Consider the following 144,179-nt stretch of genomic DNA (forward strand, 5'->3'; position numbering starts at 1 on the left):
AACAATGAGTGAGGAAATTTAATATTTACTTCATGAATGTGCCTAGATCTCCTACGTGTAGCTGCAAATGATGTCACTTGTTACAGGTGTTGAGTTTTTTCCGTAAATAACATTATTTGCAACTTTAAATTCCCAACTAGCACTTTTTTTTTCTTTTATTTCTTCAACTAGCACTTTTTTTTTTCATTATGGTGAAAATTCAGTTTTTCAAAAATCGAACTCTCACCTTCAATTTCTATTTGAAAAAAAAAAATTCCAAGAGTGTTTTTTTATAATAATAGTCAAGCTCAAAATAGTCTTTCAGATGATGATCTAAATTTAGTTTGTAAAAAATATAATTTTGACTTTCACGTAATTTAGTTTTTTGGGAAAAATATAATTTTGATTTTCACGTATGAATGTTAATTCGAAATTAATTATACGATAATTATGTTTTTGAAAATTAGTTACTGTTGAGCCAAATTTTGGAGTGGTTTTTTATTTTTATTTTTTATTTTCTGGTAGTTGAGTGAAAAAAAATTGGTTTTTCGGTGGTGGATGTTCAAAATCCAGTTTCCAATTTTCGAATTTGATGTATGGATGTTCATCCGAAATTAATTATGCGACAGACTGAATTCTCATGGGATTTGATTATTGATAGAACAAAATTTGGGGACGATTTTGAACTTTTATTTCTTATTTCCGATATTAGAATGAAAAAATAAATAGTTTTTTAGTGGATGTTCAAAATCCGGATGAAGATGAAAATTCGATTTCTGGAAACTGAATTCTCACCATGTCAAAAATAGTTCTAGTGGGCAATAAAAGAGAAAGAGTGTTGGTTGAGGATTTAATATTAAGGAATGATATATTGACGCTATACCACCTCTAATTGATTGATGATATAAAAATAATATTTTTATTATTTTATATAAAAATTTGAAATTTTAGATAAAGAAAGAGAGTTATATACGTATATTTTTTTAAATATTGAAAATAATATTATATGTGGGAAAAAAAAAAGTATACTTCTTCCACCCTACCAATTGCACCTGACTCTAAGAAAAATACAATAGGATTTTAAAATTAAAAATAGTTTTGGATTTCCTTCTTCTCCATTCGCGTGCACTACTTCGGTGGTTGGAGTTCTCAATTTTTTGGCTGCGGTTTCTGGATCCACCGGGTTTGGTTGATTATTTGCACTTGTATGTGGTTGTTCACGGAGTTTTCCTGTAGTTTTTGACACCCATTCTAAATAATATCGTTTTTTTTTTCTTTTCAGAAAGGGGGTTCATAATATAGTTGAGGAGTGAAATGTTCACCCTCTAATTTCGAAGGCATATTCTCCCTCTGTACTTGATCAATTCAAACTGCTACTTGATCATAGATTTGAAAAGATAAAAGTGCCCTTAATGAATTTTAAATTAGGTCAAGTGATGAATGTGAATTAGAGACCTGCACCCAACCCTCACTTCTGCACCCAACCCACAGTCGCAACTCATCTGCACCATCTTCCTCTTGGTTTTCCCAGGGAAGCACAACAAGCCCTTTCGTTCTGTTTGATTTCGGTGACAGACCATCAGCTGCGACGGCGAAGGAGCCCTTGAACGGAGAGGAAGCCCAGAGCGAACGTCGAAGAAGACAAGGTAAGTGACTTGTGGATATTTTTGTTCAGAATTATAGCTTGCGGAAAATAGTCAACTATTCTGGATATGGATATCCATAATTCAAAAAACAATTACGATATGGATATCCATAATTCAAAATACAACTACTGTTAATATATTTAATTTTCTATTTTAAATTATTGGGCTTTGTTTGTTTGACCCAACTTTCCTTTTTCTGTTTCAGCTAGGTCTTAATCTTTTTCTTATATATACACCATGTATTTTACTCTCTAATATACAAGTGAATAAAAGTTTCTTTTATATTTATTTTTCTCTACAATTAGGGTTCATCAAAACCTCTATTTCTTCATTACGATTACGTGCGATTACATACGCTACATTAAAGCATCACATCAAACAAGGAATATTCATCTTCATTTACTATAATATGGTATCAGAGCTCTTCGAATGAAGAGTTCTGCTGCGCTTCTCTCTGATTTTTATTTCCCTCTTTGCTGTTCTTGGTTAATTTTTTTTTTTCTGTTCTCTTTCAAAATCTTGATTGGTTTTAAAAATCTTTTAGACAATTTAATGAAAACCCTAGCCTTCATAGTCTTAATAGTAGTCACACTATTACATGCAATTTTTGTGGTAAATATGGTCATACTGAGGCTGTTTGTTTTCGCAAAGTGGGTTTTTCTTCTGGTAATGTTAAAACCTCAAAGTTTTCTTTTATTAGAAAAGTCTGCACTTTTTGTAATCGTCTTGGCCACACTGTTGACACCTGTTATAAAAAGCATGGGTTCCCTCCTGGCTACAAATTCACCAATTGGACATCCCAAGCCAATAATATGATTACTACTGACACTTTTTCTGAGCTTTTTCCTAAAGAACAGGATGTAAAGGGGATTCAACTTACATCACAACAGTGCCAATTCCTTACCAACATTTTGCGTCAGCAAAACCTTGAGGATCCTGCCCCTCACACTCAAATTAATCAAGTCGGCACCATCTCTACGGATGAAATCCCCAATACTGAGCATTCTTCAACAGGTAAGTTTCTCTCTTCACTATCTTCTATAAAAGAATCTTGGATTATTGATTATGGTGCCACTGATCATGTTTGTCACAATTTGAACGTTTTTACTACTTATACTAAAATTAAACCTGTCTTAATTAGTCTTCCAAATGGCCAAACGGTTTATGCCACATATTCTGGTTTAGTACGTTTTTCTGATCAGTTTTATTTGTCTGATGTGTTATACGTGCCTCATTTTCAATTAAACTTAATATCTGTTTCTAAACTCACACACCAACTTAAATGCACTTTAACTTTCACTTCAACCCACTGCATTATACAAGACAATCTCACTCAAGAGAGGATTGGTACAGTTAAAGCCACCGATGACTTGTACCTTGTCACTACCTTGCCTGCTTCTAGTCATTCTAAACCGCATTGTTTTGCTCCTTTTAGTAATTGTAATATCACAGACAAAACACTATGGCATTATAGACTAGGACCCCCTTCACATGAAAGATTACATGTCTTAAGCAAACAATACTCTTTTATTACTGTTGATACTCATCATCTATGTGACACTTGTAGTCGTGCAAAACAGAGAAAACTTCCTTTCCCTTTAAGTAATACTATTACCTCTGCTATTTTTGATCTTGTACACTTTGATATTTGGGGACCATGTTCCATAATTTCTATGCAAGGTTTTCGTTATTTCTTGACTATTGTTGATGATTACTTGCGTTATACTTGGGTTATTCTGCTGCATAACAAATCTGAAGTGCGTCAACACATCATTAACTTCATTGTTTTCGTTCAAAATCATTTCAAAACTAATATCAAAACGATTCGTACTGACAATGGTGTTGAGTTTGCTATGTCAAATTTTTATGCTTCAAAGGGAATTATACATAAAAAAATCTTGTGTTGAAACACCACAACAAAATGGCATTGTAGAACGTAAACATCAACACATACTAAATGTAACCCGGGCTTTACTTTTTCAAGCAAATCTTCCTCCTATTTTTTGGGAATTTGCTGTAAATCATGTTGTTTTCTTAATAAATGCTATTCCTACTCCATTACTTGATAACATCACTCCTCATGAAAAGTTGTTTGGAAAACCATATGACATTTCCTTTCTAAAAGTGTTTGGTTGTCTCTGTTATGCTAGTACCATTACTGCACATAGGAAAAAATTAGATGATAGATCTATCAAAGGTATTTTTCTTGGTTTCCCGCAAAATACAAAAGGTTATATTCTCTTAAATTTAAAGTTTCATAGCATAGAGATATCAAGACATGTAATCTTTCATGAAAACCACTTTCCATATAAATTGGACAGTTGCTTGCCTAAGGACCCTAACACTTTATCTCTCCCTATTTCTAATGCATATAATTCTGCTTTTGATTTTTTTTTCTGATACTGCACCTCCTGTCGAGCCATGTGCCTCTACTCCTGCACCCAATACTGTTCCTCCACCAGCCTCATTATCCTATGATCTTCCAACAAATAGTGCCTCTGCTCCTGCATCCAACATTGCACCTCCATCAGAATTATCACCGCCTGCATCTCCAGGAAGCATCTCACCCCAATTTCCAAGAAGATCAGCTCGTCCTCACCGACAACCTGCCTATCTTGCAGATTTCCACACTGCAACCAACACTGTAAGTAGTAGATATCCTATTCATAATTACTTGTCTTACAATTCCTTATCTTCCAATTTTAGAAATGTTATTTTCTCTATCAATTCTCATCCTGAACCTCGGACATATAACGAAGCCTCCAAACATGCTTCTTGGCAATCTGCCATGCAAGATGAGCTTCAAGCTCTTGCTGCTAACAATACTTGGCAACTTACCCCTCTCCCTCTAGGAAAGAAAACTATTGGTTGTAAATGGGTATATAAAATCAAATACCATTCTGATGGCACTGTTGAGCGTCACAAAGCTAGAGTTGTTGCCAAAGGGTTTACCCAACTTGAAGGACTTGATTTCTTAGACACTTTTGCACCTGTTGCTAAACTCACTACCCTCCGCCTTCTGCTTGCTATTGCCACTACCAAAAATTGGATTTTAAAACAACTTGATGTCAATAATGCATTTCTTCATGGTGATTTCCATGAAGAGATATACATGACCCCCCCACCTGGCCTCTCTCTTCCTTCTCCCCAGCATGTTTGCAAGCTTAAACGGTCTTTGTATGGCCTTCGTCAAGCTGGTCGCCAATGGTACGCCAAACTTTCTACTTTTCTTTTATCAAATAATTACTCTATTTCTGTTGCTGATCACTCTCTTTTTCTTAAATATAATAATGATAAACTCACTGTTATTCTTGTTTATGTTGATGACTTGCTCTTAACTGGTGATGACACGGAGGAAATCAATACAATTACTGCATCCCTTCACTATCACTTCAAGATAAAAAATTTAGGTAATCTCACCTACTTTTTGGGACTGGAAATTGCTCGCAACAGTACTGGTCTTCATTTAAGTCAACGCAAGTATACTCTTGATCTCCTTCAAGAAACTGGCATGCTTGACTCTGCACCTGTGGCCACTCCTATGACTCACACCTCCCGTCTCTCTCCCGACCAAGGCTCACCTCTCAATGCTGATGCCACTTCTCAATATAGAAGACTCCTTGGACGTCTAATTTACTTAACCAACACGCGACCAGACATCGCCTTCGCTGTCCACAATTTAAGCCAATTCATATCTGCACCCACAACTCATCATCAGCAAGCTGTCTCACGTCTTTTGCGTTACCTCAAGGGTACCCCTGGTGAAGGACTATATTTTTCTCACACTAGTTCACTTCACCTTTGTGGTTTTAGTGACTCTGACTGGGCAACATGTCCTACCACACGCAAATCTGTCACTGGATATTCCATCTACTTAGGAGACTCCCTAATATCATGGAAATCAAAGAAGCAGTCAACTATCTCCCGCAGCTCCTCTGAAGCCGAGTATAGAGCCCTTGCCACCACCACATGTGAGTTACAATGGTTGTCTTACCTCCTTCAGGATTTACATCTTCCTCTCTCCCAGCCTGCAACCCTGTATTGTGACAACAAATCTGCCCTTCAAATAGCTTCCAATCAAGTTTTTCATGAACGAACCAAGCATATCGAAATTGATTGCCACCTAGTTTGTGAAAAGCTTAACTCTGGTCTCCTCAAACTACTACCCATTACTTCTGCAATGCAAGTTGCTGACATATTCACCAAGCCCCTTGCTTCCGCACAATTCTCTACTCTCAAATCCAAGCTGGGCCTGACAAATATCTACTCCCCAGCTTGAGGGGGGGTGTTAATATATTTAATTTTCTATTTTAAATTATTGGGCTTTGTTTGTTTGACCCAACTTTCCTTTTTATGTTTCAACTAGGTCTTAATCTTTTTCTTATATATACACCATGTATTTTACTCTCTAATATACAAGTGAATAAAAGTTTCTTTTATATTTATTTTTCTCTACAATTAGGGTTCATCAAAACTTCTATTTCTTCATTACGATTACGTGCGATTACATACGCTACATTAAAGCATCACATCAAACAAGGAATATTCATCTTCATTTACTATAATAACTACGGATATGGATATCCATAATTCAAAATATAACTACGGATATTTAAATCCATAATACAAAACGAAATTTCGGATAATTATATCCATAATGCAGTGATATGGTGCAGAAAATGTTACTGACTTACGAACGAAATGCGATAAAAAAGCTTAAATCGGTTCTTACCTCACAACAATGTCAAAGTGCAAACGACCCCGTCCACCACCACTGTAAATCCACCTCCTACGCAACTCATAGTACCACCAAAGAAAAAAACCAACTCAAAGCACCACCGTCACAACTTTTTCAAAGAAACCTTCACAGCTTTTCAAACTAAAGAAGATAAGAGCATAGTTGGATTTTGAAAATTTCCTCCGATGCAGGAAGTAATTGCCAATTTCGAAATAGGTATTATAGTATTCGACAATGCACACTTTATGGAATACAAGTTCTGAAATGCTCTACAACCTTCCAGAGTTTGATTTTCAAAAACTCCATTTTCTCCATTTCTCCCATCAAACCTAAAAAACTACCCCTTCTTACCTCCAACCACCTACTGAAGCTTCTAAACACCATCACTACCTCCACCACACCTCGTCGGAGCTCAACCGTGCCACCACCACCACCTTCAGCCACCCAACCAGCAACACATTGTCATCCTCTCTTCAACGTATGAAATAAAACTTCCAAGAACATTTCTGAATTTTACAAATTGTTAGGGTGCAGGTCTCAATTCGTAGGTGCAGGAAGCAATAACCTTTGTTTTATTGTTCCTTTTTGCACTTACTTGGACTGTCTTAACCAAAAATATAGTTGAGAAAAAAGGGTCAAAAAGTTATTTTAGAAGTTGAAAGTTGATATTTTATTGTTAATAAAATTATTCATTATAATGATTGATAAATGAAAATTATATGGAAAAATTGTTTATGTGATTTTTATATTAATTTTAATATCATTATGTTGATAACATATATTTTTTATAATTATAATTTTATTTTTTTAATTGATTTAAACACTTATTACTTTTATTTATAGATTGATTTTTTTATTACAGTTTTTAGTTCTGATATTTGAAATTGCATTCTTATTAACCATACATTATATTTTAAAATATTGTTAATCAAATTTGAAATAAAAAATATTAATGCACGTTTAAGTAAATGCTATTGAGAAATTAATTTGAGATATTTGTTATGAACTTTTTGACTTTACTAGATATTTGTTTCACCTACAATTTATTCTAGTTGAATTTTTGTATATTTGGATTTAATTCAGCTTTAACGTTGATTTTGGTTAATTTTAAAAATTTTATATGTTTTTATATGATACATTAAAAACTCAAATTGAAAAACTAAAATGGCATAAAATAGTTATAAACTTAATTAATAAAATTAAAATTGGAAAAAAAATAGCAATTACAAATTGTAATTAAGTATTGTATTTGATGAAAGAAGGTAAAGCTCAGGTCCAACTACTAGGTACATGGCAAGGAAGATACAAGAAAACTGAGACTCTGCTACTGATGGCAGAGAAATCTTCCTATACATGTTCAAAAATGCCATAAATCTAGCGTAGAATTGTAGAGTAGAATTTATTTTCTTATCAAAAGTAGAATAGGAATTTTACTTGTAATTTTTCTTAATTGTAATTAGGGTTGGATTTAGGCATCTAAAAACCAACCTATGTTAAATTAGGGTTTCTAGAAGAGTCTTAATTAACCTAGGACGGTCATTTAGACCTAAATGAGTCACATGATGCACACCTTGTCATGCTTTCCTTTTGAGCTCATTTTAGGCACCACTTTCAAACCCATTTCATTTGAATTTTCCCACCTATTTTTGTTATGAATGGTTGGATCTCTAAAACTATATAAAGAGGTGCTTGGCTCGTGAAAATGGAAGATTAATGAATGAGTGAATTGTTGTCAAGATTGCATGCTTTCTCACTCTCTTGTCTTGCCTCTCTAGGATAGACACCTTAATCTTCTTCTTCACCTTCTCCAAGTGATATGGCCCAACCAATCACTCTCCCTACCTATCATGCACCTTCAAGGAAACCATAGCTCAATTGAAGCCCTCCTTGTCCATTCCAACCATTAGCTTCCACCAACCATGTCTCAATTCTCGAAGGAACCAATTCGAAAATGGATTCAACACCATCATTTGGTATCAGAGCCTGGTTCTTCAAGAGATAAGTGTTTTCTCTTCATTTTATTTTTGTATGTTCTTCATCTTTCCGTATTGTTCATCATAATCTGAATTTTCTTGTTGTTTTAGTTTTAATTTTAGTTTGTGTTGTTGTTTTTAAAATTCTGTTCGGTTTAAATTGTTCAATTGATCTTGAACATTCCATCTTACATTTTATAGGTTTCCATTAAGTGTGTTGTTCCGAATTTGGTTTTATTTGAGTCTTCTTGTGATTTTAATTGATGCAAATTGTTTACATTTGAGTCATTTAAATTTTTAAATCCATTCAAGTAATGTCTAAGTCATGTTCATCCAAATTGTCATGAATTCTATGTAGTATTTTTCATTGTTGAATTTTGGTTGTTTGATTTTAATTTAAGTACAATTTCTATTTTGAATTTGAGCTTTGATGCATTTTAATTTTTCCATATTTGAGTTCATACTTGTTATTAGTTCCATACAAGTTCAATTTCCACTTAGTTCCATTGTTTTTTTGAAGTTTTCAATTCTTTTTTTAATTCTCGTTTAGGATTCTTCTGTTCACAGTTTCTGTACTGACTGAAAATGTTTATAAAAATTACTTCTATTGGTGAAAGATTCTGAAATTCTAGATTTGACCAGTTTGATGTGTTAAAATAAAGTTTAAAAAATATAGAAAAATTCAAAATAGAAAAAAATGATAAATGAAAAACGGACAAAGTAAAAAATTCTTACTCAGAAAATTTGTTTGAAGCGGGAGTGAATTTGAAAAAATTATTTCAATTAATTGGCGCATTGTTTTTGTGAAATTCTAGTGCCTAAATTGAGCTTAAACATTGAGGTTTTTGTGGTTTGAATTTCAAATTTAAATTTAAAGTAATCTGCCCAGAATAAATTCGGCAAGTTGAGAAAAGTTTTAAACAAAAATCCTGTAGTACAATTTTGGTTTTATTCATCTACCCTAGTGCCATTCTCTAGGTTTCAATTTGTGTTCTACCTTTTCTTGTGTGCTTTAATTTTTTGCTTGTCAATTTTCTTGAATACTCTTTCAATTCATGTCAATTACCAATTCCATTTGAAGTAGTCCTTAATTTTAAATTTGAGTTTTTTTGCTTTGAAATTGTTTGACCTGTTTTGGTGGAAGTGCCTATTATGCTTTGGTGAGTTGTGGAGCTAAAAATTTTTTGTGTAAGATACGTCACTGAAGAGGTAAAAACTGAATATCTAAGGTTGAATATCGTAAGGAGGCAAAACAAGGGACGACATCAAACTCACACAAAAATATACACAAATACCAAAAGGACCTACAAGTGAAGGAGTGCATAGAATAGGTCTTTGATTTTTTTGTGCATAAAAAATTGTTGACCTAATTTTCTTTGTATTTCTTTGAGTTTTAATTTTCAAGACTTTGATTAATTAGTGAATTAAATTTTTCTTACTCGGTGAATGTGTCTTCAAGGTTCAAAGTGCCAAGAAGCCTCACCTTAGGAAACGCCTAATTTTAAAAGCTTTCTAGATAGCAATTTTCAAATGTGTCTTTCATTGCTTTGCATATTTCTTGCATCAAATTTTTTCATCTTTGATTGTGCTCTAAGTAAATTACTTAGAGAAAGGTTTGTGAAAGTGTTGTGGGATAGTATTTGGCAAGGAAAGGCTTCGTACTTAAGAAATCCTATCTATCCACCTCCCTTTCCTTGGAAATTACCTACTTCACTCCACCTATCTTTCTTTTTGGAAATTACTTTTATCATATAACTCCAAACATGTCTACTCATTCTTCAAGTCATAGTTAAGGTGATAAAAAAATCCACAAAATCTCTTTTGAAACAATTGCCTAGAGATTTTCAATCACTATCACTTAAACAGTTACAACATGAGGCTCAAATTTTTGGAAGATAAAAAAGAAAGAGATGCCCATCTTGTAATATTGGAAAAAAAGTTGAAAATTGTTAGAGAAAAAGATGAATACATAAGAAAATTAAAAAAAAAAAAGCTTCACATGCATCTAATAATAGGTTGAGTGACTCACATGCTGATGGGAGTCCTAGAGGGAATGAATATTATTAACTTCCACCTATAAGAACTAGAGGGGGAAGCCAAAAAGAGACTAGGGTAGACTTACCTCATTTTTATGGAAAGGAAAACGTTGAAACTTACCTAGATTGGGAAATGAAAGTAGAACAACTTTTTGCTTGCCATCATGTTAGTGAGGAAAGGAAGGTACCCTTAGCCACTTTAAGCTTTCAAGGAAATGCTATGTATTGGTGGGCAGTCCTAGAGAGAGATAGGCACCTCCATAAGGACCCTCCCATTGAATATTGGAATGACCTTAGGGGAGCCTTGAGATGTCGTTATATTTCTTCTTACTACAATAGGGAGTTGATGGACAAGCTCCAAAGACTCCAACAAAAGAACATGAGTGTAGAGGAGTATAGGAAAAAATTGAGATTTACATGATGAGAGCCTTTGTTCCTTAGTGGTCTCAATCTTGAGATAAGAGATAAAGTAGAACTCTTACCATAAATGGACTTGAATGACTTGATCCAACTTTGTATAAAAATTGAACAAAAAATTTTGAGAAAAGGGTCAAGTCTCAAGAAGAATTCATACTCTAACTCTTATCCCAAGAAAGATTACAAGAAAGAAAAGGAGGATAGTTTCTTAAAAGATAAATCCAAAGAAACTCAAAAAAATATAGGAAAAGATGTGTCTACCTCACAAACTCGCGGTAGAGACATCCAATGCTTTAAGTGTCTTGGTAGAGGACATATAGCATCCCAATGCCCAAATAATAGAACCATGATCTTAAGAGGGAGGGATGGGTATAGCAACCAAGATGATGAGTCTAGCGGGGAGAAGAAAAAGAGAAGTGTGAGGGGGCATATCCATGTGAGGGGGAATTAATGATGATTAGAAGAATCCTCAACAATCAACCTAGTCTGAACCATGAAACACAAAGAGAGAACATCTTTCATACAAGATGTAAAGTTTTAGAAAACAGTTGTTCTCTCATTGTGGATAATGGATCTTGCTGCAATTGTTGTAACACTAGGATGGTTGAAAAGCTTAATCTACAAGTTATACCCCACCCAAAACCTTACAAACTTCAATGGCTGAATGAAGATGGGGATTTAACTGTAGATAAACGGGTAAAAGTCAGTCTTTCTATGGGGAATTATAAAGATGAAATGTTATGTGATGTAGTACCCATGGAAGCCTGCCACATCTTATTCGGAAGACCATGGCAATTTGACAAGAAAAGTATCCATAATGGTCTTACCAACGAGATTACTTTTACTCATAGGGAAAATAAGTTTGTACTTTATCCTTTAACACCATCGCAAGTGGTAAAGGACCAAGTACAAATGAAACAAAAATGAGAAAATGAGAAAAAGAAAAAAAAATCAAGAGAAAGTCCTTAGGGACAATCTTGAGGCGTGGGAGAAGAGTGTTCCTTCCCACAAGGTCATTCAAATAGAAGAAAATTTAAAAAAATTAAGTTGAAAGATATAATTGTTATTTTTAAATATGTTATCATATTATTATAAAGATAACATAAATGATTAAGTATCATGATCTTTAAGTTTGTTGTGATATTATTTTGAAGATAAAGGATATAATTGTTATTATTTAAATTTGTTATCATATTAGTCTGAAAGTCACAGATATATTTAATTTGGTATCATGTTCTTCTGAAGACAACATAAATGTTTATTATCATTTAAATTTGTTGTGATATTAATATCATCATCATTATCATGATCTCTCACATGAGAGAAATTATTCTTGTTACTAAATATAGAGTGTAGTAGTGTAAGAGTACAAGTCTAGGAAAGTTCTGGCAAGGAAAGACTTGGTATTTAAGCGCGTCCAATGGTGACCCACCTCTCTTTCCTGGGAACTTACCTGGTATACTAGTTCAGGTCTACAATCGTTGTTCTAGTTGAAACTGAGATGTCACTTCATCATCCTTATTATCGTGAACTCTCGCATGAGAGAAATTATTATTGTATTGGATATAGAACGTAGTGGTGTAAAAGTACATGTCTAGGAAAGTTTTGGCAAGGAAGACTTGGTATTTAAGCGCGTCCATTGGTGACCCACCTCTCTTTCCTGGGAACTTACTGTTGAACAAGATGCTTTGATGTTTCCAAATCCAAGAGGAAAGCTTGAAGACCTTGTTGTTGGGTGTGTGTGTGTTGTCTAGTTGTTTGAAACTTTTAATTCACTCCTTAAGATGATCCAAGTTCATTTGAATCTTTAACCTTTTGAAAAGATGGGTTTTCTAAAGGCTATTGAAATTTCAACAAGTTGAAATTTCGAAACAACAGGTTGTTTTACCTTAGTAGTTTTTGAAAAGCTTGACTTTGTTGTCAAGTCAATTCAACCGATTTTTTCGACAAATCAATCGATTGCTTTTCCTGAAAACCTTAACAAAATTTTGTTAAGTGGTTTTAATATGTTTTAAATGATCCTAACTACCCTGGCTCCTTTATTAAATGTTTGTGACCACTTGATTGGTCTATATAAAGGTGGTTTTACGCTCCTAATCTTGGAGTAAGAAAAAGAGTTTATCAAAAACATTTTTTCCAATATTTGAAAGAGCTTTGGATCATTCTTAAGTGTGTGTATAGGATTGGGTTGTAATTCTGAACTTTAAGCTTTGTAATACCTAGGTGTATTCTATTCCCTTCTTCCTTGATTATTGTATTTCTGTGTTTGTGTTGTCAGGGAGTGTTGTGTGTTCTTGAGGTTCAAGATCAACACTCTTGGTGTGGTTTGCCAAATGTAGTGTGTTTCTTGAGGGGATAAAGGTCACTACTTTGGTGTGTGGTGTTTGTAATCTTGTTTTGTTTGCATAGTGGAATACCCAGTGGTTTTTGGGGACTGGATGTAGCTCTTGGTGTAAGAGTGAACTAGTATAAATCTGTTTGTGTGATTCTCTCTTTCCCTGATCTCACATATATCTATTTTAAGTTGTTTTATTAACTGCTAATAAAAACAACCGGTTGAATCGCAAAACCAACTGGTTCCTTCTTAAACAATTCACCCCCCCCCCCTCTTGTTTAAGGCCATATATTCTAACACTTACCTGGTGTACTAGTTCACGGTCTACAATTATTGCTCTAGTAAACATTATTATTCATAATGTATATTTCGATTTTAACTTTATGGCAAAAGAAAAAAAAGGAGATATATGCAACAAAGATCAAACACTTTGACAAATTTTCCATAACTCATGTGTCGAGAATGATAAATGATTATGTCCTACCGTAGCTTGATAGTAAAAGGCAGTACAACACCAAACTTTTATATTATACAAGATCATAGAAGTGTTGGGCAATGGAGCTTATCAGCTAGAAATTCAAGACGGTGGAGTCATCCAACAAACGCGGAACGCAGCGAACCTCAAGTTTTATTTTAGTTAAGACATTTGAATTTTTACTTCTTTCCCTTTGAACGTAATTCTATTTTAGGTGATGCTCTTTTTCTCGCTAAAATAGTTTTTTGACGAGGTCACCTAGTAATAAATTTGTTCTTAGAAGATGATGTATGAAATAAGTTAGCCTGAATTGAGTAGTATAGATGGTGCACGGTAAGACGACCTAGCTCGGCGTAAGTACGACTAAGCATAGGCGCCCTGCGAGATGAATTAATTGGATGAATTATTTGGTTTGGCACATGGTAAGACAACCTAGCTCAGAATGAATAGAGTCACCTGAGTATATACGTTTTGTGAAGATGATTTTATTTGATGAAGTACATGGTAAGACGATTTAGCTCGGCGTGAGTATAATTACCCGAGCATAGGCGCCCTGTGTGATGAATTGGTATGATGAATTATTTGATATGGTGCATGGTAAGACGACCTAGCTCGGTGTAAGTACGACTACCCGAGCATAGGCGCCCTGCGAGATGAATTGATTGGATGAATTATTTGGTTTGGAACATGGTAAGACGACTTAGCTCGGAATGAATAGAGTCATCCGAGTATAGGCGTCCTATGAAGATGAATTTATTTGATGAAGTACATGGTACGACGACTTAGCTCGGTGTAAGCACGACTACCCGAGTATAAGCACCCTGTGAGATGAGTTTATTTTTGTTAATGAATTTGATATGATGCATGGTAAGACGACCTAGCTCGGCGTAAGTACGACTACCCGAGCATAGGCGCCCTGCAAGATGAATTGATTGGATGAATTATTTGGTTTGGCACATGGTAAGACAACCTAGCTCAGAATGAATAGAGTCATTCGAGTATAGGCGTCATGTGAAGATGAATTTATTTGATGAAGTACATGGTAAGACGACTTAGCTCGGTGTTAGCACGACTACCCGAGTATAAGCGCCCTGTGAGATGAATTTATTTTTGTTGATGAATTACTTGATATGATGCATGGTAAGACGACCTAACTCAGTGTAAGTACAACTACCCGAGTATAGGCGCCCTGTGAGGTGAATTTGTTTGGATGAATTATTTGATTCGGTGCATGGTAAGATAACTTAACTCGTGTAAGCGCAACTACCCGAGTATAAGCGCCCTACGATAGGTATTAGTTAAACAGGTTCATTCGAGATAGTGTATGATTAGATGACCGAGCTTGGAGTAGATGCAACTATCCAAGCAAGCGCCCTGCGAGGTGGGATTATCGTGGAACAAATGCAGAATTCACGTTGTAAGGTAGCTCAGCTCAAAGGCCATGGTGACTCGACCATACCCGAGCTTGGAATAATCCAGAGAACTCAAGGTGTCATGCCCTTTACCTAACTCATGAAATAAAGTTATGTAGTGAATGCCCAGATAGAAAGAGGATGCATGTCAAGTTGAAGTGAAAGGTTGTTTTAGCCACGAAGGCGTCGTTTATCAAAGGTTAGATTTTCTATTAAGAGAAATAAATTATTACTCTTCACACTTAAGTTAGCAAAACGTTGGTATATTAACTGTGTTATGATGAAAGGGATGAGTTAAGTTAATTGGCAAAAAGTTGGAGCATGCATTTGCAGAGAAGAAAATAAACTTTTTAGAAACCCAAAAGTCAATATTCATACAAGATTTTAAGAGCGCTAAATAAACATAAGTAAAAGGTTTAAAATGTCAAATAAGTTCGACAGGTGAATAGATGTTACAGTCCATAAAAAGTTCGAGTTAATCCCCCACTAGTTTGTCGTCGACCATGGTCTTGCTTGGGTCTAGTTCAGAGAGGTCCATGGTGGGTTGGACTACTGCTGCCTTCTCTAAAGTGGTTTCAAAATCGGTAAGGAAGGACTGGGTGGCGTCCTCCTTAAGAGAATCGATGACTTTGGCAGAGTTATCTTCTTTGTGTTTCATCTTTTTCTTTAAGCATTCAATGTCGCTCAAAAGCTTGCTCTTCTCTTTGGATAGGCTTAATGCCTCTTGGGTCTTTTCAGCTCGAAGTCGCTCAGCTTCTTGATGCAGGCTACTCAGTCAGTTAACCTCTGCTTGGAGACGTTCCATTCCTTTGCAGAGCTCCATGTTCTCCTTTGTCTTTTGGTCTTCGAGCGCCTTTCGATCTTGTGCATCTTGACGTCAACCATACAAGCCAAGACAAACGCTTGGCCGAGTAAGTTCAAGGTATCATGACGAAGGTGATCTTCATCATGAACCATTAACCTAGCTCTATCTTTACTAATCAGAAAGAAAGACTTACCATGAGCTGGAACGTTGAAGTCAGGGTCCCAAAGGCTTTTCTCCCTTGAGCTTTCAGCCTCGCACTCTTGGATAGTGACGATCTCCTTATGGTGGGCTCGACCATCTAAATTGGAATGCTTGGGGGGAGCTGTATCTCGCATTTTCCTCTTGGAAACAAGGCCCGAGTTGGTTTGCTCGTCCTGATCAGATTGGACCTAGGTAACCTCAGTCGGGGTTTTCCTTTTTTGTGGCAACGAGTCTTTGCTCATGCTTGCAGCCGCCCTCATCTTTTTTATGCACTCGGCCATCTCAGATTTGCTGATATTAGAGGGCATATTATCTGCAAAACAAACAATTTTTTAGGGCTTGAAGTAAATTTTCTTTTCAAATGTGAGAAAGGGGAAATACCGATGTAGGCTTTGAGAGCACCAAGGAGGTATTTCTTGTTCAAAAGTGTTGGTGTTACGAAGACAACCTTGAGACGCTCCAAATATTCGTAGATGCCTTATTCTTTTAGGGAAAGGTCCTCTAGGCGCCAAGCACTTTGGAATCGCAGGTTGGGTGACCAATATAAGGGGAACCCATCCAGTAGGGATGGATTCCCTGCTGAGGCACAAATTTTAATGAACCGACCTTTAAAGTTTTTGTAAGATGATTGAAAAAGGGTAAACAAGCCTCTCCCAGGGGCACCATTAAGGGAAACACACAATTGACAGCCCAAGTGCTTGGCCTCAAAGAAGTATAAGAAAATTTCCACAATCGGCAAGATGTCGAGCTGTGAACACATGATTATGAAAGCTCGGATAAATGCCTAGCTATTTGGATGCAGCTAGGCAGGAGCCACGTTTAGCTTGGTTAGAAGTTCTTTTTCAAAAATGGATTAAGGGAGATGAAGTAAAACTTTAGCAAAAAAGGGGGCGTAGAATTAACATAATGGCCCCTTAGAGTCTGATGAATCGTCACAACATATGGGTTCTCCCTGTTGAATCAAGTGTGTTCAAGCTTTGAAGAATCCAAATCCTTTGAGTTTGATGGAAGGCTGGATGTGCTTGTTCTTGCTGAGGTGTTAATCCACTCTTGATTGAATCCAAAGCTTAAGTATTTTCAAACCTTTTGAATTGAAAGTGTTTTTCAAACTAAGTGAAAAACAACCTGTTGTTTTGTCGAAACAACCGATTGTTTTACTCTTAGGTGTTTTGAGAAAGGTTGAAAACTGTTTTTCGTGGTTGACTTGCTGTCAAACCAAAACAACCGATTGATTTGCACATTCAACCGATTGTTTGTTTTCAAACCATAACAGAAAATTGTTTTGAATGTTGACTGAGCTTTAAATGATTTTGTAACTGAATGCGCTCCTGTTTTAAATGCATTGACCATTCTTTGAAAGCTATAAAGAGTTTGTTCAGCTTTTGTAACAAACAATAACTGAGATTTAATCAAAGAAAAACATATTTGATTTTTTCACTGATTTTGCTTTTCAAGAGTTAAAGATTGCTTTGAGATTGCTTTGATCAAGAGAGTGGAATAGGATTTTCATTTGTATTGATTTCAGATCATTCTGTAACAAGTTTAATCCTTCTGTACTTTGTGTAAACTCTGGTGTGATAAGCCAAGAAGTTTTGTGTGCTCTTGAGATTGTCAAGATCAACATTCTTGGTGGTGTATGTGCTGAGCCAAAGGAAGTGTGTCTTGAGGGGATCAAGGTCACTTCTTTGGTGGTGTGTGTGTAAGTAATCTAGGTTTGGTTACTTAGTGGATTCCCCAGTGGTTTTTGGGAAGACTGGATGTAGCTCTTGGTTTAAGAGTGAATCGGTATAAACTGTGCGTGCAATCTATCTCTCCCTTAAACTCTTTAATTTCAGTTTGTATATTTTAACTGGTATAAACAACCGATTGTTTTTATGGTGTTGTGTTAAATTGCTTTGTGTTTTTGGCAAACTGAATTCTGAATCACGTTTTCTCAAAGGAATTTCATTATAGACTAAAAAGTTTGCGAAAACCTTCTTTAAACCATTCACCCCCCCCCCCCCCCCCCCCCCACTAGTTTAAAGCCATACATTCTAACAATTGGTATCAAAGCTTGGTTCTTGAAATTTATTCAAGTGTGATCCTAAAACTGTTTTTATATATGGCTAATAGATTACCCTTTGGGGAGGGTGCTTCAATCAACAGACCACCTCTGCTTTGTGGTTTGAACTACCAATTTTGGAAAGTCAGAATGAAAATCTTTGTTGAATCTCTTGACAAAGGAATTTGGGATGCAATTGAAAATTACCCCTTTGTTCCAAAATTTGAAAAAGATGGATCTTCCATTGAAAAACCTTGGTCTCAATGGACTGATTCTGAAAGCAAGAAGGTCAAATTTGATTGCATTGCTAAAAACATAATAACTTCTGCCTTGAATTCAGATGAATTTTTCAGGGTCTCTCAATGCAAATCAGCAAAGGTGATGTGGGACACCTTGGAGGTAACTCATGAAGGTACCAATGAGGTGAAAAGAGCCAGAAAGCATACTCTAATCCAAGAATATGAAATGTTTAGAATGCTCTAGGGTGAGACTATTGTTGAAGTTCATAAGAGGTTCAGTCACATCATCAACCACCTCATGAGCCTTGAGAAAACCTTTGAAAAAGAAGAGCTAAACATCAAGATCCTCAAATGTCTTGATAGATCTTGGCAACCTAAGGTAACTACTATATCTGAATCAAAAGATTTAACATCATTGATTATGGCTTCTTTGTTTGGCAAGCTTAGGGAACATGAGTTGGAGATGAATAGACTCAATGTTCAAGAAAGTGAAGACAAACATGTGAGAAGCATTGCCTTAAAAGCTGTCAAGCACAAAAGCAAGCAAGAATCCAATGATGAAAGTGATGAAGAGAACCTTAGTTTGCTATCTAGAAAGTTTAGCAAATTCTTGAAAAGGAACCGCAACAAAGACATCAACAAATAAAGGTATGGAAACAAAAAATCCAATGATTTTAATTCCAATAACTATACTTGATTTGGTTGTGGTGAGCAATGGCACATAAAGGCAGATTGCCCAAATAAAGAAAGCAAGGAGAAGAAGTCAAGCTACAAAGAAAAGAAAGGAAAGTCAAAAAGAGCCTACATAGCTTGAGATGAGAATGAAGTCTCCTCATCAAGCTCATCATCAAGTGAAGAAGAAAAGGTAAACATATGCTTGATTGCAGAAGGAGATGATGAGTCATGTAGCTCAAGTGATGTAAGTTCATGTGCTTCTCTAAATGCTGAAAATTATAGTAAATTGCTAATCGATTGGTTATTTCAAACAACTGATTAAAAGAGCTTAACAGCTGGCTTGAAAAAAGAGTTAAGGCACTTGAAGAAGAGCTGGAAAAAATCAAAAAGTGATTTTGAAAATTTGAAAACTCATTGCAAAAACTCTTCTTGCAAGTGTGACACTCTCATTTGTGAAAATTGTGAAAATCTTGAAAAAAAAAGTACATTATCTTGTTAGTACTGTGGATAAGCTTTCAAAAGGAAAATCCAACTTTGAGAATGTCTTGTCATCTCAAAACTGTGTTTTTGGAAGAGCTGGATTAGGTTTTAATCCACAAAACAAGCAAGATAATTTTTCAAAGAATTTTTCAAAACAGCCAGTAAAACAACCGATTGTTAAATCGAAACAACCGGTTGTTACATGCTTTTATTGCATGAAGAAAGGCCATTCTGTCAGATTCTGCAAAATAAGGAAATATTATGTTCCCAAAGGCTTTATGAAATGGATTCCCAAAGGTTGTGAGGTTTCAAATGATAAATATAAACCAAATGGACCCACATTTGTAAGGGGACCAAACCTTGTTGCTTGAATTCATGTTTATGCAGGGAATCTAGAAGAACATGAGGCACTGAGTCATCTGATCAGGTTCTTGGAAGGAAAAGATTAACATTGGAGCTGAATCAATGTTATGTACTAGTCCAAGTTTCTCAATAAGTCAAAAGAGGCTACTTGATCACAAACAAATGACTCATTGAAGGAATTTCATAAAGGATAAGACCTTCCTTATCTCTATCTTTAATTCTTTTTAAAATTCAAATTCATGCTTAAATATCTCTTGTTAAATGTTCAATTACATCTACATTGAATCTTATCTGCTCATTCTTAATAATTCAAAATCTGTTTTACTACAGCAGAAAAACAACCGATTGTTTCCTCAAAACAACCGATTGTTTCCTCTCTGACAGCACTGTGAAAGAATGGATTTAATTCTTTTTTAAACTATGTCTGTTGCAGATCTCAATTATGAAAGAATCTTGAGTCAATAAAGCTGTGTTGAAAGCCTGATCATGTTCTAGAGGAAGTTACAACATGTCATAAAGGAATATATTCCAAAATCTTGAAAATTTAAGAGCCTTTATGACTAGTCAAAGATCACATGTGATGACCATGTGATTTTCTGCTTTTTCTGACGTTTTCTGTGCAGGTCTTGGTCAAGTCTTTTCTCTTTGACGACTGAAACCCACTCACATCAATTGAATGCAGTATGGTTCAATTTCTCTTTAAATTCTGGTGCAACTGTTCTCTCTCACAAGAACAATCAATTGAGCCATCTCTTGCAACATCTTTTGCTCTCCTTGTGTGAGTCTTCTTTGCCTCTTTTTCTACTATCATGGAATCCACTCCTCCTACATCAAAGAGGATCAAAACAAGAGCTGTGAGGTCTGGATGGAGGCTAGAGGGCTGGTTTTCAGGAGATAATGAGCTCATTGAAAGGTATCGCTTTGAAACTAGCACAAAGGTGATCAACAACCCCAAAGTTGTTTCCTTTGATTGGCTGAAAAGCCAAAAGCTAGACAATGTGAGGAAGCTTCTCAAGGACCAGCTGCTAAGAAGGTTCTTGGAGATGAAGGGAAACATATACCCTGATTTGATTCGGGTATTCTACACTAATCTCAAGTTTGAAGGAAACAATCTTGTTTCTCATGTGAAGGGTGTTGACATGGAGATCACTCATGATGTGTGGACTGTTGTAACTGGCTGGTTTAAGGATCAACAAGGGAAATCTTGGAGTAGTGGAAGATTTTAACAAAGTCCAATACTACAAGAGTTGCTTAAAGAATCAACAAGCCCAAGTGAGAACTTGTTCAGTTGGATGCTTAAAGCTGGATCAAAGGGTGTTTGCTCTTATTGTAACTTGGATTCTTACTCCGAGGGGGAGCAACCATTCTGTCTTAATAGAAGAAGACCTTGTATACATCTACTGCATCATGAAGAAGATCAAGATCAACTGGATCCATATCATTAAAGAACACATGCAAAAATCCATGAGGTTAAGTGATTACCTCTATCCCTATGTTGTTTTAATCTCTAAATTCTTGCTCTATTTTGAAGTGAATCTTGAAGATGAGACCTCTGATTTGGTTAAGTCAACACAAGAAATGAACAATGGCTCTCTAAGCAAGATGGGATTCACCAAAATAAATGGAAAATGGGTGAGCAAAGATGGTGATCATGGTGGTTCATCAAGTGCTGCAGCTGCTGATTTTGATGAAGAAGATCAAGCTGCTGACATGGATATTCACCATGAAGAACAACCTGCAACCAATTTTGGTGCTGGAATCAGTGTAGGAGATCAAGGAGATGAGATGCCATCCATGTCTTCTTTTGAAAGATACATGGTGAATAGGCTTGATGACTTTGCCGAGAATCAAAGAAATCTCCATGATTTGTGTGTGAGCAACTTCCAGAGTATAGGCAACAAATTCAACAGCATGGATACTCAGTTTATGACCTTGGATGAACAAATTGAAGTTGTTCAGAATCAGATCTTTGAACTCCAGTATGGCAAGGATGATTAAAGGAAAAACAACCGGTTGAATGCTCGAAACAACCGATTGTTTTTGCCCTGTATCAGTTTAAGTGTTTTTTTTAAAAAAATTCTGTATAATCTGGAACAATTGCCTTTTTATTTCTTCTTATTGTCTATTTGTGAAGACAAATAGGGGGAGATTTTATGTTGTGTTGTCTTTTATTTTCTGCAAACTCTATGTTGTGTTTAAGTGAGCTTTATTATGCTATTTTTCTGCTGATAGACTGGTTTTTAATACTGTTGATATGTTGTTTTTGTTCTACTGCTCTAACCTTCTATCAGAGATATTATGCTTTGCTTAAACTTTGTTTTGCAGGAACTGCTTCAGATTTAATCAAATCCAACACAAGCAACCAGGGATTTGTCTTCATCAAATAGGGGGAGATTGTTGAATCAAGTTTGTTCAAGCTTTGAAGAATCCAAATCCTTTGAGTTTGATGGAAGGCTGGATGTGCTTGTTGTTGCTGAGGTGTTTTAGAATAGGATCTGGGGTAGATTATCTGTGCAAATCCACTCTTGATTGAATCCAAAGCTTAAGTATTTTCAAACCTTTTGAATTGAAAGTGTTTTTCAAACTAAGTGAAAAACAACCTGTTGTTTTGTCGAAACAACCGATTGTTTTACTCTTAGGTGTTTTGAGAAAGGTTGAAAACTGTTTTTGGTGGTGGACTTGCTGTCAAACTAAAACAACCGATTGATTCGCACATTCAACCGATTGTTTGTTTTCAAACCATAACAGAAAATTGTTTTGAGTGTTGACTGAGCTTTAAATGATTTTGTAACTGAATGCGCTCATGTTTTAAATGCTTTGACCATTCTTTGAAAGCTATAAAGAGTTTGTTCAGCTTTTGTAACAAACAAGAACTGAGATTTAATCAAAGAAAAACAGATTTGAGTTTGTCACTGATTTTGCTTTTCAAGAGTTAAAGATTGCTTTGATCAAGAGAGAGTGGAATAAGATTTTCAGTTGTATTGATTTCAGATCATTCTGTAACAAGTGTAATCCTTTTGTACTTTGTGTAAACTCTGGTGTGATATGCCAAGAAGTATTGTGTGCTCTTGAGGTTGTCAAAATCAACATTCTTGGTGGTGTATGTGTTGAGCCAAAGGAAGTGTGTGTCTTGAGGGGATCAAGGTCACTTTTTTGGTGGTGTGTGTGTAAGTAATCTAGGTTTGGTTACTTAGTGGATTCCCCAGTGGTTTCTGGGAAGACTGGATGTAGCTCTTGGTTTAAGAGTGAACCAGTATAAACTGTGTGTGCAATCTCTCTCTCCCTTAAACTCTTTAATTTCAGTTTGTATATTTTAACTGGTATAAACAACAGATTGTTTCTGGGAAACAACCGATTGTTTTTCTGGTGTTGTGTTAAATTGCTTTGTGTTTTTGGCAAACTGAATTCTGAATCAAGTTTTCTCAAAGGAATTTCATTCTAGACTAAAAAGTTTGCGAAAACCCTCTTTAAACCATTCACCCCCCCCCCCCCTCTAGTTTAAAGCCATACATTCTAACACTCCCTCCCTACAAGCTACGACTTTCACTAAATTTTGATCTTTTTTACTTAGCACTACTAATTCTCTTAACTCCCTAATCCGTAATCGAGAGGTGTAATAAGAAGTCTCTTTTAGGATTTGTTTCTTAGCTCAGGGATACATGGAATTATAATCCATTGTTGAAAACAACTAAGGATAAACAAAAGCAGAATACGAATACAGTTCAGAACAGAGCAGAGTAAATAGAATCGACGTAAACTAAGATGCATTTTCCGATTTGGAATCAATACAACAATTATCCAGTGAAGTTAAATGGATGAAGCATACCTAATTTTCCAGTGAGTAGCGACGGTGTGTGGTAGTGTGAAAGGGGGAGATGAGAAGTTTCGAGAAAGAGTTCAAGTAGTGGTATGGGTAGCGTGAGAAAGTGAGGAGAATGAGAACGAAGAGAAGGTGTTTTGAAAATTGAAGAAGTTGAAATGGTAGGATTTTTCTACCGTTGATGCATGTGCCACGAGGATGCACCTGATTTAGTGTGGTGGGACGTCTTGTCAGGGAACGCTTCGGCAACCGCGCCCCACCTACCCTCTGTTGAAAACGTCATGTCAGCCCATTAGTGCTTCACCCATTCTAGCTCGGCTCGAGCCTAAGGGGCTTGTGTACTGGCCAGGAATGCTCGGGACCTCGGTCCAAGCGTTTAGGTATTGTCAGCTCGGTTGTACGAGTTATGCCTAGCTCGGTCTGGTCTCGGTATGGGCCCAAAAGTGTGTTACGAGGTCAGCCCAGGTTTTCTGGTAAGTTTACGTGGAAAAGATAATTAAAAATAATTGAATTGGTTGAGGTATATTATTAAATACAGGAATAATTAAATTAGTTGAAGTATATTATTAAATGCAAATAAAAACAGTTAAAAATGTTTGTACCCGAAAGTAACAGGTCCACGGTGAACAAATTATCGTTGAATGAATATTGTTTAGTCGGCGAAGTTAATCAACAAGAATAGTAATTATTTTATTATAATAATTATTTTATTATAATAGACTTTTATTTTAAATATTTTAATTAATTGTATGATTGAAATATTTTTTTCAAAGTAAATTTTTAAATTTACAAGTTGAGTCTACTTTCTAAACTTACGGTAAACTTTCGAGTATGATAACTTTAATAATGACTAATTTAACTATAAATTTAAGAAAGAATGTAAAAGACACATGTAATTTTTTATTTATTTATTTATATATATGGATGATATATTGACATCATAGTAAATACATATATTAATATTTTTATTTTATTTTTTAATTTAAAATATTATTATATTACTATAAAGAGTTCTGGCGTGTGTCTTTTCCTATTTTTGGCGTTAAAAAAAAGTTTTCCTATATATAGCACTCTCTGTATATATATATAGCAGTGCTCATGCGTGCGTAAAGTAATAATATCAGTTTTTTATTCTCACTCATCTTTTGTAACAATCATACCTATAAAAAAGTTTAATTGAAAACAAATTATTTATTTAGTTTCATTATATAAAAAAAATATTAGGTATTTTCTATATGTCAGCTAAGAATGCTCTTGCAAGGCAAAAAAAAAAAAGAGTAAGAACTCTACCTGTAAGATATTATGTTGAATACTTCAATTTTCTCTCTCTAGCCATATTGATTCATTGATCCATTTTAAAACTTGTGTAAGAACTTTCTCAATATTTAAAGATTTACTATGTAATCATTTCACATTTGACTACGTACCATTTTCCATTCAAATATCTACAACAACCTATGTATGAACACCGACAAACTTAGTCTAAAAGTTTATCATCATACTAATAATAACCTTGGAAAAGCAAAACACAAATGTTTTCATCGTGCGACATGCGTAGATGACTTTTGAATGGAATTTTGTGCCTTACTTCAACGTTTAGCCTTTTTGCGTTTTATTATTAGATCGATTTCATATTGATTCTCACTATTTATGAAGTACTGGACGATGAAATATGAATAATTCAAGTTTCTGCTTGAGTTGGTTTGCTAATTTGACTTGATAACCAAGCTATAAAATTTAATTAATTTAGAATGACTTACATAACACTTTGTCAAAATCAGAAGAGACTACCAATTAATTAATTAATTAACTAATATATGACTTATATTGCACTTTTGTCATAATCAGAAGTGACAACCAACGTTGGTTGAACATGGTTAGAACTACTTTAAGACTCACAAAAAAGATGTTCAAATTTAACAGCTAATTATACATTAGATAAAATTATCATTAATAAAAAAGTAGTCATAAAATCTAAACAAAGTATCCAAATTTTTTTTCAAAAAAGTGATAGTGATATCTATGTAACCAAGGTTACCTAACACGTTTATTTATTTTTTTCAATTTTTTTCCCATTATTTCTTTTATGGGAAATTATGAGACAGAATGTTATATTGTTGGGGTTTAATTTTAATAATTTTTTAAAATCAGAACCAGAAAATAACTTAAATGCTGACTCAATTCCTTATATAACACTATTTACACTTTTATTTTATCATTTAGCACCCTTTTGTTTTTATTTCTCTATCTAGCACTATTTTATTTTTATTTTCCTGTCTAGCACCATTTCAAAAGTAAAAAAAAAATATAAATAATATTTTTAATGTTTAAAATAGTTATTAATGAATAAAGAAATGAGTTTTTACAAAATAAAAAATTAAAAATTAAAAAAATTTAGTTTTTTTTTTTTTAAATGAAGAAAATAAAAAATTAAACCCTACAATAACATAAAAGTTGAATAGTAAAAAATATAGGACATAATTATAAAAAAGCTTTCAAGAGCAGATATCAAGGCTTGTTGCTGTAAGTAAAGTTCCAAGCAAGCTTAAGAAAATATGCATTATTTTCATGGTGAAGGTTAATAATTTTCAAACCTCCATTCTCAAGGGGAGAACAAATCGTATCCCAATTAACAGTAGCTATACCTTTTTTCAGAATATCACCAGTCCAGATAAAATTTCGACACCACTGTTCAACTGGCTTAAGAAGAGAAACAGGCCATTTATACAAATTAAAACTATAAACTAGAAGACCCGTAATCACCATATTGACCAACTGAACTCGACCCATCATGCTAAGAGATTTACCTTTCCAAGAAGCTAACTTCAATCATTTTAACTAAAAAATCTAGAAAATTGTAAAAAAAAATATTAATGTAAAATAATTTGATAAGATTATCTATTCTATTATATGGAGAAATATATTTTTTATCGATAAATTGTATCATTTTATCCTTTATTTAAGTAAAATAATTTTATTATTTAATAAAATACATAATGGTGAAATCTCTATCAAAAAATAATTGTTTACTTTTTTAACTAAAAAATAATAGTATAAATTTCTTTAAAAAAATATTTATTTATTACAATTTTAAAAATTATAAAATTTTAATATTATTAAAATGGGAAACATATATGTTTCCACTAGTTTTAATAATTAAATTTATTTTAATTAAAATTTAGTAAAAGCTGTTAATTAAAAAATTACTAAATGCCCTAAGTAGAGATGAAAATTTTCGGTCAATTCAAATAAAGCAATCATATTAATTTATTTTGACTTTTGACCTGAGAGTAATAATACTGTATAGGACAATGATTTAATAATTTTAAATTCCCGTTAAAAGATAACTTCCGTTCCACTCAATTTCTTTTTTCTCGTTCCAAACTATTTTCCTTTTATCTTGATTCATATACATGTTGCTCTTAACTAATTATGTTTTTTAATCTACATCCGTACATTTATTTCCATTTTCTTAAAGAAATCATAAATATTTTTAAAAAAATCATATATCAGAATATAAATTATTTATCATAAAATTAAAATATAGTTTATATATTAAAAATTATTAATTTACTAATATTTTAGAATTTAAAATATGCATAAATAAAACTGTAGTTTTTTATCTAAATTTTCTAATAAAAATTCATAATAAGTAAATATTTTTAATATATAGATGATGTTATACATTCACAACAAATTTTATATTATAACATAGCTATTTTTAACTATTTGATAAATTATTTTTGAAAACATTATTATTAAACTCATAAATAGAGATTAATAGCATAATGATAGAGAAATAAACAATTAAGAAAATTAAAATGTTACTAGCTGAAAAATGGTTGCAAACTTTTGTAAATAGGATTGTGGATCTATAGAGAATTGAGTGATATTATAATTTTACATCTATTCCACATTTAATGTTTTTTATACATTTACAAATATGCACATCAAGTTTCAAAGTTGACTTAATAAATGAAAGGAGTGAAGATTAAAATAAAAATAAAATAAGTTTAGTATAAATTGCAATACTATCTATCCAATTTTTATGGTATCACCTTAAATAATTTGTATCTAAACGTTTTTTTATTCTTACTATTAATTAAAAATCATTAACTACTGATCATTTGATAATTTACTTTTAAACCCCCCTAATTAACGTGTCAATTCTTTTAGCATTTCACAAAAAGTCTTGCACTAAAGACAACATAGAAACGGCTAGTGAATGAAACTTCATTCTTAAATTGTTAGTCCAAAAGGCAATTCAACTTATAATGGAAACATTTTTTTTTTTTTGTGTGATTTTAGATTTAACATTCAAAAACCATGATGTTTTAACATTAAATGTAACAACATAAAGAATTAAAGAAACAGAAAGCAGGATAACTTTTCTTTCTCTTACTCTTTCCCTTCTCTCTTCATTTCTCACTCCATACATCATCGGTTTTAGAATCTGACCACATCACGTTGTAGCTGAGGAGTTAAGAAACATTTCTACCCGATCACATTTTCAAATAGTAAGTTCATTTTTACTCTCTCCCTTACAACGTTTTCCCTTAGTAGGGTCAGTTGTGAAAAGTGTTTCTCTCAACTTATTCTACTATATATTGAATTTCTGTTATGTTTGAATAACTCGCATTAGGCCCTTAAATCTTGAAGCTTATCTATACTAAGAGGATAAAATTCTAGAAATTGGTTGGAAAGCAAGCAATTAAGGAAAGGAAATATAACTTTAATTTTTAATAGTACCCTAAGCTAGAAGATTGAATGTGGAGGGAACGTGGTCCCAATATTCAACTTATCTTGCAAGGATGTTGTTTGTTTATATATTGTGTTGTTTGTTTATATATTGTTTAAACTTGTAAAAATATTAGATTTTGATGGTTTAGTATTTAAATGTTATTTTTTATGTTAAATAAGATTTTAAATATTGTGGATTGCATTTTAAATGATATTGTATGATGAAAATTGTATGAAGTTGAATTCGTACATTTGGGATAATGTATTGACTGATGTTTGTTTGTGTATTAAGTATTGATGCCTATGTGGTAACAGAGATCTCCGAGCTTCATTGATGATCTAAGTCATATAAACTAAGATATCAGGTGGTGAGAAGTTGATGGTTGGAGTTCATGCACACCGTACCCTGGAAAAGACCTCAAAATTCATGTTTCTAATATGTTTGTGATAGGAAGATGAAATGAAAAGCAATTGTGACTTGTTATGATTTAGTGAAAATAGAGAAAAACACTTACCTGTGAGCATATGAGAAGAAATTCCTTAATGAATTATCATTTTATTGTTTTGATTTGATCTTATAAGTTGATTTTATCTATATTTTTCTATATTTGAATTTGGAAGCATCATAAGTTTCTAATTTAATATGTTGTTTTGATATTTAAATTCAAATATATTCATTTATTTTACTTGAGGACAAGCAAGATTCTAAGTTGGGTAGAGTGATAAGTGCCTAATTTTAGTAATATTTCATATTAAAATATAGGCACTTATGAGTATTAATTGCTAAAATAAATATAAAATAATCCTTAATTTATAAATTTATACCTTTTTACATATTTTATAATCTTTATTTGAATAAGAGCATTTTATTCCCAAATTTGGTGTTAATTCTAGGTTCTTAGGGAAGAATGGAGATGACTGGGCTAAAGAGGAATAATATAAGCTAAAATGAGAAAGCTGGGAGGCCCCAAAACGCACAAAAGCACAGAAAGCCCAAATCAGCATCAACGCGTCTCGCTCAAGCTAGCTATATCTCACTTGAGCGAGAGAACGTCATAACCATTGGGCCATTTTATGTTTTAATCAATAAGCCCATTAGTGCGACGCAAGAAGTCACCTAACCCTAGTAAATTAGGTTAAATAAGGGTCTTGAGGCACAACCCTAGGGTGCCAGATTGAGAGAAAAACACCATTGAGTGATTTGTAACCAATTGGAAGAATGGAAGGTGCTAGAAGTATGCATGGCTAGTTCTACCCTTTGGAATTGAGAGTAATCTATTCAAACTCTTATGTATTGAGGTGATATTTAAATATGATATAATATTTTGTTCTTGATTGATTATTGGAATTGTTGTTTTGCTTCTAAATAGTTGTGACATGTTTGAGAATTTTAAATCTGACTGGAAACTATTTTTAGGGTTCTAACCTAAACAACAATACTTAACATATTTGGGTGCTAGGAATAGACTTGAAATGTTAATTGTTATTAACATATAAGCGTGATTATAAGTTGTTTTTATAAATATGTGAGGAATCAATATTTAGGAAATATTATTAATAATTTTATATGTGAGGAATCGATATAAATGGTTTTTTTACGGGTATCAATTTCAATCAAAGAACATAATGTTAACATGCTAATTAAATTACATAAGAGTGAGAAAAGATGAAACCTAATCCCTATTTTTCCAAATAGAAGCAACCAATTCTTTGTCTGTTTTCTTATTGATCATCGCCAAAATAACCACTTTTAACACACTTTTTATTGTTATGTTTTATATTTAGTGAATATTGTACTTGATAATTCAATTGTTCCTTGTGAGATCGATATCCGTCCTTAGGGACAAATTATTACTTCTGATAACGCGGTGCACTTGCTGTAAAAAGACATTAGTACCTCAACATAGTGGAGTTTTATACACAGCTTTCTAGAGTAAGTGTTAAGGTTGTCTTCAAAGATAAAAATGGAATTTTCTTTGGTTTGGTGCTTGAGTAAGGTTGGTGTTATTGACACCTTATAAAATGCCTTCATCTAAGTAGTAAAGTTGAAAAAATTAAATTGGAGAAAATAGATTGTTGGGTTGAGTATGCTACAATGAGGAATATCAATATTGTTGGTAAAGAAGAAGGATGAGGAATCTAGATTATGTGTGGATTTTTGAAAGATAAATGAGATTGTTGAGGGATGATGGTATGATGGATCAAGTTGCATGAAACATCAATGTTTTCCAAGTAGACATGAGATTTGGATATCCAAAACTTTAACTAAAAAGTGATAATGTGTATAAGACAACCTATAGATCCAAATATGATCGGTAAGAGTGAGTAACAATGTCGTTACAAGGCTAGCATGGAAATGAAAAGTTATGTAGATTTAATTTATTGTTACAGGAGGTTGATAGTTGCATTCAATATTGTAAGAATCTTAATTACTTGTTTGATCATAAGAGACTAAACACGGGACAAAAGAGATTGGTAAAATTCAATTTGAAGAATATTCTAAAATTATTAAATTCTAATAAAAAGTAAAGATATATTTATGGGAAGTGAATGATATATTGAAATTTAGAAACAAAATATGTGTGTTAGAGGATTATAAATTAAATCAGACGGGTTATTTAAAAGTCATTAAAGCAAACTCATTTTACATCTAAGTATTACACAAGAGTATCAAAATTTATGGAAGTTTATTTGGTGTGACCATGCTCCAACTATCTTTATGGATTATATGAATCGAATCTTCATACCTTTTCTTGATAAGTTTGTGGTAGTGTTCACAGATGATATTTTAATCTATCCTTATACAAGGGAAGAACATGCAAAACATCTTAGAATTGTCCTGAACATTTTGAGAGAAAAACAATTATATGCTAAACTTTCAAAATGTGACTTATGGATGTCATAAATACAATTTTTAGGACATGTTATCTCTGCACAGGGAATATCAGTAGATCCTTCTAAAGTGGAGGTTGTACTTCAATTGGAACGTCCTAAAACTGTTGCAGATTAGAAGCTTTGTGGGGTTAACAGGAGATTCATAGAAGGCTTTTCTAAAATAGTGGCTCCTTTGACCCAATTGACTAGAAAGGATCATCCTTTTGCACGGACTGAACAATGTGAGAGAAACTTTGAAGAGTTGAAAAGAAGGTTGACTAACACTCTTGTATTGACAATCCCTAATACCAATCAGTCTTTTGAAGTTTTCTGTGATGCTTCCTATCAAGGATTGGGTTGTGTTCTGATGCAGAATAGGAAAGTTGTTGCCTACGCATCTCGTCAGTTAAAGGTACGTGAAAGAAACTATCCAACTCATGATTTAGAATTGGTAGTAGTTGTCTTTGCTTTAAAAATATGGAGACATTTTCTTTATGAAGTTAGTTTTAATGTGTTTAGTGATCATAAAAGCTTGAGGTATTTGTTTGATCAGAATGAGCTTCATATGAGGCAGAAGAGGTGGGTTGAATTTTTGAAAGACTATGATCTCCAGTTAATATACCATCCTAGAAAGGCAAATGTTGTTGCAAATGCATTGAGTCGTAAAAAGATACAAATGTATTTGCTTATGATTAGAGAGCTAACATTGATTGAAGATTTCAAGAGTATGAATTTGGAGGTTTCCATGTCTTCAAATTGCATTAGTTGTAATACACTTGTTATAACTAATGAATTTCTGGAGAAGGTGAAGGAGAACCAGTTGGAAGATTCAAAATTGAAGAACTTTATGGGCTTATTAAATACTGACAAAGCTAAGAACTTCTCTTTAGGAGTGGATGGTTTTTTTAGATTCAAAAATAGAATATGCACACCAGAGGATAATGAACTAAAGCAAACAATGTTATCTGAAGGTCATAAAATCAAACTCAATTTACATCCAGGGATGACAAAGATGTATCAAGATCTCAAGAATTTTTATTGGTGGCATGGCATGAAGAATGATGTAGCCAAGTTTGTAGTTGCTTGCTTGCCTTGTCAAAAATCAAAGATTGAACATCAATGGCCTGAAGGCATGTTAACTCAGTTAGACATTCCATTGTGGAAGTTGGACAATATCTCAATGGATTTTGTTACCCACTTACCACGTACTTTGCGAAAGCATGACTCTGTTTGGGTCATAGTAGACAGGTTGACAAATACGACACACTTCCTACCTATAGATTTGAGAATCTCTATGCAGAAGTTGGCCCAAATTTATATAGATGAAATAGTCAGATTTCATGGTGTACCCTTCAGCATAGTTTTACATAGAGATCCCATATTCACCTCCAGATTTTGGCAAACACTTCAAGAATCTTTGGGGACTAAACTCAAACTTAGTTCAGCATACCATCCTTAGACTGATGGACAATTAGAGAGAACTATCCAGTCCTTAGAGGATTTGCTCAGGACTTGTGTGTTAGATCATTTGGACAGTTGGGATGAAATTCTACCTTTGGTAGAGTTCACCGACAATAACAGTTACCAAGCAAGCATAGGAATGACTCATTTTGAGGCATTGTATGGAAGAAAGTGCAGGACACCTCTATGTTGATTTTAGGATGGTGAAGGTGTGTTAATTGAACCAGAACTAATACAAAAAACCAATGAAAAGGTCAAAACGATTAATGAAATATTGAAAACATCTCTCAGTAGGCAAAAATCTTATGTAGATAAAAGAATAGGACCTTTAGAATTCTCTGCGGGTGAGCATGTCTTTTTGAGAGTTACACCATTCACTGATGTAGGAAGAACACTCAAATCCAAGAAATGGACTCCTAAGTTCATAGAACCTTATCAAATTCTCAGAAGAATAGGTCTTGTTGCTTATGAAATTGCTTTGCCTCCTCCCTTAGCTAACATTCACAATATTTTCCACGTGTCCCAGCTAAGAAAGTAAGTACCTGATCCTAGCCATATTCTAGAGTCTAATTTAACTTAGGTGAAAGAAAATTTGTCATTTGAAGTGAAGTCAGTCTGAATTTTAGATTCACAAGTGAAACAACTCCGTGAAAGAAGTATTCCCATGGTGAAAGTATTGTGGGATCTCATCTCTGGAGATTCCACTTGGGAAATTGAAGAGGAGATACAAGCATCATACCCTAATCTCTTTCTTGATAAGTTCATTTTCGAGGACGAAAATTATTGTAGTAGGAGATAATGTAACAACGTAAAGAATTAAAGAAACAAAAAGTGAAGACTCCCCCATAACGGAACTTTTCTTTCTCTCTCTCCCTTCTCTCTTCATTTCTCACTTCATACATCATTTGTTTTAGAATCTGATCACACCACATTATAGCTGAGGAGTTAAGGAACATTTCTACCCGATCATATTTTCAAACAGAGTAAGTTCATTTTTACTCTAAAGATCCTTATTCTCTGTTTTTCTCTATGATTTAGTCATCAATCTTAGTAGGATCAGTTGAGAAAAGTTTTCTTCTCAACTTATTCTACTATATACTGAATTTATGTTCTGTTTGGATAACTTACATTAGGCCCTTAGATCTTGAAGCTTATCCAGACTAAGAGGATAAAATTCTAGAAGTTGGTTGGAAATCAAGCAATTAAGGTAAGGGAAACTAACTTTAATTTTTAATAGTACCCTAGACTAGAAGATTTGAATGTGGAGGGGACGTGGTCCCAATATTCAATTTATCTTGCACGGGTGTTGTTTGTTTATATATTGTGTTGTTTTTTTATATATTTTTTAAACTTGTAAAAATATTAGATTTTGATGGTTTAGTATTTAAATGTTATTTTTTTATGTTAAATAAGATTTTAAATATTGTGGATTGTGTTTTGAATGATATTGTATGAAATTGAATTCATACATTTGGGATAATGTATGGACTGATGTTTGTTTGTGTATTAAGTATTCATGCCTATGTGGTAACAGAGATCTCTGAGCTTCACTGATGATCTAAGTCACATACTAAGATATCAAGTGGTGAAAAGCTGATGGGGGAGTTCATGCACACCGTGACATATGAGATGCACGCTTGGGTTGTATTGAAGTTAACCTGATTCTTTCTGTTGGATTCGCTGATAATATTTGGATCAGGTGTTAGTCTCTAGTAGGACATACTTAATACGGATGTTCCAGAAGGCGCTAGTTGTTATTTTGTTTGTTGAATATCTTAGATGTGCAAATTCGTGTGAGATCTATGTGATTTTTATGTTGTGATTTGAAGAATATTGAATATTTGAGAAATTGGTCCATGTAATTTCGTTTTCTCTTTTAGTTTAATTCTGTATATTATAAAATTTTATTTTTACTAGCTTACCCTTGTTTTTCTTGTTGTATTTGAACTGCGATGACTGTACTATGTACACGCGCAGATGATCATACAGGTGCATGAGAGCCTGAAAGGCTTTAGAGTTTGTTTTGAGCTATGAATTGTAAATATTTGTATTTCTATAAGCTCTAATCATGTATTAAGATTTTTTTTTTTAAACTCTAAGCTTGTATAGAAACCTATAAAACTTGTATTATAATTGTTAGAGGTATTTTTGGGATGTTACATGAAACATATAAACAAAAGTACTAACAAAAAAAGAAATAAATATATTTAGATGAATAAAAAATAATATAAATACAAGTTTGATAGTTACATTAATCTCAACACAAGAGAGTTTAGTTACTCATAATGATAGAGAAGCAAATTACCATAAACTTCATAAGAACATAATAAATTCTCATTCACAAGTTCTCTTTGTAATTTGATGAAGTTATGCTTTTCTTTCTTTTCCATTAATTTCTCTCCAAAACTCTAAAATAAAGTGAAAAACTTTTTCTTTTTACTCTCCAAAATCTATTTATAAACATTTTAATATTTTACATAGAGACATTATTTTTCGCTATATTCATTAAGTGGAGGATGAATCTCATAAAAAATGATTTCTTTTCAATAGAACATTCACTTAATGGATTAAAATTAACTAATGTTGTGTTTTTTTCTAGGTGAGAATTGTTTAGACGAATGGCTTTGAGGGAGGATCATGTGTTTATATATATATATATATATATATATATATATATATATATATATTGATTAGCGAAGGAAATGAGAGAATGGATGTGCGAGGACGGGGTCCAGGGAGTGTCTCCCTCTTGTGTAAAGAAATAGAGAAAAGTCAGTTGAGCGTGCATGAGAACACCAAAGTGGCCTTCACTTTTACATTATGCATGGTCGAAATTCGTGGTCTGCACAATGGTTATGTATGAAGAGATTCATGAATGAGACAAAAAATCCTTTTACCATTGTAGAAAATTCCATTAAATACTCGTGAATGGATTTGGTAGAACTTCACACTTTCGTTCTTCCTTGGTAAAGTTGGTGGTTGTTCATGTGAGTTGAGTTCGTAGTGTGTGTGAAGTGTAGGTGAACTTAGGTTGATGAAGCCTTGTTTAAAGGAAGTTGTTCTTGTTGGAGTTGTTTTCATGAACATGTATTAGGAAGGGTGGTTGGTGGAGTTCATTAGAGGTGTAGAAGTAAGGTGTCATGACCAAAGGAAATGAAGATAAAATGAGAATGAAAAGTTGAAGGGTGAAAATAATAGATTATATGAAAGAATAATCGATTATATTTCAAAATAAAACACAATTATGCTCCAAACTTAATAACTCATTTGTTCACTGTATAGTTCTTAATATCTACTCCATCTTTGTTCAACTAATAAAATTTGTTGAAAATATATTGTTTTCTTAATATTCTAAATCTCACTTTTGTCCTTATAAAATGTTAATCAGAAGAGATCTAAGACTTTCAAGTCAAATAATTAAATTAAATTTAACAATTGAAATATTAATTAAAAAAATAATTCTAGATGTAACATAATGCAAAGCAATTATTCTAATTCTAATTTCGTATAAGAAGAAATTATAAAATTTAATTATAATATCTTTTATATAAAAAAAAGTTAAAGTATGTAAAAAAAAAAAAAGAGGAAGAACCCGGTTAAATACTGAAGATAAAAAGTTGAAGACTAAATATGAAATCTAATTATCGTAGTCCATTTAAAATTTGATAATCTATTTCTGGTTTTAAAACTAAAATTAGCTTAGAAATGAATTATAAATATCTATCCCACCTTGCAGAAAAATGTTTTGTATTAAAATTTAAATTCTCTAGCTCAAGTCCCAAAAGTTAAACTAGATTTTATATAAAAGTATTTGAGGTTATGTATGAAAAATTGGCATGTACTCAAATATAATTAAGCCCCAATAATAGGATGAAGTTGTCATTGCTCTCCCATTTCCACTGCAAGCAACCTTCAAAATCAAGTATAAATTAAATCTTGAAATATATGAAAGAGTAAACAACAATGGTGGTCCATGAAAAATGAAACCATAGTGGTGCTTCGTCCTTGGGGACAACCTTTGTCTTCACTGTGATGATGGGTTGATTTTGTAGCAGCAACCCATTGCCCAAAACCTAGGATCACTTAGTTACACACACAAAAAAAAAGACAAAAATGATTGACCGCGAAAAGGAAATAATCTAGAAAAACTTTTTATGTCATATTAATAAATTTTAATATTTACAACTATGATATAATATTACTTATTATTATTATAATAAGTAGATTGCATTAATAAATTTTAATATTTTATAACAAGGAAAATACGAAGAAAATGTCGACAGAAACATATCAAATGAGATTATTTAAAATTTTGAATTTAATACTTTTATCTTTTAATTATGGGTTCATCTTTTATAGCTTAATCCATCCAACTTGGATTAAACAATCAAATCCAATAAAAATTACATTGCAAAACTTATTAAAGAATAACTAATTTTAAAAAACAAGTAATTTATATTAATTAAACAATCAAATTCAATAACAAATACATTAAAAAATTATTAAATAATAACTAATTTTAAAAAAAAATAATAATTAATTTATATTAATTAAGTTAGATACTATTTTATAAATTAAAAATTTATTATATCTTAAATAATTTCTATTATTAATAAAAATTTATAAAATACTTTCTAAATTAATATATAATATTATCTACCAAATTTTTAGTTACTTAATTGTTTTATATTTTAAAATAATTACTAATTTATAATTAAAAATTAATTTAAAATCTAACATAATTAAGAAGTAAAACTTCAATAACTAAAGCTAATACCAATTTAAAACTTACTTTATAAATTATAATAGAAACTATTTTAAATATTAATAATTTTTAATTTATAAAATAATATCTAACTTAATTAATATAATAATTAATTATTTTTTATATTTAAATTAATTATTATTTAATAATTGTCTTATACTGTTAATCTGAATCATATTTATGTTTTACAGATTCAAAATTCTCAACCCAAATGAATGATGCGAGTCTTAATTACTTATTAATTATCATGCATAGATTTTTATGGTATAATCTTAATTTTGTTTTATTTTTTCTTTCCTATTACTCAATTAAAAGCAAGTTAATTATAAAAAAAATTAATTTCTTATTTTTACTAACATGTGTATAACTTTTTAGCTATAATTCTTTTACCAACAAAACTCTACATGTTTACATATAGTGGACCTGGTTGATTTGATTGGAATAAATTTAATTTTTATCGGATTGGTTTAGCTAAAAGTATAGAAAAATAGTTATAAATTCTTAATCAATAAAACCTAATTGATTTAAATGTATTTTCTTTGTAAAAAAAAATGATCTTAAACCTATCCGTAAACACTCAAAACATTCTACATATTTTTTCTGTATTACTTTACTTGTTACAAGACATGCATATACTATAAGACAGCCAAAAAAAACACAGTACCTTGATGAAACTAGATTGAAGTACTAAACATTACTCTGTTGAGGGATTCCGAGAAGAAAACAGTGTATTTGGACAACCCTGTTTGGCTAGTTTTGAGTATTGCTGCTTCAACTTTTCCAAAAAAGGAGAAATGTGGAGTAGCTTTATTCACATCGAACTTTCCATGTGTAAAATGATTTTGACAACACCACACCCCACAAATGGATATACTTATTATATTTGCGGCAGTTTGTTGCCCAAAGCATTACCACAACAAACCAGTTTCCATTGCCACCTATGCTTAGGACTCCAATTATTAACTACTAAAGTGCTTCCATCAACCTTTATTCATCTAAGTCAAATTCTACATATTCAAAATTCAAAAGGGAAAATCAAAAGTTAATAGTATGTGTCACTCTACAAAAGATTATCATTCTTTACACATATGCTTTGGAATTTATTCCCTCTAAAAGTTACAACTAGACAACGGCAAAGCTAAAAACCAATTTTTTCATTGTTTGGGGGCAAAATTACAAGATAAAAGTATCGTGATAGGTTTTGTAAAAGAAAAAAAAAATGATGAGACAAGTATCTCCATATTATATTAATCAAATATATACATAAAAGTGTGAGTTTCACTTCTCTTGTGACCTAAAATTAAGATGAATTCACTAAATAGATTTGTATTAAGGATCTTAAATGGATTAGATTGATCAGATTGATATGTTTTCTCTTATATTTTAAGAGATGAGATTTGATATTTTGAATTTGTCAACTTATTTTGGTGCATCTTTTCTAATTTGTCAATTCGATGAATTAAGAATTTGTTATACTGTTGATTTATTTTTTAAATTAAAATATAAAATTATTTTTAAAAAAAAAATTAATTATATTATTTGAATAATATGAAATAATATTATAATTTAAATCACTAATACTTAAGTTTAAGTTTCAATTATTCATTATAATAGAGTAATTTAATATGTATATATATAATGATAATTTTATCTTGTCTAATTAGATATAAAGTTCTTTTAATATATATATATATATATATATATATATATATATATTAAATTAAAAAATCAATAAATCTAATTTTTTAATCTGTCCACTTTTTGTGGGTTAAAAACAAAAAGGGATTGAATCTGATCCTTTTCATCCTTAATTATCTTTAAATTTTTGATAAAATAATTAATTGAAGTCAAATTCAAAGTTTAAAATATTTAGGACAATATTTGGTCGATTCAAATTTTTAGACTAATATATGTAACTATAAATCGTAAAATAAAATGTATAAAACTTAAACTAAAATATAATTTACTATATATATTTAAATAAATATAAATATAACATAATGTTATTTAAAATATGTTTTAAATAAAATTTATTACTAATAGATAATTGCTCAAAAATTTAATTTAAGAAAATATAGGACATCTCTATTTAATTAGAATATTATAGAACCCACTTGAATCCATTCTTGAAAATATTAGTTTCATTAAATTCAAATTAACAATTCGTTAGAACAAGTTGATAGTTATATTCAACTATAATTAGTCCAAATCGAAAACTTTGTGCTGCTGTTAGCAGAAAAGCTTCCACGAGAAGTGCATATCATAAGTATTTATATATTTAGTTTAATTTTTTTCATTTAATTTTACAAGTTCAACTATTTTTAAATGACTAGTTTATTTTGTTATTCTGTTTTCTTCTCATTTGATACTATGCTTTATTTAACTGGATATTCTTATTAGTAAATTTTGTGACGAAAGGCTCAAGTTTTGTACCGGTCGCTGTCGCCCAAAAATGGGGTTTTTAACCACAGACTACACTCCACTGGAAATAATTATATAATTTCCGTTATTACTTCTAAAATGAAGAATTTTCCGCCCTTTTACCTTACAATTTTCAATTTTTTAAAAAGTAAACAACAATTTTTGTGTGGGAATTATTTTTTGATATGGTCAAAATATAGTCCTACATCGTTCAAGAGTTGAGGTCAATGCAGTTTATATATTTCTTCCTCCTCCAACCCACCGAAGCGTTTTTTAAGGACAAAACCATGACGTAGCTAAAAAAACTCCAAAGCGGACAATACCTTGGACGCGGTGATTGATCCTAGCGATGCTATCTCAACGGACATGAGGTTGGAAAATTGGCGCCAGCTAAGGGAAAGAGTTTACATTGACGTCGTCCGTTTGTGGGAATCGTAAACTCTTTTCCTTAACCCTCGACTAGGGGGCTATTGTTCCGGTGTGACCAAAATATAGTCCCGCATTGTTTAGGAATCAAGGTCAAGGATAGTTTATACTACAAGAAAAGGAAGAAATAGCATTCATAATATGGCGTAGGCCCAATAGTGGACACAACTATAATGGGTCAAGCCCACCCTATCAAGACACTAAAAAATTAAAAAGAAATTAAATCCATGAAGAAAATGATATTGTGACACTATTAGCAATACAAAAGCGTCAACTTAAGTGACATATGTTTCAAATTAGAAATAAAAAATAAGAAAAAACTTTGAATGGGTTAAACCCAAAAAAAAAAAATTAAAACTGTTCTAACCGAGTAACTAAGGTGATAGGCCGACAATAAAATGTAAATGACTCATAACAAATAAATGAATTCAGAACTTCTCCCAATACATTGTCCTTACGTTCCTTTTTCCTTTCTCAGTTTAACTTTTTAATTACTTTCCTTTTTCCCCCTCTCAATTTCACTTCGGTCTTTGCTTTTCTCAATTTCATGCAACTGTCTTGCCTTTGTTGTCATGTAGGAAATACTTGAAGCTAATTATTTTTTTATACGTATTTTATATATTGTTGAGTAAGACACTGAAAATCCTATGTGCGATGTAGTTTTAAATCGAGTTTCGATTACAACCTCATTCTTGCAGTGGAGGATTAGAAGTGGTGGTCACGAGGTAGAGAAGAAGATCCCTTTATCCATTGCCGCAAAGGTAAGGTGAAACCCACGAAAAAAGTAATTTTTTAAAATTATAGTGTCGATCTAACCGACTAAGCGATAGGTCGACAATAATAAAGTAAATGACTCATAACAAAGAAAGGAATTCAAAACTCCTCCCGATACATTTTCCTTTACATTCCTTTTCACTTTCTCAGTTTAACTTTTTCATTACTTTCCTTTTTCCCCCTCTCAGTTTCACTTCGGTCTTTGTTTTTCTCGGTTTCATGCTCTGCCTTGCCTTTGTTGTCATGTAGGAGTACTTGAAGCTAAGTATTTTTGTATACGTATTATTTACATTGTTGAGTACGACACTGAAAATCCTAAGTGCGATGTAGTTTTAAATCGGGTTTCGATTAAAACTTCATTCTTGCGGTGGAGGATTAGAAGTGGTGGTCAGGAGGCAGAGAAGAAGATCCCTTTACCAAATGCAGCAAAGGTAAGGTGAAACCCACGAAAAAAAATATTTTTTAAAATTGTAGTGTCGATCTAACCGAGTAACTAAGGTGATAGGCTGACAATAAAAAAGTAAATGACTCATAACAAAGAAAAGAATTCAAAACTTTTCCCGAAATCTTTTCCTTACGTTCCTTTTCCCCTTCTCAATTGAACTTTTTCATTACTTTCCTTTTTCATCCTCTCAGTTTTACTTCGGTCTTTGCTTTTCTCAGTTTGATGCAGTTGCCTTGCCTTCGTTGTCATGTAGGAGTACTTGAAGCTCGGTATTTTTTTATACGTATTTTTTATATTGTTGAGTACGACACTGGAAATCCTAAGTGCGATGTGGTTTTAAATCGGGCTTCAATTAAAACCTCATACTTGTGGTGGAGGATTAAAAGTGTGGTCACAAGGTAGAGAAGAAGATCCCTTTACTAATTGTCGCAAAGGTAAGGTGAGTTGTTGGATGCATTACAAACTTTGATAGTGTTGTTTGTAATATTTTGTGGGTTTGTTACTTGTTAAGATTGGTGGTTGAAGATTCACTGGACCGAGTTATGGTTACCGATTTTGCGGTTAGAGGAGAGTAGGAGCCGAGGCAGGAGCTCAGCACACGACGATCTCCAGGAGGAGGCTGTTGGCGAAGTCAAGTTTATCCAAGGCGACACATTGGAGGAGCAGGCCTAGGAGTTTGAGGCTGGTGAAATTGTTGGTGTGTATCGGCGGAGAAGTTGGTTCGCTTGAAAGAAGGTTGATCGACGGGGGAGTTAGTGCTGTCAACGGAGCACTTAGTTTTCATGTCGTTAGGGTTGGATGTGTAGGGGATCACGGGACCAAGGGTGCACTATTTGATTGTTGTACTATTTACTTTGTTCTGTATAATTCCACTTGCATTAGTATGCAGTTTTTTATTAATGGATAAAATGACTAATATACTATAGAAACATATACTGTTCTACTTAGTCATTCTCTTTGAAATTATAATTCTGACACAATTCCTTCTTATTGAGCTTGCACAAATTTTTTTCTTCCCAATCAAGAGGAGGTTAATTCCATGATGTAAGGAAAATTGAGCTTTTCATGATATTTGAATTCTTATTTCTTCTTGTATTTGTTTTTAAGGTTTTAGGACCTAACTTTAAGTAGAACAGGTTGTAGAGATCTATGATTGACGATCTTGTATCTTAATATTTTGAATTGAAAATGTGAAGTAAAAGGTTTCTTAATTTTTATTATATGGTAATGTTAGTGACAATTATGATGTTGAGTACATAAACCACTGACCAACCTTTTTTTATGTAGAATGCAAAACAAAGTATGTTTGAGTGCTTAATCAAGTCATTCGAATTTTGTATTGGTGTTCTGCTCCTGTTCATCTCCATACAATGTTTGTGTGTATTCTTTAAAATGTTGCCTTCAATAGTTATTAGTTATTTATTTTATAACTTTCTTTTGCTGGTTTTGAATTTCTTTTAATTATTTTGTTTGTTAAAACTTAAAAGCAATGGATGTATGCTATGTTTTCTGATTAATTTATTATGTGGAATTTAAATTTAGATGATTTTGTTGTTGTTATGTTTTATAATGTGAAAAATAAGTTTTCTCATAATTAGATTACTGATCCCGTGCATAAGCACAATGTGCAAAGATAAAAGAAACCAATTTTATTGCAATATAATCTAGTACATTCCTTTTCACATATAGAAACATATACATGGAAGCGTGTTACAACATCAGGCACTCCACTATCTCCTCGAGATAGTCACACTTGTTCATCTTGGAAAAACAAAATTATTGTGACAGGTGGTGAAGATGAACAAGATTATCATTTGTCTCATGTTCATGTCCTTGAAATTGGTAATTGTTGTATCCTTTTATATAAGTATTATAATTTTGGTGCACTTACTAAATATTTGTGCAAGAAAGGGGACATTTATCGGAGTAGAATTTATTGACATCTTCTGTAAATGAAGACACTCTTATCAGGAGCAAAGTGTGTACATCTAGCCAGAATTTTTGATGTATGTTAAACTTCGATTAACTTTGAATAATATGCATGTATATCTTTGATGATTGAACAAAAGTTGGCTTCATGAAAAGATACGTCATCTTTTATATGTTATGATAATGGTTTTGTTACAGGTATACACTATTCGAATATCTTAGCCATTTATATCATATTAGTACCATCGTAAAACTTAAGTAAGCTAATTGGAACATCTTTGTGTAAAGGTTAGGAATTTATTCAACATTGTATTGTGTGTGATTGATATATTAAATGTAATTTCTATGATCCATATGTAGTTTGTGATTATTATGAAATTTGTGATATGATGTTTGATTGGAAGTTGTGATTTTGGACCAAAAGGACTATTAAAGGATATGGATACCAGAGTTATAGAAGAATCTTAATATTAATTGTGTCTTTTCTAATTATTAGTTGTTTATCTTTATAAAGGTGAATAACCTTTATTTTGTTTTGTTTGTTATGATTCTAGTATTTATTTGATTGATTATTTCTCTCTTTAGCTAGACCTAAAATGAGTGCATTGCTTGCATATATTCATACTATTTGTTTTGACCTCAATAGAATAATATTAGAGATATTCATTCTCATATCATTTGTCTTCCTTTTACTTTTTTGTTCATCTCTGTCTATTTTATAATATGGTATCAGAGCTCTGGTTGCTACATTTATCCATGGGTGAAGTTGTTGATCCTTTACAAGATCTTTGTTCACCTTACCATGTTAGTTCATCAGATAATCCATCCTTGAATAGAGTTTGTTATCTCATTACACAACAAGAGAGACAAATTTTTGGTGATCAATCTAAGACAATGATTGCTACTAGCAAAGAAGGTTATGAAAACAATGCTACCATCTATGGCAGAGGTGGTGGATATGGAAGAGAATACATTGCCAAAATTTGCAGTCATTGTGGAAAGACATGGCATACCATTGATACATGCTATAAAAAGCATGGTTTTCCACCTCATTTCAAGTTTAAAAATCAGAACCGTGATCAAAGTCATACTAATGCAGTTTCTCATAATACAAATTTTAATAATAATGAGCAGAATCATGAAGGTTCGAAGTCAGAAGTGGAGTCTCAACAAATTAGTTTTACTCCTAAGCAGTATCAAACATTGTTAGCTCTTTTACAAAAGGCCAAATCCAGTGGCAATGTTTCTAGTCAAGTCTTTGTTATTCCTTCCAACATGACAACACAAACTGGTAATGACTTTATTTCTTCCTTCAGTTCTTGGATTATTGATAGTGGTGTTACTTATCACATTTGTTCATCCTTAACTTATTTCACTTCATATCATCAAATTAATCCCATTTCCATCAAATTACCAAATGGAAATCAAGTCATTGTCAATTATTCTGGAAGTGTTTTTCTAAACCAAAATCATGTCATAGACGATGTTTTGTATATTCCTTGCTTCACTTTTAATCTTCTTTCAGTAACAAAATTGATAGATAAATTATCTTGTGTTCTTACTTTTGACTCTAATGGTTTTCACATTCAAGAAAAAACTCCTTGAAAATGATTGGCTCTGGTTAGATGCAAGATAGACTTTATATACTCAGGATCCCATCTTACCAGAAACTTCAAATCAAACCCATCGAATCTACACACCCCATCAATATTGTTAATGTCAGTGCTAATGATTTAGAAACCCTTTGACATTTTCGATTAGGTCATATTTCAAATAAATGTATTGATGTTATCAAGAATAAATTTCCTTTCGTTGAATATAACAAATCTTTTGTTTGTGATGTTTGTCATTTTACAAAGCAAAAAAGGCTTTCATTTCCTATTAGTACATCTAAAACAAAGAAAAATGTTTTGATTTGATTCATGTAGATATTTGGGGACCATACTCAATACCATCAGTTCATGGTCATAAATATTTCTTGACCATAGTTGGTGACTATTCGAGGTACACGTGGATTTTTCTTTTAAAACACAAATCTGAAGTTGTCAAGGCTTTTGAAAATTTTGTTGTTTTTGTTCAATCACAATTTGAGACAGCGATAAAAATAATAAAAATTGATAATGAGACTGAATTTTTCATGACTAATTTTTTTGTTAATAAAGGAATAGTACATCAAACATCATGTGTCAATACTCCACAACAAAATAGTATAGTTGAAAGGAAACATGGTCATTTATTAGATGTAGCAAGAGCTCTAATGATACAATCTCATTTACCCAAAATTTATTGGTCATATTTTGTGATACATGTTGCGCATATTATAAACATGCTTCCCACACCTGTTTTAAACTATTCTTCTTCTCGTGAAATACTTTACAAAACTAATGCAAATTTTAATGGATTAAAGGTGTTTTGTTTTTTTATGTTATGCTAGGACTTTGTCAACAAATAGAAGAAAATTTGATCCAAGGGCATCAAAATGTGTTTTTATTGGTTTTAAAAAAAAGGACAAAAAGATATATTTTATTGAATATTCAATCAAGAGAAATTTTTGTTTCTAGGGACGTTGTCTTTTATGAACATGTTTTTTCATATCAAAGGGTTCAAGATACTAGCAATGAAACTAATAGTCCTGACATTTATGATCAAATTTTGTTTGTTGAAGATCAACCTGTCTTGAGTCAGCCATCACAAGTCATTCTTGCACCTTGTGATAATGCACCTTGTGGTAATAACTATGAGTCACACATTGAGGTTCCAGAAGAAGTTTGTTCCCATATAGACCAAAACCTCAATGAAGATCATGACATAGAACAAAATTCTGAATCAGATCAATCTGTCCGAATGAGTACAAAAATAAAAAGACCACCTGAGTATTTAAAGGATTATCATTATAATCTTAATGTTTCCAATACATCTTCAAGACTTAAATATCCTTTGAATTCGGTTTTGTCTTATAACAATTTATCACCTTCTTACAAATCTTTTGTTATGTCTCTTTCTTCACATGTTGAGCCAAATACTTATTTTGAAGTTGTGAAACATGACTGTTGGAGAAAAGCTATGCAACGCGAGATATATACTTTAGAGTCAAATCAAACTTGAGAGACTACTCTTCTGCCTAAGGAGAAAGCTGTCATAGGTTGCAAATGGGTGTTCAAAATAAAATATAAGGCTGATGGGACAATTGAAAGGTATAAAACAAGGTCAGTGGCAAAGGATACACACAAAACAGAAGGCATTGACTACCTTAATACTTTTTCTCCAGTAGCAAAGATGACCACCATAAGGTTGCTTCTTTCTCTAGCTTCTATCTATAATTGGGAATTGAAACAATTAGACATAAACAATACCTTTTTACATGGATATTTGAAAGAAGATGTATACATGGTTGCTCCTCCTAGATTGACTTCTATTCCACCAGGAAAAGTTTGTAAACTAAAAAAGGCTTTATATGGCCTTAAGCAAGCCAGTAGAGAGTGGTTTGCCAAACTTTCATCATTTTTGCGTTTTATGGGATATACTCAATCTATGAATGATCATTCCTTGTTCATTAATTCTTCTGAAGGATCTTTTACAACATTATTGGTGTATGTGGATGATATAATATTGGCAGAAAATTATAAAGAAGAGATTGCTCGAATTAAGCAAGCCTTGAATCAGACATTCAAGATTAAGGACCTTGGGGATTTAAGATATTTTCTTGGTCTAGAAGTAGCAATAAGTAAGAAAGAAATAATGGTGAATCAAAGGAGATATGCATTGGAATTGTTAAGAGATGCATGTTTTTTAGCTTGCAAACCTGCACTCACTCCTATTAATAATCATGAAAAAAAAAATTCTACTGGAAGTGTTCATTTCACAAATATTCAAGCCTACAAAAGATTGATTGGAAGGCTTATGTATCTCACTAATACCCGACCTGACATAACATTTTATGTGCAACAAATTTCCCAGTTTCTTGCTAAGCCTACAATTGCTCACTATACTGCAGCGATTAGAATTCTCGGATATATTAAAGAAGCTCCAAGTCTTGGTTTATTTTTCTCCTCCAACACACCCCCCTCACGCCGAGAGTGACAACTCGTGCGTGACATAACATATTACGGGTAGTTCGATAACGGCCCGATAACGGGTGGCACAATAGGCCCAACAAACACTCGCTAGGATAGGCTTTAAATGGCTCTGATACCATATTACGAAGTGGACTTTAAGCCTAACTCAACCCCATAAAACTGGCTCATGAGGTGAGGTTTGCACCCACTTATATACAATGAATTGTCCTCATCTCTAGTCGATGCAGGGTCTCCAACACCCCCCCCCCCATCACGTCGAGAGTGACAACTCGTGCGTGGGATAACATATTATGGGTGGTCCGATAACGGCCTGATAGCGGGTGGTACCAACAAACACTTGCTAAGATAAGCTTTAAATGACTCTGATACCATATTACAAAGTGGACTTTAAGCCTAACTCAACCACAAAAAGCCTTTGAGATGAGCAGAAGTGTTGTTAGAGAAAAAATAAAGAAGGGTATCATTCATTTGCTTCCCATTTCCACCACATAACAATTGGCTGACATTTATACCAAAGCTTTAAATCCCCAATCTTTTAAAATTATTTGTTCCAAGCTGGGTCTCATCAATATTTGCTCCCTAGCTTATGGGAGATATTAAAGCATATGGATACCAGAGTTATAGAAGAATCTTAATATTAATTGTGTCTTTTCTAATTATTAGTTGTTTCTCTTTATAGAGATGAATAACCTTTATTTGTTTTGTCTGTTATGATTCTAGTATTTATTTGATTGATTATTTCTCTCTTTAACTAGACGTAGGATGAGTGTAGTGCTTGTATATATTCAGACTATTTGTTTTGATCTCAATAGAATAATATTGGAAATATTTATTCTCGTATCATTTGTCTTTCTTTTACTCTTTTGTTATCTTTATTCTATTTTATAATAAGGACAATAGTTACTATTGTGATTATTTTGTAATACTGATATTGTTTTGTAGTTATTAATAAAAAAAGTACGAAAGACAAGAGAAAATAGTTTTTTTTCTCTCCAACAAGAACCCCTTACGTTAATGAAGTAAATCTAAATAAAAGATTCTAAAAGAATAGTAAATAGAATCCTTACAAAATAAAAGACAAAAAATAAAAATATTAAAAGTAACATAAATATTAAAATTTATAGATATAAATTTAACTCGTTTTCGTTATATAAGAGTTATGTGAACTACTTGAAAAAAAAAATGTCATACCTTCCAATAATAGAATAACTTAAATAGAAGAAGTCAAAATTAAATAAAATCTAGTCTTTGAATTCCACTTATTCAAACCTCCTTCCCTCCCTATTTTCTTATACCACTACCTATTTTTTAAGATATTTCAGTAACTATAAGAGTAACACCCATGTTATCTTTGTTCTTACTTCATTTTGTGTTTTATGTATATTATACTCTCTATTAGAGTGAGATAGTTTCTATAATTGATATACTAGACAAAATAAAGAAAAGAAATCAAGTAGTGGCGAAGTTACTAAAATACACATAGAAAGTTTACTTTCATATTTTTTTTAATGAACTATTGTGTTATTTATTCTACTAATTGTAGGTGCTTTAACTTTCTTATTCTATCTTGTGATGATGTATAATCTTATCTTAGACACTTTATTTTATCTTAGACACTTTATTTTTTTACTTATGTGTTTATATTAATTTTACTTTTCAAATATTGTTTGCAGTCATTTGGATTAGGATTTCTATTTGCATTTAAGAACTGAATTGGAAATATAGATTGCATTTTATATTCTAGATTTTTATTATAGAAAGATTTATTGTTATAGTTACAATTATATGATGTATTTTGATTTTTGAACTCATTTGCAAATATATAGTATTTTTCTGAACTCTAAATTTGGATTTGGATCAGAAACTACAACAACATTTAATATTATTATTACAATTACAAAATGGATTTGAATTTTTCAACGCAATTGAAAAAATATACTGCATTTGATTATGGATTTTTATAATAGCATAATTAATGCTATTTAGATTTTTTAACTCAATTTGAAAAAAATATATGGTATTTTGTTTTATGAAATTTGCAGAATGGATGTATTTTACTTTCTGACCTCAATTGAAAGTTCTGAATTTTGCTATATAATAAGTTTTTTTCAATTGATAATAAGCTTTTAGGCAAATTGATTTTTATTTATTTTTAAGCATAGTAAACGTAAGTCAAGCCCACTGAAAATAATATTATATAATTTTTTTCTCACCGACAAGTCGGTCAAACTTACTTAAAAATAATAATATTTTTTTAATTTTTTTAATTAGTGTGGGCTAAACTCAAACAAAACTCTTTAAAAATTAATAAAAATTAAAAAAACATCCATTATAAATATTATTTGAAACATTCTTTAATTAAATCAATTCATAGGGTTATATTAACCTTCGCTAAATAAAATGCGTTGAAATCCTTTTTCTTGCGGTGTTAATGAAAAACATAATCAATTCATATTTTAAAAATTTTTGTATTTTCATATTAATTAATTTGTCTTATGTCAATAATTTTTAATATATATTTATATATGCACAAGCCTTTTTTAACAATAAAATTATAATCATCCTGATCTTTCTCAAAACTAGGTAATTTAATTAATGTAAAAAAACTTAATTAGTTAATTTAAAATTATATGTACAACACTACAATTATACAAGTATTACAATTATTAAAACAAAAAAAAATACATATAAATTTGTCATACATTTATATGTATACATATATCCAAAATAAAATATATAAATATAAGTCATTATATTATTTATAAACTTCTTCCAACTCTAAAACTTGTAAAATCTTTTGCTCCAATGTTAAAACATTTTTATAGTAAAATTACAATCACAAATATAAATGGTGAGCTAACCAAATAACATATGAGAACTTCACATAAAGTTTACAAACGATTCACATGTCTTCCAGACAAAATATATAATGAAAGACTACTTCTAGAAGACTAATATTAGGTTTAGATTAAAAGACTAACACCTCTCACAATATTTGAGTTTGTTTGACAATCTACCCAATTTGGTATAAATTTCATTTAGCAACCTCTTATAGTATGATAATTTCTTACATATATCATTGATTACCAATGATTCTTCATCCCTAACTTGATTTCATTCTCATCACATCATACATTTATCTATTTGACTCGGGGGTATTGTAAGAACCTAAAATCTCATCAAATATATTCTAACTTAATACTCTGAATACTTACACAGTACACATATCTACTCCAAATCATAAGAATGAGGGATAACATAATCAATATTCAATCGATTCCATGTTTTCTTAAATTTCATATAAAGAATGTTAAGGAAAAGTATGTAAAGTTTAATTTAAACATATTTATATATCACATAGTTTCTTATTTTATCATAATTCATATCTCTTGATGAATTATAATTCACTAAGTGAATTTTATTAATAAAATTATCCATTATCTTTGAGCTAATATTTATTGGAAGAAATCTACCCGTTAAACATATTTATAAAATTTGTTGGATGAATTTAATTAAAAAATTAGTCCTCTATAGTAAGTTCATTGAACAAATTACAAATTATTTAATTGTAAAATCAACAAACACATATAAAAACGATTCAAAATAAACAATATTATTCATCCTAACAAGATTTAAATATCGATCTAAACCTATTTTTTATTATGACATGTATGCATATCAACTCAAACAAGTTAGGACTAATAAACCAAAAAAAATAAATAATCCAAAACAACATTAAAGTGGTTAAATTCAATTCCCTTGTAAGAAATCATACTTCAAAGAAGTCTTAAACTCTTTAAATTAAATTCTTCAATATCCAATTATGCAAACAATTTGAAAACAAAAACTACAAATCTCAAAGACATAAGAATAGGTTATCCATAAACTATAATTATCAAATTAATTACTTTCATATAGTAAGTTAACTCTACTTAACTTATATCCTGTACTTTTTGGATAATTTCTTCAATACTATGCTAAATTATGAAAATTTTAATATACTTATAAAAAATCTAATTCAAAAAATAACACATTATTACAGGTGTAGACTAACCGAGATAGATCTATTTGACTCGGATCTTATATGCATATCAAAATACCATGAGGAAAAAAATTTGAAAGAAAAAAATTTGAGGAAAAAAATAACTTATTTAAAACAATTTTGTTTCCAAATTCTATTATTTTATTCTTCATCGTCTAGGCAAAGATGTGATTTAATTGTGGAAAAAATAAATAAATCATTTTAAAAAAATTAAAGAAAAGATAGGGAAAGAGAAAATAAAATTTGGGTTAGTTTAGGAGAAAAAACATTCACGGACTTACATTCTTTCTAATAACAAAAGTTTTGGTTAATGAAAATTCATTTATATGTTAATGAAAATTCACTTATAAGGAAAGAGGTAGGAATAGATTTCTTTCATATTCTCCTTCAACTCTAAAAGAAAATATTTGAATCATCTTTTGAAACTATTTTAACTAGTGTAAGAACTTTATTTATCATCTCATTCACGTGATATTCTTCAATTTTGATTAGATTTAACTTTGAAAGAAAGATATTTTTAATCTAAATTTTATCATACCTCAAATGAAACTTAAATCAATAACATTTTTCTATTTCAACTTTATCTGATTCCAAAATGTGAATTTAATCTAGTATGAATGCTTTGTGCTCAAATCCATTGAATATATTATGTAAGTTAGCCAAAATCTATAATATGAAGGCCAAAACATGTCAAGAATTTCCTCATATACATTAAATACGTTATATAAGTTAGCCAAAATGTGTATACTTTTATTTATATATTATATATAATAGAAATATTTTAATTAATTAGTGTCAAATGAACAATTTATAATTAATATACTCATATAGATAATTTTTCTATCCGTAGAGATATTCTATTAAAAATAATAGTTATACAGTACATAATTTTGATTAAACCTTAACTCATATTATGTTTTCAAAAGAAAATACTGTTGAGAAATAAGAAAATTGAATCAGTATGTTATTTATTTTAATATTAACTAACACATCTTAGTTCACAAATTATTTCCTATAAATTAGTAATTTTTTAAGTACTAATTTTCTATAAATAATTAAAAATAAATAAATAAAAATATTTGAGAAAAATTTTAGCTCTATTAAAAAAATTACCTTAACTTACCCTAAAAAAAATGATATTTTACATAAACTCACCTTAACCTACTAACTTAGAATGAGTTCTTACTTAATCTTTAAAAGGTCTTATAAGAAATAAAACATAAAGTGTAGAAAATAAATGATGCAAAAGACTACAAATAATAATTAAAACATGAGGACCACATAAAAAAAATAAAACTAAGGGTAATCAATGTTCCAACCGACTAGAAATAAAAAAAAGTTAAGAAGAAGAGAATGCGACTAAAGAAAAAAAATAAAACATTAATAATATTTTTAATATATTACTTAACTAGATGTCAAATTTTCACTAAAAATATTATTCAACGGTTCCATCATAAATCTTAATAAAATTTATTTAAGTAATATCTGAAGGCATCAATTAATAAAAAAAAGTCAAATATGTGATAACCAATAACTTGTTGATATGTTAAGTCCCCCACGTGCGTGGCAGCTTGATGAAGGTTTGAATTGGTTGGAGTTCATTGATCTTAGGGTCCACCGAGATTTTACCTACTAGTAGTACCACAAGACTATTCTCATACGTATTCCAAGTCTTCGGTAGTTTGTTTAGTTATTTATTCATTTTTAGACAACAGAAACAAAATCACATCACAGAGAAAGCTTTTATTTTTTAATGTCAAAATCAAACACCTCTTTCAATAGTTTCAACCCAAGTATTCTAATAAGTAAAAATGTTTATTTTAAAATTCTATAAATAATTCTAAACGAGCATATTATGGAGTTCTTTTATACTGCAGTATCACATGTTTCTCGTGATTCAATTAAACTTTAATTGGTTAGGAATATTATACATGACAAATATTTAAAGTAATTATATATTTAAATTTAAATTTAAATTTAAAATTATTAATTGAATCAGTGTAAAAATTGTGCAAATTGATGTGGACGGTTCATATAGAAATAACTCTCTTGACCATATACTCTATATTATTATTCAATATATATATATATATTTAAGAGAGAGTTGAATTTTGCCAAAATACATAAATTTCAACAATTGTCATTCTCATTTAATGATGACCTCTAAAATTCTTAATAATAATAACATTAACGTAAATTTTATATTCCTATTATAAAATTTATTAGTATTTTTTAGAATTAATATGAAGTATTTATTAAGTTTACTTATGAGTATCTTGATTAATCGGTTTTAATCATAACTCTTAACTCAGTCACATATTTTTATATTTGAATAAAATTGAGTGAAGAATCAGTAATGGAATAATTAATTAATAAATTAGTATTTATTTATTAGTGTAAATATAAAAGAGAAAATAAAAATAAAAAAGGTGAATGAAAGTGAATAAACAAAGAATAATGAAAAAATTTAACTGAGGGAAAAGGTAGAGTAGAGGGCTAGAGGGGAATAGCATAATAGCTTTGACGCGTAAGAAGTTGTGGATGTTGGTGAGCCAACCCTTTTGCTAGCTGGCTGTCGGGGAGAGGTCCCCAGATCCCTCTCGCACTGCACGTGACTCACCCCCTCCCTCCCTCTCTCCCTTCCCTTCTCTTCTCTCTCTCACACACTCTCTCCTTCGCAACTCTGAAACAAAAAGCGCATCATCGCTGCTTTCTTCTTCTACCAATCCAAAACTCAAATCTCTCTCTCCGTTTTTTATTTCCTTCGTCTCTCTCTCACTCTCTTCTCTCTCAGTTTGTTTTCTCTGTATGCGTTAAAACGATTATGTGCTGTTAACAGCTGATTCAGATTCAAATGCTATTGGATGCCAATCCAGATTCAGACTGAATGCTTGGATCTGCAGCCGGTGAATTCGCCTTTCCTTTTATCTCACTCATAATTTCCTTTCTGCTTCTATTCGCGTTAGTGCATCCGAATTCAATCCGTTTGTGTTTCATATGTTTCCGATGGCCTTACATTCTCACTTCAGGCATTGTTCTGGCTCTGGCGTTGGTGGCTCCTTACGGAGTCCTTTAAGGAGTTTATTTATTTTATTCTTGTGATTTACTGTGAATGGAGTTGAGTCTGTGCGTGATCTAATGTGTTTTGCGTTTGTATTGCGAAACTACTGGTTTTTGAAAATTTGAATTGGAATTGATGATTTGGCTGAACTATTTTGCACTGTTAGCGGTTGAAATTTGAATTAAAGTGTACAGGCATTCCTTTAAAGAGGTTATAGGTTTTTTGCGTTCATACAATTAGTGCTGGTGTGATTTTTCTTGGGGATTTATGAGAGCAATAATCTATATTAGGAAGTTTCTAGCTGTCTTTTTGTTGTCCCCCTTTGCGGCATGCTGGATTGTTATTGACTTTTGTTAATTTTTGTGTTTTTCTCTGTAATACTTTTTCAAATATGGAAACACATAAATAAACTGATACAGGGAAATGATTTAAAACAAGACAAAGTATTCCAGACCTCTCCCTCTGTTTGTTTAAAACAAATGCACAAACCATAGAAAGGGACAAGAATAAATGGAAAAGTGAAAACAAAGTTTACTACGGAAAGAGAATAGACTTGTCATTGAGTAGGGATGATCAGTTTAGCTGGAAACTAATAGTACAGTTTGATATTAACAATCTTGAAAGAAGCAAGAATAGGAGAAATTCTTTAGTATGCAAAATATAGGGTAATCACAAATACTTTTTGCAGACTTTATTTAGTTTTGTGCTAAGAGTTTTCCTTTGGATGTGCAATGAATGGTACGGAAACTAATTGTAAAAGTGGTAATGATATTAATGACATGTCTTATGTATATGTCCTGATCTTTATTGATCAAGTGAAATATTCCTTAATGCTTCAGTGGGGCTTATCTTGATGATTAACCTTTATCATTTCGTATAAAGACCATTTTTGGTAAAATATAAGGTGATGGAGTTGCTATTTGCCTTGGCACTATATAGGGTGGGTATGAGTTAGTAAACAACAACAACAAAACAGCAACAACACAACATCAAAAGCTTTACCCTGCTAGCTGAGGATATTACAAACTAGTAAACAGTCAGAATATTAAAACTTGTTAATATTAGAATTTCAGTGTGGATGCAATAGCATTTGAAGTTACATTTGTAAGTAATGAATATACGGGAGTGGGAATTTCTGTAGTCAGCACATTATACAGTTGTGAATGGATGGTATTTGTCTTTCAGAAGATTGGTTTGGTTATATGAATATTCTACAGTTGCTTGCTTAGTATACTTTGTCCACATGTCCTATATTTAAGATATGCTTGCATTTAAATCTAGATATTTGATATTTCTCAAGTGTCTTTGTCATTATCTGCTTAAATAGTTTAGGGGAATGTAACACGGTGAATACTTTGTATTCATTTTTTAATAATGGGAAAATGCTGAATCGGAAATGGTCAGAAGGTCTTAGTAAGTCAACTTTTACTCATGCATGATGCATTTTCTGTTGCCTTTGGAGAGTGGACATAGGTTACATTTTATGGGTTCAATATTTGATGTTTATGGGTGTCACATGACTGATGATTGTTGGAAACATTGTAACTTGCACAATAGGCTCACTCTTGTATTTTGAATTCTTTGGACTTGAGATAATCATTGCTTCCTGGTGTTCTAAGCTTACCAGTAATAATATCAGTTCTGAAAATTTAACTTGTACGGTTTATTTGGGAATCATCTAATTATTATCATGGGATTCATGCGTGGTGGAGCTTGGTCAATGCTAACAATTTTTCTATAGCAAATTTTTTTGGCTCATGGTTGTAATGCTTCAGTTTCATGTATAATGATTTTGAAAATTCATTCATTTTTTTTAACAGATAATTATTTTTTTTAATATGCCATATCCTTGTTATTTGGTTCTTGCAGGTTACATGATCTCCTGCCTGAAGCAGTTGGGGTTACTGAAATATTTATATCAATGATTTTGTATATTCAGAACTACCTTTAGCCTGGATATGTCTCTTATGGGTTAATAATTGTGGCGAAATGGTTTTTCATTTCAAATATATAAGAACATGGAGGAGACACGAGAAGATGCAGGGCCGACAGAGCAAGGGCCATCTAATGTGTCGTGGTGGCCTTCAGATTTTGTTGAAAAATTTGGATCTGTTTCTTTGGATTCTCATGATGAGACACTAAGTAATAAAGAATCTCCTCGACATTTTGTTAAAGATGTTTTGTCTTCTCAGAAAGCATCACAAACTCTCTGGTGCACTGGAATGCTTTCAGAACCCATACCAAATGGTTTTTACTCCGTTATTCCCGTGAGGATTGATTTCTACATTACCTTCTTAGGGTTGCAGATGTCTATTTGCTCATGCTAGAGTTGCTAGTAATCTTTTGTTGCATATATTACTGCTGATAATTGATACTTAAGAGAGATACACCAAGTTTGTAAGATTTTTTATTTGCTTTTGCTCTGTTGCATACTCCAAAAGCTGCATCCTAATTTTGATTTATTCTGTGATAGAGTGAAATCCGTCATAGACATCATCCCTTAAAGGGGGTAACAATGTTAGGAGTTCTACACTGAGTAGAATAAATACTTGATGTAGTATTTAAGCGTTGAGACTCTCCCATCTAATAGACTAGTGTTTTGGGTGGGACTCTTCTCTTGTGTTAAGTCCTAACAATTGCCTGCACTAGCTTCTTTCTAGTTTCTAATCTCTTAAGTATCTCTCTTAAAAGCCTTACCTATTAGATGGAGTGCAGGTTTGAATAGTGATTTTATATAACAATTTTTTAATCCAAAACTGAATGAAGGTTTTGTGTGTTGAGAGAGAGAGGGTTATGCAGAACTGTGAATTTATTTTTCAGACAAGTGCTCAAGTTATGTAGATTGTAGGAATATCATTAACAATCTTCCGCTGCTACTTGTTAAGGATTGTGTGTTGCATTATACAAATGTAGGTAGTGCTTGACACATGGGTTTTATAATTAGTGGAGCTGAAGTGACAATCTGCGTAGTAATTGTTTTTTTATTGTATCATTAATGACCAACCTCAAGTGGAAGTAGTTCGGAGCACCACATATTTAGTTTTGCAAAAGGGAAATTCAGTAAAATCTGGAATTTGACATTGGCAACAATGAATATATGTTATCTTATTTGCAAGTGTTATTCTTTAAGTCTTAAGAATGTGGACCCAATCAGATGAAATTTCTTGCTGGGAGCTGATCCTACTTAGCTGTACCAGATAATTTTTACTTAGTGAGAGTTTTTACTACGTGTTTCAATAACCTCTGGTCATTATGGATCATGACACATTGTTGTTTGAGTTTGTTGATGCCCTGGTTCTTGGTGTGTGACTAAAATGATTTTTCTCACTGTATTTTATTAATTAATTTGATAACATGCAGGAAAAAAGACTCAAGGAACTTTTTGATAATATTCCTACCTTGGACGAGCTTCATGCTTTGAGTGGAGAGGGTTTTAAGGCTGATATCATTCTTGTGGATTCAGAGAAAGATAAAAAGTTATCCATGTTAAAGCAATTGATTGTGGCACTAGTTAAAGGATTAAACTCAAATCCGGCTGCCATAATTAAGAAGATAGCTGGATTAGTATGTATTTTGCCACATCTTATTGTGTCACCCTTTTATAGTGTATAAGTATATCTTAGCATATTATTGTTGTTTAATGTCATTATTGTAACTTGGAATTTATTTCTTTCCTTCTACAGAAACGTGCTTTACAATTTTGATGCATATTGTTTCAAATAATGCATATGATTATATTCCCAAACAATTTATAAAATAGAAATTTCCAACATCGAAATGGTATTAACTTTTCAAGAAACATATTTATTTTAAACTCATTTGGCTGGGCTGTGTTAACAATTTTTTTCTGATATCAGTAGTGACCGCTACAACTTTTTTTTGGAAGAAATAATTTCACCATATTTATTATTTACAAGGCTGTTGCTGGGCATTACAGGGATTAGATCAATTATGTGTGAAACTTTTCTTTTTTGACTGTTATTAAATTTATTTTTCTAAGCACAGTTAAAGATGTTTTATGCTAATTTTGACCTCTGTTTCTAAACAGGTTTCTGATTTTTATAAGCGTCCCAATGCGGAAAGTCCAGCAAAAGCTGCTCTAGATGAAACCTCTAACATGTTTGAGAATCGAGGAGTCCAGATGCTGGGACAAATAAAGCATGGTTCTTGCCGTCCTCGAGCTATCTTATTTAAAGTATTAGCTGATACTGTCGGTCTTGAAAGTAGGCTCATGGTGGTAAGATTCTGTTGGTGGGCTCAATTGCTCTTACTTACACTGTCTGCATTTGATTGCCAGTTTACTAATGTCAAATATACATGCAAATTTACAATGCATTTAGCAGAAGAATTAATGGTGGAGGCTCAATGTTTTATATTAGTTTTGCCACTCTGTTCTTGCCTTGTGGGATAAGGGATTGGTTTGTTTTTGTTATTCATTTCATTCTTCATTATATCTAATTTATAAAGATATATCTTGTACTACCATTTTCTTTATCAGGGCTTGCCAAATGATGGAGTTACTGAATGTCAAGACTCGTACAAGCATATGTCTCTGATAGTTGTATTAAATTCTGTGGAAATGCTGGTTGATCTTATGCGTTTTCCAGGCCAATTGTTACCACGATCAACCAAGGCAGTTTTTATGACTCACATTTCTGGTGCAGGAGAGAGTGATTCAGCTGAAAATGATTCTTGTGATTCACCATTAGAACCAAACAGCCCTTTGTTTGGGGTTTCAGAGAGGTTAGATCCTAACAGGCTTAAAAACTGTTATTATTGCTTAGGCTTGATTACATTTTTGTTCCCTTTAAATATGATTATGTTCCCCCTAATTTTAGTTACAACAGATCATGCTGTAGTTATTAAATTGCTGCAATAACGTTGCAACACTTTTCCCCTTATGTGTAGTACTATGGCATGTCATCTCCAGGTCAGCAGATTCAATAAATAAAAGAATATTGTCTTGAATTTAGAGATGAGTAAAATCAATGAGTGTATTTCTAAGCTGATGTATAATATATATATGAAAAGATGAGAAGACTAAAGAACAAGGAAAGGTACAGCCTGTGACACTTAATCCCTAAACTAGGTACACCCAAAAGTAGTATTATAAAACCTGTACAACAAAATAATAATTAACTATTTTAACACTTCCCCTCGAGTTGGAACATATAAATTGTCTGTACCAAGCTTGGAACATATAAACTAAACTGTTGGCCTACTCAAAGACTTAGCTAGAATGTTTGCAAGTTGATAATTAGAGCTGATAAATGCAGTACTAACAACCGATCTCTGTCTTTGGTTCTGTCATGAAATACTGGATTGGAGACGATATGAAGAGCTTCTTGATTATCATATTGCAACTTCATCCGCTTGACTTCACAAAATTTCAGCTCTTGCAGAAGTTGCAAGTTCACAAGTGGCCAAAGCCATAGATCTATATTCAACTTCTATTCTGGATTGGACAATAACATTTTGCTTCTTGCTCTTCAAAGACATGATATTCCCTTTAATGAAATACACAATATCTTGTGGTGGATCTTCTGTCAATGGGACAACCAATCCAATTTGTATCAGAATACCCTAAGTTTTAGTAATTCTCTTGTCCTTATACAACATCTTGTCTTGGAACCTTTTTGACATATATGAGAATGTGAGTCACATTATTCCATTGGTCAATGTGTGGATCTTGCAAGATTTCACTAACAACTCCAACTGCATAAGAAATATCAGGTATTGTAATAGTAATATAAGTGAGTTTTCCCACCACCCTGTTTATCTCTCTAAATCTGAAACAATTACACTTTGGTCCACCATTAGCTTCTGATTTTGGGTCCATGGGACTATTAATGGGTTTGCAATTTGGCTAGCCCTATCTCCTCCAGATTATCAAGAGCATAATTTCTTTGTGGAAGTACAATACCTTCCTTTGATTGAGCCACTTCAATACAAAGTATTTCAAGAAACAAAGTTCTTTGGTCTGAATATGAATGAATAAGTGTTCTTTCATTGAGAAATTCTAGTGTAATAATTATATCATCAACATCAAGCATTAGATAAACACACTTCCTAGGAGATTATTACGAAGTGGACTTTAAGCCTAACTCAACCCCATAAAACCGGCTCATGAGGTGAGGTTTGCACCCACTTATATACAATGAATTGTCCTCATCTCTAGTCGATGTGGGATCTCCAACATACCTCCCTCACGCCGAGAGTGACAGCTCGTGCGTGGGATAACATATTATGGGTGGTCCGATAACGGCTCGATAGTGGGTGGCCTGATAAGCCCAACAAACACTCGCTAGGATAGACTCGAAATGGCTCTGATACCATATTACGAAGTGGACTTTAAGTCTAACTCAACCCTATAAAACCGGTTCATGAGGTGAGGTTTGCACCCACTTATATACAATGAATTGTCCTTATCTCTAGTCGATGTGGGATCTCCAACATAGATGCATGATGATAGAAAATAAAATGATTTGCCTCACTCCATTTCAATAAAAAAATCTGCATAATATGACTACATTTACCAAACCAAGCTTGAGGTGATTGCTTTAGTCCATAAAGAGAGCGACATATTTTACAAACTAGACCATAATCCCATTGAGCAACATAGCTAGGAGGTTGCTTCATGTAAATTTCCTCTTTCAAATAATCATGAAGGAAGACATTTTTAATGTCAAGTTGGTGAAGTGGTTAATGGGGAATAATAACCATAGCAAGAAAGAGTTGAACTATGTTAATTTTGGCCACAAGAGAAAAAGTATCATAGTAGTAAAGACCATAAATTTATATAAAGAAGTGAACTTTAAGTCTAACTCAACCTCATAAAACCGGCTTATAAAGTGAGGTTTGCACCCACTTCTATACTATGAAATGTCTTAATCTCTAGTCGATGTGGGATCTCCAACACACCCCCCTCATGCACGAAGCTACCAACTTGTGTGTGGGACTACATATTATGGGTGGTCCGATAACGGCTCGATAGCAAGTGACCTGATAAGCCCAACAAACACTCACTAGGATAGGTTCAAAATGACTTTGATAGCATAATAAGAAGTGGACTTTAAGTTTAACTCAACCTCATAAAATCGGCTTATATAGTGAGGTTTGCACCCACTTATATATTATGAAATGTCCTAATCTCTAGTCGATGTGGGATCTCCAATAAAATATATCTTTTGTCCACCAACTTAGCTTTATGGATCAACTTCACCACTAGACCCAACTTTAACATCATAGACCATCTACAACCAACAATGTTATTTTCGGGGGAAAAGGAATAAGCTCCCACATGCAATTGTTTTCAAGAGCTTACATTTCATAATCATAGCTTGGCGCCATCTAGGATGTTTAAGTGCTTCACAAATAGTTTTAGGAACAAGAGTAGTAGACAAAGCAAAAATGAAGAAGTATGATAGAGACAAATGATGATAACTCAAAAAATTGTAAATAAGATAAGGGTTACAAGTAGACCAAGTACCTTTCTTAAAATCAATGGGCCAATTTGAAGAAGAAACAAAGGATAGAATATGGGAACCTATTGAATGGAAGAAAGAGTTTCCATGGAGGATGAGGAAATAAGTGTCCTTAAAAAGTCAACGTCAACACACATATAATATCTTTTGGTAATTGGATAATATCATTTGTATCCTTTTTCAAGACGAGAATATCCCACAAAAACACATTTAATAGCCTTTGTAGAAAGTTTGTCTAAACCTTGAGAGACATTATGAACAAAAAGTACAATCAAACACTCGAGGGGAGACATGACATAAAGGTTTATTTTGGAAAAATAATGGAGTGAGGAATTTAATTTTCAAGAGAGGAAGAAGATATTTTATTTATTAGAAAACGAGTGGTGAAGACTTCCCAATGATGTTTGTGAACATTTATATTTAACATTAGGGAGCCTACAATTTCAATGAGATGTTTATACTTCATCTCTTCCATGCCATTTTTGTTGTGATGTGTAGAAGATGTGGATTGTTGTAGAATACCTTGTGAGGATAAAAAGAAGGAAACTTAATAGAGAAATATTCTTTTAGCATTGTCACTTTGGAAGATTCTTAATTCTTTTTCCAAATTGGTTCTCAATCTCATTAAAGACATGAATATGGACAAAAGTTTGAATCTATCTTTCATTAAATAAACCAATGTACATCAAGATAATTTATCAATGAAGGTTACAAATTATCTAAAACCAAAAGATGTAGTAAGGTTTGGTCCCCAAATGTCTAAATGAATGATAGAGAAAATTGAGTTGCATCTTTTTTTAAGTATGCTTAGGAAATGATAACCTAACATCTTTTCCTAATTGACGCAATTCACATTCTAAAAATTGAAGTTCTTAAGACTAGGGAATATTATCTTCAATTTGGCCAAAACTTGGCATGCAAAAGTTTAGGGGTTGAGGTTGCAAAATAGGATTTAGGCAAACTCAATTTAAGGTAGTAAAGACTTCTTGATCATGTCCTTTCTAATCAGACAACTCGTACCAAGTTCTTGAATGACAAAGTAATTAGAATCAAAGGTTACAATTGGCATAGAGAGTTTGAGATAGAAGGACAATGTGGAATGTACAACACAAAGTTAATATTTAAAGGAAATAAAGGAACTTGAACAATTCCATGATATGCAACTTTGGATCTATTGGCTACAATAACAAGGCAAGGAATTTTCAGGGAAGAAATAAACTTGAATGAAGAACTATTATTAGAAATGATGGAAAAACGCTCTTCTTCTAGTAGTGATATTTGTATTTCCTCTTTGGATGGATGATGAAAGAGATTTGAAGAGCGGAAGCATTAAAGAAACTTAGGAGGAGTTTCCATGGATTGAAGTGGAGTTAGGAATTTGTGAGAGAGAGTGAGAGGTGAGGCAAATTCACTAGGAAAGAGTCTAGGCGAATCTTGAAGGAGACTAACCTAGGGAGAACTTAGGAACAAGTAGAATGACAAAAAATGGACAACATTTTATTACTAATTCCAAGTTGAAAAATTACAAGAGAGGTGCACTCCTATTTATAAGAGACATGTCCTAAAAAATCTCCAATGGCAAGGTGACAAGTAGCGTCACATGTTCCATGCTCATGATCCTCTCAAATGAGAAGTTGACAAATGTCACCTTTTAATTGGTGTGGATCCTATCCATTGAGGAAGAACCATGTGGACATTCATGCTTCTCATACCACACCTATTCTTCCCATGCCAAGTGGTGAGTCACTTTACCATACACACCCACTTTATTACTATACACACCCACCCTACTATACACATCCATTCTTCTATTAGCTCAAATACAAGGCTCAAAATTAAACCAAGGCCCAATACATGGCTCAAATAAAATGTCCTAATCTATTTTTTACAAATTATTTAAACTAAAGTTTGACCTAAAAAGATCTTTGACTTGGTCCTATTGAAGCCAGCCGAGTCTCAATCTTCTTGGAGTCCTTTGACCAAAGCTCTATTTTTCTTTCATGGTGTGGAGGTCTTCTTTGATACTTTGTATAGTCCGTTCTCCTAGAGTTGTTCTCTTTATTGGGTTTACCAAAGATATACAAAAGTCCAATTAGGCCCATTTATGCTAATAAGTCTCTGAACAAAGCTTTAGGTATTTATCCTCCTTATTCCGTGGATGTTGTGGCTGGACGGTTTCCATCAAGAAATGTGGTTAGAGGCACTTGAATCAAGTATGTTAGGACGTTGTCCTTACATACATTGAGAAATACATGTTGAAACGTGCTGAAGAAGATTGAATTGTACTTTTGAAATTTAAAGATTCAAGACTAAAATATTCTTAGTACACTTCATTAGAAAACTTGGAGTCTCCCTTTTCAGATTTAAACAAGTGGACTGCCTTGTCTGAGAAACCGTGCAAGCATAACAACTTTTTTGGGCACTGTGTGCATCAAGGATGTCCACTTCAGCTACCACGTCATTCTCGATTGCTATGACCTCCTCTTGCACAAGGTGCTACCATTGTTGAAGTTTCAATAACTTGAGTTGAATTTTCATCTTTCACCAAAGTAGACACTTGAAGAAGTCTAGTCACTAAATTGTGCATTGAAGGGATCTTATCACCAACCAGAATTTGATCACTTTCATGATCAAAATCTGAATTTGGACTTCTTAGAATCAAGGTTGCACAAAACTTATCAATTTTTTTTGTTGATATCCTCCAATGAGTTAGCTACAAGGAATCACTTTAGTTCTACTATTGCTGTCAAAATGTTTTGTTGTATGTCAAAATGTTTTGCTGTCATGGGCCTTCTTCCAAAATCATGTCTTGAAGGATCCTAGTGTATCTAAGACGTCTTGTTCAACTGACTACCATACAAAAACACATTGTTGGAAGTCAAACTTTTACTTCTTAGATTTATTTTCAATGGGAATAACACTACCTTCCTTCTCCAAATGGTCATGGTATCCTAGACAAGGAGCCACAACTCAGCATACTGTGACAAGTAATTTTCCAATTGAGTTTTGTAGTTTGTAATGGCAGGAGTACTAGAGAAAGGAAGGATGGGATTTGTGGTGTCCATTTCAAGTGTAGAGACTCATTGGTATAGGGAGGATCGAGAAGAAGATAAAAAAACCAATACTTATAAGTGTTTAGGGTTTATATACTCTGATAGATATCATTGAATTTAGGCATGAGTAAAATTGGTGAGTGTATTTCTCAAATAATTTGTTTTGTTATATATATGAAAAGATGAGAAGAGTACAAAACAAGGAATAACTAGAGCTTACTAATCTTAATCCCGAGACTAGATACACCCAAAAAGCAGCTTTATAAAAGTTGTACAACAAAATAATAATTAACCATTTTAACAGTCTTTAAGTTTTATACCATGTTGGAAAAGGGAGAACTATCAAATAGGATGACTTGTTGCAATTTGAAAGTGCCATACAGCTGTCAACTTTTATTTTTTCCTTTTGATCATGCATTTGCCAAAATTGTCAAGTTGATCTTGCACTGAACATTTGCTCAAATACAACTTCCCGATATTGTCAATAATAAATGAGTTGATATTATAGGTACAAAACCTCTGGAGCTTCATCTTTAATGTTTTTTATATTTTCTTCCAGTTACAAGAGTTGCCAATTGATTGGTATTTCTTTGTCCCCTCTTTCAGTGTTGAGAAGGAGGAAAGCCTCCAATTCCATAGAAAATTTGAACCATCTTCAAATGCATTGGGCCTTTCCTTGAGAAATGTGATGTTGAAATCAAATAACAGTTTGAGGTAATACTTTCCATTCCCTATCAACTGTTTTTCATGGTGGCTTTTTCCCATTGTTTTCATTTAGGGTGCAGATGGTCCACTTTTTCCTTGCTTTAAGTTTTGTTATATTTTAGCTTTTTGGTGTATACCTAGGGAATTTATTTTAGTCGAATCTGTAATAATGCACGATACTATGTACCAACTGTTTCTTGTTTGAACTGTTTTGTCAATTATCTCAGCTTGTCTTATAGTGAACCCAACATTGGCACTACATTAGGTCGGCGTAGTCGGAGAAAGATCATTGCTGAACAGAGGACAGCTAGTTCAAGGTTATTCACTATTCATTTTTTTTTCCAAAGTGATATGTGGGTATACATAAGTTTGGTTTAGGTTCAAAACACATGATCTATATTATTAATGATATTTGTTTGTTACTTTGTTGATCTGGGTGCTTAGAAACTTTTTCTGTTTAAGTTGATAAAGCCTTTAACTTCTCTTTGATGGCATTACAAGTGTTTTTTTTACTCTGGTTTGTCCCTCTTCTCTTGGTCTGTCAGTATGAGAAGGTTTAGAGTCTTAATGGCTAGAGCTTGAAGTGTGATACTATACTACAAGGTATAGCCGTTGATATTGTTCTCAAGATAAAAAAGGAGTGCCGTATGAACTTATCCTGAACCCTATCTGATAGGATAGACTGATCACTCTTTCCAAATATGGAATATTATATATATTTTCACAGAAGTAATGGTCATGATCTGTGTGAAGTTCATGATTTCTCTATCATAGTTTTCATCTTTACATTTATTTTGGAATTGACATTGGTTGCATTTTTTCACTACACAATGATTCTTGGAAGCAGCATAGGTAAATTTACTTGACATATTTAATTACAGATTACACATACCACTCTTTGGCTGGTTTCAGACTGAAAAATTCAGTAGAAGTGTATCACAGTGGATAGAGAAAAGAATCATATAAGGAGAAATTGGTGATGATAAAGTGCACATGGTTTTTTGTGATGAATACGTTTTATTGTCATTGTTTTTTTTTAAACTCATCTTAGACATCATCACTTGACATCTCAGCTAGACTAACACCTCAAAATCCACTAATCATCTGCCATCACATGAAACATAACATAAAAGAGAAAAGAAAAAAATGCAAAACATTGTTAGTGTTGGCACTTTAGATGTAGTGGCTTACTACTCTTCTAGAAATTTCATGGCTTATGAAGATCGATGTGGTTTCTATAGTCTTCATCGAGTATTTTGGACTTATAAAAGTTATGCATTTATGACTTAAGGAATTGATGGTTTAGGCGTGGCACAAGATGGTGGCTTTAACTATATGCATGCACTAGAACTGCATGATGATGATTGGAGCAAACATACTCGTCAAAATTGCAGTGATGACACTGAGAATGAAATTTCACTTTGTTGGTTGTTTTGTGGTGCAAAGTGTTTAAAAATAAGGCCATGATGAAGACCCGAGTTCTGTGGAAACCAATTTTATTTTTAAATTTGAATCAATAATAGGAGAATATGTTAATTTTGTCATGGAGCATGGATTTGCTTTTCTTGCATATCATTTTGTTTTTTGTCTTTTATATTAGGATGCTCTTGTAATATGCGGACTCCTTTTGGTCTTGTATAACTTGTTGGAATTAGGGTTATTGTACTATCATCCATGGTTATCAAACTCGCGAGTCAACTCGTTGACTTGTTCGAGTTTACGTGTCCACTTGGCCTTACCGAGTTAATTCGGTAGTAGACTCATGTTTTGGGTAAACTCGGCGCAGACTCGGTGAAATCGGATTGGACTCGCGACTCTAGTCCGAGTTGGCGAGTCCAACTGGGTTTTTTCTTAACCCCAAAACGGTGTCGTTCTGAATGGGGAAATTAGGGTTTCGTGTTTCATTTTCATTTGCGTTTGTGTCTTTTGTGGACTGCGTCTTCTTCTATGGAGTGCGACGGTCGATTGAACAGAGCGTTCGCTGGTTGCAGGTGGTTGCGGTGTTCGCAGTGGTTGTGGGTTGCAGGTGGATCGTGTGGTGGTTGCGGTGGTCGCAGGTTGTAGGTTAAAAGTAGACTCTTACAAGTCTACGAGTCGATCCTACGAGTCGAGTCTATGGAGCTTCCACGAGTCTACGTAGACTCGCGAGTTTGAAACCTTGCTATCATCCAATGTTCAAATATCTGAACTTTGATGCAGATGCTTCTATCTTTCTCTATAATTATTTTTTAGTTCCTGCATTCTTTCTATTGATGCATCGACATCGAAATTTTTGTGAATTTATCAGTAACTAATCTTACGTCAGATACACCCTTACTTGCTATTTTAGAGGAGATTTTTTATTACAAATTTTTTATTAGGACTTATGACATGCCTAGTTTGCCTTTCGTTTTGCATTTTGTGGCATGTTGAATGTTGTCATTTTGCATTTAGTGACAAGGTTATCCAAACATTCTCCAAATTCTATATACTAATTTTAATGACTTCTTCTCCGCCTACCTTGTGTTTGAAATATTTCTGGTTTTGCAGTCCAGAACATCCCTCAATTCGAGCACGTGGACGGTCCATGCTTAGTGGTGATAGGAGTGGTGATAGGACAGCATTTAGAGATTTTACTGATGATCAAGCTACATCAAGGTTGTCATCTTTTTTATCCCTAATATCTGCTTTATACTGTTTAGTTATATGGCCCCACTTTTTTTTGCAAGTATACTGTGCCTTTTGTTTTACTAACTTAATTTATTTATTTGTTTAGGGTTCTCCTTACATTCTGAATAAAGACTGGCTGATAACTTTTGTTTACCCAAGATTATCATGTTTTTCACTTTATTATTATTATTATGAACAATTAATCAGTATTTTTACATGATTGATGGAAGAGATTTAATATGTATGTGTGTTGTGCAAAACTTTCAATGAGTATGCGTTTTTAATCTTTAATATCTTCACATTCTGTCTGTCAGTTCACTTTGAAATGTTGCTAAAACCTAAATAAGAAAAAAAGGTAATCACCAATCATCATCAGTCTAGATGCTGGATTGGACTAGGGACTGCAGAAATGATCTACCTTTCTGCTCATAATTTGTTGTGGTTTGTTGCTTTTGAAGTACTGTTTTCTTACATACCCATCATGAAAGCATATCTTACCTCTCTACTTTTGGATTTTGTTGAATTGAATGGGATTAAGTAGGATGAGATTGTGTGGGCCAGCATTTACTTTGCTCAACCCAGGCAATAATTATATATGGAATGATGCAGAATGTTGTTTTTTTGTCCTTATTTTTTTTAATCTCGTGATTTCTTCTTATAGATATGGTTTGTAAGAGAAGTTTGTCCATTTCTCAGATCTAGCTATAGGTCAGATGGCGCATCCTCGTCAGAAGCCCGTAGGATAAGAAGAAGAAGCATCAGCATTACACCTGAGATTGGAGATGATATCGTAAGGTTGATTGTTGTTCTAAGATGCTTCTGGGTTTATACTCGCTTCATTGTGAAGTATGTTTTGCTTGACATATTGTATAATCTGTTTGAAATGTTTGACTGAACAGCTGAATTTCCATTTCTAGTATGTTTTCTTCTTTGTGATTCATTCCTTTTTTGGACATATGCATACGCACATGTATTCTTGGATTTGTTAAAGATGATAACTTCCCTGGATCATTCTCTTCACGTAACATATTTGTGTCTAGTTGATACACTCTTTTTTATCTTAAATTTTTTAGTCAAAGGGTTTCCTTTCATGTTACCTTCTGCATTTGTTTTTTCAAGTGTAGAGAGTTTGATTTTTGTTTTTCTCTTTAGTTATTGTGGCTTTTCTGTTGTGCCAACAGACCATTAGTAGAAAGTAGAAAATGGTGTTGCCATGGCAACCAAACTGATCGAGTAAAGGGTCTTATTTTTTCTATTTAAATCTCATGAAGGATTACATATGCCCAGTGCAGAGCTGGTAATTTGTATTTATTGAGGTTCATAAAACTAGGTCCAGTTGGGGAAAACATAACATATTTTGGCATTTGAAGCTGGAAGTGATTTATTTGTGGAGCAAAAATAACATCTTTTGCTACTGGATGTTATTCTTTTTTGATTTGTGGCTTTTTTAGGTCGTCTTTCTGTACTTGATATTATTCAATTTGAGGTAAATAAAGTGTGATTTATCTTGAAAAGGATTTAGCTATATGAGAGAAAAGATCTTTATAGAATTGAATAATTTGAAACAGTACATTAACATCTACATAGAGAAATTTATCCCTAAAGTAATGATTACAAAAGATCTCTATACTTGTAATGATTACAATTTCTTCTTGTAACTCAACAAAGTATTTTCTCCTAACTCAACACTCCCCCCTCAAGTTGGTGAATGAATATAATCATTATCAGCGTCCATGTGAAATTGTGGAATTGTTCTGTGGGAAGACCTTTGTAAGAAGATCAGTTAAATGAAGCCCTAATGGGATGTAAGAAGCGGTGATAAGGCCACTATCTAGTTTTTCTTTGATGAAGTGCTAATCTGTCTCTACGTGTTTGGTCCTACCATGTAGAACTAGATTGTTAGAATGCTAAGAGTTGATTTATTATTACAATAGAGTCATAGCCCTTCACATTTCACTTTAAGATCTTTCAAAATAATTCTCAACCATAACAATTCACACACCTATGTGCCATGGCTCGGAATTTGACCTCTACACTAGACTTTGCAATAACATTTTGTTTTTTACTTCTCCAAATAACCACGTTTCCACCTAAGAACATGCAATATCTTGAGGTGAACCTCCTATCTGTAACAGACTCTGCATAATTTTCACATCAATATACAACCTTTATATTTAATTTTTCATTCTTTTTGAACAACAATCCTCGTCCTGGTCTTGTCTTTGAATATTGAAGGATTTTGCTCATAGCCTGAAAATGCCACTCCCTTGTATTGTGCATGAATTGACTGCTATTCTCACAACATAAGCTATGTCAAGTCTAGTTTGGGCTAAGTAAATGAGCTTCCCCACAAGTCTGTGATTGGCCTGTATTCACAGTGGGACTACCTTCATCACTCCCAATTATGTGGTTCTGTTCTATGGGAACTCCAATGTTTTTGCACTTAATCTTAACCTGTGTTACCTTGAGAAGATCAAGAACATACTTTATTTGGGAGATTAAGATGCCTTTCTTCGAGTAAGTAACTTCTATCCAATGAAGTAATTTTCCTAGATCTTTTATCTTTAACTGAGCAACGAGCTTTTCTTTCAAGTTTTGTTTCTCATGTTCATCATCCCCTACAACAATCATATCATCCATCATATTATCAAGACGGGACTATTGTATCAAAGACACAAAGGATGACTCAAGAGACTACTAAAAAAAACTTAGCTTCTATAGAACCCTCCCCTTGAACCTGAGGCCACATATAAAAAGGTTCAGTTAATTGAAGAATGACATTCACATGGGTAAAATATTTCAACTTGAAGGATGGTAAGAGTGTTATCCTTTTTTTATCAGAGGTATAGCTAATGAACATACATTTAACGACTTTAGGATCTAACTTCCCACAAAATTGATTGTGTGTGGTTTCTAAAGCACACATGTGGTGGTCAAAAGTTTGAAATACAAATGGAGGGAAAATTCAAATTTCAAAAAATAAAATCAAAGAATATCTTGAATTGGCTGGATTTGGAGGCTGTGTATGCCTCTTGTGCATATGCTTGTCTTGCTTTTATTGACTCCTTGGTTAGCCGAAGTTCACTCTTGAGAATGGGCTCCAATTGGGCTTCAATTTCCTTGCACAAAGACTTGTTTTCTTCTTTTTTTGCTCCTTTTTCTCTTGAGTCTTAGCTAAGAATTTATGAAGCTATTTTGGGCTTGAAAATGCCCATATAAACCTAGTTACTAATTAAACTTCAACATGAATAAAACCCTACAAATTATTAGTTCAAGAAATACAAAATAAGGAAGAAAGAGAAATATTTTGTTGAGCAAGAACCATTTGTCTTGACATGCTTCTTGTAACTCTCTAGTATTATGTGTTCTTGCTCATTTTCTTCTTTATCATTCATGCACTCATTACAACCTCTACAGAATAAGATTTAGGAAAAAACATTTGAGAGAGAAGGGCTTGTTTTTTCTTTCAGCAAGCAATGTGATTTTGTTGTGATGAATCCATACATATGAATTCATGAACAATACCATTGTCAGAATACACATTTAAGTGACTTCCCAAATTGTGTTTTTTTTTATAAAACTCATGTTAGGACATCATTATGAATTGACATCTCAGCTAGACTGACACATCAATGTCTACTAATCATTTGCCATAACCTGAAACACAACATAAAAGAGAAAGGAAAAGAATACAAAACATGGGGGGACCAAACCAAAGCCCATGAAAGAAAAAGGAACACAACCTAAATATGGAATAAAGGAAATTGGTATTTGTTATGGAAAAAAATCCAAACTAAGACAACGAGGTATAACAAAGTACCAAAACATGTCTAACTTATTATCAACACCCAAATTAGCCAATTTATCAACAAAATTATTTCCTTCCCTAAAAATGAGAAACTTTGAAATCCAAGCGAACACATAGTTGCATACATCTTCTCCACCTTCCTCTAAGAGTCCGAGGAACCACTTACGCATAAGAAAAAACTTGACAGAGCAAAGTAGAATCACTCTCCAACCAAAGCTTTGTGAACCAGTCCTCTGAGCATGTTCAATGGAAAAAATAGCCCACATGACCTTAGCATACAAGACATTCTGATTCCCCAAAAAAGTAGAAAAACCACTAATATATTCCCCACGACTACCTCTGAAGATACCCGCACAAGCCGTGGGGCTTGGAGAGCCTCGGGCAGCACCGTCAATGTTCACTTTAGTCTAGCCTACAACAAGGGAGCCCTAATACACTTGTACAAGAACAGAGACATAACCAAGTTTGGTGCTAATCCAAAAAATTTCAAGATAGAGAAATCATCCATCTAATTAGACATATTACCCGAAATCCGAATGCAGTCCTTAACCATGTGAATCGCAGAGACCATACTAATGCACTCTTGAAATCTAGTATGATTCCTCATCCTCCATATCATCCAAAGAGAGAAGGTTGCCTAATGTGCTTAATAATAGGGCTATTGAGAGACTTAAGAAAAGTAATAAAACCAGAACATGAAAAATTATTAAGAGTAGGAAAGATATTCTGAAGCCAGGACCAAATAAAATAAACAGAAGGACAACTAAAAAACAGATGGTCAATACTCTCCTCTTGCTCCCTGCACAGAGAGCACATAGAACATAAAACAACACCTCTTTTTTGAACTTCATTATCAGTTGGAAGCCTCTTATGAATGACTTTCCAAAGCACTAAAGATTTAGTAGGAGGAATGAAACTAGACCAAATTAACATCCCCCAATCACAAGTAGAAGGAGAAGAGAAAAAATTCCTGGTAGCTTTCTGATTAAGAACCCCACTGTCCTCCATCCTCCAATTAGGAACATCAGGCAAATCGGAGAGCATCAAATGATTAATAGAATGAATACAGGATGTCTAAAATTATCTGAAGAAAGATACCAACCAGAGTCGTTCCAACCATCAACAATAGTAGAGGTAAGACTACCTCTTTCAAGATAAGGCACCCTAGTAATAAAGGAAATGCATTTAGAAGAACACCATAAATCATTCTAGAAATTAATTTGATCACCCCTCCCAACAGTCCATGAATTAATTATTTTTCTTAATTTATTCTTTCCTCCCCCTCCTGCCTGTTTTACGGGGATTCAAAACCCTCTGTGCCATGTATATTTCGGCATTCTTTATAGATATTGTGTGTAACATATAAAAGCATTAAATCTGATTTTCTTGATCAATTAATCTTCGCTTTAATTCTGACTTCAAAGTTGATTAATTTGATTTATTGTTACGATTGGAGACTTGAATGCTATGTCTGGTTCCTGCTTTAAGCTAAATAACTAACTCAAATAATGCATGATTGTGATATGTACCTGTGTTGAGTACAACCAATGATCCTTCTTTCCCAATATCCAAACTTCATAGTTATTTGTTATTTTATTTGTTTAATGTTTTGTATGCGTGTTAGTAAGAAAGTTGTTTGAAATACTGTGATAACCCAGGATCGATTCAATGTAGGGCTGTGCGGGCTATGAATGAAACTCTGAAGCAAAATCGTCTCTTGAGAGAACGAGGGGATGATAACTCTCCGAACAATAATAGTAGTGATGCAAACCTTCAGAAAAATGTATGTTTGCATTATTTTGATAACAGTGGAATATGCTATCATTTAAACCTTATGTTCTGTCTCTCTGCCTGCGGATCATTCAACATCTCATAAAAAAACTCTTTACATCATGCTTCTATATTACCTATATCTTTACTCCACTGTTTTCATAGTCATGATAATCCCATCATTTTGTTGACTGATTTCCATATCTCATGTGATTTGGTTTCTCAAATCATGTTATGTTATTCATATCACTTTAGTGTTGTCTTGGCTGGAAAAAATCTCATCTTAAGAAATTATCTTCTGTGCTAATATTTCTATTTTTGGTTCTGCCATATCATCTTTGTTTCTTCTAATATTTGTGTCTCAATTTTGATTTCTCGATTCTGGTTCATAGCCAGCAGTATTTTACTTTCAAGGCCATTTGTTAGGCAAGATTATGTGAACTATCCCAAACTGGGGCATTGTTGCAGTAAAACGGATTATGTAGTATGTGTAAGACATGAAAATTTACCAGACATTTATGCTATAATAAAATCAATAAGGTCTTGATGTGGGAAGAAAAGGGGTCAAGCATGATCTTTAGAATGAGGCTTAAGGGTCAAAACCGAGCCTGTATGGGTGGTTTGAACAGTACATGTCGCTGCCAGATAAATTTGGGTCTGAATTCTGAGCTGACTGGTTCTAAGGGCAAATTGAATGTAGTTGTGGACCTGTTTATTATTGATATCTACCAAGAAAATTAGGATCTGGTAGAAATGGAATAGAAAAAATAAGTAAAAAAAACAGTAAGAATTTAGATCCTAAAGTTTGATTATATCACACAGCAGAAGAGCAGTTATGCTATCATAATTAATATTTCCTTTTATGAAAAAAATGCATTTCAAATTTACACTATTTAAATGGACCTGTAATTTATTCCACAAGATTTATGATTGTCCTTTTTCTGTAAGAATTGAATCTCTGTATGTACTTCCAAAAAATCTATAAAGGGAAGAGATTAAAACAACTCAATACACCTAAATAACAAACAAAATACATACACAACACTTGACCAGGAAATAGAACCACCACAAAACTGAACAATGACTGAATATAAAGTGAAATCAAAATATGTTTTCTTTGTGCTAGGGAGTTCATCAGGTTTGTGATGCGGTTTCCAACCCCGCATGTTAAAAATTTATGGTTGTATGGAAGTTAGTGTCTGCTTATTCAGTTAAATTTAACATATTCCTTGCTCTACATGTGATTCTTATTCTGCGGACAGGTGTCAAATTTCCATCATGATGCTCTATATTCTTGTCAGCATGACCAAGGAAATTCACAGAAGGCAATGTCGTTACCATCTTCACCACATGATTATAGAGGTCATGCTTCGGAGAGAAGTGGACCGTCGAGATACGGAGTGAATGATGAAATGGAGTCAACTTGGAATAAAGTACTGGAATCTCCAATGTTCAATAATAAACCTTTGTTACCGTATGAAAAATGGAATATTGACTTCTCTGAATTGACTGTTGGAACTCGAGTAGGGATTGGTAAGTGTTACTTCTCAGTTAAAATCACATGATTTGTGATCTGCCCTCTTAATGGTTTGAAATAATTCATATGGGCAAGTTAAGAGTCTTGATTTAATTGCAAAGATGGCTTTTAGTCAATTTGTCGGGCTAAATCACAGACCAACTTTTTATGGGTTGGGTTGTGACAGATTTAATCAGACCTGTATGTATGTTTTTGTGTTGGATTTGTGAAAGATCTGATCCGAATCTCTTACAGCCAATGGGAAAAAAGTTGGTGCCTCAGACCCCTAAAAAAACTGCAGTACTAAATATTCTTCTCACGCATAAATCAATTTTTTTTATCAGCTCCCACATAAATCAATGGATCACTTTTCCTTTTCTTCATTTATTAAATTTCATTTTCATCAATTTCAAAGATTGGGTTTTGTTTTGTCTTAGAAATGGGATTAGAAACAGATTCTTGGGAATAGGATTCCGGGGTAATTTTATTAAATATGTATGGTTATTATTCAATTTTCCTAGGAATTATATGTATACAGTCAGTTACCATGGGAAAGATTAGCAACCTTATCGTCATTAGCACAGAAAGTCTTATTCCATTCTGACTTGTGAAGATGGGAAGTTTTGTTCTCACTTATTCACAAATTAACATTTTCAAGAATATTTTATACAAAGGAACTATTTTTATTCTATTTACTACGTATGGGAAACTTTAATTCCCATGTCACTTAGGAATTTTTTAATATTCCTGAAACCAAATGTCACCTTAAAGGTTAGATTGTATTGTAAAAGGAAAAAGTAAAGAAAAAGAAAATGAAGTGCTGTTAGGTTTCAGTGAAAGTAGTAGTGTGGCCGATCTAAACAAGTTTCTCTGCTTAAGCTGATTTTGTTTTGGCTTCTGCTATTTCGGGATAATGCAACTTTGGTGTTTCTTTTCCTTTTATTTTATATGTTCGGTGTGTTATTTATTTCTTGAGAATTACTAGAAGCGATTGAATTCTATTTCTGCTGTCGATTTTCTCCTTGCTTCTTTGTGAGTGGCAAGTTAATAAAAGTAGTGTAATATTGGATGATAGTTGAGATATTTGATTGTCTTGGGCCACACAACCTTAGCTTGAAACATTTGATTTGAAGTTTGAGTTGGTACTAGAGGGGAATAATATCTTATATTGATTTGCTTTATTAGAAAGGAGTTTATTTATTTACTTGGAGCGGATTCATGTTATGCAATTTTGAGTGGAAGTGTGCTATTCAACTTTTGAAAAATAAAATTGTCTGTTTGACATGTTTATGGTTACTGGTAAATTACTATTTCGAGGGAATTCTTGACCAAAGAAGTAGTTGCTTGAGCATTGATGTATTGTTCTTTTTCAGGTTTCTTTGGAGAGGTTTTCCGTGGCATATGGAATGGCACAGATGTTGCAATCAAGGTTTTTCTAGAGCAAGATTTAACTGCTGAAAATATGGAAGATTTTTGTAATGAGATATCTATTCTGAGGTATCTTGCCATTTATATACTGTTTTTCAGCATTTCTGTTTTATATATATATATACATTTTTCTGACTCTCTTTTCTCACTGAATTGGCATTTGTTTCCCTCCAGCCGACTCCGACATCCTAATGGTATTCTCTAACATCCTTACTATTTACTGTTCTATAGTTGTGACTTTTTACGTTGTCCTAAAACATTTTGTTTTCTTTATATGGTAATAAGGGAAGAAAATCTGAACTGTTATCTTTTATTGTTTCAATTCAACTGATATTTATAATTATTTTAATAAATATTCCTTACTCAAAGAATGAAATAATATTGTGCATACTTGGTTATAAGAAATCTCATGTAGCTTTTTTCCTTTGAAATCAGCTGTTATTTATTTAGTGATGAAATTATATGCAGTTATCTTGTTTCTCGGTGCATGCACAAAGCCTCCACGCTTGTCAATGATTACAGAATATATGGAATTGGGATCGTTGTATTACTTGATACATTTAAGTGGTCAAAAGAAAAAGCTTAATTGGCGGAGAAGACTAAGGATGTTACGTGACATATGCAAGTAAGTTTATGGTTATTCTGTTCAAACTTACAGAATCGTATCCGTTTCATTGGCATTTAATGTTATAAACAGGTGTTGCAAATTAATTACTACATTGTTGTCTTTCAATAAATCATAAAATTTCCCTGCCAATTTACTTTCACTGGAGAAATAGCTGCATTTTTTTGTTAATTGCGGAACATAATTTTTTTGTGTGGATTTGTCATTATTTAATTATGAATTATTATTATATTTAATTTTATAACTTAATACGTCTAAAAATATACTTTTCTTGCCACCTGTTTGATAATGATTTAAAATATGAATTATGAATACCAAGTACCTTGGTTGAATATCCTGTTCAGTATTAAGTTTTATGTACCCCATTTCTGGAAAGATTACATTTGGTCTATCAATATGGATGAGAATAACTTGCTTGTGTGTAGGGGTTTGATGTGCATACATCGAATGAAGATTGTTCACCGTGATCTGAAAAGCGCAAATTGTCTGGTGAATAAGCATTGGACTGTGAAAATATGTGATTTTGGGCTTTCAAGATTAATGACAGAGTCTCCCATGAGAGATTCTTCCTCGGCTGGAACTCCAGAATGGATGGCTCCTGAGCTCATTCGAAACGAACCATTCACAGAAAAATGTGATATCTTTAGCCTTGGGGTGATAATGTGGGAACTCTGCACCTTGAGCAGACCATGGGAAGGAGTACCACCTGAGAGGGTATAATATTCAACACATTATCTGTTCATGTTGCGTCATAGTTTCTATTTTTCTGTCATGTGCTTCATTAAAAAAAATCATTTTTCTCTGCTGACTAGGTGGTTTATTCCGTTGCAAATGAGGCTTCCAGATTGGAAATACCAGAAGGCCCTCTAGGAAGGCTGATTTCAGGTCCCTGCAACTTTCCTTTGTTCATGTTTATGGCAGAATTCTGAATCGGCTGCTTTAACTAATTACTACGGTTTTTTTTGTCTGCAGAATGTTGGGCAGAATCTCTTGAGAGGCCAAGTTGTGAGGAGATTCTTTCTCGTTTGATGGACATCGAGTACTCCTTGTGCTGAAGCAATATCTTTTGTACATAGAAAACTTTGGGTAGAGTTTTTACGTTGTATTATCGGCTGATGTTGTGGACTATTTGTGAATTTTGTTCGTTTTCGCAGAACATGCGAAATATGAATCCATATTTTAATGTGCTGCAACTCCATCTCCTTCTGGGCCAATGAGAAAGACGAGATCAATCTATCTCGTATTTTATGTGCAATGAAATTAAAAACAGTGTCTCATGGAGAATAGTTATTCCCGATCCAAATTGGATATTAATCTTGCAGTTTTATGAACTATATTTAAATATTATGATAAAGTTGGTTCCATGTAAATATCATAATAAAAATTATATTATACTTTTAAATTATATTTTTTTGTCTATTTTTTATGATTTTTAATCTTAAATTAATAGAGTATTACTGTTTTTATTCTTTAGGGTAATTATTTAATATTTATATTTTTCTGATTAGTTTTTTTTGTTCAAAAGTATATAAAAATGATTTTTAATAAATATGGTTAAATGAAGACACCTGGTAAAATTAGATACGTATTAAAAAACAGAAAAAGAACATTGTAATGACCAAAATTTGGTTGACAAGATAAGTTAAGAAATCAACTTTTAATAATTGGTTTAGATTTGAATTGAAAATAAAAACTTATAATTAAGCAGTTTTTAGTTAAGTTGATTTGAATCCTCAAATTATTGAGTCAATAACCCATAACTCCTATAGTTATGGTATTGAAGTTTCTTGAGTATCAATTTGGTTATGGTTTTGTTGCCTATTGAATTATGCATGATCTTCTCTCGTTGCTGTGGCCGTAGGTAATAATTCACTCAATTCAGTTGTACGTCCTTGTATATATTTGGTGTTTTGAAAAAAAGTTGATGAGATGCTCAGTCAGTGTTTTTTATTCTAGTGTCCCTAAAACAGAACTAACTACTGCAAATTACACATGGGACAGGGTTTACCATATCATACCAAGCAGCAAAAGCCAAACTGAATTTTTGCAACTAACTTTTCTAAAAGATTACTTTCAATTCAAGTACAAGTTAATTCTAGTTTACGCCAAACAAAAATCATTTTTTTTTATATTTTCTTATTTATAAGTGTTTATGAATTACTTCATCCAAGCAAACTTTAAATATATTTGGATTGAGGACTTAGTCAAGTTTTTAACTCAAGAATCATTTCTCATCTTTTACTCCTTATTTTTTTAAAATCCAATTGTTTTGTAACTAATTTTAATCATTACATTAAAAATAATAATAGTAATAAGTATGAGAAGTAATTGTCGTAAATTATTCTTAGAATATTAGAATGAGTATATCTTCTTATTTCAATCGCTAAGTTCTAGATCATTAATAAATTACATATTTAATTTCAAAAATTAGTATTTGAAGAGAAAAATACATTGCATGGGACTTATGTTTTGTTTGGATTTGAAGATGTGTTTGAGGAAAAGGAAAATGATGAATAAGAATAGAAAGATAGTAAAAGGTAAGATTGTTTATATTAAAGAGAAAAAATGAAAAATGAAGGAAGATGAAGAAATTTTTTATAAAAGTTTGTAACTGATTTGATAGATGTAATAGATGTAAATGATAAATTTATTTATTTTAATGGATAAAATTTTAAGATTACAATTTTGCCTTCATAATTAAAATTAATTTTAAATAAATATGATGTAATGGAACTAGTGTGTAATTAAAATATTATTCGCACTACAATCTATGAACTCACTTGAAAAAAATACATTATGGATACATACAAAATTATTGATTGAATTTTAATAAAATTAAATAAAATTAGAATATAAATAATTATAAAAAAATTAACTAAAATTGTAAATTTCGTAAAACTTAATAAAATAAATCAAAATAAATTTATAAATTCATCATATAATTATTATTAAACATAGAACTATATAGAATGCAATATGATAAAAAAATAAGAGTTAAATTACATTTAGTTAAACATTATTCTCATACGATTCGTTAACTCAACTAAAAAAACTGCAAATTATCTAACACTATCACTATATATAAAAATGTAAACAATAATTATTAAAAAATTTAAAATTAAACTAGTATTATTATTGTTATTATTATTATTTTATAATTTTATTATTATTAGTTTTATTATTATTTTATAATTTCATTATTATATTTGTTATTATCGGTTTTATTATTATTTTATAAATTTACTTTTTTTTTATTATTATTATTATTATATAAATTATTTTAATTATTATCGTTTTAAAAATTTATTTTATTTATTATTTTATAAATTATTTTAATTATTATCGTTTTAAAAATTTATTTTATTTATTATTTTATAAATTTATTTAATTATTATCATTTTAAAATTTATATGGAGAAAAACAACAACTATTAAGTAGAAGAAGAAACATTCACCATCTTACACTATCATTATGAAAGTCAACACTTATACCAACGAAAAAACTTTGAAATTACCACCTACAATAAATAATACAAAAAAATCATGCAACGAAACAACACATAAAATCAATTATTTACCAGATAATCGATTAACCTCATAAGAAAAAAAATCCACAATCAATTCTTCATTGTTTCATAATCGATTATTCTTTGTTCCATAATCGATTATCAATAAAAAGAAAACTCTATAACTGATTATACCTTCCTCTCATATGTAACTCTCACATAAAGTCAAATTTTATATTTTTACACGAGTGAGTAATGGTCTCATATTTTAACTTTCACCATTTTACTCCCTTTCATCTCAAAGTAGTCGCAATTTCATCTTCGTTTACTTGAAACAAGCACATCATTAGACTCACACCACTCTCTATCAAAAATAGGTTTCGTTGCACTGGATTATTAGAATGACCATATATTAAAAGTTCTAATCTATCTTGCTAAAGAGTGGGTGTGAACTCACTACACTAAATTTAAAAAAATTATATATATATATATATATATATATATATATATTCAAATCACTCTCAATCCTATAAATATTTTTAGGTTTTAATTAGTTAATATTTGTATCTAATAGATCAATTAAGAGAAATGTTACTTTTACTTATTAAATTATTGGATTATAATTAATAATTAAAATTTAATTTGTAAATATTTATTATTTAAGCTATAATTACATTCATATTTTTATTATCCAAATAATACAGTCAAAAATTGTAATTTTTTAAATGTAAACCTTTAATCAATTTTAATGCTTTAGACGTATAATGTAGAAATAGAAAATGTAAATGAATTTGATAGTGTTTTTTTTTATTTAACAAGAGGATAGGTTAAACTGGTGAAAGTGAACTGGCTAATTAAATATATCAATTTATCTTGTAAAATTGATGATGAGCCTTCCTGGTAAATGTATGTTTGGATTCAGTAATTTGAGTGGAAAGGGAGGCAGAAAAAGAGAAGGAGGAGGAGGGGAAGGGAGATAAGTTCCCTCGTTCTGATGTAAGGAAAAAGAGACAATATACATTGTATTTGGGCAATTACCCTTTTGTTCCTGTAATAGACATGAAGAGACAATTCTCTGAACAAACAATGTTTTTATGTGTGATTCTATTATATTATAATTAAACACATTATTGATTATGATAATGATAATTTATTATAAGTTCTCCCAGTCTCTTGTAAGGAAAAAAAAGACAAATTACATTGTATTTAGACGATTACCCTTTTGTTCCTGGAATAGCATGAAGATGCAATTTACACTATGATCGGAGAATGTCCTTATGTGTAGTTCTATTGTACTATGATTAAAGGCATAATCGATTATGCCTCAACAAATTATTAATTAATTATGATAATGATAATTGATTATGGGAGTAGCATTATCAATTATGTATCGAGACACAAGTTTATTATACACGGTCATAATCAATTATGACTCCCTAAAATAAATATAGATTTCATTTCTCTTTATTTTTGGTTTGATTGAAAACCATACATGCTTTATCATTTATAACATTAATTATTATAAATAAAAAAATTAAAATACAATTTGTCAATTATTTTAGTTTAAAATGTGAAAAGTTAGATGGATTATTATTTTAATACTTTATATGATTAAAAACAAGTAATTAAGTTTAGAGGTTTATTTTATCCTATAAGAATATATTTTTAATTTTATTAATTTAAAAAATTAATATAATTACACTTTACACTTAAAAGTCAAATGTTTACCTAACTATGTAACTAATGTGAATAATTTTGAAAAATATATAGGTATTAGTAATTTTACAAATTTCCTTTTAGTATTTATATTCATTAGCAATAAGATAAAATTGATATCTAAATCTATAGTTTTAGGTTTAAATATCTCTTTAATGTTATTATTTATTTAGTTGTATCATTAATAAAAATTCAATTATGTCCTTAGCTTATAAAAATATGATAATATTGATATTTTTCATCCAAACTTAATTCAACATTTTATTAATAGGGGATCAAATTTAACAAAATAAACAAGTAATAAAGCAAAAATCTCTTTATTTCTTATTAATTAATCACTTTTTAAATGATTTACATATATTATTAAAAAATAATTCAAAGAAATATTAGTATTTTTTATTATATTATATTTTTTATAATTTATTTTATCACATCAATTCAATCTACTATAAATTTATATCTTAAATGCACTCACTTTCCTTATATTTAAACAACATCACTTTTCACTCATTTTTTTTTCTATTTTTATTCCTTTCCAATTCCACCATCATTCAATCATACAAACAAAGCATACAATAGAGGAAAATGGTGTAAAAAAAAAATGGAATAAGACAAAAAAATACGGAAAAAAGAAGGGTTGCAAATAACAAGTTTGATTGTTTACGTTTTTTTAACTTATAAATGTGTTATTCATGCAATAAATTTTAAATAATTTATAATTTTTTTATCTATATCCCTCTTATCTTTTTATTATTTAGGGTATTATATTTTCACTATTATTTGGGAGTGAAAAAATAAATTCGGCATAACTGACTCCTCTTATTTCTCACATCACCTTTTTTTATTCTGTTTTTTTCTCTTCTCCAACCTCCATTGTTTCTTTTGCTTTTATTAGTTTTGCCTCTCTTATTCCGTCAAAACTACTTTTTATTATGCTTTCTTACAAAATGGAAACTGCATTTTTATAAATATAAAAATATAGCAAAAACAATTTCTATTGTGATGTCGAAAATTTAACTCAAAGTAAATATATTTCTGCTTCTACTTTTTGTTTTACAGAAATTAACACAATAGAAACTTATTTAATTCGAAGATAAAGGTGACCAGTTTGAAAAATGAGTGAAAATAACGCGGTTGAAACAATTCCATTTTGATTTTTTTTTTCACATCCTTATTTTATTTAAGGTTATTTTTATTATTTTGTATGGACATTTTTGTCATTTCATTTAATAAACAGAGTAAAGTTTAAATTGGTACGGTGTATGAAAAATTTATCCTCCCATAAATATTAAAATTCTCACTTGCTTTTTAATTTAAATTTTGTTTTGGATAGTATAACTTCCAAAATCTTTAGAATTATGTAATCTAAAACTTTAAAACATTCATCAAATTTCATAATTTGAAAGTCAATTTTAATATTAAATGTTATAATTTAAAAAATCTGAAAGTTATTTCTTATGAAACAAATATTTATAAATAATGGAATTTGAAAGTAGTTTTTTTGTGTGTATAATTTAAAAATTATTTTTAAATTATATAATTCAAAGCATGGCAGGAGAGGAAGGGAGTGACACAGCAAGGAGTAGTTTTGTCTTTTTCACATCTTAGGGTGGTGCAAGAGGAAACCATAAGGTTCAAAACGAAATAGTCCAGAAACCTGAACCTGGAGTCCATAACATTTGCGAAATGATCTGGGCCCACAAACATTCCCTAACCTACAAAACAAAATAAAAAAAAAACAATAAAAAAACAGAGCTTCCCACACGTTAATCGCCAAACGTCGTAGCACATAGGCAAAGGTTCCTCAGACGAACCGAACTCACCGTAACACCAAATACCACCGTTAATCTAAAACCAGCACGCCCCAGCCACCGCCACGCGCATCATGGACTCCATCGCCGGAGCTCCGCCTCACACAGCAAACCCTCCACCGTCTCGGCCGTCGCCGTTCCCCGGCCGGGAAGACTGCTGGTCGGAGGAAGCCACGTTCACGCTCATCGAGGCGTGGGGAGAGCGCCACCTCGAACTCAACCGCGGGAACCTCCGCCAGAGGCACTGGCAAGAGGTCGCCGACACCGTCAACGCACGTCACGGCCACGCCGGCGCCAGGTCCCGCCGCACCGACGTGCAGTGCAAGAACCGCATCGACACGCTCAAGAAGAAGTACAAGATCGAGAAGGCTAGGGTTTCCGATTCCGGCGATTCCGCCACCACCTGGCCGTTCTTTCGCCGCCTTGAGTTCCTCGTCGGCGACAATTTCCCGGCGAAGAAGCCTTCCCCGCCGGAGGCAACATCCGGCGATCGACGGAGCACTCCTCCGGCTAAGTCCCCGTCGTGGGCTCTCATTCCGGTCGGTCCTCGATCCCGCTCGCAGAAGCGGCCGACGCCGGCCGCGCCGGCGGCAGAGAGCGTCGCCGACTCGTACTTCCGGCGGAATTTCTCGGTTTTTGCTGCGGCGGCGGCCGCAGCCGCCGAGGCCGATAGCGATAATTCGAACGGTTCTAAATGGAGCAGTGGTAGTGAGAAGAGAGAGAAGAAGAAAAGAGAAAGAGATTGGGAATTTGGTTACAGAGAGGTCGCAGAAGCGTTGGAGAGGTTTGGGGAGATTTATGAGAGAGTTGAAGAAGCTAAACAGAGGCAAATGGTTGAGTTGGAGAAACAGAGAATGCAGTTTGCTAAGGATTTGGAAACCCAGAGAATGAAACTCTTCATGGAAACTCAGCTTCACTTGCAAAAAATGAATCGCTCCAACTCTAAACGTTCTTCTGCAACTGGTTAGTTACCCTCTCTTCTTTCATCTCCCATTAGTACATAAAAGACAAAATTCACAAATAACAAAACACAAAATAACATGAAGCACTGTTTAATTGGTTACCTTCTTAATTTCTTCTTTTATGAACACTATAACTTTATTTAATGTTATTTTGCATTTTTAGTTATTCTGTTGTTGTTATTTATGTGCTATTGTGGTTGATTGTAATTAATCTGTTTAGTTATAGGTAACAGTATTTTAGTGCTGGTGGTGTTTTAAAGCCGGATATTGGTTCTGAATCATTTGATTAATGATTCTCTTAACGGGTATCTGGTATAGCATGATACACCTTTGTTTTGAAACTTGCATGTTAAAGTTTTTTTTTGTTAAACCTTTGATTTTGAGTGCTACCCAGGTTTTTGTTGGCTTGTGATTTGAAGTGGAGGAATTGTGGCATTTGCTATGTGTTGATATTTTGAATGCTCCATGGCTAGTAAGTCACAAATGGTTTAATTCCATGTAAACCTAAACACAAACATGCGTCTCCAAACTCTTTTAAAGCGCTCGCCCTGGCTTAAAGTTTTTAAAAAGCCATAGCAGTAATGTGTTTTTGTCATTAAATCTCACATCTATTGGTCACATTTTTTAAATAAAAGGCAAATCAGAAAATTTTGCTACAAGAAAACAGTTTTCAATTATCACTACAGAGGTCAAAACATACCTCTGTCTCTTGCATAACAATATCTGCCTCAGAACTTCAGTCAAAAGAAGCTGCAAGCCTATTTTCCTTTGCCTTTTCTGTTTTACTTATTTTCTTTGTTTTGAGGGGGCAGCGCTATGTTCCCATGATAGAAGAAAATCAGTGATTGATTGACAAATACCAACTGAAATGATTAAAAATACAAAAGAAAAAAAAGCATAACATACTTAGTTGTAAATCAAAGGTCATTCATCCATGAGAGTTCCATTGTCATAAATTTAACCTGCAAACTAGCCCAATGCCGTTGTTTATTCAGCACTTTTTTAAGCTTATTATCATATGATGATGATGATGATATGGGACAATAATGGAACATTATGATTGTTGTTAAGAATCTGTGTTATCTGTGAAGTGCTTGAGTCATAGTTTTATTTGTTGGTGTAAATGTCTCTATCTAAGGCAATATTTGAGCGCCTCTGCATATTTATGCTATGATTGCTTATTGTTAATACAGTGATGGCCATGTAATGATTGTAAATAATTAGAAATCTTGCAATCTCAGAAAATACTGAGGTAATTCATAACCCATACATTTAAGATAATTATTAAGGATTTAAAAATAGAAAACATTACATCTAAAGTATTTTTTTTTTCTATACATTAAACTAATTATTACAACTATACTACCCATTTTTATAACATTAAAATAATCTAATTTAAAAAAATATATAATTTTCTTAAAATGTTATTAAAAATATTAAAATAATATAATTTCAAAAAAATATAATTTTGTAAGAATAGTGTTAAAACATTATCTGATAGTTATTTTTAAAAAGAAAAATCATTTAATATTTTGAAATAGAGAGAATTTTTATTTACTTATTTTATTAAATAATAAGTTATTTTTTTATTTACTAAATAATAAAAATTTGTCTAATTAAAAATATTAGCTACATTGTTAAATGGGTTATACATATAAACGTATTTATTTAATTATAAATGAAATACTTTTTTAATATCTTTTTTTATATCATCAAAAACCAATAAAAATAAAATATTTAAAAAAAAGAATAAAAATATTTCAAATAAACTTGAAAGTTATGTTACATTATACGAAAAAAAATGAAATAAAATAAGATTTAGGAAGATGAATTTCTATTACTTGAATAATTTAAAATCACTTCACATAAAATAAAAATGTACCTTTTACTCATCCAAGACCTCTCTACTTTTCTTTCACTAATTTGGAATGTATGATGTGGCATGGACTGACAACCTTATTCTATATTTTAATCATGATATTATACCTTCTTTAAATATATTTACGAAAAATTCGTTTGACTATTATTTTAAATTTCTACAGTTTTTTTTGTTCGTTTAAGTGATACTATTTGTTGTAGCAGTATTGTTTAGTACTATTTTTTCTTAATAGTACTTTTACAGTGATTGTCTTTTAATAGAAGTATACCATATTCTAGTATTTTATATTTATGATGGTTTTAATGATGCTGTTTGCTTTGCATTTCAAAATTTTATTATTATTTTAATAGACTGCTTTGATAATAGTATATTAATATTTCTCTTATATTTAAGTCATTTATTATTTTTTCTATTGAAAAATATTGTCATTCTTTATCTATTCCTTCAATAACACTTTGAATTTATGAATATTATAATATATTATTTTAGAATTATTTTAACAAACCTACACTATTACAGTAGGAGGCATTTTTTAAAAGGGACTGAGAGGCATTATTATATTATTTGAAGTTATATTTTATTTGTATGTTTATAATTTTTTTTTAAAAAAGAAGATAAAGGAACTGGGCCAAGCACACTGCACCCATTAGCTTGAATCACATTTCTTGTTTTTTTTTTGTTATGAACATATTTGACATCTCTATTACATGCTAAATCTTTCTGATATCAGTCTTAGCATAGCTTTAGTTGTCGGATGTGACATTGATTTATTATGTATTTTTTTTTTTGTCTTTCCCATGTTGTGGTACTCGAATGAATCTAATGGTTATATTTCTCTGTCCCTTAACAGACAGTGTCTCATAACAAGCAGTGATGGAGACTCTGATCCAAGAAGAACAGAAACATATTACCATTGGACATGGAAGCATCTTTAGCCTTTTTATTTTTTTAATGAAAAAGGAATTTAGGAGAGGTATTTTTACAGTAAGGTTTAAATTTGGTCGTGTTTTAGAATTTTAATAGCCCAATACTATCTTTATGTGCAGTAAATTTTCTTTCTCTGTCACCTTCTAGCAATTCAAGAAAAGGGAACAAAGTGACTGTGAATATTCAACTGGAACTTTAGTTAACGAGTGTGTATCTCAATTTTTTTTTTGTCATATTCTGGTTTTTTTAATCGCTAAAATTGGTTGATTTTGTTTGGATAATTTTTCTATAAATATTTATAAAATATCAAGTAATATGTATTGAGCTATTTTTATAAACTAATGTAAATTTATTTTTCTTTGTTTTTGCAAAACTTAGAAGCTAGAGCATTTTCGAAAGTATTATACAAGTTGATTTTAGTTCGAGATAAACTTTATTTATTTTATCTTATCATTTTTATTTTGTTTAACTAGTATGAACTGAAAAATTGATTTAAATAGAGTCTAAATCATGTTTTTATGATAGTAATTTTCTTTTGGCGTTGTTGCTGCATGGGATTGTTGATGAGTTGGTGGACGTTAAAAGACTCTTTATCTTGAGAGTCAATCAATGAAGGTATAAGACTTTAAATTTTCAATTTCTTTTATATTTTTATGTTTGAAATATCAATTAATTATTAAAATCCACCTTGTTACCAAAACTATACAACTAAAATTATATATTCCAAAAATTTTATTCTTTAAAAGATGTTTTTAAAATGTCAATTTATTTACATTAACTTTGTAAAAATAATTTAAAATTTAAAAATAAAAAATTTAGATTGCTTTAAAAATTTATAATGAGTAATTTTTTAAAAATAGTTGTAAAGGTCTCTCTTTCTATTCTATTTTAAAATACCTTTTCTATATTTAAAATCTCTTAAATTATATAATAATTGAATTATTTTATAAATCAAACGTTAATATTTTTAATTGCATTCATGACTTAATTATTTAGAGAATATTTTTAGAAATTTAATTACATGGATGTGATTTATAAATTTATATAAATTTCAATCAGTATTTAATCAATTTAATTTAATTCAATATATACTAATTTACACATATAAAAGAATTAGTCATAAGATTAAAAATTAAAAATATTTTATTTATTTAAAATTTGACAAGAATTAATTATTTGGCATGTGAGTTTGCTGCATTCTCAATATTTACTTCCTGATGAACATAATTTTATTCACAATTTATGTTAATTTTATGTTTTTAGTCACAATAGACAATATAATATTTTATAGGATAGACAATTTAGTGGTATATGTAGTAAATGGTCCAACAACACATTTGTCAAGACTTAATTTAAAAAAGTACTTCAAAAACAAGAAGCTAATGCAAATTACGAAAACTAGATGATTTGGAAGACAATATAAAGGAAACATTTGTGCGAGTGAGCTTGATCAAGCAAAAATTCAAATTATTATCAAAACATGAAACAAAATCTAAGGAAAAGAATAAGAGAATAAAATCTACAAAGTCTTAATGATTATAAGCAAATAATCTAAAAAGTACGAGGAAACAAAGTTTGCGTTAAAACTAGAAACAAAATTTGAAAATTCTGAAAAGTTGAAAACTGAGAAATTGTGAGCAATATCAAAGACAAAATACATTTCCAAAATCCTTGGAGCAAAGAGACCTATAAAAAGATGCAAGCTTTAAAGAGAATGAAGGAAGTCTTCATAGTGAAACATGTTCAAAAAACAGAGCATCATAGTTTTCCTACGTTCTTCATTGTAATTCTTTCAATTTGTCTCTATATGGAAGATTAAACTCTTTTGAGTTTATTCTCTTGTGATTTCACAATAAATTTTGTGGTTCCTATTCAATAAAGTCTTCGTTTTTCAATTTTTTTATATTAGTTTATGCTTTAATGTTGGTCTTTTTTGTTAAGATATTAGATAGTCGAGTCGAGTACTAGTTAAACAATCTAACATCCATTAGATGGTCTCGTGATAAGAGAGTCTATGAGTTTTGATGATAATAAATGCTATAAGGTGTGTTAAGAATTTTAACAAAGCTACTATCTGTGCACATTTAGATAAAGACTCATTAGAATGTATATTTAGATTAAAATCTATTTAACAAAGCTACTATGTGTGCACATTTAGATAAAGACTCATTAGAATGTATATTTAGATTAAAATCTATTAGACAGTCTTGTAGTGTTAAAGTATTAGACGATATTCCTCTGCATATAATAACGAGACAATATAAAGACACACTAGACGATCTTGTAAGATGCATTTGGAAAATCAACATGCTAGACAATCTATAGTATCAAAACTTTTAGATGGTATCTCAGTGTTAAACTCATTAGATAGTCTATGTGATAAGAACATAATAGTCAAACCATAACACATTGACCTATTAGATACTCCAATTGTGTAGAGACGCACCAAACAATCTCATAGTACAAGGACATGTCAGACGATCTCTGAGAACATAATATGCCAGAAGAATCCAAAGCTTAAGTAAAACCGTACCAAATAGTGCTAATGGTCACGCTAGACAACCGCTGGAACTTATACGTGACAAAAGATCATTTTGTCTTCTACGCGTTTAACAATCTAACACATAAGAGAATGTCTATAATTTGATTTCTATGATCTTAGTTTGAACCTTATTTGATGATATTAATACATATAAATCAACATTTTCAAATAAGACAACCGATTGATTAAGTTTGAAAAGTTTTCGTATTTGTGAACATAAACAAAGCATCACAAAAAGTTCAAATATTAATGGTTTTAGTGATTTTTGAATGAAATATATTTTCTATGATGATTACATAGTGTTTTGAGTACTGCTATGCCTTATAGATTAAAATTGAGACAATGTTAGAAAGATTTTGAATGAACAATGCTTAACTAGAATGTTTTCAAAAAATCGAGGCACATTTGATCATTATTTTAAAACATTTTTTGAAAATATATTGAGGAAATATATCTAGGTTAAAGTCTGATTGTTTCTCAAGGTTTAAATCAAGTACAAATTTAGGAAGTATTTGGAAATATTTTAAACATTGAAGTCCTAAAATAGAAGATTTAGATAATTCAGAAAATCAAAGATTATATTTCAGTGATATTCATGCATTTATATGATGATTATTATTGATACTGATATTTCAAATGATTATAGAAAATAATTTCAGCACTTAAAGACACATATGAAAATTAAATCAAGAGTTTCCTATTTGGGTGTCTAATGGAAAAAAGAGGAAGTGCAAAACAAGATTTGTATAGACCCAAGTGTTTTATTGTTGCCAATCATGTTCAAATTGTTTCCAGAAGCAATTATGTACTTAAGATGCACAAAATAAATCAAAGCCAAAGTTTTCGTTTCAAGCGTCAATAACGAAGATGATGAAAAAGAAATTTGAGACTTGAGAAAACTTTCAGATATAGAAGTATCAACCTTCAACGTTCAAATATCTATGAATATGGAAATAGTTCAAAGTTCAAAATCGTGTGATATTATTTGGTTAAGACGCACAAGATATTACCAAAGCTGAAGTTTCCTTATTGAGCGTCCAATGGAAAAATGATGCTACAGTACGAGATTTTTGCAAATGATGACCAAAGTAATATCAAGTCTCTAACAACGAGGATATACAAATAGAGAAAGGATTCAAAGATCAACGAGTGATCAAGACACATTAAAAGTTCAATATCAAAACATTCCATTTAGAGCGTTTGATATGAAGAAAATGGTGAATCATCCAGTACGATGAAGATTCAAGTACAAATATGTTAAAACTTTAACGTTCAGATTTCTACAAATGAAGAAACATTTTGAAAGCTCAAATATGTGATTAAGGTGCACAGATTGCATCAAAGTGAAAGTTGCCTTATTGAACGTCTACTACATAAGGAAAGGAAAGTTATGCAGATTTGAACAATTACTTGAGTTAAGAGGAATTAAAGCGTCAACGTATACATTTGATTAAAGAAGGAAACAATTCAAATTGTCTCACACGTTCAAGACCAAAAGTTACTATATGGAGCATTAACGAATACTTGAAGATATGCAGTACACAAAGCATCAACGGTCATATTCTGACCATTATATAAAGACGTGGAGAACAAAGAACAACACAACAAGAGAGTTGAAAAGATTTCAAAGAGAAATACAAATTTATTTCAAAGTTTTGATTTGTGCATATTCTATTTGCTTCTTAAAGCATCTAATGACTTGGGTAGTATGCTAAACTTTATAAATCATTCACTTTGTGAAGTATACCCTATGAGCTTATATTATTTTCTCTGTTGAGAGTGTTTTTCTCATACTTTGAGAGGTCTTGATCTTAGGGGGAGATTATGACTGATTTACTTGTAGATACTAAATACGTCAGTAAATGGTAGTTCTGCTAATAAGATTTTGTTGGATTTTATTAACGCTTGTTTAATTAAATTAAACTTTTTGTGAAAATTGAAAGGATGTCAATCTTAAATCGATGATAAATTCACTGTTGAATGGACCTGAGAGTAACTCGTTATCTTTTATTATTTTTAAGCATTTAATCTACTTTTCTACAAAACAAATCTCAACCCCCTTCTTATTTTACTATTAGTACTAACCTTTACTCTTTGTATGTAAATTACGAACATTATTTTATTGGATTCGTTGGGAGACAACTTAAGATTATCTAATCACATATATACTATCATATTTTTTTTTTTGTGTTAGACGATCTAATTGCGTTAGATGGTCTATGCTGAACTATTTTTAATCTGAATGCTAAACCTGAATGATCACTTACTATTCTCCATTCTTTTTCTCATATAGATTTAAAGCTTACTCAAATATAAAGCTTAATAGGAATTGGGTAATACATAATATGAAAGTGAAAATGTATTCGGTGATGTGAAATATATAAACACAACTTATTGATAGTGCATAAATAACACCAATACATATTCTCTAAAAAAAAACATGTATGTCGTGGTAATTATTTTTTTGTATATATTATTATTTATAAATATCTTTGTATATAAGTGTGGTGGTTTTGCATACCGGCATAGATATGATTATCACAAAGTATAATATGACGGCCTTATGTGAACGGTTGCAGTACCCACCATTTAACACCTTGTATAGAGTGATACTTTTAAGCATATAATTTATATTAGTTAAAATTGTAGTAATTATTTTAATTAAGAAAATTTTTTTAGCATAAAAAATGGTGTATGCCATTATTGACGTTATAATATAACGTTTGAAATGTCCACTATTATAATAAATTGTGAAATATAATACTTTAGTTGCAACTATTGTAATTTGAATATTAAATATTAAAATATTTTATTTATTTTTCATAATTACGAATAAAATAGTTAAACAATATACAAACTTAAAATAAGAAAACATATTCATTCATTCCATTTTAAAGGATGAAATTATCAAAGTTCACATGTGTTCAAAAGTACACAAAATTAAAGTACATGAAATGATAACTTAACATTTCAAAAAATAAATATTGTTCTTAATGTTCAGACACTATTACAAAAACATATGTTAATCAATCTTGCTTCCTCCACCTGATCCTGTAATATTTTCATTTGATGATGGAGCATCACTTTCAACATCTGGTGCCTGAAATAAATAAATAAAATAGTTCTAAGTTATTCATTCATTTTCATTTTTTATAAAATAAATGAAGACAACAATATTTAAGTATACTAAGTTATACCTCATTAACAGAGACATGTACCAAACTAACTGGCATGGTAGCAAAATGTCCTTGCACGTCTGGTCTAGAAGTAATGTAGGCAAGTAATGTATGTATTTGGTTCTTCAGAGTTGCAAGCCCAATTTCCATCTTGGTTACCTTGTCGTTAAAATCTGGTGAAGTTGCACCAGAGGAAGCATAATTTATACCACTTAACCTTGTTGTGGATCTCTTATTTTTTTCTTGCATAAACTGGAAGCAATGAACAATTATCAAAACAACATTACATAGTTTTATTAATCATAAAAGTCAGACCAGACCATGCATAAATAAATATTATATTGAACAAGAAAATATAAAACTAAATGCCTCTCTAGTGCAAACATGTACAAGATATCTTAGGTTTTAACGAAGAAAACGTAAATTCACGAAACCCAAACCCTAAATTGAAGATTTGGGGGTTTTAGGGTTTCCTGGCGGCAGCAGAACTGGAGGTGCGGCGGTGCTACAGTGGGAGACACGGTGGTTCACTGGTGGTGCGAGAGCTGTAGAAGACAACGTGGTGCGATGCAAAAGCCCTGTGCGGCAACGTATGTTTTCGCATTTGCGCGACGGCGCTTGGTCGACGGAGTGCGGTGGTTGCTGGGCTGGTGCGAGGCGTCTACAGGTCCGGTGCGGCCGACGACGGTGACTGCAGAGGTGGTGGCTCACGCGACAGCGGAGTTGTTGGCTCGTGTGGTGGTGCGGTGCGATCGCTATTCCGTGTGTCTTGCGGAAGTTCTTGGTGGCAACTTGTTAGCCTTTTAAAATGGCGGAGGGCTCTGCGGGTTTCCTCATTCCATGGACTTGTTTGATGGATCGAAAAGTATGTCCTGATAATAAAGTATATTCTATGTCCGGTCAAAGAAAGATTTTTGCTTAGGCTTTGAGAAATACATGTGACATTCCTTTGTCCCAGCTACCTACCCCTTGTATTAAGGGTGACATGATTGTTGTAGGCAAATTACTTGGCTGGTCTTGAGGATTGCAAAACCCATCTCCATGGTCGGGTTATTCTATCTAAGAGGGATAAACCTCTCACACACCTGGATTTAACTAAAAAGTTGCAGCCGGTGTGGAAATCTCTTGAACCATGGAAAACAATTCCTCTTGGAAAGGGTTTCTATGAGTTTGAGTTCGCTTCTATAGAAGACATGCGATGGGCCCTCAGGATGGGTTCCCTGAAGTTATCTCTTGGTTTATTGAGACTGTTTTCCTGGACAAAAGACTTTGTCCCAGCTACCATGAGGAGTACCAAAGCTCAGACCTGGGTTAGAATTTACCATTTGCCTTTGGAGTATTGGAAACCAAGGACAATATTTTCCATCGTCAGAGGCCTTGGTACTCTTTTGTATTTGGATGAGCATACTATGAGAAAGAATAGGGGTATGTTCGCTAGAGTGCTGATGGATATTGATATGTTGTCCCTTCTTCCTGATCACCTCTTGGTTGAACGTCCAGACTTTGCTTTTGTAGCTGGTGTGGAATATGAATGGCTCCATCCATTTTGCTCTCATTATAAGATGATTGGGCACGAGCTTGCTCAGTATCGGGTGATCCAGACCAGGGTCGTGTTCCTGGGCCTCAACATAAACCTTCTCAGAAGACACCTTCTGATGAACAGGAACAAGGGAGGACCACGATTCCAAACCAACGTAAAGAATATCGGAAAAAAGATCTGCAGACGAAGCTCTTAGAAGGTCCCATTGATAATTTGAAAGTTGATGCTACTGGTGGGGTTAATGTAGGGTCACCTTGCTGATAAAACAAATGGACGAGAGGATGATTTTGCAGATATGCCTCCTCTTGAGGATGCTTCAGATCATGATAGGTCCTCACCCAAGCAGGGATTGTCCACTCCCACTTTGGACTCACTTGCTGTTATGCAAGCTAAGGACTCAGTCACATTCAATGACTCTTATTGATGATCATCATGTGGAGGCCTATGCTCCTGTGATTGTACCATCTCCGTTGTGTACTACCTCTCCTCGGAGGGTTAAATCACATGCAGATACTAATCCTAATGTGGAGGTCTCTGCTATTGTGATTGTACCATTTCAGTCGCCTCATTTTTTTTTTGATCAGCAATAAAATAAATAAATAAATAGGGACCACTTCAGGGGTGGTCCAACCCTTATACAAAAATACTTGACACCAGTCTCCTATTAGAACGCCTACCAAATTAGCAAAGGGATAATCATACCAACACTAACCAATGTTAATAAATCAACCTCATACAAGCCAAAGGATTTAAAACCCAACTAGAATAAGGGAAATAAGCAGAACGAGACTTTGCATAAATCCAAGACCATACCTTTACTTGCACCGAAGCGAACACTTTAGACACATCTGCCACACCTCTATTGAAGATGACCGAGTTCCTATGTTTCCAGATTTCGCTCACAATGCCAACCCAAATTGTACCCCAAACTTCGTTAACCGAAACAGAAGCCTGACTCATCCTGAATTGTGAAAAATTTGACTTAGGATCCTTGTGAATTACAGACGACACACCAAGCCACTTAAAGCACAGACACCAGACACGCCAAGCAAACCTGCAAACAAAGAACAAGTGACAAGATGACTCCTCCTCCTCCCCACACAAACAACACAAGAGATTTTCTACCGCCACTCCGCGCCTTACCAAGTTAACCCTAGAGGCAATCCTATTCTCCAACACCCTCCAAGCAGTGAACAAAGCAGATGGCAAGGCTTTGCACCTCCACAACTTACTATACACAGGAGAATACTCCTCTCCTCTAACCCGCCTTACCTGAACATAGGCAGAGTTGACTGAGAAAGTTTGACTCTCCCCAATCTTCCAGACCCAGCTGTCCGCCTCCCCAAAAACCAACTTCACCTCTTGCAAACTTTGAAACAGCTGTTCAACCAAAGACTTCTCCCAGTCGAAAAAGGATCTACGCCAGTCTAAATTCAACACCCATTCACCATTATACCAATACCCAAGCTCAGCCATTTTTGCGTTTTTAGCCGAGCTTAGAGAGAAAAGTCTCGGAAAAACTCCCTTCAAAGTACCACAGCTCAACTAACTGTCCTCCCAGAAAGAAATCTCCTTACCATCCCCCACTTTCCACTTAAACCCATCTTCAAAACTTCTACCCCAACCCTCTGAATCCCACACCTCCTTCAAATCTTTCCACCAGAGAGAGCCCCTACTAGACTTACCGCCTTCTCTCAAACTTCTCCAACCACCATACTTAGAATCAAGAATCTCTTTCCACAAACCTCCTTTATCCGTACCCAGTCTCCAAATCCACTTTCCTAATAAAGCCAAGTTAAATTTCCTAAGATCAATGATTCCAAGACCTCCAGAATCCCGAGGCTCACAGACCTTATCCCAAGAAGCCCAAGCAATCTTCCTTCCATCAGAGCCCCACCCCCAAAGGAAATTCCTTTGGATCCGAACTAACTTGTCTGCCACCACAGAAGGCAGTTTAAATAAAGACATAAAAAATAACGGGATTGAAGAAAGAACAGACTTGATTAAACAAATTCTCCCTGCCATTGACAGGCACCTGCCTTTCCACCTAGACAGTTTATTCTGAACTTTCTACCTCCCCTCGGAAGGATAAATATATTGGGGATGTTAAAGCAATATCGTTGGTCCTTCAAAATCACTTTTCCTCTCTTGATGGTTTGGAAACTACAGATGTGGGAGGTGATTCTCATATTGGAGCGTCAACTATTCCGCCTACCATTGTTGGAATTAATTCTGATCATATTGAAAATCAGGTTGTTTCAAAATTTTAGGCTGACTTTAATGACATGGAGGAGGATGGTAGTGATAATGGGGAGGAAACAGTTCGCACTAAAAGAAAACAAGGGAGACCACCTAAGGGGACTGGTAAATCCAGGAAAACTGCTAAGGCAGTTCTCTCTACAACGTCGCAATGAAGGTCTCTTCATTTTTTTGGAATGTCAGAGGATTGGGAAACCACAAAACTGTGGAGATGTTGCTTAGTTTACTTAACTGATGACTTTTTACGGCAAGTGCCCCGCGTTTGTCAGAAGTAATAATTGTCCCTAAGGACGGATATCGATCCCACAACGAATAGTAAATTATCGAGTACAATATTCGCTAAATAGAACAACATAACAATAAAAAGAGTTTAGAAGTGGTTGTGTTGGCACTGATCAATAAGAAAACAAACAAAGAATTAGTTGCTTCAATTGGAAAAATAGGGATTAAGTTTCATCTCTCCCACTCTAATGTATTTTGATTAGCATGTTAATATTGAGTTCTTTGATTGAAATTGATGCCCGTAGAAAATTCATTTATATCGATCTCTCGCATATAAAATCCTTAAGAATGTTTCCTAAATATCGATCCCTCGCATATTTATAAAAACCACTTAGAATCACACTCAGACGTTAATGGCAATTAACATTTCAAGTCTATCCCTAGCATTCAAATATGCTAAGTATTGATGTTTAGGTCCAAACCCTAAAAATACCTCTCGGTCAAATTTAAGATTCTCAATTTGTCACGGAAAGTTAAAAGTAAAACAACAATACCAATAATCAATCAAGAACTGAATATTAATATATAAGATATCACCTCAATACATAAGAGTTTGAGCAGATTACTCCCAATCCCAAAGGGTAGAATTAGCTACGCATACTTCTAGCACCTTCCATTCTCCCAATTGGTTACAATTCACTCTATGGTGTTTTCCTCTCAATCTAGCACACTAGGGTTGAAACTCTAGCCCCCTATTTATCCTAATATTCTAGGGTTAGGTTCCTTCTTGTGTCGCGCTAATGGGCTAAGTGATAAAACATAAAAAGGCCCAATCCTTTTTTGCATCTTTTTCATTCTGGGACCTTCTATCTTCTTCTTTTTAGCTCAAATTATTATCCTTTGCTCCAAATCTTCATTCCTCCCTAGAAATCTGCAATTAACACCAAATTTAGGAATAAAATGCTCTTATTCAAATAAAGATCATAAAAAATGTAAAAGGGTATAAATTCATAAATTAGGGATTATTTTATTTGTAAATTAGCAATAAATCCTCATAAGTGTCTATATTTTAATATGAAATATTACGGAAATTAGAACTTATCATTAACCTACATAAACCTCTCCTGGTTTTTCTTGTTGAACCCATGATGCCGTACACTAATGTTTTCGACATCCTTTTCAAATATGTTAATATGCATTTGGTGGCTACGTCTCCTATTGTTAATAAAGTTGCTAAGCTTTGGTGTTCGTCGGTTCCTAATCTTGTCCAAATTTTCTTGGTTAATGATCAATTTATCTCTGTAACTTGTCTTCTGCAGGATAAAAGTTTTAGCTTTGCAGATGTTTATGGTGCTAACTCATACTTGTCTAGACGATTTTTGTGGAGGGATCTTAGTTTCTTCACAGGGCCTTGGTGTATTCTAGGAGATTTTAATGCTGTGCTCTCAGCGAATGACTGTAAAGGGGGGTGGCTCCTAATCAAGTTTCTAGTAATGAATTCCTCGACTGGATTAATACTAATGATCTTTCTTGTATGCCTTTTACTGGATCTTGTTATACTTGGTGTAACGGAAGGAGAGGGTTGCATAGAATTCACAGAAGATTGGATAGGGCTTTATGTAATGGAGTGTGTATGGATGAATGAGATTCTTGTACTTATCACGTTCTTGTTAAAAATTGTTCTGATCATTCCCCTATTCTTGCTAGTCTTGCTAGTAATTCTTGGCGGAAGGTTAGCAATTTTCGTTTCTTTTCTATGTGGTTTCAGGACACTTCGTGTATGAAGCTTATTCATGATTCTTGGGCTAATAAGGTTGTTGGTTGTCCTATGTTTATCTTGCAACATAAGTTAAAAAGGTTGAAACTTGAGCTCCGAGACTGGAATAAAAATTCTTTTGGTAATGTTCACAATGCAGTTCTTCATAAGTAGGGTATCCTCCTTGGTATTCAAAAAAACTTAGAGACTGCTAGTTTGTCTGATAGTGATGGGCTTTTCTGTCAAGAAAACATTACTAAGGAGGAGCTTGATCATGCTCTTCACTGTCAATATTTGTTTTGGAAAGAAAGGGCTAAGATGTTATGGTTCAAGGATGGAGATCGAAATATCGCTTTTTTCCATGTTGTGGTCAAAAGGAGAAATAATTCTAGTGGGATTCATCGTCTACGGATTGATAATGAGGTTAGGGAGGATCCTAAAATCATTGAGGATCATATTTTGGACTTTTATAAAAATCTTTATGCTGAGTCTATTTCTAATGTTCTGGATACTGATAATATGGAAGATTTTATTGGTACTTATATTCCTGCGATGGTTTCCTCTGAGGAGAATATGATGTTGATTAAATGTCCTGATTTTTCTGAAATAAAAAATGTTGTTTTTAATCTTAACGGTAATAGTGCTCTTGGTCCTGATGGTTTTGGTGGTGTTTTCTATCATTCTTGCTGGGAAATTATTGGGACAGATGTTTGTAATGTTGTTCAACAGTTCTTTAAACAAAATTGGGTTCTCCCTGGAATGAACAGTAATGTGGTATCTCTTATTCCTAAGATTCAGGGTGCTGATTCCATTAAAGATTACAGGCCAATTGCTGTTGCTAATTTCAAATTTAAAATTATTTCCAAGATACTGGCGGATAGGCTTGCTCTTGTGGCTGCTAGAATCATTTCTCCTAATCAATATGGGTTTGTGCAGGGTAGACAGATTCAGGATTGCATTGGTATTGCTTTTGAAGCTATTAACATGCTTTCTAAAAAGGTTAGAGGAGGTAATGTGGCTTACAAAGTTGATATTCATAAAGCTTTTGACACTCTGAGTCGGAAGTTCTTATTATTAGTTTTGAAACGCTTTGGTTTTCACCCCTTGTTTGTCAGTTGGATTAGTACAATTCTCCGTTCAGCTATGCTTTCTATCAGAATAAGTGGTAGTTTGATGAGTTTTTCTCCCTGCAGTCGAGGTGTAAGACAAGGTGATCTATTGTCTCCTTTACTTTTCTGTCTTGCAGAGGAAGTTCTTAGTAGAGGTATCTCTAAGCTTGTGAATGATAAGAAGATTTTAAATATGGCTAGTCCGAAAGGTTATCTCACTCCCTCTCATATTTTGTATGCTGATGACATTTTTATTTTTTGTAGGGGGGATATTAAGTCTCTTCGAAATTTAAGTACTTTTCTTAAAACATATGGTGATTTTTCTTGTCAATATATTAATAACTCTAAAAGTAGTTTCTTCACCATGGATAATTCTCCAAGATTTGTCACCAAAATTCAAAATATTCTTTCTTGTAGTCATGGTTGTTTGCCTTTCAATTATTTAGGAGTGCCTATCTTTGTTGGTGCTCCAAAGTGTCGATTTCTTCAACCTTTGGCTGATAAAGTCAAATTGAAGCTAGCATCTTGGAAAGGTAAATCTCTTAGCATGATGGGTCGGATCCAGCTGGTCAATACAGTGATTACTGGATTTCTAGCTTATAGTTTTAATATGTATAAATGACCTGTTTCACTTATTAAGCAAGTTGAGCAGTGGTGCCGGAATTTTATTTGGACTGGTGATATTATGAAAAAAGGTATCGCTACCGTTAATTGGGCGAAAATTTGTTCACCTCTTGAGGATGGAAGCTTGAATATTATTAATCTTCATTATGAAAATAATGCATATCTTCTTAAGCTTGCTTGGAACTTTGCTTATAACAACAAACCTTGGTCTTTACTCTTGAAAGCCAGAGTTCTTAAATCAAAATACGAGTTTAGAATGGTTTATAGATCCTCCTCTCTTTGGCTTGGAATTAAGCAATTTTATTCTATCATACTTGATTATACTTCTTGGACTGTTGGTACAGGTTCTTTTATTAATTTCTGGAATGATAAATGGTGTTCTACTACTTCTTTAGCAAATATTGCAGGGTTATCTGATGGGGCTAGCATTCCGGATACAGTCTCTCAATTTTGGTCAGGTTATGATTGGAATATTCCCTTATCTTTACCGCAGATGCTGCAGTTTTTTAATCATATCATGGTTAGAGAGGAACAAGATATTCCTAATTGGACTCTAGATGAGTCTGTTCGTTTCACTCTTAAATCAGCTAGGACTTTTTTCTTGGAACCAGGAGTTCCATGTGGTTGGGGTAAGTTCATTTGGTCTTCATCTATTCCGCCTTCCAAAACTCTAGTACTCTGGAAAAATTTTCATGGGCGACTTCCTACAGATCAACATATTCAGAATAAGGGTTTGCATATATGTTCTATGTGTACATTTTGTGAAAAGCATGAAGAATCTATTCAACATCTATTTTTTGAATGTTCTAATGCATTACATATTTGGAGTTAGGTTCGACAGGTTTTTCTTACTTCTCATTTCTCTAATAAGGATGATCTTCTTTCTTTTATTAAGAGTGATGGTAGTCTTTTGGTTAAATCGATTAAGCTTGCTGTGACAACCTTTTCTATATGGATGATATGGCGTATGAGGAATTATGCTAGATTTCAGGATAAGATTGAGGTTTCTAAGGCTATTTCGGTGATTAAAGATTTAACTTGTCTAGTGGGAAATTCGTCTAAAGCTTCAATGAAGAATGATATGTTGGATTTCAACGTGATTAAGTTTTTTGGTATTAAGACTCGTAGTGGGAAAGTTCTTCGTCCTCTTCCTGTTAGATGAGAATTTCCTTCACCAGGCTGGGTTAAAATTAACACGAATGAGGCTGCTAGGGGGTATCCTGGTCTTGCTACTTGTGGAGGTATTTTTCGTGGGAGTATGGGAGAATTTATTGGTGCTTTTTTAAGGTTTCTTGAAGTTCAGACTGCTTTGGTTGCTGAGTTTTATGGAGTTATACATGCTATGGAGGAAACTCAAAAGATGGGACTTACTAATGTTTGGATTGAATGTGATTCTGTCTTGGTTTGTGTTGCATTTACTGCTAGGACTAATGTTCCGTGGATGCTTCGTAATCGATGGAATTCTTGTCTTAATTAATGTGGGACAATCAGGTTTAGGGTTACTCATATTTTTCGTGAGGGGAATGCATGTGCTGATAAGTTGGCTAATTTAGGGTTCATTCATAGAGAATCATTTCATTGGTATAATAGATTTCCATCTAGTTTGTTCTTAGAATTCTTTATGAATAGGTATAGTCTACCTATGTATCGTTTTTGTTAACATGTGAGTTTTGGTCTAGTCCCCCCATATTTTTGTATTTTCTTTCTTTTTCTTTTTTTAATAATACTTTTTTCATGTGATGGCAGATGATTGTTGTTACTTGAGGTGTCAGTCTAGCTGAGATGTCAAGTTGCATAGTGATGCCTAACATGAAAACTTTTATATAAAAAAAAATGTACAAATGAAGTTTGTTATATGATTATCTTTTCATGAACAAATTAGAAATGGAGGGTTTTTAGTAGTGTATGAAATTGAAAAATAGAAAAATAAAAAAATAAAATTGGCATAAGAATGTAAACGTCTAAAAAGTGCAAGTGATTAGAGTATAAATGTAGAATTATAAAAGGCACATCATACTAAAATTGGAAAAGTAAACTAGGCTTGAAAAGGAAGATCAGGAAATTTGCAAAGCTGAAATCTAGAATGAAAATGTAATTGACTGAGAATGTAAGAAAGTGAAGTATGAATGCATAATTATAAAAGGGGAATGGAAATAGAAATATATTGCAGTGAAAATGTAAAATGATTGAAATGAAGTCTTGAAATAACAAATTGTATTAACTAGAAACTAAATTAAAATAATTGGTATGTAAAGTGAAACTGGAATTAAAAGAGATAAAGTGCATGGACTAAAATCATAAAGACAAAATATAGAAAACTAAAACAAAAAGAACAAAATTGGAACATTAATGCAATTAAACTAACATGAAAAAGTGTAAAACCTAAATTAACTACCAAACTAAACACTATAATTGAAAGTAAAAAAAAAACAATAAAATACTATGCACACATTCAATAGAAAACATAAGACATTATGTTATATGGAATCGAGAATTGAAATCAAAATTTTGTAAACCATGGTTCACTTTTTTCATCCTTAAATGCAAAGAAATCAATCGTTCCATACAATCAAAGTAAGCAAATGTTAATGAAGAATTGAATACTAAAAAAAAATAATGTTGAACATATTGTTTGTACTATTCATCCGATTTTATAAACTTCATTAAAAATAGCTAAAAAGTGATTTTTGATCCAAAATTGTGTGTTAAAGTGATAGATTTTGAGTTGCCAAAATTTAGTAGTAAAAAACTTTAAATGATCATAACTTTTGACATAGAGCTCAAATTGAGACACATTAAAAATAAAAGTTGCTCAAAATGAGGTAAGGAATGAGATGACCAATCTCAAAGGAGATTGGAGGTAAAAAATTTCAAAAAATCCACCATTTACTAATAATTTTATTCTTTTAGTATTGTTGAGGTTTTTTTTTGTATATTTTATGCTTTTAGTTCACATACGTACATTTGTCAGAAATTTTTAATTCTTTTTTGTGGTCTTTCCTTGCATCAATTAGATATTTATCAAACCATTACATAAATGTAGAAATCAAATTTTATATTTTCATTTTCACAGGCTTAAGGTTTTGTTTCTGTTTGTTGTAGTTTTGGATTGCAATTCTAATTTTTGGTAGGAAGCTGCACCTGGTTATGATTTCAAATCTGGACTAGTTATGATTTCTCTCATCTAAGTCTAAACATGTAATTTATACTTTACAATTAATCTTTGTTCCACCAATGATAGTACTGAACACACTAGAATTTTATCCTAGGTAACACCTATAAGCAATTCATATATTCTAAGTCAAACACCTCGTGCAAATTTATTCTTGCAACCACTATCTGCACATATTAGCATGGCTAGACATGTTAACAACATCAAAAGTGTTTATATAATTTAGTATGTGAGATAGGATGTGTTAATCCCACAAGGTTGTTTGGATCTATTTAAGATCAAATCACGTCTAGCCAACCATGTAAACAAGACAAAAAAAAAATTACATTGGGAAACAAGACCAAGATCTTAATATATCTAGAGAAGGCCTAGTGATATCGAGTCATATGTTTTCATGCAATGTGTGATTAAGATAATCTCAGAGTCTACAATAATTGGGCATAGTAATGTTTTCAACAACAAATTTTTGTTCCAATAATTGGGATTAAATAAAAGGTTCACATGACTAATTTTGACTTGACTAAAAACCAACCTTAATGAATATTATACCACTTTCAACAACAAAATTGTTGAGGGAAAAAAGAAAGAGACTTAGGCATAGTAATATTTCCACACTCTTTGAGCAATTGATGACTCCCTAAATCAAAAACTTTGAACTTGATGTTGGACTAATCTCTGTTAATAGACACTGGTAAGTTTTGAGAAGACTCCAACTTCATGATTCCTTAGAAAATGCAGACTAATAAGTATTTCTAAATTGGAAAAATCTAAATATAACAACATTTACTAGTTGCCATCATAAACAAATGTAAAAAATCAAATTTTGACCCAAGTAATCAACTTAATATATGCAACACTAGATATTTAATTAGGAAAACATATGAGAATTGTAACAAATATTTCCTCCTAATTGAAAAGAAAGACATCAGCAAAGTTTCAGCATAATTCTACCTTTTGATCAACACATTCCTGGTTAACTAACCTCATTTAATATGTTTGTCTTCATACACCAAAGTGAAAACCACACTAATTATAAGTCATATAACATCCAATTGTTTGTTGCATTTTGCTTATTAAAGAATGAGATTGGTGGAATGAGAAATTGAATCATTCATCGACTTCGAGAAGGATCGCGAGATCTTATATGTCGTGGTGGTAATTGATGGATGCGACAAAAAATTATGGTGAGGCGTAAAGAAGCTTTAGCCAAAAAAATTAGAACATAGTCTAAATAAGAGAAATTACATATAAAAATGAAAATGCTATATATGAGCTAAAGGGTTTCTTCTCCATAAAACAATAATATAGAAAAGAAAAAAAAATAATCTAAGTAAGTTTTTTAATTAGAAAACAAAAATTAAGACGAAGAGAAGGAAATGCATGATAAAAAATTAGAGTTTACTTATTATATAATACTTGAAAATATAGTACTAAATATGACCATTATAAAATTATTGAATTATAAAGATAATTTTGACAGGTTTTTAAAACTATCATTTTAAAATCATCACAATTAACAAGATTTTTTTTATAGTGATTAAAGATACCAATGCAATCTGCAGACATGAAAATCTAAAATACATGAGTCTTAAACCATTGATATAATATCTATTGTTTTCTTAATAAGTTATGAGTTTTAGAATTGTGTAAAGAAACATGAGTTGCATTCACTAAGAAATTATTGAATATATTCTTAAACAGGATAACTAACACCATACAAAATCATTCTTCAATTATATGCAAGATAATAAAAAGTTAAAATATTTGATAAAATTAATGAAAAAATAGAATAGAATAAACGAAAGCAAAAAAGAAGATGAGTAGCAAAATGAAGGAAGAAGATAAATTTAACAATTATCTCATGAAGTAATCCATAAAATATTTTCCTATTTGGATGAAGCAATTAGGTGTTAAAAAATATATGTTTTCGAGTAAGAGATGAAGGTACATTTAGTCTTCACTCTCTATTATGAAGTGAACTTTAAGCCTAATTCAATTCCATAAACTGGCTTATAAGGTGAGGTTTGCACTCACTTATATACAATGAAATATCCCCATCTCTAATCGATGTGAAATCTCTAACCCTCTCTAATTTTAATTTACCCTACCTTTTGTTTTAAAGAATTTTTTCTTTCTCATTATTTCATAGATATAATGCTTCCACCAATTTGTATAGGTTCAATGTAATCACAATCAACTTTATGATATAATATATATCCAATCGTTTACCACATTACAAGATCCAATTATTTACCACATTACTATCATACCAAACATCTCATCCACCATTAAGGTACTTACCGATAGAAAACATTTCTCAACATTTTATCAGTCTCTAACTATTCTAAAGTTTTGTGGAATATCGACTGAAAACACATCTTTTTATTTCTTTTCTTTTAAATAGTTTTACCTTTCTTGAATAAATCACAGTTTTTTTTTTTCATTTTCTCTTAAATACTTGTTCCTTTCTTGATTAAGTAACAAACTGTTTCTTCCTGCATCTCCATAAGTTCTTCTGCCACCCTCATGCACAACGTGAAAATACCTTTTTATCCTTCTTGTGCCACCTCCATGGGGTAGCTTTCGGATTATGTAATCCGGACATGCATTTGAAAAAAGACGTCTAGATTATGTAATCTGGAAGCTTAAAAAGACTTCTGGATTACATAATCCGGAAACTAATCATGCATCTGAAAAAAAGCTTTCAGATTATGTAATCCGGAAGCTAGTTACGAATTTGAAAAAAGACTTCTGAATTACGTAATCCGAAATATTACAAACGGATATTTTTGGAAATATGAAAATTTATGAAGGTAAAAGAAGAATATATGGAGGTGCAAAAAGAAACAGCCTAAGTAACGTTGCTTCCATGCATGTGAAGTTGTATCCTATCAAAATCCGCCCTCACCCTCATCAAATTTTAAAAAGATTTTTTTATTCTTTTTCTTTTAATAACTTCTGGATTATTTTTTTGGAAGCTTTTATCATAATATACTTTTTGGGATTCGTATTCTGAAAAAAAAAATTGGAATTTTCGGAAAATGTATTAGAACAGAATTTTCATAATAGACTTTCTGGAACGCATATAATAGTTTTGATGAGATGTATTTTCTGAAATGTGTACCAAAAAATAGGATAAATTAGATGAGGTATTTAACAATTTCACCTGTTTAATGGGGGTGCAAAAATAACTTTGATGAGTGCTGGGAGAAACACCGTGAAGTTGTCGTAAGACCAGTGACGAGTGAAGAAAGGGTTGTGTTCTTTTTAGATACCAGTTTGTTGAAATCACTTCCTGCACCTCAACATTGGAGATGATGTTAAATATGACCACTACATAAGAGAAAACAAAAGCCCATAACTATTACAAAGCCCGTAAGAAAATAGTTTATTTGACCCTTAGAAGTCTACAATTAACAATAATAAAAATATTCTTACATTTATATATTACGTTAATTTTGAAATAATAATGCAAAAGTATATATTACATTTGATTAAATTTTTATTAAGTGGATCAAGTTTACAATTTTTTTAATATAAAAGATATTGATGTACTTTATCAATAAACTTTATTTTAATATACACTATGTTTTTCAAAAACAAATGATATCACTTAAATGATTACAATGTGAATTTTAAGAAGTTTTAAAAAAATACCTCGTAAAATAAGAAAGTGGAAATAAATAATTATAATAGTTAGATTAATATAAAAATATAATAAAAATTGAAGATTAAAACACGTCAGAGTTGTATATATTCTCATACTTATTTTTATGTTTTAACAATAAAATAAAATCAATAATTCGATTTTTTATATTAACTCTATATACTCCTCATTTTTATTTATTTTCCTCACTCTCGTCTAAATTTTAACATAAGAAACTCGTCTTTCCACCATTTATCCACATAATGCATCTTTAACTATATTTTTGCCATAACAAACCTCCATCAAAGCATTTTCCTTACAACCTTTATAAACTACCCTCCTCCTTTTAACTATCCACATCTCATCAACTTGGTGTGTTGTAGTGGATTCTAAATATAGTCATTTTGTTTTTATTTGTTATCATTTTCATTGTGGTGTTTCTATTTTGATATCTTATTATTTAATGTGGCTAACTTTATTAAAATTTGATTGAAAATTAAAAACCTTATCACTTATAATACCATGTTAGGAACTAACTCATTCTTGTATAATTAACTTGCAAGAAAATATTACATCCACTTATACATTTTAATTTAAATTGATTTTATTTATACTTGACCTAAGCTTTTTAAACTAAAATTAGTTAATTATTTGTTAGAAAAGACAACTAAATTAGTCTCAATCATTTTGTAAACAATAGTTAGTAAGGATAACAACAATTTTAAGAAAATCTTCTTATCACAAATAAGGGTCATTATCTATCTTTTACAACTTATCTACATACCATTTAAAATAATTTATTCTTACACAATGTGTATGGGAGGGTTTTTCTTAGTGCTCATACTCTTGTGGTCCTTCGTCTTCTCAAACGCTCAGACTCCTATTCTCTCGGTGGTGGAGTATTTGCAATTGTACTTCGACGCAAAGTCACTTTTAGATCTGATTATGCATCTTAATTTAAGATCAAAATTTTATTATCTTGTCTCTTAGGATGCTCATTTATTTACAGTGATGTTTTTGGGCCTTCAACTTTATGGACAACTAAGTCATATTCCACTCTAACCCAATTACCTCTTGATCACAGTTTGCATAGTGTTTAACGTGGACTCAATTACTCATATAACACTTTATACTTTTATTTTCCCATCTAGCATCCTTTTGATTTTATTTCCCTATCTAACACCCTTTTGTTTTTATTTCCCTATCTAGCACCATTTTAAAAGTAAAAAAAAGAAGTTAATAAATTAAAAAAAATTGATAATTTTAATTTTGAATGCATTAAAAAAATATTTTTAATGTTTAAAATAGTTAGAAATATAATTAATGAATAAAGAAATAAGTTTTTACAAAATAAAAAAAAATTAAAAAAATTAAGTTTATTTTTTTTTTAAAAAATGAAGAAAATAAAAAAATTAAACCCTACAATAACATAAAAGTTGAATCTATAAACAAAAATTAGTATTTACTTTTATTATTATTGTTGCAAATGTAGTTAGTAATTAAAATTGACAAAAACAATATGTATAATTTGAAAGAGTTGATTAATTCAATGTATGAGGACAATTACCCATGTTGACAACGTCTTTCTTTAGTGTTATATTTCTAAACCGTCTCATGAAGTTTTGTGTTATGTGTTGAATGCAATACACATGCATAGAATTATTGTTGTTCCAATCACTACCGTCTCTAGAGTATGCACTCTTTATTGATTCGTGGCGGTCAGAAATGAGACAGAGACCATCTTGCGGAGTGACATATCTTTGTAGGTTTCGCAAGAAAAAGAACCAAGCATCAGCAGTTTCACCCTCTACGATGGAGAATGCAATTGGTAATATGTTGTTTCGGTCATCTTGCGCAACTGCAACCAATAACATTTCTCTATATTTCCCATACAAGAAAGTTCCATCAACTTGGACCACCGACTTGCAAAATTTGAAACCATCAATGCATGGTTTGAATGTCCAAAATACCCTCTTGAAAATGATGTGGTCCACGTCCAATTGGTTTCCTTCATAAGCATGTTGAATCTTTATTTTCCATATAAACCTAGGAACGTAAAGTTGCATTACATTTAGGAGAGCTGACAACTTTTGGTATGACTCTTCCCAATTGCCATATACATTTTCTATGCCCAGTTGTTTTCCTAGCCATGCCTTTTTATATGTGACTGTATACCCCAATGATGACTTCATGTGTGCTATTATGGTTGACACTGGTGTGGAAGGATCAGCTTGGATGATTTCATGAATGCTTTGTGCAATCATTTGATGCTTTCTTTCATTCTTTGTAGGGTCATTCCCTTTTTGATAGCAACAACTTTTGGTGTCATAGAACTGAATGTACATCCTTCAATGGGACATTCTTTCATTGATCCATCATAGTGAACAATAACATATAATGAAGTCATTTGTTGACAACAAACAAAATGTTTGGTGTGTAATACAAAAGGAAAAATGTAGAAATCAAAGATGTTGGGTGTGGCATACTTATTTAGTATCGCCTTATATCTCTTATATTTATCTTGTTTAGATTTGTTTTTATTTTTTTTTATATCTTTTATCTTTATCTTATTTTGTTTTGCCTTTATTTTATTTTAGTTATTATTATTTTTTATATCATTCTTTATTTATTTTTGTTTTTATTTTTATTGTTGCTGTTTTTATTTTTTATATTTATTTATTTTTACATTTTTTTCTTCTCATTTTAAGCATTAAGTGTAGCATTTGCATTAGTTTTGTTTTTAAGATTTTGCATTTAGGTTAGACACTTCAATATTATGTGTGTTCACTGCTAATTAATACTAATTGACTTTGGTTTTTTTATAATTATGTTTTGTACTTCTTACTTGAAATTAACATGATTACATATCATCAATAATAAAAATAAATACTAATTTATGTTTATAGATTCAACTTTTATGTTGTTGTAGGGTTTAATTTTTAATTTTTTTCATTCTTAAAAAAAAATTAAACTAAACATTTTTAATTTATTACTTTTTTATTTTTATTTTGTAAAAAATCATTTCTTTATTCAATTATAACTATTTTAAACATAAAAAATATTTAGTTTTTTTAATGTATTTAAATTTATTTTTTTTAATTTATTTTTGAAATGGTGTTAGATAGGAAAATAAAGATAAAAGAATGGAGATAAAAGTGGAGATATAAGAGGAATTGAGTTGTTTAGCGTGTAATTATATGTTATTGGAGTCATTAAATCTCTCGTGTTAAGTGTGGCGTGCCAAGATGCCAAATGTGGAGTAAGTGTAGGACTGAAAGGCTCCCTACCATTGGCTAGCACACAATTCATCTCATGCTCGATCTAAATAAAAATGAAAAACTGTTAGATTGGTGGCTTTGCTTAAAAACTTGTATTCAATCTATACAAAACTAGACGTGAAGATGTGAACCTGTGTCTAGTAATTAATGTAACAGCCATAAATAATGGGAGGTTTTTGGGAGGTTTAGGTTTCTTTGATTTTTTGAGTTAGTTTGTTCTAGGTTGTCTCATTGGTCTAACTTTTTGTTATCTCTATGTGCAAATGGTGATGTTTGGAAGGATGCAAGATTGAAAGTGTGGTTCAACAATCTGTACTTGGCTAGTGCCTGTATTTTGAACTTCTATGCAAGGGATATCCAAATGGAGCTACAATATGTGAATCATATGACTGATCAAATGGCAGAGGTTGGAATCACACAGTATGCACCAACATCTATCTGTCGTGTATGATCATTCCTAGGATAAGCTTCTTGTTCAAACCTTAGGTGTGCTGGAAAGTGCCTCTGCAATTAAATCATCCTCCAAGAGTCAGGTTAGTTGAGAACTGTGTGTAGTTATATTTGGAGGAAAGGAATTAGTGATCTCACTCGATAGTGCGTTGTCTTTTTAGAAGAATTTGGGAGTTGCTGTAACTCGTAATATGAACCAGAGTTAAAGTGGTAGCTTGTTTGAATTTTTTTTTGAGATCTTACATTGATAGACTATAGATAAAATATTTCTATAAATTTAAATTTTATTTTATGAAGGGGAAGGGTAATAATGTGTGCAGTGAACCATATTGAGTGAGAGTGATTGTGATTCATATTAGATTGTGTTAAAGGCAGGAGATGGAATAATGTTAAAGTAAACTCCAGAACGCTAACAAATAAATATATAGTTAGAGGAGACTGAATGGGGATAATTTGCTTATTAAGTTCAGATTAGGAATGAAGATAATTTTCTTATTAAGTTGAGATTATGAACTAGTGTTTAAGTCTTGTGAGTGTTATATTAATTATCTTAAATCTTATCTCATTATGGCTTTTGAGACTTTTCTATTATCAGACAGAATAGGATATGCTATAGAATAAGAGTCTATTTTTTGTTTGTAATATAGCATTAGCTGTATGTATGACAACAATGCATGAGGTTTTTTTTTATTAAGGTGATTATCAAGCATTTGTGTCCTCAACAGCTGGGGGAGTTCAGAGCTATCTCATTAGTAGGTTGCCTGTATAAGATCATTTCAAAGGCGCTCTCCTTGCGTCTGAAAAAGGTGATTGGAAAAATCATTGACATTAGACAGTCGGCTTTTATAGAAGGAAGAGGTTTGTTGGATAGTGTGCTTATTGCAAATGAGGTTCTTGAGGATTACAAGAGAAAGAGAAAACAATGTATCTTCTTTAAAGTTGACTATGAGAAGGCATACGATTCGGTGAAATGGGAATTTTTATATTATATGCTAAGGAGGTTGGGTTTCTGTGTTAGGTGGATTCGTTGGATTAAGGGATGCTAGGAGTCAGCTTCGGTGTCGGTCCTTGTAAACGGAAGCCCAACTAGGGAGTTCTTTCCTAGAAAGGGTCTTCGTCAAGGTGACCCGCTTGCCCCTTTTCTCTTCCTTATTGTGGCGGAGGGGTTAGCTGGGGTGACAAGGGTAGCAGAGGAAAAGAAGTTGATTGACAGTTTGGAAGTTGGGAAGAATAAAGTAAAGGTAAATATGTTACAGTATGCGGATGACACTTTGTTCTTTGGTGAAGCAAATACCAAAAGTGTCTTCAACATCAGGGCGATCCTGCAGTGTTTCGAGCTCTCTTCTGGGTTAAGGGTTAATTTTGCGAAGAGTAGGATTGGAGGGACGGGGATGGATCAGGTCACACTTCGGAGATTTGCAGCGATTCTTTGTTGCGATACGATGGTTCCTCTGTTCATTTACTTGGGTCTGCCAGTCGGAGGGAGTCACAAGCGCAGTGCGTTTTGGAACGGGGTGATTGAGAAAGTGCAGGCTAGATTAAGCAGGTGGAAGGGAAGAAGTTTGTCGATGGCTGGGAGGATTTGTCTGATTAGGTATGTGCTTTCTTCTATTCCGTTATTTTTTATGTCTTTGTTCAGATTGCCTGCTGGGGTGGCAAGGAAGTTGATCAAGTTGCAAAGGGATTTTCTTTGGGGCTGGGGTGCAGAAGAGAGGAATATCGCTTGGGCTTCCTGGAACCTGGTTTGTAAACCTCGTGAGTTTGGGGGGCTTGGAATAATAGATCTGAGATTGTTTAATTTGGCTCTGTTGGGAAAGTGGATATGGAGGTTGGGCTCGGTTGAGGTAGGTCTTTGGAAGGACATCATTTTTTCTAAGTACGGTGGGTGGAGAGATCTGGGAGAGGCAAGTAATGGTAAAAGTTGTTCTCTTTGGTGGAAGGATTTGAAGGAAGTTTGGTATTCAAAGGGGTGGGGGAGATGTTTCGAAGATAGTTTTGAGTGGAAGGTTGGGAATGGGACGGACATTTGTTTCTGGAAGGATAGTTGGTTGATGGGTGAGGCGTTGAAGAATGTTTTTCCACGACTTTTCTCAGTTAGCTCTAACAAAAATGCAAAACTGTCGGAACTTGGGACTTGGTCTAATGGGAGATGGGTTTGAGGACTTGTTTGGAAAAAGGCCTTTTTTCAAATGGGAGAAGCCGACAGCGGATCGATTGAGTCAGCTCCTGCTTGGGGTTGAGGTTGTTCTTGAAGAGACTGATAGTTGGGTTTGGAAGGGTGGGAGTTCTCAGTCATATACGGTTAGCTCAGCTTACAACCTTTTCAGGAAGGATAATGAGGCGGTTTCCTCGTAGGAGCTTAGAAAGTTGTGGAGGAGTAAGGCAATTCCATCTGCAATGGTTTTGGCTTGGAGGGTGTTGGAAAACAAGCTTGCTACCAGGGTCAATCTTAGTAGAAGAGGGGTTCTTTTAGAAAGCTTGAGGTGTGTGTTGTGCGGGAAGGAGGAGGAGTCGAGTAGTCATTTGTTCTTTGGTTGTTCGTTTGCTTGGCGAGTTTGGTGTTTATGTTTTAAGTGGCTAGGAATCTTGTTTGTGACTCATATTGATCCAAGGAGCAATTTTGATCAATTTAGATTGAACTTACCTTCGGAGATGGGCCTGGTTGTTTGGAACACGATCTGGGTAGGGGTGATTAGTGAGATTTGGAGTCACAGGAATCATATAATTTTTAATAAGGAGTGGCAGACGAGAAAGAGGTCTTTGCGTTGGCACAGGTAAAAGCTTGGTCTTGGGTCTCAACAAATTCCCGGTTAGTTTCGTTCTCTTATTCTGATTGGTGTTTGGCTCCTTTGGAGTGTACAAGGTTAGTTTCTTGAGGTCTTTTACTTGGTTTTGTAAGGGGTAGAAGAGTTGGGTTGGTTTTTGGAAGGAGATAGCTAAAATTGATTTAGCGTTTTATGTATAAGGGTTGAACCACCCCTAAAGTGGTTCTATTTTATTTTATTTATTATTTATTGCCCATAAAAAAAATCAAGTATTTGTCTTTTTAACATAAATAGTATCTAACACTATACTTTTATATATATATATATATATATATATATATATTTTATTTTATTTTTAATTTTATTTTTAATTTTATTTTTAATTTTTTTTTTTTAATTTTTTTTTAATTTTTTTTTTAATTTTTTTTTCAATTTTGTACTTAAGCTAAAGCATTTTAAGTGTTTAGTATATAATATTTATTTTATTGAAAAAAAGTTAGTTAAAAATTGTAAAATAATAAATAAAGACTTGATTAATTCTTGAATCAAATTCTAATATTAGATAATTATAAAATTTTAATGATTATATATTTATATTCTAAATTTATTTTATTTTTTATAATGTAATTTTTTATTTACAAATGAAATTTACTTGTGTTAAAATTTATTCTTGATTATAATTTAAAATAATTATTGTTTCTCAATAAAAATAAGTATTTTACTAAAAAAATGGTTGAATAATTAAAAAAATAATAAAAAAGTGTAACATTTATATTGATAGTTCAAAATAATAGAACATTTAAAATAATAATTCAAAAATCATAATCACAAACAGTATTTGAACATTAAGGTTTCCTATTGTTACTTTAAAGAGTAATAAAAGTATAAGTTTCACTGGAATAGATTATTTTAAAACACTAATATCAATAACTTATTAGAATAAGTTAAAAGTTATTAAAAAAATTAATTACACAAAATGAAATATGTCATCTATCATATAAATTAAATATTTTACCAAACTCATTAAGTTTTGGGTTTGTAAACACTTCAGAAACTCTATAAATTTTAGCCAGTGATATCCTTTTTTAAATCAAATAAGAAAAAAAAGATTACTCTTGCTCTACGAATACTTTATTTGGAAGGAATAAAATAAATGTTGAAAACAGAAAACTTATATTATGTGTAACGAGACTGTGTTGATGACTTTGAGTGGGTAGAATGAAAATCATGGTTTAATTCATTTAATTTTTATTGATAAAAAAATGTTTTTATCTTTTCTAACATTTCGTACTTTACTTTTAAATTTTTTTATGATTCGTTCTTGTACATTCTAAATATATATTATACATTTTGTCATCCATACTTTGAAATATTATACATTATCTTAAAAATCATATCAACAATAATGTATATCATTAAATATTGTGTAAACTAACTTTACACATTATTAGATTATATTTTTGAACATATTATTAATGTATATCTTTTAGAATTTAATTATTATGCTTAAAACATTTTTTAAACAAAACTAACAGTTTAAAAGTTAATTTTTGTGCTTAAAACATGTTTCAAAACATTTGAAGTTAATTATTATTCTTAAATCATTTTCCAAACAGTGGGACTTGATGGATTCCCATGACTTACACTGAATAAAAAACCTCCCATGTTCAATTGTACAACTTTATTTTTTAAAAGTGAATTTGTCTCAAGAAATTCAAAAAAGTGGGAGAATATACATAGATACATGAATTGCAATCATTAGTGCAACTTGCTTGTCTCTCCATCTTTTCATTTATTAAAAGTATTGAAGGTGATAATAAAAACTAATTATACTAGTTTAAACTTATTTCAACATTGACAAGAAAAGAATTTTTAACTCTTATTAAATGAAAAAAATACCACAAAATATTGAACATATCCAAGCAGTAAATTCACTTTCTTTTTAGCAAAACGGTTCTTTAAGACAAATCGAAGGTATATGAAAAAAAAGACATAACTGAAAAAAAGTAAAATAAATTAATACCAATTTAATGCATATTTTAAACATTTAATTTTCTATTTTTAAATAAAAGACAGATACATTTATTATATACAAAAATGTTAACCAAGGACATGTTGCTATCACTGTCATTTAAGATCTTACCTACGTATTATTTAGCACGCTTTTTCTAACATATTTTTTTTAAAATTATAAACTATAAATTGCAGAGCCTAAACAATTTTGGTTTTCCAATTTCAATGAATAATACGTGTAAGTAAAACTATATAAATAATATATATTTATCTTTTCCTACCAAAGCATCGACATTCACGAAGTACTTAAAAGACATTAATTGTGTGTTCCTTTTATCTTTATGTGAACATATTCTTTTATATACAAACAAAAAGATTATTAAGTAACCAAGTACAATGCCTTACAAGGCAATTTCACGTTAAAAAGAAAAAAAATGTTAATTACATGATCCATACACACCAATCACGAATAAAAATTGATTAGTGAAAATATTAGCATAAAGTTCAGACCTTGATATTCTCCAATTTTACCATTAGAAGTAAACAGCTAATTAATGAAAATACCTAACCATTTCAATGGGAACCAATTCGAAAAGTACATGACAAACTATAGCTATATGTATATATGCAGCTGAATAATAAACGAAAGCATAAGTCATAGATTTAATGAGTAGTTGTTCATTAGGCTAGGATCTTACAAATTCCCCAGTAAAACAAAATAGCAATGCCAACAAATTATCGACGGAAATAGAAACCGAACCTCCAATACACTGTGCCTTGTAAAAAGGATCTCCAATTCGATTGTGTTCTACCTGCAAGGATATATATATAATCATGGATTAATAACTTCTTCTTTGAACAATTCAGCTGAATCTCTCTTTCTACCTTGTGCTTACAAGATATATAAAACCAGAAAAAAATGGCGACTCAGTTAATTCATCTGTCATGATGATGAGAAGAATAATCCAAGTGTTGAAATGATTCTTTCAATTATAACAGTTAATGATTCATGCATTGTGTTATTATTAATAAGTATTTAATTAACCAAATATTGTGAAAGATTAATGCTGCAGCAGATGCTTATGGGCCATAATAGATATTCCTTTTATCCATCAATAACCCTTTTTGTTTGTTCTGACGCATATCGTTTCTGAACTTAAAGATTTAAAAAGAGATATGCATACCCTACACGGGGCCAGTAATATATATAACCTAGTAATTCATCAAATAATTCACACATATATATACATTACCAAGCAACCATCTGTTTCATGAATTTCTTACATTTGTATCTCACATATTGCATCTAGAATTGTAAGCTGGATACTCTCTGCTGTATACATTTAAGATAAATAATCTAATGGAATAAATTTTTAATTAAAAACTATCCAAAAAAATTGATAAAGAAATCTAACATTTTTTTAATAGTTAAAATTAACTCGTATAAAGTTTTTCTTATTTTTTTTATTGACAATAAATGAATTTAATAAAAAGAAATATTTTAAGATACTCTACTCTTTTACTTGGAAATTTTTCTAATGCTTTAACTTTTACAAATTAGATACATAAGACAAGATGTGTTTAACTTATGTTGTTTTGCTAAAAACATTTTGTTGCTAGTGCATCTTTGATTTTTTTGGGTGGTTTTGTAAAATGGTTGTTGTCATTTGGTGTTAGAGTGAGTTTGTTTGTTTGTTTTTGAGATTATATATTCCATAATTTATTATATGTAATAGCGTTAGAATATTTTTAAAATGTTTTATATTTATTTTATTTATTTTTTAATGATAAAAAAATATGTTTAACTTATGAAAGAGGTTTCATTTATTTTAGTTAACAGTACAAGAAAATCATGAAATATAAACTAATTTTAGAGATAAAAAATAATTAGTTGTTATAATGACTAAATTAGAGACCATTTTAGAGACTAAAAATATTTTTGGTTTATAAATTAGTTTCTATTATTGTTAAATGGTTTCTAAATTGATATCTAATTTGCAATTAAAGTTTTTGCTACCAAATTTAGAATCTAAATAATTGGTAGTTAATTAGATACTAATTTAGAAACTATTTAATAATAATAGAAACTAATTTAGAAACTAATTTTTTTTAGTTTCAAAAATAGTTTCTAATTTAGTTCTTATAACAATTAATTATTCTTTGTCTCTAAAGTTGGTTTTTATTTCATGTAACTTCTAATCCACCTTAATCTTTATTTTCTTATTGAATATTTATTAAAAAATATCATATGTTTGTTTCAAAAGAAAGAGAACTTTGTTAAGTGTTATCGAGACAAAGTGCATTTAGCTAGTAGCAACTTGGTAGGGAAAGCTTATGAATATTCTAAATTAAGTGGCTTTTTATCTATGACTTATATGGATGGGGCAAAGATAAAGAATGAAGGTAGGGAAAGATATAGTGAGGATGCACCAAGTAATTAGAAGAAGAAGTAGGATTAACTATGTTTGATGAAGGAAGCAGAAGTTAAAATGTGATACTATATCATAAAATAGTCTCAGATTCCCAACAAAAAAGCTGCCGACAAATAGTTTTCACATACTTGGATCATAATACGTACAAGGAAAACCCTAACTTGCCACCAGCTGCCACACACTGACAGAGACTGTGCAGACAAACAGCCGTACAACCTGAATATTCCCTGATCTTTGCTAATAAGCTACACATGATTTCTGTATGACTGTTGTATTATAGGAAGCATTATATATGCTTAAAGAAGCCCTAATCCAAGTTTTACGTACTTCAATAATCTAGATATATATAATTTAAATGCTTAAAGAATGCTGTGTGTGGAATAATCACTTCAAACCAAGAGCTTGTCTTCAATCTCTAATATATATAATGTACTACTAGTGTACATAAAAAGCAAAAGAAACCTTCTCATTCAAATTGCTTATCAACTTCTATTTAAATCAATAAACAACCGACAACAACATGTGAGGTCATGGGAGGAAGCACAAAGCTCAACCATTTTCCTAACAAAACAATAATGAGCTTATTAAAATTATACATGCTCACTAATAACATTTGGAAGAAGGAATATATAGCTACTGTTCAACAGAATCAGGGGCTAGACAACATGATCTAATCAAGGTACGTTATCGACACAAGTTACATGTTTCTCTTTTCTATTCTCTTACTTGTCTCTCTCCAATACAAAATTTATATTTATGATTGAAAAATAATATTCTTTATCATATAAAATTTGTTACTTTTTTTTTTACTAAAGTGTTACTTAAATTTCTATTAAGGGACAGGAAAGAAGACATATACACACAGAAGACAGAATATTTGAATCCGTACTTGACATGGTAATAAAACAAAGTGGAGAAAAAAGACATGAATATCCAGTCACCCTTTGCATGGAAAGATCTTCTATATCAAAGATAGCAATAAGTGGGGCATATGGAGGTGAGGATGGTGGGAAATGTTTAAGGTTAACATAAGATTAATTAAATAATTAGCAACCGATTTCTTCAACATTTACTCAAAGAGATTCCACACAATCATGACTTTGTTACTATTAAATTGTGAATAGAAAAGCTTTACAAAAAGCTTGCATTTTCTATAATTATTTCTTATAAATTATTTCAATGTAGTTGAGTATAACCTTAATTAACCGTTGAATTAAAAAAAAAAAGAACCTTAATTAATCAAATGCTTTCAATCATTGGTTCATTCGATGCGTAGGAACTAAATAGAGAGACTAAGTCATTTCACTTTGAACATTCATGGGACATAAAATCTGCAGAATCTTAAAAGGGCAAAATTTAGGGGAAAGCTAACATGCAAATAACGGATATTGAATTAAAGTTATGTAGATCACAAACATTTTTTCCAGAATAATCCCATGTCAGCAGGTATTAGAGTATGTCTGAGGGGTTTAACACAGTCTTTCCAATTTTATTTAATCACCATTATCAGCACACGTTTGCAACCTAAGGAATTGATAACATTGTTAATACTTTGTTTCGTCAATGTTTCATAAACTAATTAACTGTAGTACCTAAAAGTGAAAATCTTGGTTTATATGATGAAGATTGGCTATCTGGTTTTCTATCTGAGAGCAACTGTGTAAACATATTACTTTCTTGTACACTAATGTTTTAATGATAAGCAGATATGATTAAGATTTTGGTGATTTGAATCCAAAATTTGAAGTCCTGGTTTTATAAACTAGATGAGATGCTGCTAGATTGAATTCCACATTAGGTTATTATATAGTTATAGATGACACATAAGAAATAAAAGTTAAGAAGTAGATCCTAAAGCAGCACATTGAGTTAAGGAGTGTAGTAAGTGAATGATGGATATGATGAGATTAATTAATGAATTACCATCTTGAAAGGGATGATGATATTCAAGAGAAGTGGATGGTGGAGGTTGATTCATCATTTGCCTTGGTGCCCTTCTTTTTCTTCTTGTAAGGGATACCTCTTGCCTTAGCTTGGCACTCCCTAATCTCTTTGAGATAGAGACGGATGGAGGAAGTTGCAAAAGGGTTAGTCTCAGGGGAGCCACCATTTTCCTCATAAGCAGCTCTGAGCCTCCCTATGAGAGCATCAAGGCTTCCCCAAGCCTGTCTAAGGGGGCATGTGCAGGGTGCTGGAGGTTCTGGCTGCCCATAGAACACACACCCTTGAAGGTGAACCTTGGTCTTCCCAAACTGGTCCAGATACCTAAGGAAATCCAAGACATGGTTGCAATTGCACTGAGAGAGTGGAACTGGGGGTCTCTGATTCTTCAAGTACTGCCCAAAAGTGTTCCAATCCCTTCTCTTCTGAGACTCATAGCGGCTAAGTGTCCCTGTTGGGGAGCTTGATCCTTCTCCCAAATCCTTGCCACTTGAAGAAGACATGCTGGTGGTGGTGGTGAATGGTGAAGATGGAGAGGGTTGTTTGGGTTTTGTAAAGGGAAGGGAAAAGGGGAAGTGAAATGAATAGGGAGAGGAAGATGGGGATCATGTCATTGGGCTAATGAGTAGACATTTTATGGGCCATATTACTTGCTTTCTACTCATCTTTTTCTTCTCTCTTTCATATTTATACTCTCTTTTTTAATAGCGACGTTACCATTTCACTGTGCATTTTTTCCTGTAATCATACAATTATTGTTTGCCATTTGTCAACACGCTTCAACCTTATCGCCTTATTATCAACCTCATTTAACATTATTATCAATCCATTAATAGGACTAGCTTCTACAACCCAACTTTCTTTATTTTATTTTCCTACATCTTCCATTCCTAACTATACAACTGAACACATTAATACACAAAATGGGTGTAATCTTTTTTCAGAAGCAGCTCTTTAGTGCCAAGAGTTTTCATATCTGCTAATTCACAACATAATAATCTAGTATACATATCATGCTAATCCATTTGAGCAATTGGGTAACTAGATATGATTAGTCTGATTTTGTTAGTTGGTTATTTTTGAATTAGAAGGCAAATAGAATTTTCACTTAATAATTAGGGATAATGATTCTTTCAGACATACACGACAACATGTGCCACATCTGAATTATAACACATACATGTAGGTGTTCACCTGTATTTAAAGAGGGCATAAAAGTTTTATATATACATAGAGAGAGAGAGAGAGAGAGAAAGAGAGGGAGGGAGGGAGCATGATTTTTGTAGAAAGAGATCTGCAGTGTTGACGTTTGATGCCACTGTGATGGTTGTCGTTGTCAGAATGAGTGCTGGAATAAGCATACAAACTCTGGAGTACCTACATTATTGGGTGGGAAAGAAAATATTATATCAAAATAGTTACGTACTCAGACAAAACAAACACAGCAATGACAGAGATGGATGCGCTTAGAGCCATGAGACGGAGAGAGAACTAAGGGACATAGAAAAGTGAGTGTCAAAATTTATATACATATAAATATTTGTTTCATTTAGACCATAATCCATCGTCTATTTAAACATAATAAATCAATTATCATTAAAATGAGAGTGAATATTTAATTTAAAGAGTATGCAGAGTTTGTCAAATAGAAGAAAAGTGGTGCACTGCTCTCATGATTTTTTTTGTTTGCTTTGGAAAGAAAGTTGTGTAAATTGGTTACGATTTTATCCTGGTATATATATATATATATATATATATATATATATATATATATATATAAAAGTTGTTTTTTTTATAACAAATATATTAGAGTTGCATTAGTAATAAATGACTCTTTATCATCATGTCACAATTTATTTATTTTAACAAATAAATAAATAAAAATTACTCATTTTGATGATAACTAGAAAAAATTACATCATATAAACGCAAAATTTTCTTGATTTCGTTTCAGACTTCAATAAAATTTTCAAATAAATATTTTTTTATCAAAAAACAATAAAAATATTTCAAAAATATCTCAATCCTTATAGAAAAAATCAAATTTCACCATCTCACATAAAAACAATCGACTATACTATCTCAAATTAAAAAAACCGACTCATCGACCTTACCTATATTTACCTATCTTCAGGTAAATATAGATCACTGTTAGTATTATAAAATAATAAAATGCACATATTTAATTGTCAATTAATACAAAATTGATCAACTTATTAATCACCCACTTTTAATTTTAATTTTAAAAAATACTACTACTACATTAAATATTTAAAAACATTAAACATTTAAAAAAAATAAGTAATGAAATTATTTTCACTACAAGAAGATCATGAAATCGAAATCAATTTTAAAGACAAAAAATAATTAGTTCCTATAGTGAATAAATTAAAAATTATTTTAGAAACTAAAAAAATTTTGATTTTTAAATTAGTTTCTATTATTGTTAAATGATTTTTAAATTGGTATTAATTAGCTACCAATATTTTTTCTACCAAATTTAGAATTTAAATAATTGGTAGTTAAAATTTTATTAGCTAATTAAATACCAATTTCAAAATTATTTAATAATAATATAAACTAATTTAGAAAAAAAAAATTAATCTCTAAAATAATTTCTAATTTATTCACTATTACAACTAATTATTTTATTTTATCTAAAATTAGTTTTTATTTCATAATTTCTTTTATTATTATTCTAATCCAACAATATAACCTCAAGTTATATTCATTCAAACATTTTCATATAGCTAATGAGTACTTTTCATGATAAATAATCCGTACCAATAAAATATATTAGTATATTCTACTTTTAAATCATGAAAAGAGTTACTAAATAAGTGAAATTTATTACAATTTATATTTATATTATTGATGTTTGTAAATTAAATTTGAATTTATATAAATATATTTAATTAACAAAACTAAATTAATTTATATTTCATTTCTTTTGCTTTACATAAATAATCTACATACACTGTATATTAACCAGGTAACCTTTTCCAGAAACAGTTTTAATACCATCTGTTTTGGAACACTTCCCTCGTATATTGCATCCCACAAACATTTTGGCCGTACATCTTTTAGCAGGCAAGACCTTTCTGTAGAAAGACTCTCCTCCTTCTTTTTTTTTTTCGTAAAATATAGTTTCAACAGTATTAAAAATTCAAGTGGTTAGTACAAAAATTTAACATAATTTTTTTAATTTACTGAACCAAAAGTTATTTTCACAAATGTGAGCAAAAATGATCGGACGAACTTTTATATACTTAAAAGTTCACACATATATGAAGATGAGATTTTATTGAATGTTCATAATTTTGTAATAAGATTTTATAATAACAACATAAATTTAGTTATTTTAATTTTAGTAGAAACATAATCTCAAAGAGTATGAACTCTAATATTATTAATTAGGGATAGATTTTTTATGATTTAAATTTTGGTAGAAACGTAATCTGAAAGAGCTTGAACTCTAGTAATATTAAACAGGAATATATATTTACAGTGAGAAATTATTGTTGTGGTTAGGGATAATCACATTTTATAGTATATACATAAATACAAATCTTATTTTATAAGTGAATTTTAAGATTGAGTTAAATTTAAAATTCACTTTTTAATATAATATCATAATCATTTAGAGTTCATCCTAGTTAGAGTTTCAGTACAAGAAAATCATTGAATAAAAATTAATTTTTTTAAAAAAATTACTTGTCATAATGACTTAATTATAGACTATTTTATAGACTAAAAAAATTAATATTGATTTTTAAATTAGTTTCTATTATTGATAAATAGTTTTTAAATTAGTATCTAATTAGCTACCAAAGTTTTAACTATCAATTATTTATGTTCTAAATTTGGTATTAAAAACCTTGGTAGCTAATTAGATACCAATTTAGAGAAATCATTTTTTTTAGTTTCTAAAATAGTATATAATTTAGTCACTATAGTAACTAATTATTTTTTTTTTATCTAAAATTGGTTTCTATTCAATTATTTTCTTGTAGTGTTTGTTGGACTAATAAGTTCACTCGAACGATCCATAAATATATAGTTTCATGTACGAATCGACATGCCAAACATGAGAAAGGTGTGGTATTGAAGATATCACGTTAACTAAAAAAATAAAAACATTTCTTAATATATAAATAATATATAAGTGCATCAAGTAATATTTCTTAATAATTATATTAAACAGTAGTAAGAGATTATTTATAGTTGAGAAAAAGTTGTGTTGTGAGTAGCTTTTTAGTGCTCAAATTATTGAATATGATTTGGAAAGCAAATAAAAGATTAGGTATGGCACGTGACACAATTTTGGAACTAATAGTATTTTAACACATAGATATCAGGAGATTAGGTCTTTCTTGCTATGATTTAGAAGAGAAGGAAGATATGGTACACATCCATTGCATTTTGTTTATTTTATCTTAAGAGTGTAGATATCAATTTGATGGAGACAACAAGCCGAGCAATCTTCCCAAATGAGGGGCCCATTCACGCCCTTGGCCACAAGTCAAATGCAATAACATTGCACTCATTCATTCCATATTAAATTTACCAACACTTTATTAATTAATTCGAAAACTAAACGGCTAAAATAAATACTGTTTTCACATTTTTAATGTTTCCTAAAAATCTATAGTAATGAAAATATGAGGCTAAATCGTGTTTTAAATGATTTTATCAAATTAAAATAGATTTTTGTTGTTATTCACAAACACGTTCAAAAGAAGACACTCTATATTAGGGTTTGAAAAGACCATATGAAATAAACGTTATTCTTAAATACAAGTTTGATAAATGAAATTGCACTTGAAAGCAGTTAGGAAAACTTTTCCATAAACCATCCTTTTGTGACAAAGAAATACAAAAATACAGGAGAAAAAACTTACACAGATTTATGCCAGTCTATAATAAAACAACCAAGATATATATACATTTCATTTATATTAAAGAAAACTAACTTAAGCACAAGACATGCATAAACAAAGGCTAATCGTCATAACAGCAAAAGGTACATAGTCTTGAAACTGCTAACAAAGCTGCAATCTACATGAATTGAACCACTTAAAAGTGCACCAATCTTGCAGATCACTAGTAGTATAATCAAACCAATCCATGCAAATTAACCAACTGCAACATTTAAACAGGGTCTATCACACACCATAGCTCCAACTGTGAGCCATGTATTCAATGCTTGAAGATCCTTCACAGCATGTCTTTATCATTCAATCTGAGGGCTGCCTCCATAATGTTCGGTTGTGGGGAATTTGTAGTATTGTAAACCTGGTTGTCGACATGAGAGCATAATATGCAAATATGTTGAACTCCATAGCTTATTTCTACTGAAGAAATACTTGAAAAATTTAAAAACACGATTACCAGATATGTTCAGTTCCGAATTTTGGAACCCAAACATGACATAATGTTAAACAGTAAACTTAAAGTCTTCATCAATTTTTGTTTTGAAATTCAAATCATCAATAATAATTATTTTTAATTTTAATTTTAAATATCATTTATATGATTATTTTAAATGTAATTTATAGTATAAATAACATGTAGAATTTGAAAAAGTATATTGTGAGACTATTTAAAGAGATTGTATTTTTATTTGAAAAAGTAGGAGTGAAATAATAAAAATATATTTTCTATTCACAAACTGATATCAAAGTTGTGACCAATATAACCATTTAAAATTTACTGTCTCGACTAACAAAGATGGTCAATTATGACAATTGGAGTATCCAAATAAAAGTCCTTCTTGGATCTCAAGATTCTTAGGAGGTGGTTCAAGAAGGTTTTGAACAAGCAGAAAATACCACAAGATAATCGGTGGCCAAAGTTAAAATATTGAAAGAGACACGACCAAAAGATAATGCAGCTTTGTACATGTTGTATTGAGCTGCTGATGAGGCAATTTTTGAGAAGATTGTTGGTGCATCAACTTTAAAGGAAGCATGAGACATTTAGGAAAATGTGTTCAAGGGTGTTGTCCGAGTTAAACAAATGCGTTTTCAAACTCTATGAGGTGAGTTGGAGGCCATGGAGATGAAGAATTCGGAAAATGTATCTAGTTACATTACTCGTGTGCAAACTGTAGTCAATCAACTCAAATGCAATGGAGAAACTCTCATGGATCCAATGGTTGTGGAGAAAATTCTTTGGTCATTGACCGGTGACTTTGAAAATTTTGTGTGCGCAATTGAGGAGTCAAGAAATTTGGAAGAGATCACCATTAATGATCTCGCGGGTTCTGTTAAAGCACATGAACAACAAAAGAAGAAAAATAAGTAACAACTGAATGCCACTAAACCTCCTATGAAAATAGGTTCAATAAAATCTTTATTAAAAGTTAAAACGTCTGATGGAGTACATCATTTGATAGTTTAAGAGCTTTTGGTGGTACAAGACTCTCTGTCTTGATCAGATCACCTATCATTTTCATCCTTATGTTTTTGAAACATTAGAGGGTATTAGACCATATACGCTACAATAGTTATAACTTTCTGGTCTATTATCAAAGTTCGTATGGTTAAACGTCCAAGCTTAAGAGTGAAACAACGTTCACGTGTTTTCTCCAACTGTTTACACATGGTTTACATTAGTTAATTTTAACAATTATTTTATGTATAGATAGGACCTTGTATGAACTGTTGTAATCAACCTAGAGTTGAAAGTTTAATATGAGAGAAAACTTGAGTTCTGCTTTAGTGAATTTCTGATCATGGATGTAGATTGAAGTTAGTTAACACTTAAATTAAACCACATTAAAGTCCTTTGTATGTTTCTTCGCTATTCTTTATTTGTCTTACTACTCTTGTGGGTTCTTCATTATTGCTCGTTTGTGTTGGTAGACAGTTTTAAATTTGTGAGTTATTTCCTTACAAACTGGTAGGATGAATGTGGAGCATTAAAACTCAATAATCATGACTTTCGCAAAGTATGAGGTTTAGAATTTCACTGGTAAATGTCTACAGGTATTATCACTGCCAGAAGGAAGGACACACCAAAAAGTATCATCCTTAGAGATAGAAGAAGTAGCTCTGATGTTGGTAAATAATTTGATGTTTCGTTTACATTTGGTGAAGTAGCTCTGATGGAAGGCTGTTGTGAATCACAAAAGGTTCTCATGTGTTGAGTGGTATTGATGATTGTGAATGGACCTTAGACTTCAAATGTTCCTTTCATATGACACCTAAACATATATGGTTCCAAGAGTTTACAGAACTTGAAAGAGTTTCAATTCTCCTTAGAAGGTGTTGTAATATCAGGGTCAGTGTCTACCGCTGAAAAGACCTTCTTATAAAAAATAGAGATATGACAAAATGTTAGGTCATATGAGTGAAAGAGGCTTAGTAGGGTTAGAAAAACAAGGTTTATTTGGGAGTGACAAAATTGATCAATTGAAATTTTGTGTAGACTATCTATGGAAAAACCTGTAAAATTTGTTTTAACATAGGATAATAGAGGATGAAGGGAACTCTTGATTATCTTCATGTTAACCTATAGGGATTGTCTACCCTTAGAAGACCGATGAAGCATTTGAGATTTTCAAGAGTTGGAATGTAGCATAGACATTGACACAGATACTAATACGACACGGATACAAATACATAGATATGTATAATCTCCAAAATGTAAGGCACGGGAACACAAATCTATATATATTATATAATTATGTATTATATAAATTGACAATGAAGATTTATGTGCACAAGTGTGTTTCAATTTTTTTTGTAGCAAAAAGATGTTTCTCATGCCTAGTTCAAAAGGATTACTTCCTTATTTTTATAATCATAATAAAATTTTATATAATAAGTTTGAGTTTTTAAAAAATTAATGTATTTCTCCTTTTTAAAATTATGTTAGAACCGTGCTAGAATTGCCAGAAATCCAATAAATATTTTTTGAATTTGACACTTCACCGATACATGTTCTACAAGTGTCATAGGAGTGTCGGTGTCCAATAAGTGTGTCCGACACGAACACACCATTTAAGAGGTGTTGGAAACATTTATTGGAGAATCAAACCAATAAGATAATGAATATTAAGAGTTAATAATGGTCTTGAGTTTTGTTTAAAGATGTTTAACATCTTCTGCAAAAAGCATGACATAACTATATGATTATAGGAACTCCTCAGCAGAATGACCTAGTAGAGAGATTCAATAGGGCCATTCTGGAACGAGGGAGTTGTATGTTATTGAGTGCTAAGTACCAAAACTTTTTGGGCTGAAGCTGCTGCTACTGTTGCTTAGTTAATTAACAAATTTCCCTTAATTGCTTTTAACATGAAGACTTTTGATGAAATTTGGTTAGGAGACTCCCCCAACCTTGATAATATGAGAATCTTTTAGTTATGTCGCTTATGCTCACATTAGGCAATGTAAATTGGATGCTTGTGTTGCTAAATGCATGTCTTTTTAGTATCGAGAAAGTGTTAAAGAATTACATTTATGATATCTTGAGCTTGGATTCAAAAAATGTATCATCGGGAAAGATGTTGTCTTCAATGAAACTGAAATAGCTTATAAATCATAAGTTTTAGAATGTAAGTCTGGAGGTAGTTATGATGGTGAGAAAGCTAACATTGAGGTGGAATCCGATAGAAAAAGATGTGTCTAAAGATAATAAACGATCTGATACGTTAGATGATGATAGATGCTTAGCTTATGCGTCTGAAGATGATACATGTTCTACTACATCTGATGCAAACCAATGTGATGATGATTACAGACTTGCCAAAGATAGAACAAGGAGAATGATAGAGCTCTAGAGAGGTATGGTTATGTAGAGTTTATTACATACTTCTTAATAGTTGTTAATGAGGTGTTAGAGGATAAACCTTCTAGTGTATCCTCTGTATTAGCAAGTAAGCAGAAACAATACATGGACTCTTGTTTGTGGACTAAGGGTTCTAGGTTGGTCAGTTCTAAATGGATTTTCAAATAAAAATATGGCCTTCTTGATTCACAAATATTCAAGGACTTGATAATAATGATGTTTTCTCTCTAGTTGTGAAGCATAGATTTATTCAGATGTTGTTAGCCATGGTTCTCGAGCTTAACCTTGATGTTAAGATTGCATTTTTATATGGAGACTTAGATGAGACCAACTACATGAAGCAACCAGAAGAATTTGAGGCAAGAGACAAGGAGGATTATGTTTGTAAGTTAAACATATCCTTATATGATCTAAAAAAAATTCCCTAGGCAATGAAATAGTCTATTTGATGAATTAATTGCAAACATTGGTTTTGAACACAACAATTATGACACTTGCATCTACTTCAAGTTTTCGGTGGAAGGTCACTTCATAGCATTGTTGTTGTACGTTAATGACATTCTGATAGCAAGAACAAGTAAATCTAAAGTTGATAAAACTCTGGTTCAATATTGAATTTGATATGAAGGACCTTGGAGTTGTTAGGAAGATTTTGGGGATCAAGATCACTTGAAAATGTGATTTGAAGCGTCTATACTTTGTTGAACAAGAGTTTTGATGTCTCCAAATCTATATGGATTGCTTGAAGGCCTGACTGTTGCTTGTGTGTGTAGGTTCTAGGTAGTTTGAATTTGTAAATTCACTCTTAGTTAGGATCCAAATTGGTTTAAATCAAATCCTTTTGAAAAAGAATGTTTTACAAAGAAGTGGAAAAATAACCAGTTGTTTGTCGTTTCCATTGGTTGTTTTACACTTAGTGTTTTTGAAACAGGTTTTGATAAAGCTTGAAATTGGTTGACTTTGTTGTCAAACCAATTCAATCGGTTGTTTCGATATTTCAACCGATTGATTTTTTAAAATCCTTAACAAAATTTGTTAAGTTTGGTAAATTTGTTTTAATATATTCAAAACTGATTTGGATCCTTCATTAAATGTTTTTAAATGCCTTTTGGAGTTTAAATAGTTAGTTTTACGCTCCAGGTAATAGTATATCATATTACAATTTTTCAAATCAATTTTCTCCACGATTTACTTCAAGTTGTGGATTGACCTGTCTAAGAGTGGAATAAGATTGTTGTGTAATTTTAAAATTCAATCTATATCAAGTGTAATCAATCATTTTTCTCTCTTGAATACTGTAATTTTGTGAACTTGTTTTGTGGAGATACAGAGGGTGTTCCGTGATCTGTAGTGTGTGGTTTGCCAAAGGAGGTGTGTGTTTTTGAAGGGTTCAAGATCACCTCTTTGGTGTGTGGTTTGTAATCAAGGTTGTTGATTGATTAGTGGAATACCCTATGGTTTCTGGGAACTGGATGTAGCTCTTGGTATAAGAGTGAACCAGTATAAATATGTTGTGTGATTCTTTCTATCCTTACTCTCATTTAAATATGTTTTGACTTGTTTTTATTAACTGCTGATAAAAACAATTGGTTGAAAAGCATAAACAACCGGTTGAATTTCTGTAAACTTAAATAAAACAAATATTTTTTCTTGGCTAACTTGATTCCTTTCACTTTGATTCTTCATTGGGTTTCTCTATACCTTCAAAATTTGCGAAAATATTTTAAAAATAATTCACCTCCTTCTTGTTTAAGGCCTAGAATTCTAACATACTTGTCTCAGGAAACCTATCTAAAAAAATCTTGATAAGTTTGGGATGGCAAACTTAGAACTTGTATCCACCACTCTTGCATCACATTATAAGTTAAGTGATGAATGGTCTCCAAAGACACTGAAGGGGAACAACTATATGCATGACATTTCGTATGCTAATAGTCCTAACATAGCTTATGTTATGAGTGTTGTTAGCATGTTCATGTCTAATCTTGGACGAGCTCATTGGCAAGCTCTTAAGTGGATTCTTCATTATTTGAATAGATCACTTGGAAGAGTTTTTGTTTTTGGTGGAGCCAAACGGTCTACCAAAGATGATGCTCTAGTAGAAGGATTTGTAAGGTGTTTCGACACCAGAAAATCTCTCATGGATTATGTGTTTATTGTCTATGGTATTGCTATCAGTTGGAAGACCTGTCTACAAAATGTAATGACTTTGTCAACCATTGAGGTAGAGTATATTGTCACAACAGAGGTTGTGAAAGAAGCTTCTTGGTTGAAGGATCTAGCTAAAAAGTTGAAGGTGCAAAAGCAGGTTGTAATCGTCTTCTGTGACAATAACAACACATTACAGTTATCTAAGAAGCAAGTCTTCCATGACAGAACTAAGCACATTGATGTCAAACTGCATTTCATGAGAGAGGAGATTACTCGAGGATTTATGAAGGTGACGAAGGTCTCAACAAATCAGAATCCTTTTTATATGAATATGAAAGTTTTGTCTTGTAGTAAGTTCTTTCATTGCTTGGATTCAATTCAATTTATTAGTGATTAAACCTGTGATGGACTTAGTGGTAGTTAGTGTTTTATCACTCAAAATATTTGTGTTGAACCAAGGTGGAGATTTGCGAAGGTTGATTCAGTAAAATCTTGATTAAAGGTCCTTGACCGTCCAATGCAATAGATCGTTTGATAGTTTAAGAGCGTCTAGTAGTACAATCGTTTTTCTTGACCAAATCATTTATCTTCTTCATGCGTCTTTTTTCAGAGCAATAAAAAGTATTAGACCGTATACTCTACACCATTTATAACTTCTTAAATTATTACCAAAGTCCATCTGATATGACGTCTCGAACTCAAAAGTGAAATATTATTCTTGTCTCTTCAACCATTTAGGTGTGATTACAAAAAATAATTTTGACAACTATTTTTTTTTGGGTATAAATATGATATCGTATGAATTGTAGTAATCAATCTAGGATTCAGATTTCATTCTAAAAAAAACCTTAAATTACATTATTTATTTTAATTAATTTATAACTGTACATAATATGAATCAAAGTTAATAAATATTTCAATTGAATAAAGTTAAATTTCTATATATTTCTTCGTTACTTTTTTATTTAACCATTTAAGTATTCTTGTAAATTATTTAATATTTTCTATTACTAGTTTATATTGGTAAATGGTCTAATAAAATTGGGAGCTATATTCTTAGGGAACCTAGAACAAAAAAGAAATGGCTAGTGACGTGTCAAATTCGTAGACCTTGTAGATTCTAGTCCACCCAACTAAATGTCCCGATGCATAGCACCGACACATTCAACTGTAATATCACAAACAACGCATTAATAAGAACACCAACTCAATTCTCCACCGATCTTCTTCACATCAACCACCATAATTTTTATTTTTTTATTTTTGCTTCAAATCAGGTTAATTATTTTCACATTTTCTTAAAGTCCTTCTTCTTTCTCAGAAAATGTATAATTGTATTTATGTTTCTAAATTAAACAATCGAAAATAGCATTGTCAGTTTCAAACTTTTTGTTTAAGCTTTTGCAAGTTTTCATTAGGTGGAAGCATTCTTAAATGAAAGCAGGCTGCGTTTGTATAACTTTATAAAATATACTTATAGGAAAAAGTAATAGCAAATCAAGCATCTCATATAAATTAAAAATAATTTATTTAATAAACTTTTTCAAAAATTAACCAACCAGATTTGTCTAGAATAAAAGGGTAACATATAAATTTTAAAAATGAGTTTTTTCTTCATATATTACTTTATTTATTTTTATATAATGGGGACTCTAAGTTATCCGAAATAATAATTTGAATTCCTTCTTTGATGTATATCTCCAAATTTAGTAGGTAAAATGATTATATATATATATATATAGAATTCTCAACATTTGCAGTTGGTGGTAACGCAATAGGACTGTAGCAGTTATGCAGCACTTTAATTGGATAGTCTTGAATGCCTTTTGAGTTGCTAAGCTTTTTATGCTTAAGCCATTCTGGAGATGAAGCAGAATTGCTGATGATGCAGGCCCAATTTTGAAGGTGTAGACTCACTGCTGGCCCCGTTTTCACTGAGTTATTGATGTGGTTTAATGCATCTAGCTTATCAGCTATATAGGTCATGTTTTTACTTGGGGTAGTTATAATTAGTTGTATATTCTTTAGTAATGCAGTAATGTTAAGGGCTTCTGACTTATGGTTTGTATTATATTCAAAGATTTTAGGATTGTTTTGTTATGGCCTAAATGTAGGTGGTTGATTTTTTTTTAACTAGTTGAGATATCTCTGAAATATTTTTTTTTTATTATATTTTTTTTTATAAAAAAATTCATCAAACAAATTATTAGAATATTTGAATCCAGTAAAATTTGAGATATAAGAACTTTGTTCGGATAGTTAAGTAATTAATTGTTGAATGAATCTTCCTTTCTTACTATATAAACCATATTTACATGAAATCATTAGTCAAGAGGATAGAAAATAATGAAAGTGTAAGAAAAAAAAACCCTTAATTACATCAAAAACCTAAACTCTTAAACTCTTACATTTAAAAATTAGAATTTTTTTTTTGAAAATCTTATGGTTGAGAAAAAGTGTTTTGCATGATGTATCTTCTACATCCACTTTTTAAGACAAGTTAACTCTAATTCTCTTAACAACTTGTACTCAAACATAAGTAAATAACTCTCTTCTAACTCTCAACTTCTTAATAAACCAATATGCTTTTTTTATAAACTACTACTAGTGCATATAATTTATGAAATTTTGATCTCAATATTTGACCTCATCACCTTCAAGCCTTCTAACCTTGACATAACCAGAAAGAAGCATCCCACAACAGAAAACACAAGGTAAAATATATAATGTTCCAAAATGCTCCTTGTCTTCTATTTTAATTTTGAAAATCATACCATGATTGATTTGCTTCAACTGTAGAAGTTTGTTTCTGGCTTGGACCTACATATGCCTTCTATCAGCAATTTCTCTTTGTTGAACAAAGAATGTTGTTTGACATCCTTTCTAATCCTTCTAGCTTTTTCCTTGCATGACACCCTGCTTGCCTTTCAGTTAAATGCCTCACTTTATCCTTCTTCATGTCATTCCTACTACATGTTGCAATTATGCAGCATATTACATAACCTTGTAATTTGTTATATTATAGGTTGACTTTATTGTGTAAGTTTGTGTTTTCCAATCCTTCTATATCAACTTGTCCTCCCTTATTCTTATGGATTGATTCATTGCTAGTTATAAGATTGATTCATTGCTAGCTCTTGCATTAGTAGAGTTAAGAAAGATTATTCTCATTCAAACTATTCTCTTCACCGCTACAAACCTCGTTTCTAGATATTGTTTTTTTTATCAACAATGAATAAATTAAATTAAGAGGGATACTTCAGGGGTATCCCAACCCGTATACAAAACCACATGGTTACTTCTCTTTATGGCTTATAACAAAACCCCATGGCTTAGTTTACATCATTACAACCCCAAAACAGGTTACACATATCTACATCCACACTTAGAAAACACCTATGCTGCAAAGCAGGTAACTAGAGCCACTTGGAACAGCATCCAAAGGGTTATTCTGGATATTGTTATTTCACCCTTGTACCTTTCATACTCTCATGATTATGAGAATCAAATTTTTATATAATCTTAGAAATTGTATACGACTATTTTCTTTCTTTTTTTATCGGCAATAAAAAATAAATAAATGGGAACCACTTCAGGGGTGGTTCAACCCTTATACATAAAGAGCAAAACACCTTACCATACTCCTACCACGAAACGCCTACCTGATTATCTAAGGAACAACCAAACTAACCACAGAAAAACATTAAATTACCATCCTCATACAATCCACTCGGTTCAAAACCCAATTAGAGTACCCAAAGGAAGCACAATGAGACTTTGCGTAAATCCACGACCAAACCTTTACCTGTACTAAGGCGAATACTTCGAGCGCATCTACCACCCCCCTATCGAAAGACACACAATTCCTATGATTCCAAATACCACTCACAACTCCAACCCAAATTGCACCCCAAATGTCATTAACCGAATCTGAAGCCTGACTTAACCTGAACTGTAGAAAGTTTGCCAAAGGATCCTTATGAATAACGAAGGATACGCCTAACCACTTAAAACAAAGACACCAAACACGCTAAGCAAAATCGCAGACGTAAAACAGATGACTGGACGACTCTTCCACCATCCCACACAGACAACACAAGGGATTCTCAATCACCACCCCGCGTCTTTCCAGATTTACCCTAGTAGCAACCTTATTCTCTATCACCCTCCAAGCTGTGAACAAAGCAGAAGGCAAGGCTTTGCACCTCCACAACTTACTGTAAACTGTAGGGACCTCTCCAACTGTATCCTTCCTAACTTGAACATAGGTTGAGTTAACCGTAAAAGTTTTGAACCCCCCAGCCTTCCAAATTCAACAATCTTCCTTCCCTAGTTCCAACTTCACCCCTTGCAACAGCTGAACCAACTGCTCCTCCAGAGGCTTCTCCCATTCGAAAAAGGATCTACGCCAAACAAAGTGCCACACCCAAACACCATCAATCCAATTCCCAAGCTCAGGCACCTTTGCATCTTTAGCCAAACTAAGGGAAAACAGTCTCGGGAAAACAACCTTCAAAGCTCCACAACTCAGCCAACTGTCCTCCCAGAAAGAGATACCCTTCCCATCACCAACATCCCACTGAAAACCATCTTCAAAACTTCTTCCCCAACCCTCCGAAGCCCACACCTCCATCAAATATTTCCACCAAAGGGAACCCTTTCTGATTTTACCCACCTCTCTCAAATTTCTCCAACCACCATATTTAGAAACAAGGATTTCTTTCCACAAACCTCATTTATCCGTACCCAACCTCCAAATCCACTTATCTAACAAAGCCAGATTAAACTTCCTAAGGTCAATAACACCAAGACCCCCATAATCACAAGGCTCACAAACTTTTTTCCAGGAGGCCCAAGCGATCTTCCTACCATCAGAACCCCATCCCCAAAGGAAATTCCTTTGTAGCCGAATATTTTCTCATATATGCACTTGTCATTTCAAAATTTAACATTTTTTCTTTTCCTATTTTTCATAAGGGGTTTCTATTGAGTATAGTATTATATCTAAAGAAGTATTTAGTGTTCAAGGTCCATAAGATTAAAGAAGAAACTAAAGGAAAAAGTGTCTATGTTTTCATAAAACTAATAAGAAAAGTATGTTACAGCAAGCGTGCCACTTCCTATATATATACATGAGAAAGGGCAGAACAGGAAAATACAATAACATAAGTTACAAGAGTTTCCACCGAACCAATTTTCTTGTTTCCCTATCTACGTACGTTTCTCAAATTCCTCCGCCACCAAGAGTAAAATGATGTCTTTGTCCTACATACTAAGTTTCTCCAAGGTCTATATTTATATTCTTGTACATTTCTCCACTTTTTTATGTTCCAAGTCTCCACATCAACTTCGACAAGAGGATTTTGTTGTATGACCTTCACCCTTAATTCCCACTCTTTTTTCTTATTATATATAAATGATTTTACTAATTAAAATTTGATTACAAAGTATTACTACTATTTTGTACTTCTTATTTATAGTAAATACACAAAATCATTTTTCGAGTATGAAAAAAAACACTACAAGAAAATCATTAAATAGAAATTAATTTTAGAGACAAAAAATAATTATTTACTGTATTGATTAAATTAGATATTATTTTAGAGACTAAAAAAATTATTGGTATCTAAACTAGTTTTCATTATTGATAAATAATTTCTAAATTAGTATCTAATTAGCTACAAAGGTTTTAGGTATTAACCTTATAATCAAAAGTAATTGGTAGTTAAAACCTAGTTAACTAATTGGATATCAATTTAGAAACTATTTATCAAAACTACTTTAAATACCAATATTTTTTTTAGTCTATAAAATAGTATCTAATGTAGTCAATATAGTAACTAATTATTTTTCTATCTCTAAAATTAGTTTTTATTTAATGATTTTATAATAGTGAAACACGTTTCTTTTAATATTTTTTCACTTTCTCAATTTTTCTATTACTCTTACTCTCACAAATGGCTTTTTTTCCAAAAATAGTGCAATTTAATTTCGTATTTTCTGAAATGGATAAATTGTTTTTTTATTCTAGAATTGGGCCAACCATAGTTACAATTTTTGAAATTTTCAAAGAAATCGTATATCAAAGGTACGAGTTCTTTGTAAATGTTGTGCGTGTATCATTTATAAAGAAAGGTATTTTGATCATACGATTTTAATTAGCACATATTTTTTGAACTCGTACATGGAAAAAACTCTTTTTAAAAAAAAATTGTATAACTACTTATCATATACAACTTCCATTATATCATATTGTATTAACTCGTATTTACCATGTACCACTTCAGTTTAGTGATTTTTTAATTTTTATTTTGGAAAAAAAATTTAAATGATGGAATAATTTAAAAAATATTTAATTGTGTTATTTTGATTAAAAATAATGTATGAAAATTAATAATGATGATAAAACAATAAATATGAGATGCTAAAAATAAATCGGAAACATTAACAGTAAACTTTAATAAAAAAAACCTTAACTAGAAGCCTTAATCGGAAACCATAACAAGAAACCTTAAACCTAAAATTGAGAATGGTAAACAGTAACCCTCAAATCAGACAAACCTAAATCATAAAGACACATTTAAAGTATTTTTGGATTTATGTTTAGAGGTTTACACTTTACGGTTGAGGACTACACTTATATGTGCCTTTATGATTTAGTTTTCTCCAATTTCAAGGTTTATTGCTTACTGTTCTCAGGTTTAAGTTTCTGATTAAGGTTTCCAATAAGTTTTGGATTTATTTTTAGCATCTCAGATTTACGATTTTACCACCATTATTAATTTTCATACATTCTTTTCAATCAAAATAACTCAACTAAATATTTTTTTAAAATATTTCATCGTTTAAAAAATTAACAAGTTTTTTTCCAAAAATAAAAAAACTACTAAATGAAGTTGTACATGGTAAGTACAATTTCAATACAATCTAATATAATTGAAATTGTACATGGCCAGTACGAGTCCAATTGTACAAATGTTGCACAAAACGTTTTTCCCATGTATAAGTTCAACATATATCTACTAATTAAAATTCTATGATCAAAATACAATTTCTTTAGAAATGATACTCGTGCAACATTTACAAAGAACTTATATCTTTGATGTACAATTTCTTTTGAAAGTTTCAAAAATCATGATATGGTTGGGAATTTTTTTTGTACTCTCCAAGTAAGATTTGCAACATTTTAGAATAAAAAACCAATTTGTCCATTTCAAGAAATACGAAATTAAATTACACTATTTTAGCATAACAAAATTCTAAAAAAGTGAAGGTTTTACAAAGAAATGTCATTCTCTTTGTCGTCTTTATCGTCTGTTAGATGGTCTAATGTATCACTTAAATCTCTGACAACAATACATGCAAAACATGTTGATATTTCACATAGGATCATTAGTTTATTTTACATGAAAGTTTTGAAAAAGATCATTGAAGTACATTTTTTACTCAACTTGTTATGAAAAATACAACTTTTCTTCCAAATATCCTTTCATATTGTTGACATCACCAAATTGGACATGCAAACTTAGACAATTTTCACCTATTATATGAGAATCATCGTAGGAATTGGTGACTTGTATTTTGAGAAGTGTGGACAATTTAGCAAATGAAATTTTCATCTTGTGTTGTACATGTGGTTCCAATTTCTAAAGCTTTCATGTTGACATCCTCTGATAGTAACCCATTAAAATGTCGTACATACTCTCCTGCACTTTAAGTGTCTAATGATGTCCATTGATAATTGTCATCTAAATGTTGTATACAATGTCTTTTGCTTTCATCTTCCAATGAAGTCCTCTTACAATTTATTCACCTATCGAACTATCTATGTGAGGATGTGAAACAAACTTGTACTTATGAGAATTTGTCATTGTTTTAAATTACTAAAACACTCTTAATTTATTTGGTACTCTATTTTAACATTTATGAAACTTATTTTCTTGTTATTAGACATTGAAGAGCATAAGATATGTTGAATATTTTATAATATCATATTTGTTGAACAAGATGCTTTGATGCCCCCAAATTTGTGTGGAAAGCTTGAAGACTCTATTGTTGTGTGTGTATTGTCTAGTAGTTTTTGACTTGTTAATTCACTCCTTGTTTTGATCCAAGCTCACTAGACTCTTTATTTCTTTGAAAAGAAGTGTTTTCTAAAAAGCTGTGAAAATTTTAACCTATTGAATTGTCTGTTGAACTTGAGGTTTAACATGGGAGCTTTGATGTTTCAAATCCATGATGAAGCTCGAAGATGTGTTGCTCTTTGTTTTTGGTTTAGTCTAGGGTGTTTAGAATCTTTGTAAGATCTTTCCTAGTCCCTTGCACAAAGCTTGTCCAATCTGTTTTGATAAAAAAAAATATTTTTCTAAGCAAAGAGAAAAACAACAAGTTGAATTATCGAAATAATCGGTTGTTTGTCACTTGGCTTTTTTGGTTCTACATGTGGTTCGTCATTGGGTTTGGGATCGAAATCATGCATGGTCGCGACTTGGTGGACTTCCGGCCTTCGGCTTGGCGTTGGGGGGAGAATTCTCAGACTGGCGGCGTAACATTCCTTAGCAGTTTTTTGGTCTGAATGGAGTGTCACAACATTCTTACTTCGAATTTTACTATCCGAAGGGAATTTCAGGGCGAGATGAGGAGTTGACATTATTGCTCCTAACTTGTTGAGGGATGGCCTTCCTAGAAGAATATTATATGAGGATTCTGCATCCACCAACAGGTATCTGACTCTTATAGTTTTGCAACATTCATTGCCTTCACCAAATTTTGTGTCTAGATCAATGTATCCTCAAGTGTCTACTCTCTCCCTTGAGAATCCGACTATTTGCTCATTAAAATGTATTATCGTATCTAAGGGTAAACCCATTTTCTTGAAAGTTTTCCAGTAAAGGATATCCACAGAGCTTCCTTGGTCTATCAACGTTTTCATGATTACAAAATTGGCTACTTCGATGGTCACCACCATCGGATCATCATGTCTTGTATCAATAATTTTAAAGTCATCATTAGTGAAAAGAATAGGCGGCATACTTCTTCTCGGCCACCTATGGATGGAGTATACGGAGTTGATGGCTCTAAGGTGTCTCTTTCGGGATGAGTAAATAGTCCCTCCTCCGGAAAAGCCTCCTGCGATGGTGTTGATTATGCCATGCACGGGCTGCCCTCTCGGTGACCATGTGGTTCCCTGTCTTCTCGACCATCCCTTCTTCTGTTCTCTCGGTGATTTGTCCTCTTTTCATCAACCCTTGGTCTTCTGTCCTCTTGATTACCCTGCACAAAGCGATGAAGATGGCCTGCTTGTACAAGCTCTTCGATCTTATCTTTCAAGGCCCAGCAATCATCCGTAATATGACCGAAATTTCAGTGATAGCGGCAATGCTTAGTTTGATCTGCATTCGGAGGTATGTTGGTTCTTTTCAACGTTGTCAAGAGGTCGGCACTGAGGGCTTCCTCTAGGATCCTCGACCTGTCAGTGGTCAAGGGAGTGTAATGAGTAAATCGTGCCGGCTTAGGGAATTCTCTCGGCCTTGCAGATGTCATGGGTGTTGAACCAAGTGGTGTTCAAGCTTTGAAGAATCCAAATCCTTTGAAGGATGTTGAAGCCTTGGTTGTGCTTGTTGTTGCTGTGCTGGTTTAGTTTAGTTCTGAGGTAGTTTGAGTGTTGTAATCCACCTTTTGATTAAATCTAAAGCATAGGCATTCTCAATCTTTGTGAAAGTAAAATGTTTTTCAAACTAAGTTAAAACAACCGATTGTTTTGTCGAAACAACCGATTGTTTATACTTAGATGTTTTGAGAAAAGGTTGAAAACTGTTTTTCAAATGGTTGAACTGTTAGAACCAAAACAACCGATTGATTCGAGGAAACAACCGATTGTTTGTTTTGAGACCATAACAGAAAAACTGTTTTATCTTTGACTGAGCTTTAAATGATTCAACTGCTTACGCTCCAGTCATTAAATGCTTTGACCAATCTTTTAATGCAATTTAAGAGTTTGTTAAGATTTGATAACAAACAACATCTTTGAATAAATTCAGAAAAACAGATTTGAGTAACAATCTTTTACAAGATTTTGAAAAGAGTTTTTGAGTTTTTCAAAGAGCTGAGATTGCTTAGAGTTTGTGATTGATCAAAGTGTGTGGAATAGGATTCTGCTTGTATTGATTTCAGATTATCTTCTGTAACAAGTGTAATCCTTGTACTCTACTGAACAAGTTTTGTTTCTATGTTTGCTGATATTGGTTGTGTGTTCTTGAGGGGATCAAGATCAGCAATCTTAGTGTTGGTGTGTTGGCCAAGAAGAGTGTGTGTCTTGAGGTGATCAAGGTCACTTTCTTGGTTGTGGTGTAAGTGATCAAGGTGTGATTGATTAGTGGATTTCCTCAGGGTTTCTGAGAAGACTGGATGTAGCTCTGGATTTGGAGTGAACCAGTATAAACATCTGTGTGCAATCTCTCTATCCCTAACTCTTTAAATTCAGTTTTGTTTGTTGTTTGCTGGTATAAACAACCGATTGTTTCTGTGAAACAACCGATTGTTTTTCTAGTACTGCTGTTTTTTATTGCTGTTTTGGCAAACTGAATTTCTTATCAATTGTTTCTTGAGATAATTTCATTCTTGTTTTAAAAGTTTGTGAAAACCCTCTTTAAACAATTCACCCCCCCTCTAGTTTAAAGACATCCATTCTAACAATGGGTTGGTTCTTATCAGTTCTTCTTTCGGCTTCTTCAGGCGCTCGGGTCTTGGCGCGAAATTCTCTCAATTCTTCTAGCTGCATAAATTTGGCAACTCTCTGCCGTAACTCATCCAGATTCATAACTGGTTTCTTACACAAGCTATCCGAGAACGGACCAGGTTTGAGAGCGGTTACCATGTGATGCATGACTGCCTCAGGACTTAGATTGCGTATGTTCAACGCTATCTTGCCGAACCTTTCCATAAAAGTTCGCAATGATTCCTTCTTTTCTTGCCGAATATTAACCAAGGCGATGGACGTGAGGTGGTGGGGACGACTTGTAGCAAACTGTGCACCAAACTTCTTGACCAAAGTGTCAAAACAGTCAATGGAATGCGTTGGTAATCGAGTAAACCAACTCAAAGCAGCTCCCTTGAGGGAGGTTGGAAATACTCGGCATAACAGTGCATCTTTGACGGTGTATAAACTGACTTGTGTTACATACGCATCTACATGCTCATCAAGATCAGTTGTTCCATCATACTTGTCAAGAGTTGGATTCTTCCAAGTACTCGGCAAGGGCACTTCCATAATGGACTCCACAAAAGGACTTCGTCGCAAGACTGCTCCCAAGGTGCTCATTGAAATTAACCGGGTATTCTCTTGATGGGAACTATCGGCCTCCTCAGTTCTAAGATGAGTGCTCTTAGTCGGAGGATGTTCCCCTTCTATAGTGTCTTGAATTGTTGGTTCATTGAGTTTCTGTTTCACCCGTGTATTCTCTCTTTTTAACGCCGCCAGCTCTTCTTCGTTCTCTCTCCTCATATCATGAACCTCTTCTTCATTCTTCTTCTTTAAAACATCCATCTCCTTCCTCATTTGCAAAATCATTTCCATGGGATCTGATTGGCTGGTTTCTCCTACGAGCACATTCCTCTCATTTCCCATCATGTTTCTTGTTGTTACCATGTGGTCACTCTAAAGGGGTTTCTTCCCGGCCCCACGGTGGGTGCAAAAAATGTTCTTACAAGGTCGGGTTCCTCTCAAAATAAATCTTGTAGCTTTCTTCTTCTCGTCCTCGCAGCTCCTGTGTTCAGCGTCTCTCCGTCTTGCAAGTCCTCCAAGAACGGCGGGGTGGGGTA

At 32.0% G+C, this 144,179-nt stretch overlaps 4 protein-coding genes and 1 pseudogene across 10 annotated transcripts; 2 read left to right on the forward strand and 3 right to left on the reverse strand.

Moving 5' to 3' along the window:
- Window positions 1-54,061: 54,061 nt before the first annotated feature.
- LOC137835391 (serine/threonine-protein kinase EDR1) lies at window positions 54,062-79,001 on the forward strand. Of its 7 annotated transcripts, none has more exons than XM_068643874.2 (17): window positions 54,062-54,494; window positions 56,519-56,916; window positions 58,010-58,213; window positions 58,698-58,886; window positions 59,148-59,392; window positions 65,793-65,900; window positions 66,119-66,208; window positions 68,421-68,528; window positions 69,237-69,335; window positions 74,023-74,131; window positions 75,381-75,651; window positions 77,008-77,131; window positions 77,237-77,256; window positions 77,531-77,687; window positions 78,113-78,401; window positions 78,500-78,572; window positions 78,660-79,001. In XM_068643874.2, the coding sequence occupies exons 2-17, from the start codon at window positions 56,668-56,670 to the stop codon at window positions 78,740-78,742; spliced, it is 2,418 nt and encodes an 805-aa protein (XP_068499975.1). In that variant the 5' UTR covers window positions 54,062-54,494; window positions 56,519-56,667; the 3' UTR covers window positions 78,743-79,001. The 7 variants fall into 7 exon arrangements, 5 of the variants coding, with proteins under 5 accessions (XP_068499975.1, XP_090158149.1, XP_068499976.1 ...); XR_016520795.1 differs by having other exon boundaries at window positions 54,128-54,494; window positions 69,237-69,330; XR_016520796.1 differs by having other exon boundaries at window positions 54,128-54,494; window positions 69,237-69,330; window positions 75,420-75,651.
- On the reverse strand, window positions 64,315-65,078 carry LOC150027560 (uncharacterized; annotated as a pseudogene).
- A 5,653-nt stretch (window positions 79,002-84,654) lies between the features above and the next one.
- Window positions 84,655-88,706, forward strand: LOC137835392 (sequence-specific DNA binding transcription factor). The gene is made up of 2 exons (XM_068643877.2): window positions 84,655-85,682; window positions 88,411-88,706. The coding sequence occupies exons 1-2, from the start codon at window positions 84,794-84,796 to the stop codon at window positions 88,422-88,424; spliced, it is 903 nt and encodes a 300-aa protein (XP_068499978.1). The 5' UTR covers window positions 84,655-84,793; the 3' UTR covers window positions 88,425-88,706.
- A 7,756-nt stretch (window positions 88,707-96,462) lies between these two features.
- On the reverse strand, window positions 96,463-97,221 carry LOC137834273 (uncharacterized). Its single transcript, XM_068642336.1, has one exon. The coding sequence runs from the start codon at window positions 97,219-97,221 to the stop codon at window positions 96,463-96,465; it is 759 nt and encodes a 252-aa protein (XP_068498437.1).
- A 20,369-nt stretch (window positions 97,222-117,590) lies between these two features.
- On the reverse strand, window positions 117,591-122,065 carry LOC137835393 (protein LIGHT-DEPENDENT SHORT HYPOCOTYLS 10). Its single transcript, XM_068643878.2, has 2 exons — window positions 121,395-122,065; window positions 117,591-117,851 (listed from the first exon to the last, which is right to left on the reverse strand). Exon 1 carries the CDS (start codon window positions 121,913-121,915, stop codon window positions 121,418-121,420), a length of 498 nt encoding a protein of 165 aa, XP_068499979.1. The 5' UTR covers window positions 121,916-122,065; the 3' UTR covers window positions 117,591-117,851; window positions 121,395-121,417.
- Window positions 122,066-144,179: the final 22,114 nt, after the last annotated feature.

The sequence above is a fragment of the Phaseolus vulgaris genome, chromosome 5 (assembly GCF_051622355.1).
Source record: "Phaseolus vulgaris cultivar YP4 chromosome 5, ASM5162235v1, whole genome shotgun sequence".
In the NCBI taxonomy this organism is placed as follows: domain Eukaryota; kingdom Viridiplantae; phylum Streptophyta; class Magnoliopsida; order Fabales; family Fabaceae; genus Phaseolus; species Phaseolus vulgaris.

Excerpts from the sequence above, each read along its gene's own strand:
- LOC137835392 (XM_068643877.2), top strand. The coding sequence starts at position 84,794 with ATGGACTCCATCGCCGGAGCTCCGCCTCACACAGCAAACCCTCCACCG.
- LOC137835391 (XM_090302023.1), top strand. The coding sequence starts at position 56,668 with ATGGAGGAGACACGAGAAGATGCAGGGCCGACAGAGCAAGGGCCATCT. Across the intron at positions 69,336-74,022 it reads ATTGGAGATGATATCGTAAG|GGCTGTGCGGGCTATGAATG; the intron begins GTTGATTGTTGT and ends GATTCAATGTAG. Across the intron at positions 78,402-78,499 it reads AAGGAGTACCACCTGAGAGG|GTGGTTTATTCCGTTGCAAA; the intron begins GTATAATATTCA and ends TCTGCTGACTAG.
- LOC137834273 (XM_068642336.1), bottom strand. The coding sequence starts at position 97,221 with ATGGCTGAGCTTGGGTATTGGTATAATGGTGAATGGGTGTTGAATTTA.
- LOC137835393 (XM_068643878.2), bottom strand. The coding sequence starts at position 121,915 with ATGTCTTCTTCAAGTGGCAAGGATTTGGGAGAAGGATCAAGCTCCCCA.